This window comes from Dipodomys merriami, unplaced genomic scaffold (genome assembly GCF_024711535.1).
Source record: "Dipodomys merriami isolate MVZ:Mamm:240054 unplaced genomic scaffold, mDipMer1.0.p SCAF_42, whole genome shotgun sequence".
Lineage (NCBI taxonomy): Eukaryota > Metazoa > Chordata > Mammalia > Rodentia > Heteromyidae > Dipodomys > Dipodomys merriami.
The window spans coordinates 4,691,940-4,800,400 of NW_027205826.1; the positions used below are offsets into that span (position 1 = coordinate 4,691,940).

At 52.1% G+C, this 108,461-nt stretch overlaps 1 protein-coding gene across 2 annotated transcripts; it reads right to left on the reverse strand.

The window, feature by feature from the left end:
- Positions 1 to 5,443: 5,443 nt before the first annotated feature.
- On the reverse strand, positions 5,444 to 58,668 carry Cacng4 (calcium voltage-gated channel auxiliary subunit gamma 4). 2 transcript variants are annotated; one of them, XR_011366132.1, is made up of 5 exons: positions 58,222 to 58,668; positions 14,202 to 14,285; positions 8,992 to 9,132; positions 6,188 to 8,168; positions 5,444 to 5,818 (listed from the first exon to the last, which is right to left on the reverse strand). XR_011366132.1 is itself a non-coding variant. In XM_069993119.1 (4 exons), exons 1-4 carry the CDS (start codon positions 58,439 to 58,441, stop codon positions 7,630 to 7,632), a joined length of 984 nt encoding a protein of 327 aa, XP_069849220.1. In that variant the 5' UTR covers positions 58,442 to 58,668; the 3' UTR covers positions 5,444 to 7,629. The 2 variants fall into 2 exon arrangements, 1 of the variants encoding a protein (XP_069849220.1); XM_069993119.1 differs by having other exon boundaries at positions 5,444 to 8,168.
- Between the last annotated feature and the right edge of the window lie 49,793 nt (positions 58,669 to 108,461).

A 108,461-nucleotide genomic window follows, 5' to 3' on the forward strand; every position in this document is an offset into this window, starting at 1 on the left:
CTGGTGATGAAGATGAAGGGGTGGAGGGAGGGATAGTTAGTGATGACAACAAGGCCCAGGTTGGAGATGAAGGTCAATGGAGGGGAGGAGGCTGGCGGGCACTGAGGCCAGTGAGTCAATTAGAGTGGCTGTTCCCATGGCCTTGGTAAGGCTTCCTGTGATGTGACAGGACTTGGGGGTGCAGAGGAAGCCTGCAGCCAGAGGTGACACTTTTGACACACATGAAGCAGTGGCTGAGAAGTAGTTGGAAGAATGCTAGTGATGGAAAAACATTCGGCACCCCGAGAAGTTGTCTCCCAGAAGGCAACTGTGCAGAGGCTGGAGGAAGAAGATGGAGTTGTCAAGATCTGCCACCCCCTGCCCTCTCCGCCATTCTGAGCCCAAGGAAATGAGGTCACAACTGCCCCTCTCACAGACTTCTGTTCCTGAGGTTGAGCTGCCAGGTAAGTTTAAGCTGATGTGTCTCAGGTGCGTCCCTTCACCCTTCTTTGAGATTCTATGTATCTTCAGCTTCTCCTCTTCCCTTGCCAGCTATGCATGTCCTGGGACTGAGCATCGTGCTGGGAGAGCTGGGGTGCTGTATGGGGAAACTGGGCAGGAGCCTCATCAGATGAGCACCTTTCATCAGGGAGGCCTAGGGACCAGGGTCCTGGTGTGGAGGGGGAAGGTCTGGGCTCATTTCTCCCAGGAAGTGGAGAGAGATCTCAGTGAAGAGAGATGAAAATGCAGTGAGCCCTGAGGGCGGGGGTGGGGTAGTGGAGATGGAGGAAGGAATGGAGGACTTATAAATTGAAAAGGAACACAGAGCCAGGGAGGTACTAGAGAGCCAGGGGATGGGTGCAGTGTTCCCTTCCAGAGCCTTGCCATTCCCCTTTTTGAGCTGGAATGCACTTCCTCCCCCTGGAAAGCTTTCTACTTTGTAACCCCTTGGACTACCATGTATGAGGCTTTCTCTCTTGTTCTCTGGACACTTGCCCTTGGGCCCCATCACCAAGCCATGAGGAGGCTCAGGCCATCCAGAGAGACCAAGTATAGGCATTCTGCTTTAGGCATCTACCACCAGTCAGGTGAGAGTTTTCTGGTCCCAGCCATGGAGCCTTCCAGTGGAGGCCCTGGATGGTGGAACTGAGAACTATCCTGGCCCTGCCCATGTCAAATAGAGATGAGACTCTGTGGGTATATTTCATGGTTGTTTAATCCCCCTGGGTTTGGGAGTAATTTATCACACAGCCCTATTAACTGATATGCTAGGTGGGCGGATGGAACTGCATTTGGGTTGCTGAGGATAGATGAATGTGTGATCTGGTGGAATAAAGCATCTCCATCTTTCCACTGGAACCTGGTGGGAAGCTTCTGAATGTCTCCTGAGCAGGGAGGATAGGGGAGGCTGCGCAGCCAGCCACACAGCCCAGACCCTGGCCGTGGGTAGGAACAGCTCCTGACTTGGTTTAGAAGCCTGATCTATTTATTCACTTTAGAAGAAAGCTGGTCCAGAAGTTCTGAGTGAGAATCCACTGGATTTCAACCAAGTGCATACTGAGTATCCTGCCAATTGAGACCCATTTTACTATCATTTAAGATCTGGGAACAGGTGAAATAAAGCTTGTGCAGCAATCGGGCACTGCTTGGGTGAATAGTGATATCTCTACTGTACACAGCCATTAACAACGAAGTGTTTTGGGCTGGGCACGTGGCTCAGTTGTAAGGCTCATGTTTGGCAAGTGCAAAGCTCTGGCTTTGATCTCCAGCGCTGCAAAACAGAGCAAAACAAATATTATGTTTCTGAGGAATGTTTGAAGACATGGGAAAGATTCTCATGATGGAATCACAGTGAACAGAGGCAGAATCTTAAGCCACAGTGCATTTTTCCCACTTGTGCGTACTGACACACTAACTGCTCAGCTCTTAGGTGAGTGGGATTTTGACTGAAAGTATTTTCTCCTTGAACTTTTCTATATTCTTTGAGCTTTTTAGGTAAATGAATGGCTTTTAGAAGAAAGGATATCTATATATCTATATATCTCTCTATATATACGTACATATATTATATAAAGTATATAGTACATATATGAAGTGTATATATATATACACCTTCTTACATTTAAAAGTCATTCATATATATGTATAGACTATACATATACATGCATTATATATTTTTAAAGTTATTTGTAATGGCTATTGTGATTTGGCTTGCGACTTCTGGATGTTCCACACAGGTTACTGGAACCCTAGTAAGGACAAAGGTTAGGCTGGAGCTGTTCTTTCCTTACTATACAACCACAGCTGGTAGCACTGATTTTTGTTTGTATTTGACTCCACGCTCCAGTTCTTCAGTAGCTCCAACAGGCTTGTTGAAAGCTGCAAGTTTAAAAATCTCTGTATCAGGAGTACCCCGCTCTGGATCCACCTCTTCCCTGGATTCTAAGGTCTCTGAGTTCCCCACATCTGGGGTCCATGTGTGGGGTGCTATCTTGGGTACAGTGCAGGGAGCTGCAGTCACGTGGCTGGATCTGAGCTCCCCTCCCTCCTTCCATTGCTGTCAGCTCTTGGTAGTGCCACACAAGGGACTCAGGGACAGACCCTGTCCTGGTGTGAATGGGACCCTGGACCAAGGGCTTGGGGACGAGGCTCTTGCTACCTGGGCCAGTGTTAGGAAGTCAGGAACACCCCCACAGCGGTATGGAGGTGGCCAGGTCTACAAAGAAAGCAACAGCCATGAAGTACTTCAGCTACCACTCTCCAACAGCCTGGGGACATTAAAGGTCCAAAGCAGTGAAGGTCAAAATCCCCAGAAGGAATTGACAGGAGGCCTCTCCAGGGCACAGCCGCATGGCTGGATGATGGGTTTCTTCTGAACTAAGAAATCCGGGCTAGGGCAGCCTATGTGTCTGGCTCTCAGGGCACCACCTCCAAGGGTTATTCTAGAACAGTCTACTGTGGGAAACTCTGTGGGTAGGACCGGTCACGGAGCTGGGTGTTGTAAACGTTGCCTCTAAAGCTTCGTTTACTTTCTCAAAGCCACTTGCTTCCTGTGGCAGCGGGAGCCAGGCTAGTAACTTGCCCACTAGTGTGAAGAGAGGGGAAGAGGGGAAGAGACGTTGATCTTGATCTTCTGGCTTCAGCTCACCTCACTGCAGCCGCTGGGGTGTGGTGGAGTTCCCCACCGAGCAGTGAGGTCCTGGTCACACTGGGCCAGGCTTCCAGCCTTGTTAAATCCCACCAGTCTGCTGGACTCCACTCCAGGGACAAATGCTCCAAGGGGAAGTCCCACCCTTTTCCTGGGTCAGGGTCTCCTCCTTTCTCTCTGACTTCACTTCTATTTCCGAAACTGATGGCTGAAAAGTGAAGAGGAAAAGGGCTGACGCGCAGACACGGGGGTGGGGTGGAGAAGGAATTCTGGGAAATGTTTTCTTACTAGACCCCTGGCTTACACCTCCAAACACGGCTCACGCCCTGTGCCTTCATTTCACTCCCTGTAGAATCCACTGGAGGCACGCACTGTGAGGGAAAGGCAGGGGCTTTTGGGGGCATGGTAGGATGTTTCACAGTAGCCTCATTCCCCCTCATTCTGGTAAATCCATGCCGAGCCCCTGCAGGTTAGACACCATCTCCAGACACTGGTAACTGCCCAACTTGAGAACAACTGAGATTGTGTGTTCACCCTTTTTGTGGTTGTCAGGAATTTTTTTTTTTTTTTTTTGCCAGTCCTAGGACTTGAACTCAGGGCCTAGGTGCTGTCCCTGAGCTTCTTTTGCTCAAGGCTAACACTCTGCCCCTTGAGCCACAGCGCCACTTCCGGCTTTTCTGTGGTGCTGAGGAATGGAACCCAGGGCTTCATGCGTGCTGGGCAAGCACTCTACCACTGAGCCACCTTCCCAGCCCCTGAAAATTCCCTCTTTGACCTTGTCCCTTTTTATGACGAGCAGATGGGAGGTGAGGCGTCTTGGGGACTTGGCAGGAGATCCTGCTCGTCCCGATGACCTGCGACACTGGGCTGTACTCGGTCAGACTGCGGATGACGCCACTTGGGCCCTGTGGTTGCGAGGCAGGTGCTCTGCCACTTGAGATACGCCTCCAGCTCAGCCTCTACTTCTAAAGACATGCATTTGGAGGCTGCTGCTGCTGTCATCAGTGTACTCTGAACAACACAAGTTGAAGGCCAGAGTCAGAGAGGGGGCTCTGAGTGGCGTGTTCATTAGAACACCAGAACATCCATCTGTGCGTTGGTTCTGATGGATCACGCTCTGTCTAGTTCCAGCAGCGGCGGAGTTTTAGCTGCACAAAACACATGGCTAAGTGACCCTAGAAGGTGGCAGCAGGTACGCAGCCTGGCCTGGCCCGAGAGTCTGCCGGGGACGGCTGAGTGGCTTATGCTGAGCCAGTACCACATAAGCAGGGCTAAGAATAAACAGTTCTGCCACCAGATGCCAACTCCAGGCTGCCGGGCCTGCAGGCTGGGGGCATGGCGGGCCTGGAGCTTTGTCAGGAGGCCATTACGGGGCTCCTTTGGTTTCAGCACATCTGGGAACATCTCTCCTTCTCAGACAGCAAGAGATAAAGAGCAGCCAAGCAGGGAGTCCCCGCAGCCCCAGCATGAGGCTCGGCGCCCAGGAACATGGGACCTCAGAACCCCTGACCAGTGCTTTCTTTCTCACTGGGACCACGGTCCACAGGCCTTTGTGGAAATACAGTTCTCAAAGCCTGTGGCTCTCAGGAAGTAGATTCTAGATCGCAGTCCTGAACAGGGAAAGGTACAAGTGGGTGAGGTGGTCGCCTGGCTGCAGTGTGGGCAGGAGGGCACACATCAGCCCTGCTCATCCTTCCGTGAGGGAGGCTGGCGTTGGAGGCATCACTGGGGCTGTGCAGTCTGCCAAGTAGACCCAGCTCAATGGGTCACTCTGGCCCCTCTCTCTGTCTCTCTGTTTTGCTCACTCTTTCCCGTGGCCAGCTGCCCTGTCTCAGGTTAGGTGGGAGGAAGGAAGCCCATTTGGCTCGATAGCTGACTCACTCTCTCTTGCCTGGCTTTAGCACACTCGGGGTCCTCCGCACCTCATTTCTCAGCGTGGAGGGGGAAATGTTAGTTGACTTCTAACTCCTACCAGGTCACGTAGCACTTCAGTGCTGGCGGCGTGGTCTGGCTGGACAGGCCTGGCTCATTTATGTATGCCCATGGCTGCACCATTACCCCCGTGGCCTGTGTGTGCATCTCCTGCCTGGTCCAGGAAAATCCACCTCAAAAGCACCACCCAGAAGCCTAGCAGGGCTGGTGACCCAGAGCCAAGCCAGACAAACTGGCCTTGGCCAGGAGAGTGTCCACCCTCCCCCTTGGGGCATTAAGGGTCGTCCATAAAGACTCAAGGGGAGCCCTCCCCCGACCTCCCCACAGCAAGAAGAGAACATTTTAAAAATGTTTTTATTTAATTAAAAAAGAGAGAGAGAAAGAGAGAGAGGAGAGAGACAGAACTAACAACCGGAAGAAGGGATGGATGGTCGAGAGGATCAAAGGTGTTGAACTCGCAAAACACACAGTGGGAGGGAGGGGTGGGGGAGGACGGGCAGGTGGGTTTGGGACGCGAAGCCCCCAGAGAGGGTGTGCCAGGTGAGCCTGGCTGCAGCAGACTCTGCTCCCTCTGCCCTGCAGGAGCAGAGTTTGGGGGTGGGGGGACAGGGCGGCCGGATGGCAGTAGGGGGTTGGGTGGGAGGCAGGGAGGCTGTGGAGGCCGGAGCAGTGGAAGTGGTTTTGCTCTCTGTCCTCTGTCCCCTTCTTTCTACTCCTTCCTGGTCCCCAGCATGGCCTTGCGTGTTCTCCGCCTGGGGACTGGGTAAGAGGTAGGATTCATTGGAACACAGCTTTCTCTGGGAGTGGGGTGGGGGGGGAGAGGAGGGAGGGTCACAGGAACTTCTGGGGTCCGTGGTCAGGGAGGTGGCTTGGCTGGAAGCCACAGCAAGGCCGTGTGGCTTCTGGAAGAGACCGAAGATGGGTCCTGGGTCTTGCTGGGAGCTGGGCTTCCCGTCACCTTGTCAGATGGTAGCCCGGTGGTGGGGGTGTGATGGTGAGGGGCGGTGGGGGTGGGGAGTCCTGCTGCAGGGCCTGACCACACCCCCCACCGCTCGGGTGCTCACTCTGCATGCTTGGACACACCCAAAAGCCAACCTGGCCAGGGGGGAAGGGTTTCGGCAAGCACACCTCACGTCTCTCTCGGCTCGCCGGCACGCGGTGGGGGGGCCGTGGGGCTGGGCAGTCCTCTCCCGGGGGTGGAGGGTGGGCAGGGAGAGACGAAGGTCATCACTTAGATCCAATGGCCCTGGGTGGCCCAGGGCCTCTGTGAGCAGGTGGCTGAGGTAAGAATTTGCTCGTCACTTGCAAGTGAAACAGCTCCGAGATCACAGATCCGATTAAGAAATGTCAAAAAGTAAGAAACCGTTGGTCCTTAGAAAGCACGTGTTTGATAGAAAAGAGGGCAAGTCCCATGTTTCCAGAATGTTTGTCTTCCAGACCTGCAAAACCCAGAACCTACTTCCTCAAGTTCCAAACAAACCGGTGAGACGTCTGTCTCCTCAGGGAGAAGGAACACCCAGCCCGGCCCCTCCGTGCACGCTTTCTGCATGGCGGCCGAACAAATGACAAGAACAGGAGCTGGGGGTGGGGAGGGGAGGTGCTGCTGCTACTTTTTGAGGTGAGGAAATGAACATAGCTCACTCTCCTGGTGTTGGTTCCCAACCACTGAGAAATGGATGCTTACTGCCTGATGTTTCTTTGTGTTTTTGGTCACTACTTGCACTCAAATCTTCCTTTCTTGGACCGAAGTCCAGGTTTCTGCAGCCAAACACCAATATGGAGGTGAGATTCGGGCTTATCTCCCCACACCAGGCAACCTTGTTCCTCAGGTCAGGGCAGAAGGACCCAGCAAGAGCCCATGTGGCCGCCTTTCCTCTGACTCATAGAATCTTCCAGACCTTCAAGTTCAGGCTGTGTGTCCTGCCTCTTATAAGTAAGGGGGGGGGAACTTGCTGACTCCATCTTTACCTCAGACTCTTCCACAGGCCTCCATCTTCGAAGGTGAAGGAAGGCCAGGCCCAGGGCAGCTCAAGGCTGAAGCACCAGTTAGTTGGCCATTTCTCTTCAGGCTGACTTTGTCCTGCCCACTTGTCTGAGAGAGATGGAGAGAAGAGACCGAAAGGAAGGGAGCGGGCTCTGTTGTCCTTGTTTCTGGCTCAAAGACACAGGGGACCCCAGATTTGAAAGCAGCTGATCAGAGTCTAGAAACTTCTCCGTGCCTGGAGAGGCCTTCCAGTGGCCCAGTGCCCAGGCAGGGGCTGGGGGGTGGGGGGGTTGGGGGGGGAGGTGAAGGCCTGAAATCTCCTTCTCCTTGCAAGACAGGTTTCCAATAGGAGATAATGGCTCAATTTTCTTTTCCTGTGCAGCTCCAGGAAAGCTCTTGGGCCTCCTAGGAGATTCTGGAAAAGCCTGGGGCAGGATTAAAAGCAATCTTTTCTGGGGATAAAGTCCGCCTGCCCTTCAGCTTCTACCAAGGCCTTGATGCCAGTCTCTGGGGCTTCAAGACCTCTAAGCCCCACAGCTGCTGGGGGGACGGGGAGCCGGTGCTGAGGTGGGGGACGGGGCACAGATCACACGGGGGTGGTCCTGCGGTTCAGCATGCTCACGGGAAATCCCTCCTTCAGATCTTGCTGGAAGAAATCGTGCACCTGCAGGAAGCCGGCCTCTTGATCAGGGCTGTAGCTGGCGGCCGTGGTGACCTTGAGGGGCTCTCGGGACAGAGTGTACATGGACAGCTCGCCCATGGGGATGGCCCCGGTGATCTTCAGGCCCACAGGAGATGCGTCCCTGGAGGGTGAGGCTTCAGTGGACCTGGAGCTGGACCGGGAGCGCCGTCGGCGGTACCTGTAGCTCGGCATCCTGGCGTAGGGTGAGGAGGAGGAGGCCTTCAGGAACTCCCGTTTGGTTTTAAACCTCAACTCTTTGTTTTTCTCAATGTAAATGTTTACAGCCAAGACACCCACGGTCTCGGCCACAATAAACGACAGGGCTCCGAAGTAGAAAGACCAGCCGTAGTTGTAATGGTTCTTCTTGTCTTCGTCTCGCTTGTCACTCGGGTCCCCTGTGTTGCTGGAAATGTAGACGATAATGCCTATGATGTTGCTGAGACCTGAGTTGGAGGTGGGGGGGGGTGGGAAGGGAGAGCGAGGCAGAGATTAGACCTGTGTCCCGAGGGACAGGACAAGGAATGCCGGCCAGAGGGGGGCTGCCGAGCAGTCCCTCAGCATGAGCAACTGTTTATCCCCACGCCTGATTTTTCTCCCCTGTATAGTTGTCCCATGGGGATCGGTTCTAGGACCCATTGTAGAAACCAAACTCTACCCAGTCTCATGTACCCTTGTTCATCCACAATGTGAGCACCTACCACCACTATCTAGCTCTAAAACATGGTGGTCATCACCCGAAAAGGAAATCTCATGAAGGATTTGCCCCTCCCCCCCACAAACCCAGACTTTATGTTACGTTATTAATTTTCAGGTTTTTTTATGGGTGCTGTGGCTTGAACTCAGGGCTAGGGCGTTGTCCCTGAGCACTTTTGCTCAAGGCTAGCGCTCTACCACTTTGAGCCACAGCACCACTTCCGGTTCACCATTTTTGGTGGTTCACTGGAGATAAGAGTCTCATGGACTTTCCTGCCTGGGCTGGCTTTGAACTTTGATCCTTGACTCTCAGCCTCCTGAGTAGCTAGGATGACAGGCACGAGCCTGTTTGTAGCCTAACGGCTACAAACCTAGATTTTAAAGAGTTAATAGTGCATGGTGACTCTGCAGTCGGTCCCTCCACAGAGACCACGTGCCCACCTCCTCCACCACGTGCCCACCTCCTCCACCACGTGCCCACCTCCTCCACCACGTGCCCACCTCCTCCACCACGTCCCCAGCTCCCGTCCCAATGCAGGGCACCATTGGTGGCCACGCAAGCCCCATGCTCACCCGCGGCCACAAAGAGGATGCCGGCGCTGAGGACGATGTTGTTCTTGCGGCTGTAGATCCTCCCCGCGCCGATGCACAGGCCTCCGAGCAGCAGAAGGATGGTGCTGAGGATCGGGAAGACGCTGGAGGCACGCACGATGCCTGGCCGGGGCGGGACAGAGCAGAGGGCACTGAGGCCGCCGCCCTGCGGCCACAGCGCGAGTCCTGCAGCTGGGCCCCACACCTTCTTGTCACTCTCTGGACACCACAGGGCCTAGAGTCACATCTACCGGCTCTCAGCCCCTCCCTGCGTGTGGGTGGGCTGGGAGGAGCAGAGGCCCTTGGGGGTGCTGGGGGCGGGAACACCAACAGCCTCTGTGCACTATGGGTGCACAAAGCACTTCACAGCCATCAGCCCTTGCGCGGGGTCACCAGGAGCCCTGATCCTTGCATGGAGGCGCAGAGTTGGCATGTTAGGGGGGATGGTGTAGCCCTGACTGAGTCACTTCACCTCTCCAAAACTCAGTTTCCCCACCTGTGAAGCACATTTGTCTCTTCTGAGCTGCAAGATGCCCCAAATCAATAGTACTGAAATATATGTATGTATACATACATATATAATATATACATTTATAATATAATAATATAATATTTATATAATATTTATAATATAATATTTATAATATATGTACAGGTATATGTATATATATTCTAAACATATAGAATATGTATATACATATACAATATGTAGAATATATATCCTATCTAGTATATTCTATATGGAATATGTAAATTTATATATTCTATATAGAATATATATCATATAGAATACACATTCTATATAGAATTTATGTATTCTATATAGCATATATATTATATATGTCTATATTCTGCTAGCTTATACATATTACCATTGATAAAGCTTCACTTAGAAATTAAATTTAGGGAGGGATTTGTAACAAATACAGCACTATACTATAATCTAGAAAAGGATTCAACATTTATGCGTTGTTTATTTCTGCAGTTTCCCATTTCATATCGTTGGACTGCAGTTGGCTAAATTCTCATGAGTGGGAGGGAGGTGGGGAGGGGGAGGGGGAGGAGCCACTACAGTCTCAATCCCCTGTGGTTGGCTTTGTCCACTCAAGACAACCCGGTGCTTGGCACAGGGTTGGCCGGTGTACACTTCCTGAGCGAGCTGTGCACCATCAGCAGCGTCTTCACCACACTCGGCAGCATGGGACACACACGAGGTCACAGGGTCATTAGAGTTCAGTCAGATGTGTGTGGACCACACTGCACAAGTCCAGTCCAGTTGTATCCTTGTTCACTCACTGACAATAGGGCGATGTGGAGAGGAAGTTGTGGTGACTACATGAACCTACTCTCTGTCTCTGTCTCTGTGTTGGTTATGGGGCTTGAACTCAGGGCCTGAGTTTTTTTGCTCAAGGCTAGTGCTCTACCACTTTGAGTTATAGCTTCTCCTCTGGTGTTTGAGTGGTTAATTGGAGATAAGAGTTCTCCTAGGCACTTTTCTGCCTGGGCTGGCTTTGAACTGTGATCCTCGGGTCTCAGCCTCCTGAGTCACGAGGATGACAGGTGTGAGCCACCGCACAGTCTACTCTCTCATAACTTGGGGACAGTAGTTATGCGGACCCACAGGTATTGAGTTGTACCCCACCACTCTGGAAATACCTACATCCTAACCCCAGGAACTGTGAATGTGATCTTATTTGGGGAGGAAAAAAAGTCAGATGCAACTAAGGCTTTGAAGATGAGATCGTCCTGGCTGATCAGACGGTCCCGAAGCTCAATGACAAGTGTTCTAAGGAGAGGAGAGTTGGGAGGAGGCCACGTGAAGATGGAGGCAGAGAATGAAGTCACACAGACAGTCCAGGAATGCTAACATCCCCAGAAGCTAGAAGTGAGAGCAGAGCCCCTCTTCCCCCTGAGCCTCCAGAGGGCGGCCCCATCAGCATCTTCACGGTAGATTTCTGGCCCCCATATTGGGAGTGAATTCCTGTTACTTCAAGCCACAGCATGGTGATCATTTGTTATGGCTGTTCCAGGATTATTGTGAGAAACCAAAGCACACAATAGGGGCTTTGAGGTCCTCTTCCCTTAGTATCTGGGGTGGGAGGGAGGCCAGAGGAAGGGAAGAGCCACCTGAGGAGGAGCCCAGAGCCCAGTCTTCCCTATGTCCCTGCGGGTCTCCCAGTCCCACACAAATCAGATGGCCTGGGTCTTGGTGGCCCCGGCAGGGACAGTGAGTCAGGAAGTGCTGGCAGATGTCCCTCTTACGCCAGCTGACTGGCGTGGGGCCTTTCGGCATCTCAAGGCGGTGTTTGTCTCCTTTTGTACCCACCACTGTGTCCCCGGAACACAGAGGAGGGATTGTCGGAGGACACTAAATGAAGCTCTTCTCTCCGGCCCCAGACGCCTCCATTCCACTGGGAGGAGGTTTCCTGTGTGCTTTGGAAATGCGCTGCTGAGCTGTGCTGGCAGAGCCAGGACCAGGACCTGCCCTGGACTCTGCAGATAGGCTGGAGGGTGGGAGAGAAGGGAGGAGCCTCGTTCCGTCTGAGCTCACCTGAGGCCTGCAACCTGCTTTATAGCCATCCATTTCTGCCCCAGGTAAATCAGACCAACCCTTGGCCCTTCCCACACTGACTGTGGGTGGCAAGATGATGGCGGAAGTCCAGTGCAGGTACATTCCCAGGAGCTCGGAGGCCTGCAGGAAGTCCTGGGCCAAGGACATCACTCAAGACACAAGACCAGCTTCTGTGGGAGGTTTCGGGGTGTTGCCTGGGGTTGACTTCCTTCCAGAGTTGCTCATGACAGGTTTGGGCAGCGCAAGCTTGGATCAGCCTGGCTGGTGCTCCCGCCTGGATGGCTGTGCTCCACCCCACCAGGCCCCTCTGCTGCAGCAACTTCTGTGCCTTTCTCCAATTCTCCACATCCAGCATGTCAGCACTGACCAAGAGGGTTGAGCTCTGTGCTTGCTGCTATAATTCCACATGCCCGGTATGGGGCACACAATATAGGTCCACAGTAAGTTTTGTTATTGTGAATACATGCATCTGCAGGAAGTGAAACTCCCTGCAAATGTTGGCCCCCAGAGAACCACTCTGCTGGGTGTCAGAGGTTTGGATGGAAACCAGAAGACTGAATGTTGGGACACGGGGGACACAGGCCAAGCCGGCTCTGAGGTTGGGCTTGTCTCTCAAACCCACCCACCTCTCGGCTTCCAGGCTCACCTGCCTGCTGGATGAAGGGCTGTTAGGTTCTCAGAGCCCAATGGCCCTGCCTGCAGCCATGGAGCAGAAATACACCTCCCTGCTGGTAAGTCCACACTGCCTCCCGGCCCCCAAGCCTGCCAACACCTGCGGCTCACGGGCCCCAAGGCCGCCAGCCCCAGACAGGGCATAGCTGGGTTTGTGAGTGACCCTGGCAAGGTCTCCTCACACCGTACACCTGAACATGTCCTTCCCAAATAAGCGCTCATTGTTGTCCAGCTGCTACCATGGCTTTATTTGAGGAAGTCATTCTGCAACCTCCCACCCCTCTAGCCCCCTCTCCCACTCTGTCCCAGGGATCCTGCTGGCGGACTTGGAGGAACCCCAGCAGCAGGACTGAAGTCGGTCAGGCACATACTTTATTTGCCTCTCCAGATCCCCATTCTGTCCTCCTCCATCCTGCCTTGGGCCCCAGGACACCGTGTGGATCACACCACAAAGCTCCTCGACACTGGCTTTTGGAGAGTCGGCAATAGCTATTTCTCTGGCTTTCTCCTGCCAGACTGCAAAATGAAGAAGCTGCAGTTTCTCACAGCTAGTGTGGGGAAACTCTGCCCCTCCAGCTCACCCTCTCAGCCCCTGCGCTACAGAACCCGAAGGCTGTCCTTCATCTGTAACACCTGCAAATGGTGCTCCTGGAGTTGTGCTGTGTTTGGCCCTTGCTATCTGGGGTAGGTTATATGGGAAATCTCATTCACCTGCTCCAGTGTGGGTCCCCAGGAATCACAATCAGAAGCTAGACAGGAGGAGGAGGAGGAGATGAGGGAGGAAGGAAGGGGGGCAGAGCTCTGGCCAACTGATTTCAGGTTCTGGGCCTGCCTGCCGCCGCCTGCCACAGCCTCAGCTCCCTGGGAACTCTGGCTGTTCTACTTCAGCAGATGACTCAGAATTTAAATCCTTTCTCTTCGGAAAAAAAAAAAAAAGAAAATGATCTGTAAGCAGGTGCGGAGTGAATTGTATTTTCTCTCAGGGCCCAGGTATCGATTCTCCATCAATGAAGCCAGGCTGAACTCCAGGGGTGCCATCATAAGCAGCTCTTCGTGTCTTTTGGCTAAGGGGAAAATGACACTGAGAGCTACTGGTTTTTCTATTTCTAGGCTCCATCCGAGGCCAGGGAGGAGATCTGGACTTCCTGAAGTGGAGCTAGATTTGTCCTTTGGGGTTCAGCATATGTTATGATACACTGGCTCCAGGATGGGGGTCCCCCAGCCCCAGACCCCAGATGGGGGTAAAGACTCCAGTAATAGCTGGTAGACACAGGTAGTGACTTCAGCAGTTGGTACAGAAGGGACTTAAGGCCATATCAGGCTGCTCCGCCCCTTCTTCACCTTCCTCAGGCTGCCAGCACACCAAGAAGCTGTCCTGGCCAGGGACTTAACCTGCTCTTTCAAGAACCTCGGAAGTGGCGCTGTGGCTCAAGTGGTAGAGCGCTAGCCTTGAGCTGAAATGCTGATAGACAATGCCCAGGTCCAGAGTTCAGGCCCCACGACCTCAAGTATGTACGTGCAGTGGAGGGCTGGACAGGTCTACTTCTGGCTGAGCAATGTGCTGGATACCTTAACTCTCAAAGAAAAGCAGACAGTGCAGAAAGCAGGCCTTTAAGCCCACCCCCAGTGTGCTCCAGCCAATCAACTGGTCCAAAGCTGGCCGCACCCAGCAGCCCTGCTTGCTGCAGTTTCCCCCCCTCCCTGCCCTGCTCCCCCAGCTCAGGCCTCAGATAGGTAGGAGCCCATCCGCCAAGCAACTCCACCAGGTCCCCCAGGCTGTGAGGTGTTACTGTGCACGACTCCAGCCCCTGAACGCTTCACTTCTGAATGGAAGGGTGGGGCCACAACACCCAGAGAAAAGCACCCTCTCCACGGCCACAGGACCCCCTGGCCCACCCTCTGTTCCCCTCCACACACACAAAACCAACCAGGGGCTCTTGACACTCACGAAGGAGGTACTCCGAGCTGTCGTGATCATAATCATTGTCCTCTGGGAAGTGATTGATCCGGAAGCAGTGCCCTTTGTAGATCCCTGGAGCAAGGAGAGAACGAATGCTCTGTAAATGTCCTGTGGCTTCTCATGGCCATTTATTCCAGACACGGTGACTGCACGTGGAGAGGCTTTGTGCAGGCCCTGGACACACAGGAAAGCGCGGCTCCAAAATTTGTCTGGTGGGGCCCTAGCACGCGCATGTGTGCATGAGCGCACACCCCGTCCCCAACATCTACAACTACACAGTGGGAGAGGGCCCCCATGGAGCCATGTCATCAAAGCTCTGGGTCTGGTACCCTTGAGAAAGAGAGAAGACTCATCTTGAATCTCTGTGGGGTCAGAAGGTGCCAGGCAGCCCGGGGCCCTCCATGGCAAAGAGACTCCCGCTTAGAATGGCAGCTTGGAAAATGACAAAGCCCTTGTTGGAAGAGAACTTTCCAGGCAGAGGAACCAAAGCTGAAGGCGAGGGTGAGGGGGGAGTCTGAGGGTCTGTCTGTCACTCTGTCTCTCAGACACACAGAAAGGGACTCTCTTCCCAGGTACACGTGAACACGCTGAACATGGACACGGTGGGTTCACCTTCAGTCTCCTCAGGGCAACGTAGAGAACACAGAGCAAGAGAAACTTCTAGAAGGAAGTGAGCCTGTGGCTCACACCTGTAATCCTAGCTACTCGGGAGTCTGAGGATTTCAGGGTTCAGAGTCAGCCAGAAAGCCAATAAGACTACTGACACCAATTGACCAGCAAAAAGCCAAAAGTGGAGCTGTGGTTCACATGGTAAAGTGACAGCTTTGAGCAAAGAAATTGAGGATACCACCCACACCCTGAGCTCGAGCCCCAGTAGCAACACAAACACAAACACAACATCAGAAGGGCTGGTCTCACCTCCTGCCTGGCTTTCTCTTTTCCCATTCTGAGAAGAGGCCCTCACAGGATAGAAGGCAGGACTCCTGGGTGGTTTGCCAGAGAACAAGGCCCGTCCTTCCTTCCAGAATCTTCCATCCAGTTCTCTCAGTGCCCTGCAGCCTGGGATTGCCCACCAAAGAACTGTCCACCAGTGGAGAGGGCGGCTTATGAGGTATCTCTGTCATGCCTTGCCTGCACCTACCAACACGTCATGCGCGGGACCAACCTCTCATGTACAGTCGGCCTCTGCACCCCTGCAGGCAGGCGACTTTCTGACACTCTGAAGATGGGCTGTTTCTACCTGGGGGCCGATTCTTCCTCTGCAGCGGATGCCCGGCATCTTGCTGGCCTCCAGCAGCCCAGGCTGACGACGCAGTCAATGGAGACAGTCTTGGAAGTACATCTGTCTCCCAGTGCACCCAACAGAGCAGGAGAACGCTGCTCTCACATCTGGCCACCGGGGGCGCTGCTCTGCGGCTGCCCCTCCCCCAGCTTTCCCTTCACCAGGCACCTTCTGCTGCTGGCCTCCAAAGAGCCAGGGGTCGGGGTGGTGGAGACAGAATGAAGGTCTCACCAATGAGGTCAAGTCTCGCATGGAGTATGCTGCAACAATGCTCCGTGCGTCTGGGTCCATCACGCACACGGTCAAGTCCTTAGTATCCTTATCTGTACCATGGGTATGCCCACGGCCCATGGGGGAATTCCATGAGCTAACCATGCTGGGCACTGGGGATGATTACGGACCTGGGTCTTTGGCTATGGAGAGGGTCACTGTTGCTGGACCCAGGATTCCCCATGCCCTCCCCCATGTGTCCTTGCTCCTTCATGGTCACCCACGGGTGTTGGTGGCACGGTGGACAGGGGTGGGTGGGCGCACAGAGGCCGGGGTGGGCGGGGCACACATCCCTCACTTCTCTTCCCACCCCTCCTCCCCAGATTCAAAATACGCCCGCGCACTGAGAACTAGCATTCTCTACCAAAAATATGGATGCCGTAGCAGAGCTCTCTGCTCTGCTCTATGCGCTAGCCACATTTTATTCTGTTTTCTTTTTCTTTTTTTTTTTTTTTGCCACTTCGTAAGTCTAAACAAAATCACCAGATCACACATGCCTGCTGGAACAAGTCAAATAATAAAAGGTTGGAAAAGCAGCAAGCGATCTTTCTTTTCAGATCCACTTGCTTGCAGAGCGCTTGTCAGGTGTGCTGCGGCTCTTACTATTTTTACTTACTCCTTATTTTGAGATTACCATAGACTTACATACACGTGAGAACCAACATGGCGGCACAGAGAAGCCTCCACTGACTTCCCACTGCATTACAAAACGAGGCAGACATGGACACAGTCAGGGCCCAGCTCTGCCATCACCCCAAGGAGCCCTTCCTAGCCATACCATGCCTCCCCCACCCAAGGCAGCCACCGAGATGCTCTCTGCTTCGGGATCTTGTCCTTTCCAGAATGTTCCACAGATAGAAGAATCATACCACATGTGACCTTCAGGGACCATTTCTACCCAGTATCATTCTCCTGAGGCTCACCCAATGTGCACATTAATAATTTGTCCTTTTAACTGCTGAGTAGTATTCCACAGTACAGATTTCTGTGGTTTGTCTGTTGGTTCCCCACGAAAGGACACATGCTGTTTCTATCGATTCATAACAATTCTTGCCCAAATGCTTCCATTTCTCTGGGATAAATGCCCAGGAATATTATTATGGGGTTCCATGACAGCCATGCGTTTAGTGAGTCTGTTTGGGATTGTGTTGTACTCTTTTAATCTCCAACCTGCAGTTGCATTTAACTATAGTTTATAAACACCTCTCCAGTTAAGAACTCGGGTTATTTTTAAGAACACTTTTTATTTTTGAATTAAAAAAGAGAATAAGCTGATGTGAACCCAGAAGTTGCTGAAAATCCTAAAAGGAATTAAGGGAGGAGAAAACTCCCCCTCTCCTCAAACCCAAGAACACTAAAAACAATGAACACTGGCAGAAAGAGCACCACCATGCATTTACATGTTCAGCCTGAAAATGAAACTCAGTAGTTTGAACATGAGCTTGCACACAGAAACATTTGCTCAAAGCACTGCCTCGTTCTACCCATAGGGCATTGATGGGAATTATTAAGTAGAAATCAAGTGATGTGACCTACTAGCTCTCTTTCTTTTTTTGGCCACACCGGGGACAGAACCTAGGGTCTTATGCATGTTAGGCAAGTGCTCTGCACTCAGCTACATCCCCCGCTTTATGAATTCATTTTAAGCACGTTCATTTTAGTGTCTGCTTCACTAAAAGCAGTCATGGCTCTCCCGATTCGACTATATAATAAACAAATGGTCATTTTAGTTATTTGAGATTCTGTTCCCACACGGTGGGTCCTCCCATGTGGGAAGACCTCCCTGCTTTCTTCCCTCCCTCCCGCCCTCTCTTCTCCCCCATTTTCCTTACCCACCAAGCCTGTGCAGACTAGAGAAATGGGCACTGTTTGTGGTCAAACTGTGTCCCCCCAAAAGATAGGTTGTAATCCTAACCCCCTGGAAGTCACAAACGTACCTGTGTGAGTCAGCTTTCCATCACTATGACATAATACACGGGGTAGACAACTCATAAAGAAGAAAGACTTGTTTTAGCTCACAGTCTCAGAGGCCCATGGTCCTTTGGCCTGTGATGGCCCTAGATGTTATGTCAGATAGGAACACCAACTGGGGAGCTCCATTCACCTCATGGCAGCCAGGAAACACAGGAGAGAGGAAGGAGCTGGGGTCCCGATATCCTCCATATAATATCCAGGGCACATCCCAATGGTCTAACTTCCTCCATCTAGCTCCCACCTCTTCAAGGTTCCAATGGTTCCCACAGGTGCCAACAGAAAGGGGGCCAAACTATGACACACAACTGCAATCCAAACGATACCAGTGCCTTCTTGGACAGAGGGGCTCACAGAGGTCAGGAAGACGAGGTCATGATGCAAACAGTCATGAAGCCTGACCCCATCTCCATCGGCCTCACCCCCCAGGCCCCCCTCCACCCCAAATATCTTCAGTTATTTCTTTCCCCGTGGTTCCAGGAGGCATCTTGACCTTTGCTTTCCTGACAAACCCAGCATCAGGCTGGGTCTGAACAGCCCAGGGCCCAGGGCCGGCTACCCTTCCTGCCTCTTCTCTGAATCTGGCATGACTCTAGACTCAGTTTCCCGGGAGCTGCTTCTGAGACGCCTCACTTCCCCGACCCTGTTTTTGTGGCACGCAGTGTCTATCTTCTCTGTCGCTGTCAAATTTAATTATGTCATCGCTGCCTTAAGGCATTTAATAGGGAGAAGATGAATGGCTGATATGAGAAGGAAGAGACAAAGCCATTTCTAATCCATGTCACCCGTGCCTTCTCGCAGCAAGTGGGCACTTGCTGTGCTATCTATTAAGTGGCATGTAGGGTGGTGGATTTTGAGGCTCGGGACTGATCACGCTGCAGGTAAACTGGGGGCACTTAGGGTGGGGTTGGGACCTTTGGGTGGAACTCCCAGAGACATAGTAGCCTTTGCCTTCTTGAGAGTCAGGAAGGCTTTGACAGCCATGTGGGCCCAGGCAAGATCTGCTTCATCCCTAAACTTAGGAAGCGGGCCAGTGGGAGATGCTGCTGCTCTACCTTGCCAGAACTGTGTGTGGAGAGAGGTACACGTGTGCCGCGTTCATTTCCACCCATCAGCAGCCACTTTCATTAAAGGCCCATCTCTGGGCATAAGAAAATATCTAGAAAGAGATTTCCCCAAATATGTTCAGTGTTTTGTTTCTAAAGGGCAGGATGAGTGAAATAAAATCTCCTGTACATTTGTGTGTGTGTGTGTGTGTGTGTGTGTGTGTGTGTGTGTGTGTGTGTGTGTGTGTGTGTGTGTGTGTTGTTACTGGGCTTGAATTCAGGGCCTTTCAGTCTTGCTTTTGGTGCTTTAGTCTTGGCTGGTGCTCTATCACTACACTTTCAGCTTTTTGTTGGTTAGTTGGAGATAAAGAGTCTCATGGACTTTTTTTTTTAACCTAGGCTGGCTTTGAACCAAGATCTTCAGATCTCAGCTAGGATTATAGGCATGAACCACCACCAGGAATGAGATTTATACAAAGAAAGTGAAAAGCAACCGGATTCTTTAATTCTAAGTAAAAACATGGACTTGACCAGATGCCCCAGCCTTGGAAGTTGGGGGGTGAGGCGGGAACAAAGGTGAGGGAAAGGGTGTGGAGCCTGAAGCCTCTGTGTGTCCCTTCCCACTGTAACTTCTGGGATGATCATACCCTGGAGGGGCTGCCCCCATGTACTGCCAGGGCACCAAGCAGAGCATCCTGGACCATCAGAATCTCAATACAACAGGTGCCAGTGGTTATAACCCTAGCTACTTTGGAGGCTGAAATCTGAGGATCATGGTTTGAAGCTAGCCTGGGCAGAAGAATTCCCCTGAGACTCTGATACACAATTAACTACTCAAACAACAACAACAACAAACCAACAAAAACAACCCGGAAGTGGAGCTCTGCCTCAAACTGGTACAGCACGAAGCCTTGAGCAAAAGCGGTCAGAGCCAGTGCCAGGCTCTGAGCTTAAGCCCCCGGACTGAAAAAGAATTTCAATACTAGATCTTGCTCAGCTTTGCTTAGAGTCATTTCCGTACTGGTATCTGACATCAGCTTCCGTAACAGGCACCTCAAAAGGCCTCTCATCGTTAAGAAAATCCTGGAGGAAAGGATGTCAGCCAGAGACTTACAAGTAACGATGCTGCAAAGTGTTTCCACCAGCATGATGTCACTCCGTCTGCACAAGCATGATGTCACTCCATCTCCACAAGCGCCAGCAGCAGTACTAATAGAGCGCCTGCTGAGAAGAGGGATGCGTTTCTGCCCAGCTTGCATCTCTCAGCCACTCACGCCTGCTGCCACCAGCTCCCTGCACGCATCCCCTGTGGATGCCTCAACTCAGCAGCACCAATTATTTCCTGTCTTTTGCTCAGGGCATTGGCTGACTGCCCTGGGGGAAACTGCTCTGCAGACACTCACCCCCGGAATTCGAGGAATGTCTTTCCAGCCTGTAACCTTTGAACAGTGGGAGAGGGGATGGGGGCTAGTGGGCAGCTGCTCCCAGGCTCTGTCTTTTAGGTGGGCAGCCCTGAGGTCCAGCCTCCATTGCTTTTGAAGGGGCAGGCCCCAGCAGGGGCGGTCCCTCATGCCTGGTCCAGATGATGGGGACCTGGGACATATCATCCACACACAAGCCCAGGACTCAGGCTCAGATGAAAGCCATCACTGGCATCAACCTATAGCATCTCTATAAGAAGACTCCTTCAGCTGGGCACCAGGAGCTCAAGCCTGTCATCCCAGCTACTCAGACCGAGATCTTCAAAGCCAGCCTGGGCAGAAAAGTTCAGGAGACTCATCTCCAATTAACCACCAAAATACCTGAAGTGGAGGTGTGCCTCAAGAGCACCAACTATGATCAGAAAAAGTTAAGCAGAGGTTTGAGGCCCTGAGTTCAAGCCCCAGAGCTGGCATATGTACATAATGAAGAAGGCTTCTCTAAAGGCTTAGAGAGGCCCACAGACTTTTCACAAACCTCCTGCAGTCCCTGCTGTGCTATTGGGAATTCCGCTCCATGCTGTAAAGCCATCTTGCCTGTCCCATGACACTGACAGGCCGTTGAGGCCCAGCGGACACCTGCTGTGTGCATGACAGAGTGGCAGCTGCAGTGCAGCTTTGTGACCCTTGTCCAGTGCTCTTCCCTAGTGTCCTGATGCAGAAAGGGCCATTGAAGAAGCAGGAGGACACGGGCCTTCACTGGACACTCAATCTGCCAGTACTGGGAACTTCCCAGCTTCCAGAACAGTGAGAAATAAGTCTTTGTGGTTTGATAAGTCACCCACAGTTTATGTTTTGGGGTGGCATCACCTCCAGAGGTGATGGGAGGCTGGGAGGCTGCGATGGGGAGGAGGTCACCCTGTGGAGGGGCGGTGATGAGGGGGTGTTGAATACGGAAGACAGCACAGGCAAGGCACTGCTGTGTCTGACTTGTCTCTAGGTGTATGGGCAGGTGAGGGGTATGGCTGGGATGGAAGGATCATGGCTATGACAGCACACAGGTGCATTTGTCAATGATGAATCAGACTTGGGTGGTTCACAAATGTACCACTGGCTCACAGCTACGAAGGCCAAGGTGAGAGTCAGAAGGCTGTGACAGTGCTTCCGTGCTGGGTCTCTGCCTCACTTCTGGTGGTGGCTGGTGATGTCTTGGCACTTTCTGGCTATTGGAATCACCACCTCCATCTCTGCTCTCTCCTTACCCCGTGTGTTTGTGTCTGTGCCTCAATTTCCCCTGTTTATAAGGCCACCAGTCCTAATAGAGGAGGGTTTCCCATAGAGATCCCGTCTCTAAATAGATAATTATATGGACCACTGTCTAAGGTGGGTCTGTGTGTGAGAAGTTCAACACGAGGCTTTTTTGGGGGTGTATTTGTGTATGGGGGGTAGAACTCAACCCATGGATGCAGGCTAAGAGGGGGGTGCACTGGTCAGGCCTGCAGGCCCTGCACCCAACGCTCCATGCTGCTTTTACCCAGGGCTCTCTGTCCCGCCCCGAACCTGCTCCCCATAATTCCTCCCTCAGAGGTCCTTCTTGTAATCCCTCCCTTCCCACGCCCCTCTCCAAAGAGCTCTCCTAATAACTGTGATTTCCCAATTGGCATGCTCTGGTCTCTGTCGGGCTGGCGTCTCTCCAGCCGTAGGGAGACAAGGCTGTTTGGAAACCTCTCCGTGGGTTCCTATGGAGAAACTCCAGGCTCAGAGAGGCAGCGTGGGCTGGGCTGCTCTTTGGTGGTGTGGGGGGCGGGGAGGGGAGAGCGGGGGCCTCAGCTGCTTAGGCTTTTACTGATTCCCTGCAAGAATGTGGTTAAGTCACTCAGGATTTTGGTTCCTTCGTTGAATTTCTATTTACGGAGCACCTGCGATTTCCTAGATGCTGGGACCTCCGAGCTGCTGCAGAGTTTTCTGCTTCCTGCAACCCATCTCTTCTTTTTACTGGGTTGTTCCATATTCTCCAGTTTCCCTCCAGTCAGATGCGGCCATGCGGCAGGGGATCCTAAGGAACGTGCCATTCTGGGACAGGGTGTGGAGCAGCAAGCAAACCCCTCCACCTCCATCATCAGTCCCTTCCCTCCGGGGAAGCCCCACGATGAATGGGACCTGGGTCTCGGAGCTGCACTGTGGAGAGAGGACTGTCATTCACTAAACAAACCACCTGCTCTGGCTTGTTACATGAGCAGGAAATCAGCGGTTGGTTTGAGCACATTCGACATTGTGACGCCTTTCTGTTACAGTACCAGTCAATACAAGGTAGATATAGTCCTTGGTCTGCCAGAGCTTTCTAGTTGCACAGTTAACTCCATGCTGACCCAGGGAAGGCTCTGAAACGGGGTGTCCAGAGTTCCCAGGAGCGCATCCTTGGGGGGGAACTCAGGCAAGGCTGTGGCTCGCTGAGGATCAGAGAGCTGCTCTTCATCTCGAAAATGGGGAAATACCTTTCAGAGCTGAAACGAGATCCATATGGGTCAATGCACACTGAGAAGATCAATTCTAGGATGTCCTTTTTGACCCCTCCCTTCACAGAGATGGCTTCAGAACACACTATTCACTGACGGGAGTCTGAGGAGGGATCCTGCATGTCCCCTCCAATGCTTGAGATTCAGAGCCCAGAAGGCTCCTTTGGGAAAATGGTAATTGCACTGGTTTCTGCAGAAGGATTCCCCCTCACCCCCCAGTCCTGGAACTTGAACTTAGGACCTGCTCAAGGCCAGTCTGCTACCACCTGAGCCACAGCTCCACTTCCAGCATTTCTGGCAGTTAATTGGAGTTAAGAGTTTCACAGACTTTTCCTACCTAATCTGGGATCCTCAGTTCTCAACCTCCTGAGTAGCTATGATTATAGCCATGAGCTGCCAGTGCTCAGCTTCTGCAGAAGTTTTATACAGGCTTCTCCGTGTGTGTGTGTGTGTGTGTGTGTGTGTGTGCTGGAACTGGGCCTTGCACTCACAGGTACACACTGAGTATACCTACTTGGCTTTTTTTTTTTGCTCAGGGCTAGTGCTCTACCACTTGAGCTACAGCTCTACTTCTGGCTTTTTGGTGGTTAATTGGGGGGTAGAGGCTCATGGACTTTTCTTGCTTGGGCTGGCTTTAAACCACAATCCTCAGATCTCAGCCTCCTGAGTAGCTAGGATTGCAGGCACGAGCTACCAGTGCCCTGCTAAACTCCTTCATCTGATAGCCTAGCTTGGCATCCTTGAGGAACTAAGGACATTTAGAGTTTTCCTTTAGACATCCTGCAGCCAGTGGACCCCTTGCCCGTCCTTTTCTTTGGTTCGGTATTCATGTATCCATGCCAGGCTCTGTGGGAGTCCAGAGACTTGTCTGCCTGGGAGGATGTGCTCCCTAGATGAGGAGGTAAGGGAACATTTTGCCTGGGACCAAGAGAGTCAAAAGGGAAGGAGCAGCTATGTGGTGTTTCAAAGAAAGAAATGGGGTACATGCTGAACAGGGTGCTAAGGAAGTTTCCGAAGGAAGCTGAGCGCTTACCGAGCCATAGAGGAAATAGTGCCTGTGGCAGCCCAGACCACTGTGAGGGAGAGATAGCATGACAGGGTGAGGCAGACTGACTGCCCCCCCCCCAGGAACCATGCCAGTCCTTCTGGGGCACACCTCTGTGTCCTTGGGACTCCCAGGAGAGCTGGGCAAGCCTCTGTGTGACTTAGGTAGGGAGCTGTGGTCCCTAGAGGCTCTGAATGCCTCCGACACTATTCCCTGTAAGGCTGGATTTTTTTGGGCCTTGTAGAGTTTGAGGGTCTCACCCTGGGGCTCAGGGGTGTCTGCCTGTAGTCCCCACAGGAGCTCAGCTGCCCGAGAGACTGCAGACTCTGCTCACCAGGATCAGCTAGCTTTCTCCCCTTCGACTGGAGCCCCTGCTGAGGAAGACACATTAAACTCTGGCTCTGTGTTGGCATTTTCCTACAGCTGCCAGAGATTCCTGGGCAGCTGCACGTCTGCTGATGCCAGAGCGAGGGGTGGGAGGGGCCAAGGAGGGCTGTGGAAGGACAGGCACCGTTTCCTTGGGCTCAGCCTGGGGCACCACCTTGAGGAACTACACAGGCTCCTGGACATGGGAAGAAGCCTCTGCTGTGGTCTGAATGAGCCGGACCCATAAGCTGCTCTCCTGGGAATCTGGTTCTGGATGAGCAACAGAGGAGACCCAGGAACCAAGCGATGTTGGAGAATTCACAAACGAGGTGCATTTTTTGAATGGCCCATGATGGAAACCTTTGGCTTTCTTCTTCCCCTGCCTTTTGCCGAGGTCTGGGCTGTTAAACTCTTCCCATCCTTTGGCATCCCTTCACATCTTTCCAGCAAGATCCCTCTTGGGGGATCAAGCCGGAAGTCGTTTCTGTGCTTGTATCCAAGAGAAATCAAGGTCCCTACCAGCTGTAACTTTGGCTTCTGACTCAACCTAGGTTTGGGTTGAGATCTGTTTCTTCTTCCTCGCCTCCCGTGGCTTCTGGATACACCTGCCTGCAGTCAGGATGCCAAGAAAGAGCACTGGACTGCAGAGCCTGCTGCTCACAACCCAGCTCCTGCCCCTTGACTTCAGCCTCTTATCATACCTCCTCTGGCTCCCAGAACTCAAGAACAAAAGGAGCTAGCCTCACGCCTCCTCCACCGCTTTGCTCCCGAGCTGCCGGGATTTTCCAGGCTTCCTGCCGAGATTCATAATTGAACAGAGCCAAGGAGATTTCCCCAACCAATAGCTTGTCTTCTGTCCTAACACTGGGAAATGGGTGTTTGGTTATTGTCTTTGTGATTTTTCTACTTGTATCTGCTCAATAATTGGTGCTTGGATGAAATCTCAGTACCAAGGGTCGGGGGTTGATTTTTTATTCACTTTCTTTTAATGAGGAGCAAATATGGAGTTCTAAGGGGACAAAACGGCTCTCTGCAGATTCCAGACTTTTCCCTCGGATTGTCTCTGCAGATTTCTGGCAAGTTATGCTCCAATAATCCGAGAGTATAACAGAAGGGCCTGGGGTATGGGGGAGGCAGAACTGTAGTCAAGAATGATAGACTTCTAGAAGGGGCCCTGGGACCATCAACACCTTGTTCACTTCTTCTTCTAGGATAATCAGTTGGTGTGGACTGTGGACTCCAAGATCAGTGCTCTTTTGTCTACCTACCACTGCATACTCAGTACAAAATTTCAACCCGGTGGATTTTACTTCTCAGGTATACCCTGGCACTTGTCAGGGTAGGCTGTTGGGAAGAACCAGTACTTGAGCTTCACCTGATATAGGAGAGGGGTGGCAAGAAAAATACAAGGGTGGATATAACTGCTGAGACCCTGAGGCCAGCAGGCCTAGAAGCAGAAGGGAGCCAGGGGAAAGTGTTTTGCCAGCAACACAACAGGATCCTCCAGGGCGGGGATAGAGAGGAGGCAGGGAGGTCAGGCAGGATCTAAGCTCTGGCACTGAGGTCACATTCAAGGTCACCTGCTGATTTGGAGTAGAGAGAAAAGCTGCCAAGATGACATGTGTCATCACTGTTACCTGTCAGACTAACCTTGGACCACACTTGGCTCGGTGTATCAACACCCTCCCAGCATAGCCTTCTTGGGCCACTGCCTCCCAACCTTGCCTTCACTCAGTGCCTAGGTGCCTTGGACACCAGGCCACCCATTTCTCCTTCTCCCTGTCTGTCCTCAAGGTTTATCACCTCCTGTCCCTGATGCCAGATCCTGGAGCTATGTCTGCACTCAGGGCTGCCTTCTGCCTGCTCTGGCCTCCGCTTTCTCCAAGGAAGTTGGGAGCTAAGACCCGGCTGGGGCTTTTGCTTGCTTGCAAAAGAAAAAAAAAAAGTAAATTGAATACAAAAGCCAGCTTCCCTCCCTCTCAAGCCCAGCAGGCCAAAGAGCACACAGGCTTTTTGGAGGACAGAACTGGGCCGCAGCAAGAGCAAGAACAGGCTGGCTCTGAGCCAGGCAGTAGAGAAACCCTCAGGAACAGAGCGGAACCATCACCATTGTGAGTTAAGCAGGCTGTTTATGGGGAGGATAAAAGTTAATGAGAAACTGAACTCCAGTCCCCACCATTAAGCTAGAGGAATGCTGTAGAACAGGAAAGAGAGGCGGGTCCTGAGTGCCTAGAAGAAGCTATGGGTTCTGGGACCCTGGCAGTCAGGTGGAGCAGGAAGTGGAGAGAGACTTCATTACCTGATTAGGGGGGCACCAAAGCTTGGACACAACCAATTTCATCCCAATTCTCCAGGTGGCTTCTTAATCTATGACTCTCTTTCCCCTTCCCAAGGCCAATTGAGGAGGGAGATGTTGGCTTTCCACGAATTCATTGTTAACTCCTTACTCTCAAGTCAGGAGCCTGTGGTTCATGCCTGTAATCCTAAGCTACTCAGGAGGCAGAGATCTGAGGATCAAGGTTCCAAGTCAGCCCTGGGCAGGAAAGTCCATGACTCTTATTTCCAATTAACTACTAAAAAAAGAAAAGCAGGAAGGGGAGCTATGGCTCAAATGATAAGGGCCACCAGTCTTGAGCCAAAAAACTCAGAGACAAGATGGATGCCCATGGGGTTTGATATACTGGCTACTCAGATGACTGAGATTTGAGAATCTTGGTTTGAAGCCAGCCCAGACAGAAAAGTCTGAGACTCTTATCTTCACTTAAACCCAAAATACCAGAAGTAGAGGTATGGCTCAAGTGGTAGAGTGCCAGCCTTAAACAAGAAAGGCCAGGTTCTAGGTTCAAGCCATAGGACTGGTACAACAAACAAAATATACAACTAAGGGACATCCCTGAGTTCAACCCCCAGTATTGGTGTGTGTGCATGTGTGCACATTCATACACACACACACACACACACACACACACACACACACACACACACACACACACACACACACACACACACACCTCCTCACTCTCTGAACAAAATCAATCAGATCTAATTTGGCACCATGCCTCTTCTGACAATTTGCAGTGACTCTGGCTTCCTGTCAGACTGCACAGCTGGGGAAGAGCATATATGCAACTCTGCGGGGGCCAAGCTGCTCCCATGCTAAGTAATTCTCCACCAGCAGCAACAGTTGAAATATGGTAACTGGGTGGAACGGGTGCCATCTTGGCATCTTGGTGGATGATGGAGGCTTTCCCAAAACTTTCGGAGGTAAAAAAATCCACTTCCTCATCCCCACCCCCAGGTGACAGGTACCTAAATTCCTAAAAGCAGGAGCGGACATATGGACAATGGGTTCCCCGACCTGTCAGGCCTGTACCATGACACTTTGAACTCTGGAGTTCCCTGTGACCCTGCCCCCTGACCATGACCCTATTTAGGCCCGCCCCCCCTCATCACCTCAGCCTCCATTGTCCAAGCCTCGTGTCTCCTGACTCCTCAGGCCACCCTGGCGTCCCTCTGCAGCTCTCCATTAGAGCTGACCTGGTTTGTGGAGACTATTTTTCTGCTCTTTCTTTACTATCTCATGGCTCAGTTTCCTAACAGCGTTAAGTGTATTTGAGGGTGCAAGTTTTTTTATGGGGGGGAACATGAGTCTGCTTGCATTTGCCGGCTTTCTAATAAAGAATCCCCATCTGACCTTTCAGATTACGGCTTCTCTGTATCTCATGATTGGATTCCTATATAACACAGTCGTCGGTAATAGTAATAACAATAACAGTGTTGCACCGGTACCCAAAGCATCCATTTTCTAAGCACAGGAATTTGGTGCATCGTTCACTTCACAGACAAAAGAGGAGGCTGGGAGAGCTCAGGAGACTTTTCTGGAAGTGCAGATCTGGGGTGAGAAGCAACCACATCATCATCACCTCTCAGACCAAATAGATACACTTTACGAGTACCCGACAGCCACCGGAAGGCTGGGGGAGGACCCACCCTATGATGGGATGTTCTATGAGATCCCAGACAACCCTAGGAGCATCTTCCTTTTGCCAACCTCTGAACCACACAGTGACCCAAGATCCATGGAAATATCCTAAGTCTCCTAGGGAGACTTAGAGCAGAGCTCAGGTAGCAGAGGACCTGTGGGACCCACTGTGAGGCAGGTGGGGAAACCTCTGTCTCAGATGAGAGGGGAAGGCATAGATGGCTGACTCCCCAAAGTCCTACACACCCTGGGGTGATGTTCTTTTTTTTTTAGCAGTATTGGGGGTTGAACTCAGGGCCTCATGCTTGCTAAGCAGGTGTTCTATCAGTTGAGTCACTCTGCCAGGCCCTTTTTCCACTGGTTATTTTTGAGCTAGGGTCTCGCTTTACGGTCTGGCTATCCTAGGCTACAATCCCATTTGTGCTTTCCTTTGTCACTGGGATGACAGGTGTGCACTACTGCACCTAGCCATTGGGTTTCTCCTGTAAGGTGGGGATAACAGGTGTTCACCACCATACCCAGCCATTGGTTGAAATGCAGTCTCAAAAACTTTTATGCTCTGGCTGACCTCAAACCATGTTCCTCCAAGTAGCTAGAATTTCAGGCTTGAGCCTCCATACCAGCATTATTACATATTATATACATTTATGGAAACATCACATTTTTTTTGGGGGGGGGGTCTGTCGTGGGGCCTGAACTCTGGGCCTGGGCGCTGTCCCTCAGCTCTTCAGCTCAAGGCTAGTGCTCTACCACTTGAGCCACAGCGCCACTTCCGGCTTTTTTTCTTTTTGCTTATGTGGTGCTGAGGAATCAAACCCAGGGCCTCATGCATGCAAGGCAAGCACTCTACCACTGAGCCACCTTCCCAGCCTAAAACATCACATTTTTGCCCACAAACACATACATGTATTATATGTTGACCAACAGCCCTGAAGTGTCTGAACTCTGACATCTGTCTCTCTGTCTCTGTCTCGTCTGTCTGTCTCTCTCCCTCTCTCCCTTTGACACTCCTGGGGTTTGGACTCAGGGCTTGGGTGCTGTCCCTGAGCTTCTTTTTTGCTCAAGGCTAGCATTCTACCACTTAAGCCACAGCTCCACTCCAGGAATTTATTGGAGATAAGAGTTTCACGAACTTTCTTGCTCTGCCTGCTTTTGAACCACGATCCTTAGATCTCAGCCTCCTGAGTAGCTAGGATTACAGGCGTGAGCCACAGGCGCCTGGCTAATCCTATTTCCAGCAAAATCACCCAGTATCTTTGACCCAGTTCTCTCATGAGGTGACTTCCCTGGCTCTCCTGGGTTTGCTCCCTCACATGTTCCTTAATCTCTCCTTGGCTGGTCCTTTCCAGCTTTTCATAGGTGTCCTGGTAGGTCTAGCACTCACTTCTATCTTCTCTTTACCTCCTCGTGCTCCTGCGGGTGACCTGAACACCTTGTGCTTCTCTCTGCTTCCATGTGCTGTGATTCCTTGGTCTATGGCTTCCTCCCTGACCTAACATCCACCTGTCCAGGGGACAGCTCCATCTGCATGCTCACCAGACTCAGCTGCCCTCCTGTTCCAAGATGACTCTCCATCTCCTCTCTGTGTCTTACCCCCCGTTCTCCAGCAGGAGGCGCTCCCCGGAGGGCGCCTTGCCCATCCATCTGCCAATCCTGCAGTTTGAACATCTACCACACCTCATAACTATCCATCTCTCTTCTCCATCCATACTACCCATCCATTCTTTCAAAGCTACCTGCCACGATGATCTGGTGACAGGCACAATACTGAAAAGCACTGCCTACCTCTTGCAGGAGAAAGTTCTGGCATGCTAGCCTTGCCTGGCTGGCTCCTCTTGCTTAGCAGCAGGAACCCCACAGGGTTCCTTATTCATATCAAGTGGTTCTGGTCCATGGCTGTCCACGCTGCCCTCTTCTGTCTGGAGGTCTTTCTCCCTATCCCTATGCCCTGTCCCCTTGTAAATTTTCAAAGGTCATCAGGTCAGGCGGCATTCCTTCCAAGAAGCCTCCTGGACCCGATCTCTTTCCTCTTTTATGACAGCCAGCTCTCTGTATCCACCGATCCTGTCTCCATGCACTCAGCCAACTGCAGATGAAAAAGATTCAGGAGAAAAATGCATCTGTATTGAGTAAGTACAGTTTTTTTTTTTGGATATTAGTTTTTCCCTAAGGAAGAGCATAACAGCTATTTTACACAGAATTTCCATTGTAATGGGTGTTACAGGTCTTCTAGAGAGGATTACAGTGTACCAGAGGATGGATATCCTGTAAGTGCATCCATGTATAGTCAGATGCATGGCGCACACGATGCCCTTTTCTATGAGGGACTTTAGCATCTTGGTCTCTGGTCCAAGTGTTGGGCCTGGAATTCCCAATGAACACCACACGACCTCTGCCCTCTATACTCTGTCCTCACTCCATCACCCCTCTCTCGGGTGTCTCCCTCTCTTGGCCACAGGACTAGGTCTGATAGTTATCTTTGAATCTGTACTTGATTAGTGTTGGCTGAAATCTACCCACGTCCATTCTCCAGCCACCTCTGGGTTGGGGACATAGATATACTGACTTGCCTTGGTCCTGAGCCTATGTCCATGAATGTGCAAAAGGCAGAAATGACGATCCACTCTGCATCCCCCTGCCCCTTTCCCTCCAGAGGGTGAAGCCCCCCAGGAAAGCCACCAGAACGCGGAGCATGAACAGACAAAGCCACAGGCACCACATCTCCTGTCCACATGTGCTCAGCTTTCCTGACTCCACAGGATCACTCCTGGAACCCGAGTTGATTGTAGTGTGATCCATACAAACATTCTAGAAGAGAACCATGGGCTGTACCCCAAGAATCAGAGCGTGGTGTGACCAGGTATGGGATACGGTTCCACTGGAACCAATTCTAACAACGTGAAACCCTCACCCCATGAACAGGCGAACGGATGGCTGCCAAAAATAAAAAAATGAAAAAATATCTGTCATTCCACGTCACCACTCAGGTCTGTCCTCTTCTCTCCCTGGGGATGTTTCTGGAGACATGTCGGCTCACAGCCACAAGAAGCTGCGCACTCCGAGACACCAGTCCCCTGGGCACTGAGAAGCTAGGGACTCCTTAGGGAGAAGCCACCGCGGGACCACGCACTTTCATTATTCAGTAAACCATTCCCTTTTCCTGGCTGAAATCCAGGTCCAGACGCATAAATGGTGCCTCTGCCTCCCATCTGAGGGAGATGCTGGTCCTTCAGGTAGGCCACCAGAAGCTGCGGCTTGAGTGATGATCCGAGTCTGCTGTAGGAGTGTCCTGGTCCTGAGCCAGACCCACGGCCACCGAGGGCTGAATATTTTACATCTAATAACTCTTGAGTTATCTAGGCTTTATACCTTAGACACAAGATTAAACTTGCTTGGAAATTGCTCCTGGGGGGATATTTGTAAAGGGAAAGAAAGATGGTAGCTGTCTTGTGCACAAACAAGGCTGAGGATTTCTTGGCTAATCTAGAGGGCTCTAGATCTCCTCCTAGTAATGCCATGGCTCCCCCATACTGTGCTGTGTTGTTACCCTGGAAATCTCGCTCTCTCTTCTTTCTCCCCCTCTACCTGCCAGCAGCCTCCAGGCAGATCTGGAAGAGAAGCTGCCTGCCAGTTTTGTTCAGCATAACGACATGGGAAGTTAAGCCAATGAGACTTTCTGAAAGTCCAGGGGTGGGGGTGGGGCTGCTGTTCCCATTTCTTAGAGGAGGAAACTGAGGCACGGTAGTTGCTTCCCTGAGAGAATGCATAGAGAAAAGCCTTTTCTTTCTTTTTTTGTTTATGCCAGACCTGAGGCTTACACTCAGGGCCTGGTCATTGTTCCTGAGGGGTTTTTTTTTTCCTCTCAAGCCTGCCACTCTACCACTTGAACCACAGCTCCACTTCTGGCTTTTTGGTGGTTATGTGGTGATAAGAGTCTCATAGACTTTCCTGGCTGGGCTGGCTTTGAACTACCATCCTTAGATCTCAGCCTCTTGCGTAGCTGGGATTACAGGTATAATTAAACTACTGGTGCCCAGCAGAGAGCTGGATTTTCAATTTGATCATATCTAATTCCAGAGTACACACGGGTGACCTTTACAGCACCCAGCCCATGTGGTCCGTGGTGAGCAGAGCAGGGTCACTGCCTGTTTATGTCTGCCCTGAAACTATTAGGTGCGGTGTAGGGCGGTTGCATAAAATCTATGCTAGACGAGGCTGAAGAACCTGGGGGCGTGGCTCACAGGCAGCAGTTGGAGCATCATGAAGCTGCTTCCAGCACCAGGGCTGAGCCTGAAAGCCTCAAGCCCTGGTCTCCAACTGGGCCATAATTTGCAGGGTGGCTGCCAGCGCTCATTCATAAATGATGAAAAACCTCTCAGCAAATGCAGAGCTCTGTGCCGCCTGGCTGGGAGGCCCCGCTGTGAACTTTGGGCCTCAGAATCTGAGCCTGGCAGACGTGGAGTCCTAGGTAGATCGGGTCTGCCAAGTGCCTGCATCTCATTGGCTGCGTGCCAAGGGCCCATCGGGCAGCTGAACTGCCCTCTACAGCCACCGGTCCTCACCTGGGCGGGTGAACTGGCTGGCTGCTGGTGGGAGGGGGGAGGAGGATGGTGGGAATGGGGGAGGACAGGGGGGTGTTCCCTCTGGGATTTCCCTCCAGGAGCTCACCCTGCCACTAGCTTGGGAAGGCTCTGTTTGTTGACAAGGATTAGGACAGCTGGAATCGGAAAGGTCAGTCTGATGAGTGTGTTTTCTGACAACCTAGGGAGCTGGAAAACAGAAAAGGAAGGAAAGACTCAGTCCTGACGGGGGGAACTAGCCCAGCCTGCAGGCTGGCTCTCCTGGGGAGCAGTTCCTGCCTCTTAAGTCCCAGAATCCCCTGGCCTCCACCCTCACTGGTATTAGAAGGCAGCCAACCCTGCCATGTGGGCCTTCCCACCTGCGCCCCCACAGAGGGGAACCCTGTCTTCCTGCTATATCCTGCTCAGGTGAGGCTTTCCTCTACCATCCAGTGGATTGCATTGGGCCCTGAAGTCTGTGGCTGGACAGGAGCCTTCTAGGAAATGAGTGCACAGTGTCCACGTAAACCTAGATTGCTTTTGCAGCTGGCTAGTCTACTTCTGCAGCCCCCCTCGCCCACCCCGTGTCTTAGGACTGATCTTGTCAGAGAAAGCAGCAAATATCTCAGCCCCCCCCACCTGCTCAGGCAGCCCCCACCAAACAGGCGGGCTCCAGGTGAGGTTCTGGGGGGACTAGAGGCCCCCCACCCGACCACCAGCCATGACAGGGCTACCATGTGAGCCCTACCCAACTGAAGTTGGAAGTAAGCAGGGTGGGGTTACTCTGGGCTATCAGGAGAATGTTCTGCGTGTGTGTGGTTTGTGCATGTGTGCATTCATGCGTGCATGTGCACCAGTCTTGGTTCTTACACGTAGGGCTTGGTACTGTTCCTTAGCTTCTTTGCTCAAGGCTAGTGCTCTACTACTCAAGCTACAGCTCCACTTCTAGCTTCTTGTTGGTGGGGGTGATGGTGATTTGAGGATAGGAGTCTCACGGACTTTCCTGCTTGGGCTGGCTTTGAACCGCAATCCTTAGATCTCAGCCTCCTAGAAGCCAGCCTGGATAGGATTACAGATGAGAGCTACTGGTGCCTGGCTAGAAGAATGTTCTTACTGGTACATGTCATGTGTCTGGTACATGTCCAAAGCCAGGTTGAATGAGTAGTGAATAGATGGGGGTGTGTGTGGGGGTGCTTTCCTCAGTGGGTTCTTTATGTCTGAAAGCTTCACAGCTTCCTACTGTGGAATTTCATTAGATTGACCCAATGTGGGATTCTCAAGAATGAAGTAAGACAGACGTCTGTATCAGGGTTCCACATCTGAATAACCAACTCCAAGTGAAATATATGGATGTGGATATTTGCATCTGTGCTAACCATGTACAGCCCTTCCCTTATGATGAGCCCTAAACAATACAGCACAACTCTCATACTGTACTTCCATTACATTCGCTACTGCAAGTCCTCCAGACATGATTCAACGTAAGTGCCGCGGTGGACGCACAGAGGCTAACTGAATAATCTAGGAATGATTTTAACCCAGTACCGGGGAGAATGTGCACAGGTTATATGCAAATGCGGTGCCACCTCTTATTTTACATATAAAAGATGTGAACATCTGTGGATTTCTGCATGCCAGGGGGTCCCCGCTCCAGTCCCCTGTGGACATGGGCGGATGACTGTGCATGGGGAACGGTGGGTCACAGGCTCCCAGACCTACCTCCTTCCTAGATGAGCCGGGATATGTGCTCATCCAGCAAACAACTACTGAGTCTTCTAACTAGGGTTGCTCTGAGGGCCCGAGAAAAGGCGATTATCTCTGGCCTTCCAGTAATGTGTGTATGTGTGTGTGTGTGTGTGTGTGTGTGTGTGTGTGTGTGTGTGTGTGTGGTGGGGGCAGGGGAGGCAGGTATTTCAGGGATCCTGGAGTAGAAAGAAAGGGGGTACCACCCATTGGGAAGGGCCAAAGTCTTTGAGATGAGTCCTGAAGATGGACAGAGCCAGGTGGCCAATGGTTCCCCTGGTTGGTGGGGGGGGATAGGGGGTGGGCAGGAGCAGGGGGGGAGGGAGGGGAGAGCTTGGGGAGAGCTATTCCAGAAGGTGCGGTAGTAGTAGCTAGACCAGATGGTGGAAGCTCAAGTTGGAATTCTCCTTTCAAGTGGGAACGTGAGCTCAGCAGAGGTTCCATTCATGGTTCTGTGTGCTGGGTGCTCTGACGTCAGGGCTGGATTGTGCTCTGAAATGTCCAAGGTTTTTGGCCATTGGCTGTAGTGAGACAGTGGTTGCTTACACTCTCAGAATCTTAGGCATGGGGCTGAGAGTTGTCAGGTCAGGCCTAGGATTGATATTTGTGTGTGTGTGTGGGGGTGTTGAACAGCGAAGTCATCCTCTATCTGATGAGACTTCCATCAGGGTGGTAACCAAACAACTGGACCACCACTGTGGGGGCAGCCACCCTTACCCACAGGGGCAGGGAGTACCGCTCATCTGCCCCAGGGCTTGCCCCAGGGTCCCCACCAAGACAACACACCAGAGCTGCTAAGGGACTAAACTGATGGTCACACAAGAGCAAAGGCATCTGTCACCCATGCGTAAGCCTCCCCATCCCCGTGTGTGGCTAGCTCAGTGACAGGGCATGGTGCCTGCCTCTGGCTTCTGGTTAAGAAGAGTTCTGGGTGTCCCACTGTAAAAGGGGGAAGAGGTCTTTCCAAGTGTTTGATTTGGGGATCTCGATGCAGCTTCATCATTTACCAGGCAAAGATGCTACGGCTCTTACCATTGGCAAACGAGGAAACCGTGAGATTGGTGGGCACTGCCCGAGACCAAACTGGAGTCTGCTGGACCCAGGAGTCCCCCGGTGCCTTCCACAGAGACCTCCCAGCCCCTGTGCTGTGGGATCGTTTGTGGAAGGGAAGGAAGGAGCTGGCATTTATGAAAGCATTTCGTAACTGCCAGTGTTTTAGAGTTGAGCTAATGTGATCCTCACGGTAGTCCTTTAAGTCCAGTCTTATCAGCCTTCCTTTTACAAATAAGAATGCTCAGGTTTGAAGAGTGTGGGAGGAAGGCAATTCCCTGAGATCACAGGCCTTCATTGGGGCCCATGCCAGAACTCAGTCAAGTTCATCTGACTTGAAATCCCCCTTTGCTCCGAAGCCCCTTCGACCTGAGGATGGGCAGAATCCTAAGGTGGCCTCAAGATCCTCGCTGTGCGCTGCTCTAGGCTGCCCTCTTCCCCAGGGGTGAGGGTAGAACTGGGAATAGGCCTCTGAGGTTATGTTGCACGCGATTCCCTGTGGCAGACTGGAGAGGGAGGAGTCAAAGGCATGTTCCCACTAGCCTGGCTTTGAACTGCCGATGGGTCCTGTGAAAGGATTCCCAAGTTCAAGACTCCTGGCTGATGGCCAGCAAGAGAACAGGGCCTCAGCCTCAAAGTCCCAACCACTGAGAGGCTCTCACGTTCCAGAAAGGCCTATCTGTAGCCCAGCCTTGCAGCAGCCTTGGGACACCCGAACCCAACCCCCAGAAGTATGAGATAAGCAAATCTGTACCACGAGACGCTGCTAAGATTTTGAAAACGTGTTGAAAAGTTTCAACCGAACAAGTTCATTTTTCCACTGGGGGAACTGTATTGTCTTGAAAAGCCCAGGAAGTAAGATACGCTTGGCTTTGGGAACATTATTTTGCCTCTCTGAGACTCAGTTTCCTCGGCTGTCTGTGGGGACACCAACAGTAGTTCCATCATGGGGTTGGTGGGAAGATTCAGGGAGAGGCTGCAGGTACGCCGTTAATTAAGTGAATTAAGCACACGAAACTGCACGTGTTTTGTTTGGGTTACTCGTTCTTGGAGGCTGATGGGGGAGGAGATTTCCAGTTGGTTCCTTTCTGACAGGAATCTGTCAGGTGAGTGAATCTTCTTGTTGTAGTTTCTTAGAGACTCCCCATGACAGAAAACCACAGACTGGGGAGCTTTAAACAACAGAACCTTGTTCTCTCTCCGGCCTGGGGAACAAACTCATGGTAGCACCAGGGCCAGGCTTTTTGGAGTCTGTATGAGAAATATGGCGGTGGCTGGCAACCCCGTGTGCCTTGGCCTCTACCTTGACGAGGCTTTTCCCCTCCCCTCTATCTGTCCCTGGACCTAGGGTATTGGATTCCAGCCTACTACCACGATGGAGTATGACCTCATCTTAACCTGATTACATGGGAAAGACTCTTATTTCCATATAAAGTCATACAGACATCTGAGGTTAGGATTTCACTCTCTGTCTCTCTGTCTCTGTCTCTCTGTCTCTCTGTCTCTCTCGTTCTCTCTCTCTCTCTGGAGTGGGGAGGCATAATTCAGTCCATGAACTTCCCAGTGCTCCAGATGAGTCTAAAAAGCCTTTGAACCTTATCTGCCTCTCTGGCTTGTTCATAAAAGCCTCTAGCAAGACATCTCCCTTCTGCCCTGGGAGAGAAGAGCCCCTCCCCCAATATCTCCTCTCTCCCAAGCACCTCTGGGAGATCACAGGCTGTGGGCTGAGGGGCATGGGACAAATAGCTTCCAAGGTAAAGGGACAGGTGACAAGTGACAAGGATGGAGGCACAGGCTGACAGGTGAAGCCAAGAGAGAGATACCCAACCTCTCTAGCACTGGAGCCGGATTTCTAAGGAAAGCTGCCTTCTTGTTTAGAAAAGCTGACACTGCAGATTCTGGGGGCCTCCCCGCTCCCTTCCCCCCCCTTCCCCCCCCCGCCCCGCCCGGGCTCTCCTGTCCTTTCTCCCACTGCCGGCAGTGTGGAGGAGGAAAAGACATCCACACGACGGCTCAGACAACCGGCCTGGCCAGGTCATAGGACATCTGGGGAACCACGAGGCTCAATGAGCATGCTCCAGCCTGGCTCATCCACCACTACCACATCACACATGCACCTGTAACGCCGTGTGATCGCGTCACACACTCCTAGGTGAGCACGCAGAGTCCTGTGTTCACGGCTGCCTGTATGTGCACGTCGGAGGTTTGCACATGTGTGTGAACATACACAACACACAGGAGGGTTGGCTACTTGGAGGAACCAGATGGGGGGAGGAAGGGGGGAATTCTCCCTCTGGCTCAGGGTTTTGGGTCTCTCCTGGGTTCCCTCTGGGGTCTGATTCCTTCTAGACGGCTCTTGCCTTTGTGATACTAATTTTTATCCCCTGGTCCAAGTGCCTCTGGGTTTGTCTCTGGATGCAGGAGCCCCAGGATTGGCTTACATCTGGGCATCTGATGCTTCCCTTCTGGCTTCTCAGCTCTTCTGTCACCTGCGTAATAGCTCCCTCGCATAAGCGCCCTGTTTGATAGCCGTACAGTGTAGGTTCTGGGTTCCTGGATGGGCCCCGACCGGCAGTTTCACTGATGTACCAGTGATGGACATACGCATCACCTCTTGGATCCTCCTGTTCCAAGAGGAGGAAGTTGATTTACTGACTTGTGTGAGAAGCGACCACTGCAACCCAGTTATAAGGGAGAGAACACACCCCATCTCGACCACCCCATCAGCAGCACTGGGACCTCCAGGCAAAGGCACCTCATCTTTCTAAGCTTATTTCCATCACCCCAAATACAAACCCTGTGCCCATTAAGTACCTACACCACTCCCTTCTCTCCCAGCCCCTGACAAGTGCTAATCTACTTCCTGTTTCCAGAACTACGTCGTTGGATACTTTCTGTGAGTATGTTGGATCACTATGTGGTTGTTAAGGGCTGGATCCTATGGCAAGTTCCTCATCAAACTTCCAGACTGGGGTCTGAACTTCAGGACATCGGAATGTGACCTCCAGCATTGCAGGTGTAGTGAGAATGAGATCTTGAGAGCAGGCTATAATCCAGGATGGAGGGGGAAATTTGGGCAGGGACAGGCACACACACGGGAAGTGCCCCACAAAGAGGAGATCAGAGATCAAAGTGATGCGTCAGCTAAGGAATGCTCTCAGAGGCTTAGCCTGAACCAATTCTGTGGACACTTTGACCTTGACCTTTCACCCCAGGATGGAAGCACTAAGTTTCTGGCTACTTAAACCTCTCAGGCTGAGGTTCTTTGTTACAATAACATTAGCCAAAAGACATGGGGCTTTTTGTATCTGCCTTTTTCACCTCGCATCACGTACTGAGGGTCATCGGTGGTGGGTGTACACATCTCATGACTGGGTTTGGGGTCCTCCAAGGCTCAGTGCCTGGGTTCTGAGAGTGGTCTCTAACCCGTAACCAGGGGATGTGGTCTCTCCCAGGCAGCACTATGGGGAAGAGATGTGATGGGGTGGGGAGGTGGGAAGGGTGCTGTGTGCACAGTCCTCCAGGTAGCAGAGCCTAACAGGCTTTAGTGAGGAGCTCCGTGTCTTCCCATGCCACAGCTGGGGGACCCTGGGCTGCGGAGCCCCTACTCCGTGTCCTCCTGCGGAGAGGAGGCCACCAGCCTCAGTGGCTCCCCTTGCTCCTCCCACCCACCCAGGGATACTCCTGGTTCTCAGCCTGTACCCAGAAATATAGGGTCTGCTAGATGCCAGGGGCTGGGCAGAGCAGTAGTCAGGGACATGGCATGTGGACAGCCACAGTGCGTGGGCCCAAAATCTCAGCCACAGTTCTGCTACTTCAATGATCTGTCACTTGGACAAGGTCCTGTCATGGATGGTGCCTCAGTTTCCCTATCTATAAAATGGGGATTATTAAATGGGAAAGAAATCAATTAAATCATGGGAGCCTTAAGCAGCCTGGTTCTCAGGGCTGGGAAGGTGGCTTAGTGGTAGAGTGCTTGCCTTGCATGCATGACACTCTCGGTTCGATTCCTCAGTACCACATACAGAGAAAAGGCCAGAAGTGGTGCTGAGGCTTGCTCACGTGGTAGAGTGCTAGCCTTGAGCAAAAGCAGCTCAGGAACAGTGCCCAGGCCAGGCCCTGAGTTCAAGCCCCAGGACTGGTACAGAAACAAACACAAACAGCCTGGTTCTCCTGGACCAGGTCAGTCAGACCTGCTGTGCCCTGTGAGTCACGCTGCAGGGCCTGGCGCATCCTCCATGGTGGGTTCTACTCCCGCATCTCCACATCCGGTTCATCTCCAGGATCTAAATCACACCCTGTCTCCTCTACCCTACTGTCCTGAGCCGCGGCTCACCGGCTCTGCTCTGGACTCTTCCAGCATCTTCCAAACAATCTTTCTGTTTCCAGCCTTGCTCCTTCCACTCCATCCTGCACCCCAGAGCCACTGAGCTCAAGATCCCTCCCCATGGGCTCACTCGGCACCCTTGGCATGGGACCAGGTACCAGGTCCTGCAGGGCTGCTGGCTCTGCCTTTCCCCTGTGGCCACACCTCCTCTCAGACCGAGCTCTCTACTTGCAATGTGCTCCATTGCTCAGGTGGTCAGGAGGCCCTCCAAGACTGGGACAACGCTAACCATGAATCTCTGAGAGCAGGCCTCATGCTTCACACTCATGCCTGTCATCTGCTCAGAGCCCTCTTCCTCGTCCTGTTTCCCTAGCAGACTCACCAGTGTCTTCCTAGACTGGCTCACATTGCCGCGGAGCAGAACTTTTGTGACACACCACACGCGTTCCCAGTATTTGATGATCTACTGGAAACCCCAAAGACTCCAGCCAGGGACTGGGGGCTGTTGGGGACAGATGTTCCCTGGGTGTATTTGCTTGCTGGTAATTTCGGATAACACACAGAGAGCGAGCCGAAGAACATGGATTGATAAGCATGCATTGATACCCGCCAAACTACCACCTGGGTGGAGACGGGAACCCGTCCACAGCCACCCCCTTCCCCATCTGTACCCACCAAGGGAGCCATTCTGCTCTGCCCAGCGCCCTAGGTGAGACACACCTGCATGTGAACAGGATGTGAGTGGAAGCACACAGTCTGATCAGACTGTCTCCCTCTGCTTTGGCCGAGCCGGAAGTCAGCCAGTGAACTCCCAGGAAGGGCGGAGCCTCTGCTGCCATCCTGTCTTCCTGGCTTTGAAACTCATGGTGAATGTTTCTTCAAGATCTGGCTTGAACTGAGGCAGAGGCTCCCCTCTGGCTGAGCGCACCCCATCCTAAGAGCAGAGCCGCCCTCGGTAGGTCATGCAGTGGCATCATCCTGTCTCTCCGGGCTGTATGAGTCACATCCAGAGCCTACGTCGTGCGCTCTTCTGATCACGAAACTGCCCACCTCTGCTGAGAAGCCTGCGTGCCAGCCTGGCCCATACCCAGGCTCTGGCAACCACGGGGATGCCCTTACGGGCTGGGCCTCACCCTCTCCTACACCTAACCTTCCCCGGAAGCATTGGTGGCTTTTGCTACGGTCCCTGGGCTTCTGGGGTCACCTTGGACCCCTGGGGGTTATTTAGAGGACAATGAGATTTCCCTCTGACGTCAGCCAGTACCTGATCGTTTTGAGCAGGGGGCTGCCATCCACCTGGAGGCTGGACCACAGAGGCTGAGGGGGAAATCCAGGCCTTCCACAGCCTGGGTTAGAATCCTGGCCTCCCCCTGCTGGCTCAGGCATGTGACTTTACTCCTCTGCAGCTCAGTTCCCCCATCTAGACAACAGTTCCAGCCTGAGCAGCAGGCTGAGAATGAACCAAGTTAACATATGGAAAAGCTCAGGGCAGCTACTGACACATGGTAAGAGAGAATATGAGCTCTTTTTACTGTCAGTGATAATAAGTGATTAACTCAGGTAACTCTGCAATTAATTGAACACTATAAAATCCTAGCTGTTGGGAGGACAAGATGAGATAAAATAAGGAAGTTGCTTGAAATCTGAGATTATACACTTGTGCTTAGAGCACAGGAAACACACAATAGCTAATTGCTCCTATTATTATTTGTCAGTACTGGAGTTTGAACTCAGAGTCTTGTGTTCCCTAGGCTGGTACAACTCCGGACCTCTTTTTCCCTGGTTATTTTTAGGCTTGTCTGACTCTTCCTCCATTCTGCACACTGGAGCCAAGGCCCACCTATTCTAGTCTCTAGATGTGTGTCACCGAGCCCAGCTATACTGTGTTGGACTTTCTACTCAGGCTGGCCTCGAACCCTGATCTTCCCATTCTCAGCTTCCCAAGTAGTTAGGATTACAGGCATGAGCCACTAGAGACTCAATTGTTCTTTTTTTTTTTTTAAACCCTTTATAATTATGGACCCTAACTACAGAGAGAGAGGAAAGGAAATGTAGGATGGATATGTGGGAGGGAACTCGGGTGCCCTGAGGCTGGTCAGGCCTAGCCTGGGCAGCTCCCTGGTCACTTGCCTGCCTCTGAGGAAAGACTTCCTGGGGGTGTCTGGATCCTAACACCTTTCCTAGGGCTTGACACCAGCCCATTGCTCCACAACAGCTTAGCTGAACTCAAACTAGACTGACTTGGAGAAAGCAACTCGGTTTATTTAAAACAAAACAACAAAAAACCCTGGGGGGAAAACCAGGTAAATTTCCTTTCCTTCCTCCAGAGATAGGAAGGAGACATAAGAAATGTTTCCAAGACTATGGAGGGCTTACAAGGGCCAGAGACGAGTGCTTTGTTTTCAAGCTCCAGGAAGGACTGGAGAAGGAAGGAATGACGTCACCTGGGCAGGACAGGGACGTCAATCAGAACCAAGGAAAAACTTTGCATCTCAAGGGCTGGAAATCTCAGCTTGAGAACACGGCACTGGGGCCTTGTCCTCCACCCCACTCACGCTCCACGCATATGCTTTCCCTCCCTCCCTCCTTTCCTCCCTCCCTCCTTTCCTCCCTCCCTCCCTCCCTCCCTTCCTTCCTTCCTTCCTTCCTTCCTTCCTTCCTTCCTTCCTTCCTTCCTTCCTTCCCCTCCTTCCCCCTCTTTCTCTCTCTTTCTTTGTGCCATTATTGGGACTTGAGCCAGTGTAGGGCTTCTTGTTCTTAATCAGTTCATTTCTCATGGTTAACACTCTACCACTTGAACCATCCCTCTAACCTAGCTTTTTTGCTGGCTAATTGGATATTGAGCCTTGTGGACTTTTCAGCCCAGGTTGGCTTTAAACCTTGATCCTCTCTGTCTCAGCCTCCTGAGTAGCCAGGATGATGGGCATGAGCCACTGGCACCTGGCTTACACTTTTCATCTCAACTGGCCGCTGGGACCAACAGGAGTTGACCCTTCAGCATCAAGAGGCTTTGAAGAATCAATGGAGGAAGATTCCACAGCCAGGGGTCATGTCAACATTGTTACAAATCAGAGGAGACAGCCTTTATTCCCATATGCACTGTGCCAAGATTTCTCTGAAGAATTTACTCACATGGAACTGGCAATGTTCAGACACAGAAGAACGTGCCCTTGGAAGGAGTGAGGGTTTGAGGTAAAGCAAAACATGCTTACACTTGCCACTTTCCCATGGTGGATGGAGGTGCTGACCAGAAATGTCATCACATTCTTTTTTTTTTTTTGGTAGGTCGTGGGTCTTGAACTCTGGGCCTGGGTGCTGTCCCTCAGCTCTTCAGCTCAAGGCTAACACCTACCACTTGAGCCACAGCATCACTACTAGCTTTTTGCTGCTTATGGGGTGCTGAGGAATCAAACCCAGGGCCTCATGCTTGCAAGGCAAGCACTCTACCACTGAGCCAACTTCCCAGCCCCACATTCATATTTTAAGCAACGTGGTCAGTCAGGTGCAGACAGAGAAATCCATCTGGAGCTGCTCACGACACCATGTTTTCTATGAAGCACTTGGCTTTATACATATGACTGAAGTTTGCAAGAGCTTGCATCTGGGTTTTATTTCCTCCTCATTTACTTTTGTGGCTAGTGTGGGCATTTTTATTGTAGGAGATGGATTTCCAGGGATGGAAACACGGTGTTGCAGTAGGCAAGTTGTAACTTTCAGGAAATACAGGTTAAACTGCTCTGGAAGGCTGTGATCTAGGAATCGGTTTAGTTATAAGTCAGGGGTGACCATTCAGAAAGTAAGAAAGTGGTAAGAAAGTGAGGGCGTGCTGTTTGGGGACATTTAAGAAGAAAGAGATAAAGTCAGGGGTGGTAGCTCACGCCTGTAATCCTTACAACTCCAGAAGCTGAGAACAAGGAAGATAATGGTTTAAGGCCAGTCTGAGGCAGAAGACCCTCCGTGTAGCATGCCTGCCATCCCAAGCTACATGGGAAGCTAAGATTGGGAGGAGAGGATCGGGGCACCAGGACATTCCTCTCACCCCAGTGTCTATGTGAAGCCTAAAGCAGGTGGATCATGGCTGCTCTTGAGTGGGAAGTAAGAATTTATCCTAAACATAACCAGTGAAAAACAGGGCTGGAGGCTGTGAAAACATAACCAGTGAAAAACAGTGGCTCGGCAGTATCACGCCAGACTAGCAGGTGTGAGGCTCTGAGTTCAAACCCCAGTACTGGAAAGAGGAAGAGGAAAAGATAAGGATGGAGATCAGACCTCTTTGGTAAGAGAGGACCCTATGTGCAGTTCTCTGCCAGGCTTATATGTTTTACCCCTTGACAAAACAGAAAAGAAGGTGATCAACTAATTTACTCTGCGTTCCCGTGGCCGCCCCGATAAGGTCGTGGTGCATTTCCTTCCATTTTCTTCCCCCCTCCCCCAACCTTGTAGAACAGCCATCGTCTCCATCGCATCTTCAAAGGTTCCACATCTGTGGGTTTTTGACTCACTCAATTTGCCATTTAATAGAATTCTCTCCGTGTTTAATAACCCTCCTAATCATCATGGAGTTAAAAGAATACTTTTTTTTTTTTTTAAATCTAGGAAATGCTTCAAGAACTTTCTAAAGCCTGCCTGGCACAGGCAGCTGAAGAGGGCTGGCGTGATTTAAATATGGCGGGGCACAAAGGCAAAGGGGGGGGGAATTAGAAACGCAGGCAAGAAGGAAAGAGAGAAGATGGATGGGAAGAAGTGAATGGGGAAAAGGGAGGACCCCCCTCCCCCCCGCAGCTGGGTTGGCCAGGTATGGCCAGCGGGAAGGAACCTTTGAGACATCATAAACAGCCACCCCTCGGGACGGTACTAGGCGGTGGATCTGGGGGACAGGAGCAGGCCAGGAGGCTGGCAGGCGTCTCCCTGAGCTACAACCTCAGGCCACAGGTGGTCCCGCTGGGGTGGGTCAAGGAAGACCCTCCACATGGTTAAACCCACAAGGCCTCTGGGCCCACTGGGCATCTGGCCTTGACTCACACGCAGGAATCCGTGGGCAAAAAAGGCAACAAAAGCCATTTTTCATGCAAGAGTAGTTGGACAACAGGACGAATCAGAGCCCCTTTGTATGACGTGCCAAAGCGCTGAAGCAACAAAATGTCTCCGGCGAGGGCTCAGATGCGTGTGAGGGGAGGGGGAAGGGGGGGACAGCGTGCTCGCCCTGGGGGACCCGCAGCATCAATGTGCACTTGTTATCGGGGCTTCTCAGGGCCGAGGCCGGAAGCGAACAGAGAGAAGTCCCCCCACAAAGTGTATGCTAATGATGAGCCGGTGGTGGAGTTCTGGATGCACAGCGCAGCCCCTGGAAGGGGGCCTGGGTGTCCTGAGGTGTCCCCAGGGACTCTGCACGGGTCTGAGCTCTTTTTCTTATGCATGGCTGCTTGGGTTAGGGGTGAGGTGGGCGGGGTCGAACTCCCCTCTAGGGCCCATCCCTACATTGGACCCCTTTCCTGTCTCCCCAGGCAGTACGGCCTCTGTCCTCGTAAATGAGACTGATCTGCCCTGAACACTGCTCCAAACCAGCCTTTACCCAGCTCATCTCAACTCCTGCCTGCTCAGTTCACCTTCCTAACACTACTCCCCTACTCTTTGTCTCTGTCTCTCTTTGATGCCGGTAACTGGGGCTTGAACTCCAGGCCTGAGAGCTGTCCTTTAACGTTGTGGCTCAAGGCTAGTGTTCTACCACTTGAACCACAGCTCCACTTTGGCTTTTTGATGGTTAAATGGGAGACAAGAGTCTCCCAGACCTTTGTGCACAGGCTGCCTTCCAACCTTGATGCTCGTACGTCAGCCTCTTGAGAGGCTGGGATTGCCCGACGGGAGCCACTCACACCACGCTTACAACCCCATTTTGCACACCAAGCAACCGAGGCTCAAAGAAGGCCCAAACCCTGGCTTTGGGTTCCAGGCTGACTCACTCCATGTCTGGGTCCTGAACCTCGACTATGCAGCAAGAGGTCCCTCACGACAGCTGCTGGTTATTTTGGTCCGCGGGGAAGCCTGCCCTTGCCACACCCCATACTGGTATGGTTTTCCTGATCGTGACAGGCCAGAGGGAAGATACCTGTGTGCCTTCTGTACTTACAACATGTGCCCAAAGCAGGGTACTCAGCAGGGGTCCCCTAAGTGCTTGATAGGAATGGAGCTGAGCTGGTGTTCTGCCCACCCCTGCCCCACACCCAGCTGCTGCCATCTTGGTAGATAGCTCGCGATCTAGGACAGTGGCATCATTTTCCATGTCCAATGAAAACTGAGAATAGTGTGTGTGTGTGTGTGTGTGTGTGTGTGTGTGTGTGTGTGTGTGTGTGTGTGTGTAGTAGGTAGGTGGGTGGGGAGGGGAGTCCTTTTGTTCAAAACAATTAGTAATTTCAACCTGAAGAACATGGAACTCAGGCCCCTCTGGAGGGCAGAGACCTGTGTCGCTGCCCTAGTCTCAGGCCCAGGGCATGGCCTTGGTATCTTCAGTCACTACACATCCTTTGTGCTGACTTATGACTGGATTTTTCTAGAGCAATCTGGATTTGAAATGTCTTGGATCTCTCTCCGCCTACGCCCACCTTCACCCAAACTATGGATGCCAATATTCCAGGATCCTGGTGTTTATACCTAAAAGAGTAGAAAAATCTGTCATCCAGTCCCTTAGTCTGCGTTTTAGTTGGGGACATGCAGTTGCTCCTGTACCATTTGCCCCCAGGGAACCACAAGCCCTGGGGTTCTGTAGGAAGGCTTGGCGGTCCGGTCACAAGAGGGCGCTGTTTCCACTCAGCCTGCAGGAGGCCTGCAGGCTGGGGACCCCCAGACCTAGCTAGAGTCACAGGATGCCCCTCCCTGTGTCTGCATTTCCCGACAGCTGCAGTTTGGGCCAAGACTCTACTTGTCCTCTTTCCCAGGCCAAGTTCCAGCTTCCATCCAGGCTTCCAGTTCCTCTCCTGGAGCCCTGGCTCCGCCCCAGCCCCAGTCCCCACCAGCCAGTCAGTCATCAGGGACTTCCGGGCCTCCTTCAAGTCTCAGTGCTTCTGAGACAGCCAGCAGCTACCCCATGCCCCCGCCCCTCCAGCCCAGCTCAGACCCTGGTCATTTAATCTAGGAGAATGGAGCGGCCTCCTGGAGGGTCTCCTTGCTCCAGCCGTAGCACCCTCCCAACCCTCTCCTCCCTGCGGAGAGGCACCTGCTGAGCTGGCAGGGTGACCTGGGGTCCCGAGGGTGCAGCTGCAGCCCCCTCCCCAGCCTCATCTCCCTCTGCTCCTGGCTCCAGCCTTGCCAAGCTGCTACCCCGTGTGTGGGCACCTCCAAGGGCATTTCAGACACAAACCCAAATAACGGAAACCCTTCTAGGGGGTGGCGGTGACTATTATAATAGTCCCACTTTGCAGATGGGAAAAATCGAGGTCCAGAGATGCCAAGGAACTTGTCCCAAGTCACAGAGCTAACACAGGGTGGAGGGCAGGATTCAAATGCACGACACTTTCTTATTTATATTTATTTATTTTGTAGTCCTAGGGTTTGAACTCAGGGCTTTTTGCTTGCTACACAAACCCTCAACTCTTAATATTTTACGGAGAGATTCTAATGCTTTTTTTTTTTCCCTCTCATGATGGCTTCAGATATGATCCCCCTACCTATTCATGCCTCCCTTGAACTGTGTACCTGGGATTACAGGAATATACCACAACACCCAGCTTGTTCGCTGAGATTGCGTCTTGGTTAAAAAAAATTTTTTTTTGGCCTGGGTTGGCCTTCTTCTAATCTCTACCTCTCAAGTAACTGGGACTACAGGCATGAGCCACTGGGCTCAGACTAAAGGCCGATCCTTCTGAGTGCCTTCCAACCTTCTTTCTGTCTGGTTAATCATCAGGAGACACATTCAGACTTCACCTCTGACTGCCTTCTGTACCGTGAAGCCCTGGCAGAGACATCAGAAAGCTGGGCAGAGGTGGAACCGCAGGGCGCCTGCATTTTTCCACAAAGCAGGGGGGTGGGGGTGGGGTGGAGGGGTGCAGTCTCATTAAAAGGCTTTGAATGGGGGGTGATCTGGTTGACAGCTTGACAAGATCATTTTGTCCATGTGTGGAAGAGAGCAGGAGAACCAGGCAGGTCACTAGGGCGCCCAGCTCAGAGCTTGGGGCAGAGCAGAGAGGTAATGGGAAGCTGTGCTCGTGCCCCAGGGCGGGGGTAGCACGGAAGGGACTTCCTCTGTGTCTGCAGTGGCCAGGGTTGCGCTGGGTTCAGGGCAGAGGCCACACTGTCCCCGATGGAGAGAGGGCAGGCAGTGACGTGTGATGCTCAGAGAGGAAGAAGAAAGGGGACCTGGAGGGAGGGGACCGGGAAGGAAGCCGGGAGGGGAGGGTAGAGGGAAGGAGGAGGGAAGGAAAAGAGAGGGGACATGGGGGGGAGGAGGGAGAGGGGGAGGGAGGAAGAGGGAGGAGACATGGAGAGAGGAGGGAGGGAGGGAGGGAGGGAAGGAAGGAGGGAAGAAGGGAGGGAGGGATGATATCACTGCAATTGGGGGCTGAACAAATCAAGGAGGCTCGGGCTGGTGAGAGCTGAGCATTGTCCATGACGGCTGGCAGACAGGGGACCCCTCTCTCCCGGTCTCCACGCCTTGGCACCCCGTCAGCCTCTGTCCTCCGTCACTGCTGATCCCCCCCCCCCACCTGAGCTGAGCTTGGATCTGGGCAGGCGGCCCCTGCTGGGTAGAAGGTGGCACTGGCACTTCAAGCCATGGGCCTTCGCATCGCCACCCCGTGCTCCTCAGGCTACCACTCAGCTCCCGCCCCAAGGCTCCTGGACGGTCCTGGGGGGCTGGCTAGGACTCTTGGCAAACTGGACAGCAAATACGAGAACACACACCTGGGTGGCCGCCATCTCTGAGCGGGCGCTGCCCGGGGGAGGGACTCCCTCTCATCTCCTAATTGAGGGCCTCTGTGCCAATTTCACGGTTCACAGGAGCCATTCGGAATGGGGGTGAGCCAGGGCCACGCAGGCCCCTGGGGGAGGACCGGGCCACCATACAGTTAGGGTGACTCATTGCTTCTAGGAACACTTCTGAGATTTCAGGAATTGCACATCGTCTGGGGTGCGCACAGGGCCGGCGGAGGGGGTGCATTTCCTGTGAGTTTTCCCCTGCCTCTTGACGCCAGCCCCCGGGGCGGATTCTGCCAGGTTCTATCTTACAGTGAAGGCTCAGGAAGGTGCAGCGATTTGTGTGGTCACAGTGAGTTAACAAGTGACAGAGTAGGGTCTCAAACCCAGGTGGCTTTGGGTCTAGCTGCCTCAGTGGTCTCCGGGTGGATAATGAGGGAGACAAGGGTAAGCGATGAGCATCCCGTCTTTGCTTCTGCCTTGGGAGAGGCCAGGATGTGACAGAGACTCATGACAAGAAAGCAGGGACAACGACCATTTTCAGCCACTTGATTTTCTCTCAGGCTCTATCTGGAGCTGAGTTGAGTAAAAAAAAAACCAAACCAAACCAAACCAAACCAAACCAAACCTCACCCTCAGTCTACCAAGTCTTCAGACAGGACGCAGCGATGGAGTAAACACAGAAGCCAATCAACGGAGCTCCTATTTACAGGGGGTACAGGGGCGCACGCACTTGGGTGTCGAAGGCAGGAGGAACACCGGCTCAAGATGAGCCTAGGCTGCGTAGTGAGACCCCATCTCCACACACGCCAAAAGCAACCAAAGGAACAAAACCAGCATTTGCTGAAGCCCTTCACAGAAGGGCTGGATGCGGAATCGTAGAAAGCAGCTTGAGGTCTGTGGAACTTGGGAGGTGTGTGTGTGTGTGTGTGACAGAGAGAGACAGACAGACAGACGGAAGACAGACAGGCAGATGCAGACACAGACACAGAGACAGAGAGAGACGGGTGAAGGATGCTAGTAGCTCCAATCTAGCTCCTACTAGAAAGGCCCTGTGAGGCTGGTTTATGGGGGGGCGTGGCTTCAGGCTGGAGGGAAGCTGGGGAGGGGGTGTGTGTCTGGGGAGGACTCTGTGGATGCAGGTACATCGCTGTCTCCCAGACCCCAACATGGTGGCTCCTCAGGCCCCCACCTCCCCCTGGCTGTGGGGTAGGCGAGGGCCCACGCTGGGTGCTGGGCAGGGGAAGAGTGTGGAAGCCACCACAGACAGGTAGTACTGTCCATGTGCCTTGTGGGGACCTGGGGCCCCACAGCGATGGTCCCTGCGTGTGTTAGGAGTTGGCAGCCGAGTCCCTTCTTGCTGCATCTCCTTGGACACACCTGTCTGCCATCAAGCGTGCAGGGCCGGGTCACACCAAGTCTGCCCAGAAGCATCCTCACCAGCGCTCTGGGGACCATGGACTCTGTAGTGTGAACCGCCGCCCTCCCATTCATTGCATATGATCCCATTTCCCAGACATGGAGCAGCTCAGGGATGTTAGGTAACCTGCCCAAGGCTGCACGGTGACTTGGCAAAGCCGAGATTTGAACTCAAGGTGAGCAATCCCCAAAACCCACTGCAATGGGACGGAATAACCCCATATAAAGAGATGTGAAGCTGGGTGCTGGCTCATACGCAGAATCCTAGCTACTCAGTACACTGAGATCTGAGGATAATATTCAAAGCAAGTCTGGGTAGGAGAGTAAGACTCTCATCTTGAGTGCAAAGCCAGAAGTGGAGCTGTAGCTCAAGTGGTAGAGTGCTAACCTTGAGCCACAAAAGCTTAAGGGCAGTGCCTAGGCATTGACTTCAAACCTCAGTACCAGCAATAACTGCACACACACACACACACACACACACACACACACACACACACACGCACACACACACACGCACGCACACGCACACACACACACACACACACAGATATGGATTTTTTTTCCCAAGCCTGTGGATGAAAATGAGCTGGAGTAATGCTTATAAAAAACCAAACCCTCTTTGCCCCCCACGCACATGGCCAGCCTCCTCTGTGTTCATGCTCTTCTCCTTCTCCTGGTCTCTACAAGCTCAGAGACAAAGTGTGGCCTAGCTCCAGAAACCCACGGGGCCCTGGAGCAGTCCCTGCCTTTACCTAGCTCAGGCAAAATAAAAAGAAATCTCTTTTCCTTCTCCCTCCATTCCAGGCCCTCGCTTCTTTTATTATCAATGCTTTTCTCTTTCTTCTGCTATTGGTTGGAACAAGACCAAGTACATGGTAAAAGTGTGTGATGTCATTTTCACAGCTTGGAGAAGTTTGTCATCGGAAGAAATTGACGGGCTAGGGAAAAAAGTCCGTGTTCACCAAGTACCTTGTCCTGACTTGCAGCTCTGAAAAGATGCTTTCGTGGGGGTATCGGGGATGAGGAGTGAGAATTGGGGGGGGTGGATTTGGGGGGCTGCTCTAGGTAGAACCTACCTAGCCCGCTTACCCTATGGATACAACTAGTTTCTTCCTTTTGGGAAGCTGTCGCTAGGAGAGCAAGCCCAGCACACACCCCTGGGAAGAAGGTCCTTGCCCAGGGAGGCTGGGACTTTTGTGAATGACCTTCATGGCTGCCACATGACCTTGGATAAGTCCCTCTGTCTGGCTGGTCCTGAGTCTCTCGGGCTCAAGCTGTGTGAGCATCCGGCTCTGTCAGCAGTTCCCAGCCCTCTGTGGCCTCCTGCCAGGGTATCATGGATATTACTTTATTAATAGTAATATCAATAGTATTACTATTAATAAAGGAAGGAATGAGCACCTGAAGCAGATGACAGGTTGCCCCAATAAGCGAGCTGTCCGCCCCCCACCCCAATGTGTTCCAGGTGCTTTTGCTCAAGGTTTAGAGAAGGAGCTGGGGACCCCTGGCAGCTGTCAGGAATCAGGCCTAACCCCTCCGCCCCATCTGCCAACCAGTGGTCTCCACAGGGGGGGTGACTTTTGACCCAAGGGCAGGTGGCAACACCTGAAGCTGTTTGGGGTTTCACGGGGCGTCTAGACAGGATGATGCTAAGATCCCACGGCACGCAGAACAGTCCCGCCAAGAACGATCTGACCCCAAACACCAGAAGAGCAAAAGCTGAGGAACCCAACCTTGTGGTGAGAGGCTGTTACAGTGAACCCCTGGGGCCCCCCGAGCTCCACTCATGGAACTTTCCAGTATTACCTTCTGCAGTATGGGTGGTGTAGAGTGGGGTGGGTTTCTGGCAACCTCCACGGGCATGCCTGGATTTCCTTTCCCACAATTGCCTCTTCTTCTGTCATCCGCCATTGAATGGGGTCCCACCCCCTCGCCACCTCCCCACCCCTCAGTCCTGTCTCCCATCGCTGTCCCGGTCTTTAGTGTCCAATCCATGAGGTCCTGGGTCCCTCCATGGCCTCCCTGCCTCTGGAACCTCTCTTCGCCACATAGAGCCGGAGGCTCCTCTCTCTGCGCTCTTCATCAGAGCTGCCTCCAGCCCACCCTCTGCCCTTCCCGCTCTCTCCTCCACCCTGCACCCGGTTCTGGCCGGCCTGGAGGACTCTGCTTGCCTTTTGCTCTTCCTGGAAGGTCCGCCAGGTCCTTCCTGTGGTTCAGGTTTTGGTGTAAACACAACCTTCTCTCACAAATTCTTCCTTTTCCCTTTACCCTGAATGGAGGCCTTTCCCAGGATGCCCTGCCCTGTTTATCTCAAGACCCAAATCGGCACCCGGAAGTGTCACCAGCCACTTAGAACATCTGCTTGTCCACAGCTGGGCCCCAGAGCCATGCTGACCAGAGCAGGTGCACAGTGAGCACAGAATGAATGGATGGATGGATGGATGAGTGAATGAACAAATAGAAGCATGCAGGCAGGCAATTGATTTGTAACTTAGTAAGAAAAAGGCTGAGAAGCACTTAAAGGATCCTGGGGTCTTCTAGCTATAGAAACTTCTCTTCTTCCACAAGCCCTGGTGAGGCTACAGGGAACCAGACTCAACCTGGAAGGGAGGGGTGGGGCTCTCAGAGGTGGAAGAATGTTCAGGCTGGCCAAGGTTTCTCCCCAGTGCTTTGCTGCTCTAGCTGGCCTGTGCTATTCTTTGTCTCCTTCATCTCTGAGACCCTGCCTCTGATCACCTGAAGGCCTTTCTCATTCTACGCTTGGTGACTAATCCCAGAAGTCCTTAGGAAGGAGACTGACACAGGAGATTTCGGATTTTCTCTTGAGCCTTTGCATTTATTGTTTTGTTTTATGCCAGTCCTGGGGCTTGAACTCAAAGCCTGGGCCCTGTCCCTGAGCTTTTGTGCTCAAGGCTGGTGCTACACCACTTGAACCACAGCTACAGTTTTCTGGTGTTTAACTGGAGATAAGAGCCTCGCAGATTCTCCTGCCTGGGCTGGCTTCAAACCATGATCCTCAGTTCTCAGCCTCCTGAGTAGCTGGGATTACAGGTGTGAGCCCCTGGCACCTGGCTCCTCTCAATCCTTTCTGAACTTCCTAACGTGGGATTTTTCCAGAGTCAGCTCTGGGGTGCTTACCCGTCCCCATCCTGGGGTCTACTAAGACCCACAGCGTCTCCTCATGAAATCAGCTAGCTCCAGTAGAGAAAGTGTTTCTTCCCGAGAAGGGAGAAAGGAGTAAAGTACAGGGGAGAGTGGAGGAGTGACAGAACAGGGTATCAAAGGAAAGCAGACAAGACAAGAAAGTAGACTTCCCTTTTGGTGAGTGAGCGCCAGCGATGAATGAAAGCAGGAAGGGACAAAAGTCCTGTTACGGCTGAGCTGTGTGCCCCCACACCCTGGAAGTCATAACAAAGCCCTGCTACCCAGTGTGGGCTTTGGGGGATGATATGTTTAAATGGGGACCTAAGGTAGGGTCTTCATGACAGGACCAGAGCTCTTAGAAGAAAGCAGAGAGCTGTGTACCTCTTTTCTCCTTCCTGGGGGAGAAGAGGCCTCTTCAGACCAGAAAGACAGCCCCATTTTGGACCAATGGACCCTCCTTGTAGCCTTCTTGACCTCCAGGATTGTAAGAAGTAAACATCCTTTCAAGCTGGGTGCAGTGACTCACTCCTGTAATCCAGGCAACTCAGAAGGCTAAGATCCAGAGGCTCACTTGAAGTCAGCCTGGGCAACCAAAGCCTGCTAGACTCCATCTCCAAAATATCCAGCAATCAGCAAGGGCTGGAGGCTTGGCTCAAGCGGCAGAACACCAGCTGAGTGAGCAAGCTGAGCAACCACAAGGCTGTGAGATCACACTTCAGCCCTGACCCCTTCCCCCACCAAAAAATAAAAGTCCTACTAAGTGATTCCATCCATCCTATTTTGCTCATCACAACAGCCCCTTCCCAAAGCTGGCTTTCTGTCAAGGGTGTGCTGGGGCAGTGGAAGGCTGCGTGTCAATGTCCAGCCTTAGCTGTGAACTGGGAGCACACAGGCACTACCTCATCTCCAAAGCTAGACCTCTGACGGGCAGCGGATGAATATTTACCTGCAAGTGTTGGTGGCAATCACCAGCACTAACAGTGAGGTCCTCAGTAAGTGATGGCTCTTCTTAACACCACCAGAGGTCCCTGGGGAAAGTGACTGGTGGGTGGCAAAAGAAGAGCCTTCTCAGGCTGCTGTCACCACCCTGGGGGCCGTGCTGAGGGCAGGACTGTGGCCGCAGCCGTACCCCTGGGAAAAGCACCCCTGCCTGTCTGCTTTCTCCCCTTCCCAGAATTCAGTGTGAAGACTTTCTTTTCTCTGTGTGCCCTTGTGCGAATAAAGGTTGGGCACACTGGCGTGCGGGAGGTATGATGCCCAGGAACTAGGATTCTGTTCTCAGGTTCCAGAACCTTCTCCCACTGCTACGCATGCAGCACAGAGCAGGCACCAAGTAGGCACTGGGGCTGCCCCAGGCATTGAAACTGTTTTGCTAAGACTCTCACAGAGGTGGGGGTGGGCTGAGTTTTGTCTACAGGGGACCTGGAGGTTCAACCCCATCACCTCCCAGGTCCCTGGAGATCCCTCCGCTGCCCTTGGGTGCTCCTGAGCTCAGGATCTCCTCTCTCTTCATGTTTCCAGAGTCTTCCATCCCTGCCCAGAGTGTCTGATACAGTCTAATCCTCCTCATTCCAAAATGCACTAGAGATTCAACCAAGGTTGCCTGATGATACCTTTGATGGAGAGAAAAACAAAAACATGTTTATTTCCCCTTTCTGACATCTCCAGTCTTAGCTGGTTTTCACCAAAGGTACAAAGAATGAGATGAGGGTCTCTGGGAGGGAGGGAGGGGCAGGTGCAGCTGGGAGGGGACACCCTGCTCCAGATCCCAACTGGAGACTGAAAAAGACAGACAGACATGGGAGATGGACAGAGAGCGAGAGAGCGGGAGAGAGCAAGAGCGAGAATACAGACACAGAAAGAGAGGAGTGTGTTATGCAATTTGTGTATCAGGTGTACATTCTCGCTTCCAAATGCCTTCATGCCGCCGCCAGCCCAACCCCAGAGCTGGGCTCCACTGGGCGGTGAAGTACTTGGTTCTATTTTTAATGGCAGTCCAGAAGCTGTTTGGCAAAGGGCAGGGTGACATGGTGGGAAGAGCTTTGTAGTGAGAGGGAGGCTTCAGTCTGGCGCAGCGGCCTCCTACCTGGCCACCTCTGGGTAAATCCTGGCAAACTCTCTGGCCTCATTCCCTCTCTCGCAGAGAGGTGTGAAGCCGCCGGCCCCTGCCTGGCTTGGACCAGGCACTTGAGTGTTCTGACACTTGTCCCATGGAGAAGCAGGTGTGGGGCCTGGGAGCTGTGTTTTGGGAGGTGGAAGGAGGCGGAGGAGAGATTGGCCCCGGCGAGGCTGGGCACAGAGATGTGTGTGTGCCCGAGACTCGGCTCTCCTAGGCCAGCGTTTGTGGGAAACACCCCCAGTTAGCAGCGAATTCATCGGAGTCCTGAGCTGCGCCGCGTTTGCTATCTGCTGCAGTGCTCAGTGTCAGCCCAGAGGTTTGATCTTCCCCCCACCCCCTTTCCTCTTTTCCTCTCAGTTTGGATGTAATGCTTTGGAGGTGCTTTGCTGGAGAACAGGTGGAAATCATGCATTTTACACACAAAAGCCAACATGGAGGTAGCTCACCTTCTCCTCTTCCCTCCCCGTCCCCTTTCCCTGGGAGGAGTAGCCCAGGGTTCACGGGAGCTCTCCGGGTCTCAGCCCTGGTCCTGCTGTTAGCATCAAAGGAGGTGTCAGCGGGCTCTGGGAGCTGTCAGTTTCCATGGCCTCCATGAGGGAGTGTGTTATGCGATAAGTTCCCACCCAGTTACGGCCATTAGAAGCCCTGAGCTTTGGGGGGGGGGGGGAGGGGGAGATGACAGTGGCAGCCCAGTTCCTTCCGCTAAGCCATCCAACCCTCCCCTCCACTCCCCTCCCCTCCATGGCACTGTCATGCCAGAGGAGCCAGCTGCCCAGATCAGCGAGGGGTTCTCTGGATGAACAGTGCAGTGCGAAACGGCTCGGGGGCAGCTGGCAAGATGCTAAGTGCGCCATCAATCCTAATTAGGATGAGGAATTAATAAAGGAGCATTGGAGTCACCAGACAGGCCAGGCTTCCCAGCGGAGGAAAGGGGTCCGTTCCAATTTCCGCTGGGAAAGTGCAAAGGCTCCAGGTCTAAGGAGTTTCTTGGGGGTGGGGGGGGGCGTGGAGAGAGGGGGTGTGGGGGCCAGTGGCTGTGATTTGCGGTGCCAGGCACCGATGGCGGCCGGTGGGGCTGGGGAGGTGTCACATGGCGGGGGGGGGGGTGCGTGAGCGAGCTCAGGTGTGGTGGCAGGTTTTCCCTGGGGAGGGAGAGGAGTAGGTGTTCGTCATCCGAGCAACTGCACAGCTCACAATGATGTTTTTCCAAAAGAGAAGCGGAGGGCGTGATCGTGGGCCCGCCGGCTCCTTTGTGTGGCTGTGATTTCCCCCACAGCGCTGCTACCTAAGGGATCCGCAGAGACTTGACTTGAAAGCTCCCAACCTGGAAGGGGGGTGAGGTGGGGAGGAGGAGGAGGGCGGCCGGGGGGGGGCAGAGGGTGGGGACCAAGGGGCCAAGTTGGACTTGGCGAGCTTCCGTTCACAGGACTCCATCCAACCTCACCCCGCGGAAGGAAGGGCCGTGTGTCTGGGCGCCGCCTCCACTGTCCCCAGGTCCCGCCAAGCCGGAGTGGGGGGGGATCTCGGATGGCAGCCGCAGTGGGGTGGGGGTGGGGACAGGCGAGGCGCAGGGAAGAACTTCCCGAACAACCGAGGGCGCAGTGAACTCCCCGCGGGGGGAGGGAACGTGATACCAAAAGGCTCAGCAAACGGTCCAGGGTTGTCTGTCTGTCCGTCCGTCTGTTTTTAAATCACAGCAACACTCTCCCAACTCACTCTGCAAGCTGAGGCCTGGGCCGCAGCGGCCGGCCCCGCCCGCCCTGCACAACCAACCACCTGTTAGCTCAAGTTCGGGCGGCCGGGTGTGCGGCGGTGCCCGGCGCGGACGCCCCGCGTTCCCGCGCGTGTGCAGCCCCGCCCCTGCCCGGCCCCCGGAGGCGGGTGTGCCCCGGGGTCCCGGAGACCCAGACCCGACCCGAGCCCGAATCCGACCTCGCCACACTTCATCACGCGCCCGGGGGAGGGGGCGCAGCGCCCCGCCCCCGTGGCCACGCCCCTCCAGGACGGCGGGCGGCTCGCGCAACCCCCAATCCTTCGGGGTCCCACCCCGAGGAGGGGTGGTGACCAGCGGCTCCCGGCTTCAGTTAGGGGCGCACTGGCGGGAGGGGGGGGAAGGAGTCTCCTTTTACCTCCCCACCGCGCAGGGAGGAGCGGGCCGGTCACCCCGCGAGAAAGAGGAGGCAGGTCGCTGGTGAGGGGAGCCACCCGGTTCCCTAGACCCCGTTGGTGGCCGGGTCTGCCTCCACGGGAGCCTGAGCCCGGCGGCCTGGCGTTCCCCGCCCCCGGCCGGCCCCGCCCCAGGATGGCCAGTTCCCATAGCAATCGCACAGACACCGGTTGCCAGGCAACCTCCCCCCTCCTCCCCGCCTCGGTTTCCCCCCCAGCCCCCCACTCCGGGCCTCCTCCCGCCCCCACGCCAGCCTCCCCCTCCCCTGCTCCCACGGGGGGGGGAGGAAACCGGTGCGGCCCCTGGGGAGCGCTCGGGGCGCGGGTTGCGCGCGCGCACGCGCGCGAGTTTCAGCGTGCGTTTCATTGTGTCCGTGTGCGAGGGGGTGTGCGCGCGCGCGGGCGGGCGAGAGTTTGTGGGATCGGCGTGACCGCGAGGTCCCCGGCCGGGAGGGACCCGAGCTGGAGCCCGGCTGTCCACGCGGGGACCCGCCCGCGCGTCGGCTCGGCTCCTTTGTGTGTCACCAGGAGCCAGCGCCGCGCCCACCCCCTCCCCGGGGCCGCTCCCCGGGCAGTGTGCGCGTGTCACGCTGTGCGCGTGTGCCACGGTGTGCGCGTGTCCCTGCGCGCGTGTGCCGCTGCGTGTGCGCGCGTGTGCACCCGCGGAGGGGGGGTCCCTACCTTCGATGCAGCACACCCGCCACAGCCCCGAGTGGGTGAGGTCGCCGCGGGCGCGGCGGGGCGGGGGCCCGTCGTCCATGGTCAGGTTGGTGCCGTTGCAGATGTGCGCGCTGGAGTAGAGCCAGTAGTCGGTGCCGATGGCGATGGCCATGAGCGAGAAGGCGGCGAAGGCTCCGGCCGTGGTCAGCAGCATCTGCAGCCCGCGGTCGCATCGCACCATGGTGGGCGCCTCATACTCCGCCGCCCGCCGGCCCGGCCCGCCGCGCCCGCCCGCCCGCCCGGCGTCCTCCCCTGCACGCGCCGCTCCGGGGGCGCCCGGGCCGGGGTGGGGGAGGCCGAGGGCCGGGGGCGGCGCCGCGCCGCGCGCTGCGACCCCGCGCTCCGGGCGAGCCTGCGCTCCGGCCGCGCGGGGCTCAAACTCCGAGGCGCGGCGGCGAGTGCGGGCTGCGCGGGGCGCCCGGCGGGCTGGCGGCGGCGGCGGCGGCGGCCGGGGGCTCCTCCCTCTCGGCCCGCCCTTCCCCGCTCGGCCCGCGCCCTCCGCGCCTCCGCCCGCCGCCGCGCTCCCGGCCCGCGCCCCGCGCCTCTCGGCGCCGCCCCTCCGCCTCGGCGCCCCTCGGCTCCCCCCCCCCCCAGCCCGCACTTTCCCTCCCTCGCTCCCTCCCTCGCTCCCTCCCCGCGCTCGCGCGCTCTTCCTCTCCCGGGGTTCATTCACATAATTAGAGCCAAGGCAGCCGGAGGGGGGTGGGAGGGAAGGGCTCCCCGCGAGGACGGGGGCGAGGCGCGCGTCCAGCCACTACCTCTCCTACCCATCCCGGGACACCCGGGCTCCCCTCAGCCCGCGGGGATTCAGGGAGACGTGGGGTGGTGCGTGTGGGTGTGTGAGTGCCTGTATGTGGTCCTTCTTTTCACCTTATACCTGTGTGCGCCTAGATCTGGAGATGAGGATACAGGCGGGCATGAAGGGGAGGGTGTGTGTCTGGGGGGAAGAATCCGCTCCAGATGTGGTTTACACCGCTGGGAGATACGCAGGCCCAGCCAGGCGCCAGGCCTCCTCCTTCGGAACCCAGGTGATCTCCAGGGCTGGGAGGCCTTGGACTTTTGGTATTGAAGCCAGGACTCGCTTCCAATATCTCGTTTCTGTTGGTTTATTGCTGCTGCTACTGCTAAAGACACCCAGCCGCATTAGATTCAACCCTCCCAGCCTCCAGCTGTGGCCCTCTTCCTCCAGCTCTTTTCTCAGGTCCTTCATTTCTTCCTGCCTTTGGCTCACCTCCCCTTCATTGTTAGCTGCTTCACCTGATTGCTTTTGGTGTTAAAATGCTTCTCTTCTTCTCCTCAGAGCAAATCCAGGATTCCAGCTCTTCTCTCCCAAAGGCCTTGAGAGACCTGAAGTCCAGCTGGCCTTTGGGTCACATCTGCCCGTGTTCCTGTTTCCATCTTGGAGGCTTGCCCTGTGGCATAATGCTCTGGATCCCAGGGAAAATGTAGCTTAGATTTCACAACATGTGTGGTACCCTCTCAGCCACTCCTCAGAGAGAATGAGACTTTTACTGGGACTATTGTTTGCCCACCTCCTCTCCGCATAGTTGGGTCTATATAGTTAAGTGTTTAACAAATGTTTGCTGAGTGAAAGGCAGAGATTGCTCCTTTCCCTCCAATTAGAGCCTGGTTGGGGGAAAGGAGAATGTAAATAAAAGGGGAAAACATGGAACAGTAATATAGCCCTAGGACCGGGCTGACTGAATTAATTAGCATTTGTTGACCCCTTCTCTGGCTGTTGGGACTTATTCTGCCTTTCCAAAGTTTCAAAGGGCAAAGGTCACTACCTCTATTTTTAGCTTTTATTTTACTGCCTGGCACAACAGGTGTGCAGTGTGTGCCAAAGAGTGCTGAAGAGGAATAGAACATATGAAATGACATGCCACTGTCCCTGATATCTTTTTTTTTTTTTTGGTCGGTTGTGGGGCTTGAACTCTGGGCCTGGGCACTGTACCTCAAGGCTAAAGGCTAGCACTCTACCACTTGAGCCACAGCACCACTTCCAGTTTTCTGAGTGGTTTATTGGAGATAAGAGTCTCACAGACTTCCCTCCCGGGCTGGCTTTGAACTGCGAACTGCGATCCTCAGATCTCAGCCTCCTGAGTAGTTAGGATTATAGGTGTGAGCCACCAGCGCCCAGCTGCCCCTGATATCTTTAGAGAGCTAAGTTAGAGTTCTGGTCTCAAAAGCTCTGAAAGCCCAGTGGTAGTGACTCATACCTGTAATCCTAACTACTCAGAGGCTGAGATCTAAGGATCCTGGTTCAAAGTCAGCTCAGACAGGAAAAGTCCATGAGACTCTTTCATCATTCACTTAGCTAGTCTGAAGTGGTGGAGCTGTAGCTCAATTGATAGGGTACCAGCCTTGAAGGAAAAAGCTAAGAGACAACACCTAGACCCTGAGTTCATCCCTAACATTGGCACCAAAAAAGAAGAAAAAGGAGGAGGTGGAGGGAGAGGAGGAGGAAGAGGGAGGGTGGGAGGGAAGGAAGGAAGGAAGAAGTTAGGGAGGGAGGGAGAAAGAAAGGGAGGAAAGAGAGAAGGAACTCTGAGAAAGAAGATTTTCTTTTTCTGGAGGCAATTCTTGTTTCAAAGCAAGTCTTCAAACAAAGCCAGATGAAGCTGGGCTGCCACCTTTGGCCTTGCAGGGCTGAGGTGGCACTGCGGATGAGGAACTCCAAGTTCTGTGCCCCACCTGCTCACCCACCCCTGCAGCCCCTGGGAATTCCTAAGAGTCCATGAAACACGGCGGGGACCCCATTTCAAGCCAGCTGCTGGGACTCCAGCCCCTGTGGGCTTCCTCTAAGACTTGTTGAGAAACAAAGGAGACTCTCTGATCTCCTTTACCTAGGGAGAGGGTTCTGGGTGATGATCCTCTAGGGAAACAATCCTCAAGTCAGGGGCACAGAAGAACTTTTTTCGTCTGGTATTGGAGTTTGAATTCAACTCCTCATCCTAGCTAAGCAGGTGCTCTACGACTTGAGCCAAAGCTTTTTGCTTTGTTTTTTTAAAATAAGCTTTTGCTTTCGTCTATGACTGGCCTGGACTGGGATTTTTTTTTTTTTGAGATAAGGTCTTGCTAATTTTTTGCCAGGCTGGCCTTAAACTGTGATCCTTCAGATCTCTGCCTCCTAAATAGCTGTGATTTCAGGTGAAGGCCACTGTGTCTGTCTGGTAGAACAAAACTGTTCATGCATCGGAGGCTTACTTTGCCAGCTCTCACTCTTCATTCACAGAGGGGCGAGGAGTCTGTGGGGGAGAGAGCATGCACAGCACAGTGGACCAGGAGCTCAGCGTCCTGACGGATGAGAAGTGTGATCAGGACAAGCCAAAGCCACCTGGCAGAAAGACACCTATCCAATCTCCCAGGGTTGTTTTGGATCACAAATGTAGCCTTGGGCATTTATTGCATTGCTTGGGCTCAGCAGGCATTTGTGGAGCAAGTGGTAAAAAAACCTTCCTGCCTTTCTTGGAGACAGAGAGCCTGACCATGTCTGGGGAGGATGTATAATCCGCTCTGTCAGTTCTGCAATCCTCCTCATAACACCGGGGAAAGCAGAGGTGCAGATACAGCCCGTGGACTGGCTGGAGGTCTCCTGGCCCTGGATCGGGTTGGGGTCAGATCCTACCTCCTGCGTTGGATGACTTTGAAGCCAGAACTTTTTCAAGAGCATGAAGCAGCCCTTTTTGCTTCAAGTTCAGATGGCTGAATTATCATTTCCTGTTAGTCTTCTTATTTGGGGAGGGGAGGTGTGGATCTCTGTGGGGACTTGCAGTTTGCTTTTCTGTCTGTGAACACCCAACCGGCAGCTGCGCTCCATCTCCAAGTTGTGAGCCAGTAGACTGTGGAGTCAAATAAGGACTTGACCGCCGGCACGAAGGGAGCTGGAGCAAACTCAGGACTGTCTGAGACCATTCATCATGCCTGAGTGAGCACAATTTGAATCTGGAAACTTCTGCTCAGCTGGATGAGAGAGCTCGCTCCAGGGCTAGATCTCACTGCTGTCGGGAGATCCTGGCGGCCCCAGCAGCTCGTCCTGGCTAGGGAGACCTTGGAAGTTAGCAAGACCCCATCTCAAGACACAAGCTGGGCATGATGTCATACCTGAAATCCTAGCTATATGGACAGCATAATAGGAGGATCTCAGTTCAGGCCAATCCTAGGCAAAATCAAGACCCCCCCACACATTAAAATAACATTAACAATAACAATAATAATAAAGCAAGAAAGACACATGGCTCCTAACCCTAGGAGCCAGCCTGCCAGCCCTGCGGTGCCACACAGATCCCTTTGGCATCCTGGATAGCCGAGCAGGTGAGTCACTGGACAGGCAGGTGGACCGGTCCTGGCAGACCCTCCTTTTTTCAGCCCCAGGTGTTTTCTGCGTCCCTCACTTGAAGTAATCAGCTCCATTCTCTGATTTGCTTAGGCTGGGGAAACAGAGGCATGGTGAGCTCAGACCCTTCAGCGATTCCAGGTCCAGACTGAAGCTGCCCGATGGGCGGGGTGGGGCCGGGTGGGGATGGCGGTGGTGGAGGGAGAAGAATCCAGTATGAGGCTGCTCATGCTGCATAATCAATGCCAGGAGAGCAGGCCGTGCGTGTGCAGCCAGGAGAGAAGGGAGCAGCCGTCCGCCAGCCAGGGATGCAGCTCGCTCCGTGTGGCAGCTCCAGCCTAAAGCCTTTATTACAAGCTTTTGTTTTCTCTCTGTGTCCTCCAAGAATAATGACCTTTGTCTGACAACTTTTTTTGGGGGGGGGTAATATCTCATTTCTATGCCCAAAGCAGATGGCTCTGGTGGTTTCAGGAAGCTTAGCGGTGTGTGTGTGTGTGTGTGTGTGTGTGTGTGTGTGTGTGTGTGTGTGTGTGTGTGTGTGTGTGTGTGTGTGTGTGTGTGTGTGTGTGTGTGTGTGTGTGTGTGTTCAGGGAGAGTCTGGACGATCTTGGGTGCATAGACAAGCAGTGATTTCCAGTTTCTGTAGCTGGGGATTGGGGCTGAGTCTCGGTAGGTTCCCAGGCTAGCCCCTGAGGGAAGGGGCTGGCTCATCTGCTGCCCTATCCAGTTTGTTCAGAATTCAAGACAGACTGTGCGGTCAGATTATGCAGATCATGGGAGCCGCTTGCTTTCTCTGGATTTGTCGGTTCTCTGAGGGACAGGGCACAGCTGAAAAGGCTACTTGGCTTTATGCGTCTGGCTTTATTCCCTTGCCTTTGCTTATCGTGCTTAGCTCGTTTGAGCTGAGCCCATGGCTTCCCTTCTTAGAATAAAATGGTGGCATTTCCCCTCATCCTGGCTCCCCAGACCCCCCAGACGTGAAGAAGGAAGGAAGGCGGCGTTTAGCGGACGCCTTCTGGCTGGGTGCCTTACCCACACCCCATAAAGAATGAACTTGAAGTTAAACCGAGTACATCTGGAGGTAAGATTTGAACCCAGCGTCACCCGGAGCACAGCCAGGCTCTGTTAACCATGAACACTGCTCCCTTCTTAGAGGATGCCAGGGTGATTCTAACTTCCTCTGCTTCCCCCATATAAATATACTCCTATTATTTATTTATGTGATACCAAGGAATTGAACCCAAGGCCTCATGCATGCAAGGCAAGCGCTCTACCACTGAGCCACCTCTCCAGCCCCTTCCATATGTATTTATTCAGATGAAGTTGAAATGACTTATCCAAGTTGCATGGTGGATGGGGCTGGGAAGGTGGCTCAGTGGTAGAGCGCTTGCCTTGCATGCCTGAGGCCCTGGGTTCGATTCCTCAGCACCACATAAGCAGAAAAAAAAGCTGGAAATGGCACTGTGGTAGAGCTCTAGCCTTGAGCTGAAGAGCTCAGGGACAGTGCCCAGAGTTCAGGCCTGGTGGTTGCATGGTGGTTGGAGAAGTTAGGTTGCTTCTGGCAGGCTGGGATGGGGTGGAGCAGGCGGGTCATTTACTTCCTGGGTCTGGAGAGGTGAACCAGGCTGATGGCACTGGAAGTCACCCTTGCCTTTCTGGGTTGTCCCCCAGTGCCTTGTCAACTGGTGGCCAGAGCAGATCAGCCCCTAACCCAGGAGCCCTGTAGCTTTTTGAGACAGCACAGGCCTGGTCTGCTACCATCTCTTGGGCATTACTGTATGTGGGCGGAAAACCCAGCGCCGGGCTGTCAGTGTTAAATAGTGAACAGGAACAACGGGCTGTGGGGTGAGTTGGTTGTGGGTTTTGTTCAAGATCTGTGGGATTTCAAGCCCCATCCCATTAGGGCTGGCACTGGGCGGGCTCCCCTGCTCCAAGTTGTTCCGGAACCAGGAGGCGGCCTGCTTGATGAGCGTATTGATATTAGCAGCCTGGCTGGACCAAAGCTTCGGGCTCAGCACGCCGGAGAGTCAGCTGGTTATTCTGAGAACATTTCTTTTCAACACACTCTACAGGACAAACAGGCCAGAGGTGGCTTTGTCCTCGGCTAGCCTCGGAAACGGAGCTGACTGGGAAAGGTTGAGAAGAAAACCCAAGGAAGAGACACACGCAGAGGCTGAGAACCTTTGAAAATAGGGGTGCGGGCAGGGGGAGGGGGCGGCCGGGGACGCTGGTCAGCGATGCATATTCTCCAACTGGCCAAGCAGCGCTTTTAAATCCTAAAATATAACAGCCTAGTGCAAAAGCCGGAAGGAAAGGGCAGCTGCTAAGTGCTTGGCTGTGATTGGGCAGGGGAGATCGGGGGACCTTTGCCTCCTGACCCACACCTCCCTTTACAGGCCCTGTCTCCCAGCATTCTCAGCTGCTTTCTGGGAGTTGGAGGGGGGGCGTGGATTGTTTCCTCCGAGCTCTATTTGCTATACGGCACCTGTCTTTCTGAGTCCCTTGTGCCAAATGGATTATTTTTTCCCCTCTGCCTCTTCTGTTGGCCATTCCTGCCCTCTTCATCCTGAAGGAGCTCCGCTCTTTCTGCTGTTTTCCACTCTCAGGTCTTTTGAGGAGGTGGGAAGAACATCAGATTCTGAGTGACTTGGGGTTCCAGTCTTGCTTTGTCTTCTGCTGCTGTGTGACCTTGGATTAATAGTTGAACCACTCTGGACTCTGGTAAAAATGGGGAACCAAACACCTTCCTTGTGGATTGTTGCATATGGAATGGAGGAATCCCAAGGAAAGCAATACACAAAAATGTTCATAGCTGTTTCATAGATAGTGTTTTCAGACCAGTCTGTGTTTCGGGCTCCATTCTCAATGCTGTGGCATATATGAACTCATTTGAACTTTTCCCACAATTTCTTGAGATAGACTGGTCCTGGGAATAATCCTATTTTTACTTCAGAGGTAATAAAGGTGAAAGTAATCACTTGAGGTGCAGTAGTGGTCTTCCTCTAGAACTCAAAAGCTTATTGCTCTGATTGAAGTAGCTAAACAAACACAGTGGCTCTTGCCTGTAATCCTAGCTACTCAGATCTGAAGAGTATGGTTGGAAGCCAGCCGGGGCTTCAGGTAAGTCTGTCAGACTCGTATTTCCAACTGACTAGCAAAAAGCCAGAAGTGGAACTGTGGCTCAAGTAGTAGAGTTCCAGCCTTGAGTGACAGCATCCAGGCCCCGAGTTCAAATCCCAGCAGGTCTTAGAGGCTTTTCTATCCTGCCAGACCCAGGGTAGAGTGAATTCTTGGATCCATAGGCCAGTTTCCAGGTAAACAGCGTAGCAAATCAACTGGCTTCCTAGAGTTGATATCACGGAGGCTCCAAAAGCCTTGCAAATTCCAGGAGAAATGTTCTTTGGTGCGGTGGCTGTGTGGAGTGTTATCATCTGGTGGGCAATGGCGCTGGCCTCCCGAGGGTCTGTGCCATGCACCAGGCCTGCAAGAACACGTCCCCGCAGACCTAGGGTGAGACGTGGTGGCTCCTCGCAACCCCATGGCCGCTCTGTGGGTTCTTCTGCATGTCCTAGTCAACAGTGAATCCTAGACATGGGGATCATGATAGGAGGGGACCGAACGGTGACGCGCGTCGGTGATGTCATAGCCACGGAGGGCTTCTGTACGTGATGCGGTGAGGTCCTCCAGAAGACAAGCCGCCTGTTGGTTCCCGGCACGGCGAGAGAAGATAAGGAGTTGGGCTTCCGGTTTCGGACTTTCCAGAGAGTACATTCTTCTTGTGGTCCAGTCGTTTTTCACCTCGGGTATCTTTGACAATAGCTTGGGGGATCTTGGGAATACATGTTCCACCCTCCCACATAGAGGAGCATCTTTCTTTCTTTTTCTAGTACTGGTACTTGAACTCATTCAGGACCTGGAACTTGCTCGGGGGGGCGGGGGGAGCTCCACCACCCGAATCACTTCGCTAGTCTCTTCTTGTGTTGGTTATTTTCTGGCTAGGATCTCGTTTCCTGCTCAGGCTGACTTGGATTGTGATGCTCCTGTTTGTGCTTCACTTGGTTGCTGGAAGGACAGGTAAGTGCCGTCACATCTGGCCATTATGCTTCGCCCAATCCCCCAAGCTTGGGATGATGGGTATATACTACCGTGCCCAACCATGAATTGAGTTGGGGTCTCACTAGCTTTTATGTCCAGACTAGGCCTCATTCTCAATCTCTGCTTCCCAAGTAGCTAGGATCACAGGCTTGAGCCACCAGTATTTTTGAAAGCTGTTAAAGTGGCTTCTAATAGGCAGCCTGAGTCAGAACCAGGACACAAGTCCAACCATGCCTTGGACTCACGCTCTCCTGGGTGAGTGTGTGGTTTTCAACTGCTTTTATCACCAGTGTCTGGATAACTAACAGGGCTGTGGGGGGAAGGATCTGGAAGGCTGGGGGTTCCAGGCTGGCCTGTACCCCTAAGATGAGCATGAGGGAGAGCTGTTAGGCTGTGTCATCGGGGAGATTCCGAACTTCCGGTCTCTCCTGGCCACCTCTCACCCAGGCGACCCAGATGAGCCTCTCTATCCCTGTGGACCATACTGAGATGCCACAGCTGCCCACCAAATAGGAGGGAGTGGCCATCTGGGAGGAACAGCGAGTTTCTCACTAGGCGTTTACCATGGAGGACCCTCACAATGGCACACGGATCCCCCAGGTGCTTCACCTGGCAAAGCAGGAGAGCCAGGGCTTGAAGGCCGTCTGCAGGTGAGCAGGGCTGCTCACAAGGAGTCCGATGTCCTGGCCAGCCTGGGGCTTTGGGCCGTGGGATGTCAAGTGGCAGACTTAGCTAGTGTTCTCGTCTCTCCAGCCGCACCCATGGGGACATGCCCAGACAGAGAGCCCAGCTCCGGCCTGGACACTGTCATCCGGAAGGCCCACCCGCCCGGCACGGGCCCAAACCCAGCCAGGCGCCCTCCGCACTTGCCAATGGAGCCAGATGCTGCTTTGGGAAAAATACCTTCTGGAGTTTGTTGTCTGAGTCCTCCTAGCTGACACCCACGGTGGAGAAGACATGCCAGGATAAACGGGAAACCTCTTCATAAATATTTGAAAAAAGCCAAAAAGGAAAGGGAAGTAAAAAAATAAAATAAAGAAGGACTAAGTAAGCCTCAACTGGTGGTGTTGGGCGCACGGTTGCTTCTAATGGATGGGAGAAACTGATTGGCCACATTTATCGGTGTGTGGCAGGATCTGGGAGTCCTGGGGCTAGGTTCCTGGAGCTGAGGGCACTGGAGATGCCTTCGCTTGTCCTGAAGACCTGAGGGACGAGGGAGGGGAAGGCTGGACAGCCTGCCAGGGCCCTCCGGTAGGGCCCCTTGCGCATGCGTGGATGCTGAGCTGGCTGGCTGGGAGGGCGACTTGCCCTTTATCCATAATGCATAATGGTGTCTTTATACTCAACTGCCTTGGGACTGTGGCGCAAGTAACACAGAGGAGAGTGGCTGGGAGAGGAGGAAAAAGAGCCCAGGGGACCGAGGAGCCAGCAGGGACAGTGCTGGTGCTCACGCTAGAGGAGAACTCTTAGGCTGGAGAGCCAGGGAGGGTGGGTCTTCTCCTGGAGGGGGCACAGCCAGGCTGGGGAGCTGGGTCAGGAGATCTGGGGTGGGGGTGGGGTCCTTGTCAGGTCTGGCTCTGGAAGAAACTCACCACCCGAAGAAAGAGTCACGGCCTCATTCACGAAGTCACATTTTGGGCCACACCATCTTGTGGGAGGCCCTGCCTCGTGATCACCTGGCCACCTGTCTCCTGCCTTCCTGCCTGTCTCTGGAATACCACTTGTACCACTCAGGGCCTGGTTCGCGTCCATCTTGGGCTGGAGGTTCTCGACGCGTGTGGGTGGGAACGACATCTCCAGGAGACAGAACCCTGGGGAGCACCATCTTCCTAAATGAAGGAACGGCTTGGACAGGCACACATGTTCCACGTGAAAGCCCTCTTCTGCTCGAGTGGCTTCCCGGCTCCACTCCTGGTCTTCAGCCACTCATCCCACTGTTTTCTAGAACTGATGACATCATCAGGGATGGAAGGAGACTCTGCCTGGGCTGGCCGTGTAGCTAAGAGCCTCCAGCACACCCCAGGGGTTGAGTGAAGGTCACAGTGACCTTGCCCAAGATGCAGTCAGCAGCATTACTCACACACCTGCTTCTTGCTTGAAGATGGAGATCATGGTTGCTTCTGGCAGAAGTTGGTTGTTCAGCCAGGAAGAAGTGGGGGAAGGGGGCGTGAGGAGGGCTCCTTCTTCTTCTTCTTCTCTGTCTAGGCAGGAAGAAGCAGTTAAGTGCTTCTCACCATGGCCCTGGATCAATGCTCACCTTTGGAATATAAAGCCTGCTTTTAACCATGACTCACCTTATTGACGGCGAGTTGGTTCTGCCTGAACTACTGGGCTCTGGTCTCATTTCTGAAATAGCCAGCACGGAAGGGGATGTGAATGGTCCGCGGAAGACAGCTTTGAGAGCACTTCAGAGTTACATGGCTTCTTCAGCAGATCAATACAGCCATCTAGATAAGTGGTTCATTCATTCATCTCGTCAATTGGTGGGGTGAACCTGCCAATGTGACCTTACTTGGGGGGGATAAAAAAGATCTCTGCAGATGGAATCGAGTTCAGGATCTTAAGATCCTTCTGGATCAGGGGAGTCCTGAGGTCCACCGATAGGTGTCCTTATAAGAAATGGTGCTGGTGGCTCACGCCTGTAATCTTCTACTCAGGAGGCAGAGAGCTGAGGACCCAAGTTTGAAACCAACCATGGCAGAAGTCCATGAGACTCTTATCTCCAGTTACTCAGCAAAAAGTTGGAAGCGGAGGTTAAATTGATTAAAAAGAAAAGCTCAGTGGCATGAGTTCAAGCCCAGGACTGGCATGCACACACACAGAAAGAAGGGAAGAGAGAAAGAAAAAGGAAGGAAGGAAGGAAAGAAGGAGGAAGGAGGAGACACAGGAAGGATGGCCATGTGATTCAGAGGTAGAGTTGCATCTCCAAGCTACGGGATGTGGCCTGAACCCCACTTCCCCTCCTCTCCCTCCTCTCCCCTCCGCTCCCCTCCCCTCCGCTCCAGCCTCCAGAAGGAGCCAGCTCTGTTTACACTTTGCTCCAGCCTCCAGAAGGAGCCAGCTCTGTTTACACCTTGACCTCAGGCTTTTGGCCTCCAGAACTCAGAGAAAATAAAATTCAGTGGCTATTATTGAAGTGAGTAGTTATTCATTGCAGTGCTAGCCTCATTTGAGGTCCTTCGGTGCCTGGTGCTGGCTTCACCAGCCATTGAGCTGGGCAGCTTGTATGGAACTTCTCGTTAAGAGAGGGACAGACTTCAGTGGGGAGTCACGTGGCATGGCATCTTAGGGGGATGCAGGTGACACAGAACCTCCCCCTCCGCCTCCCCTCCCCCGCCTCCCCCCCACCTCTCTGTCTCAGTGCTGCCTGCCATCATTGGTCCACTGACTGCTCAGACAGCCTGTAAGTCATCTTTCACATGCAGCCCTGCCCACCTCCCAGGCCTCCCCTGAGTCTTCCTATGTCACATCCTTGGCACCTTCGGAACCTGTCTGTGTCCCCTTGCCTGCAGCGCGCTCCTGCAGGGCCGGCATGATCTTTCCTCTGCATGAGGGAACCCCCTTCTAGCTAATTGCCTTCCTGGCTCACACTTGCCACCTACATTCTCTCCAGTGCGTTCCCCCTCAGCAGCTCGGAGATCTGTGCACATGTCAGTCACTTGATCTCTATTGAGAACCTGCCAGCACTTCCCACGGCCTCAGCATCCGTACCAACTCAGCTGCTCAGGCGTTCCCCAAGACGCCACCTTCCTGCCAATATGGCACTTGCCTTCCTTCCCTCCCACAGATCCCTTTTCCAGTTCAGAGAAGTCACACTGTGGCTCAGACACCATCTAGAAAGTTCTCTTGGTCTCTGCCAGTCACCTTCTCAGAGAGCACTTTCCAGACTCCTTAGTCTGGGCGATATGTTTCTTTCTTCTTTCCAATGCACATTTTGATTTCTCTTATCCCCCAAAGGATTAAAGTTTGAGTGCTAACATTCTTGTTATGTTTTTAATGCAGTGCCAAGGATCGAACCTAGGTCCTCATGTTTTTGAGGCAGGTGCAGGTGCTCTACCATTGGGCCACATCTCCAGCCCATTGCTGGCATGCCTGGTGTCTGTTTTTCTCTTCCAAGCTAAACCTCAGGAGGGATGCTGCCATTGTAATTCCCTCCCTCCCCACCTAACCCACAGGACGTGGCATATGGAAATTATCAGTAATTATTTGTTGAGTGAGAAAATAAACAGGTGTAATTCCTGAGCTATGTGGAAAAGGAGAAGAGTAGAGCAGACTAAGAAGAGCAAAACCCAATAGTTGCATGGCAAAACTCTCAGTTCCTGAGATGCTGCAAGTTTCATATCACATAGAAGGAGGCGTGGAAGTGCAATTACTTTGTTTCTCTCCCCTTCTCCCAGAACTCTGTTTCCCAACTTTGTCTTTTTCCCCATTGAGGAAAGATGTGAGGTAAAGTCCTTCCCACAGGAGCTGTGCAGGGGACCACAGGCTTCGTAGGTCAGACAGACCTCCAGAAGGGAAAAGTTCCTGTCAGACAGAAGATCTGAGGGAAGTTAAAAATCACTGGCAGAAAGAAATGGGTTGCTGTAGCAACCAATCCCTTTTTCCCCCAGAAGAAAAAGAATTAGGGGTGTGTGGGGGGTAGGTTGGAGAGATGGGGGCGGGAATACGGTAGGAGGAAGTCTGGTCTAGGCCTGGGAGAAGCAGGTGCTTCAACAGAGTAAGGGGATCGTGTGGTGATGTGTGTCACGTGACCAGCGTGACTTTTTTTTTTCCCTTTGCTCTCTGGCCTGAGTTTGAGCTGTGGACTTACCTGGTGGGCCTACCATTGCTATTGCCTTCCTATCTAGATCTGGCAGGTGGTGGGAGTTTCAGGGCTGCCAGACAATGTCACCTGTCACTCTCCAAACTTGTACACCAGCTCCCATATTAAAAGACTCCCAGAACTTAGTCTTTATTGAGAAAACTCGATGGATGCCTTTGTGTAGAGGAATCGGCTTCTTCGACTCCCGTTGCCGATGCTGATTTTTCATCTATAGATGGGTTTTTCAAGAATGGAAGCCACCCACCTGTGCTGGAAGAGTTCACCAAAGGTATCAGGGTGGGGCGTGAGTTCTCAAAAGCTTGGGGCTTGTGGGGGGTGGGGAATGGCAACCCACTTTATGGGGGAGAAGAGCGTGGGCAGAGTGTCCCGCATGGAGGCAGGTACCACCACATCCCAGCCGTCATCTCTGTGGACGGTGTTCTGGTGGGCGGGACGCATTGCGCAGGGATGGACAGGGGTGGGGGGATGAAGGTAAGCAGAGCAGTGGTTCATTTCAGTTGTCCACTTGGTTGGGTTAAGGAATACCCAGAAGACCAGTAAAGCCCTTTCTAACTCTGCTGGTGATGGGACGACATTTCCAGATGAACCCGTGGGCAGAATGGGAAGATCTCGTCGGTGTGGGCGACACCATCGGACCTGGCTGGGGGCCGGAACAGAGCCCACAAGGCCAAGAGGAAAGGATTTCCTGTCTGTCTCCTGGAGCTGGGATTCCCCCGACTCCTGCCCCAGATGTTGGAACTCCAGGCTCACCAGTCTTTGGATGCCAGCTCCTGCCCAGAGACCCTCGTGTTCTCAGGCCTTCAGGCTCTGACTGTGATGCTGTTTTGGCTTCTCGTTTCTGCCACCTTCAGAATTGAACTGTGCCACCCAACTGACATCTCAGATGACCTGGAGGGGGCCCCCATAATCGTGTGAGCCCATTCCCCTAATATATCCCTTCTTGTGGATCTATCTATCTATCTATCTATCTATCTATCTATCTATCTATCTATCTATCTATCTGTCTATCTATCTATCGATTCTATTGGTCTGGAACCCCTGGAGTCCTGACTCAATGCACACACCAGTGCAAGATCACATTGTAGACTGTGGCTTGCACTGTGTCACAGATCACTTTTCACACTGTGGGCCACGTTAGGGCTGTGTCTTGGACTGTTGTGGACTGTGCTGTGGACCATCTTGTAAGCTCAGTTGCTGGAATCCATTGAGAGCCCCGGCAGAGTCGCTGAAGGATTTGTGGTGAGGGATTGACATGTTGTGATCAACCTGACCAGAGAAATCAGCCAGAAGCCGAACATGTCCCACACAGAGCCAAGTAGATCAAAATAAAGGCTCCCTGGTGCACTGGTGGATAGGTGCCAACTGGCAGGAGGACAGTGAGGGGAGCCACACCCCTCCCTGCCTCCGCCCCAGTCAGGATGTCCGCCCTGCTTCTGAGGAATTGCTAGAGCCCACAGACTGGGCTGCTGCCCTCAGCCCCGTGGCCCGAAGCTCACTGGCGTCAAGGAGAGACGGAGGATGGGAAGCAACCCACAGTCCCAGGCAGACTGCCGGGCAGTCAGTCTCTCATAAATTAAATGTAAGGTGTAAAAATTGATTATTTAAGGCATAATTGCCGTTATTTTCTAATGTGAAAAAGCAGGACGAATGCGATGATGGATTGCTGAGCCAGAGTGAAGAGAGGCATTTAATTAATTTCACCAGCCTGCTGAAAAAGCAATTGCTGTGAAATCGAGGCCCACCTTCGGCCATGCCAGGCTGCAGCTGGCTCTCTCCGTTCCCTGCCCGCCAGCCCGGGCGCCACACGAGGCTGGCAGCCTTCCCTGAGGGCACAGAGCTGAGGCTGGGCTGCTTGCAGGATTGGTGAGGGGGGAGGGGGGACTGCAGGTCAGATGTGCTGATCCTGGGGGCTTCATGTACGGACTTGTGTGCTGCCAGCAAAGAGGACCGGAAGCGGCCGGGTTGGGGGTGGGGGAGGTGGGAGGATTCGAATCAGGTTCTGGAAGTTCGGGGTCTAGTTTGGTTATTCAGCTAAACCTCCTGTTTTCAGCCCAGGCCTAGGGATTCTGTCTCCTAACTCTCCCCTATTCTCAAACATGCACACGTGGCCCCCAACCCTCTACCTTTGTCTTCATTCTCCTGACCAAGCTCCTCTAGGGCTTGAACTCAAGGCTGGCCCTTGATCCTTGAGCCCAAGCTCTACTTCTCCCTTGTTCTGGTTAACTGGATCCAAGAGTCTTTTGGATCTGCCTAGACTAGCTTTGAACTGAGACCCTCAGATCTCAGCCTCCTGGGTAGCTAGGGTTAGCAGGTATGAGCCATGAGTGCTTGGTCTCTTTGGCTCTTGACTTTGTCTTGACTTTCTTTTCCTAGTTCATCCGGGTTTCTGGGTGGTGAGGGTGACAATAAGATCTTATTTCAAACTATTAAGGGCCCAGCTGCTGTGAGACCCAGCTCTGAAACATGCGGTCATGGAAGCCCTACATGACCTCCTTTGTTCCATTTCACAGACGTGAAGCCTGAGGCTCAAACAATTTCCCACTAACTTGTGAGTAGTGTCAGAGTCAGGATTCAAACCTAGGTCTGTCAAGCCAGTCTCTCACCTCTCTGCAGCTGACCACAGTCCCAGCTTTTATCCCTCAGTCTCTAGAGGTCCCCATTGGTTAGGTCCTAATGTGGAGTGATGCTGAGAGGGGGAGATTTCTGGCTTGGTGTGTGGCTTCGTTCAGAAGCAGCTTTTCCCAGCTGTCTTCAGAGCCGTACCATCTCCCAACTGTGCATCCGTGATGATTACCAAATTAGAACCCCCTCCTTCCCCAGACTTTCTCTCCTGTCTCTACCTCTCATCATACACGGCTCAGGGCAGTCCCGTTCTGGCATGCAAATTCATGTATGCAAATGGATGCATGAAAATTTATGCACGCAAATGTTGATTCAACAAGAGCCATTTACTGGGTGCTGAGCTAAACTCACAAAGGTCTGACTCTGCCTTCCCATGGCTCCAAGAAAACAGATGACAATTCTACATGACAGGTGCAGAAGACAAGGGACTCCAGAGAAGGGGCTTTCCCCAGTCTAGAAAGGCAAGGGACTTGCAGAATGCCCAGAAGAGTGAATGAGCTCCTGAGTACTTGAGGGAGGAGGAAGAGAAGTCAAGAACGTCTGGGGCTCAATGGCTGCAGACTGAGCCAGAAGGAAGAGACCGAGCAGAAGCAAGAGGAGGCTGGCAAAGGAGTTTCCATCTTGTCTTGAAAGCTCCTGGTGCATCATGGCAGGATTGAGGGATGGGGAGGGGAAACTATGGGGGGGTGGGGTACAGGGAGGGACAGGTGTCAGGCTGGACCCAGTACAAGGGTGAGATCCGGGCTTCTATGAAAGTGGCTTTGGGAGTTTCCCCAGGAAACCTGAACTAGAATTGGATTGGGGAGCTACCCTTCACCTCCCAGTGCCGGCTTTCTCGGTGGAATCACTTAGAATTGGACAAACCCAACCTTTTCTTGTGGATTGCTCTTGTTGGTGTTTGTGGTCCCTGTCAGGGCCTTCTTTGGGAAATCGAGTACGGCCTGTGCTGCCACCAGTGTCTGACTGATGTGACGCATGCCTGAATGTGCAGGAGACCCGGTTGTAGTTCGGGAGGACCTCCATCTGGCAGTCTGATGGCTGGAAGCAGGTGTTCAGGGATCAGGGCCCGGCAACACCATCTTTCGTATCTGCCCCAAGGGGAGACACAAAAACCAGGACAAAGTAATGAACTGCAGCCTCTTTAAAGAGCAATGATAACTACTTGTAAGAGCCCCGCCCTCCCCCTCCCACCTCCCCCGTCCCCTCCTGGGGCCATGGTAATGGATGTCCCGAGAGCAACTCTCCTCTGAAGGGAGCTAATTCTCATTTTACCGGGCCCCATCATTCTTTATTACACTTTCCTTTACGACTGGAGCGCCGCTGTGTAACAGGCGAGCTTGTGTAATCTACTCGACCATCAATCATCTCCCAGCAGGATGAGTGGCATCTTGGATCACCCGAGGGACACTTTTCTGTCCCCATCTGAGACAGGTGTGTCAGTCTCGGGGTTGGGCCAGCCTAAAGCAAGAAACAGACCCCCTCCAAGGAACCTCAGAGATGGATTCTAAAGCATTACCTCCTTCTTGCAACATTCCGGGACAAATGGGGACGTTTCTGGGGGAAATCGTGCTGCAGGATCGTTCTCTGGTGGCAGGTGGTTTGAAATAAGATTTATTTCAGAAGGAAGGCACCCAGCCGGGGCCCCTCAAAGCTGGCTGGGCAGAGTTCCAGAAAGCCAGGGCATCAGGCAGGTTTTAAAGACCTTTCCTCACCACAGCTTGCTTCTCTTTTCAAAACCTTGCGTCCTCCACCAGCCGACTTCCCAGGTTCCCAAATGCATGGCCTCATTCATTCACTGTCTCATTCACTCTCTTACTCCGCACGGATTATTTATCAAGTCCTCTCAGCGTGGCAGGCACTGGGGACAGAGAGATGAATAACACTCGAAGGCCCCGTTGTCATGGAATTCAGTTTCTGGGAAAGGAAGGAGAGAGACAAAAATGCAAGCAGATAATAGAGCCATCTGAGCCTGGTGCAAGCTAGCAAGGCACAGGTAGAGAGGGGGACCTGGGAAGGCTGTGGGGAGTCAGCTGATGGACGCAGGCAGGGCGTGTGGTGGCTTGTGGGAGTTAATTAGCAGCCTGTATGGCTGGAAAAGGACCAAGTCTGAGGTGTGCTGAGTCTAACCATGGGCTCCGATCCCACCCTCCTAAGCAGTTTATGCTTTGTTCTGGGCACTAGGGACAACAGAATGAGTTTTTTTTTTTTTGTTTTTTGTTTTTTTTTTTGTGATACTGGAATTTGAACTCAGGGCCTTGAACTTGCCACACAACTATTTTTTTTCAAATTTGAGATTTTTATTCTTAAATTTTAATATATGTATACATATATTGTTGTGAAAATACCATACAGAGGAGTTACAATTACATGGACAAGATAATGAGTACATGTCTTATCAAGCATTGTGGCCTCCTCCTTTGTTTCCCTCCCCCCACCCTGTCCCCCATACCCCACCCCCCACCAAAGTTGTAAAGTTCGTTTTTCAACCTAACGACTTGTATATCTCATTGTTGCAATGGGTCCACCTGTATCCCTATTTAAATGATTTGTTTTTTCCCTTCCCCTCCACAAATTATACCAACATTAAATACAGTGAAAGCAAGGGTTATACTGTGAGGGAGGGACATACAAAGCAACAAAGAAATCATCTTATAAATATGTTAGAAACAATCGCATGAAAGAAAAACATTTGAATACTTATCTTGGGGTTTATTTCACCTAACATCAACTTATCTGACCTTTTCTGCTTATCTCAGACATATACTAATTATTGCAAGTAAGGGAAACCATGGGACCTATGTTTCTTTGGGCCTGGCTTACTTCACTTAATATAATTTTTCCAAGTCTTTCCATTTCCTAACAAATGGGGCAATGTCATTCTTTCTGATGGAAGCATAGAATTCCATTGTGTATATAAACCACATTTTCTTGATCCATTCATCTACTGAGGGGCATCTGGGTTGGTTCCCTATCTTACCTATGGTAAATAATGCTGCAATAAACATAGTTGTGCTGGTAGCTTTAATGTGGTCTTGTTTGTGATCATTTGGGTAAAATGCCCAAAAGTGGGATTGCTGGGTCATAGGGGAGCTCTATGTGGAGTCTTTTGAGGAACCTCCATACTACTTTCCAAAGTGGTTGAACAAGTTTACACTCCCACCAACAATGCAGTAAGGTTCCCTTCTGTCCACATCCCCTCCAGCATCTGTTGTTATTAGAGTTCTTGATTATAGCCATTCTAACTGGGGTGAGGTGGTGTCTCAATATTGTTTTGATTTGCATTTCTTTTATGGCTAGGGAGGTTGAGCATTTCTTCATGTGTCTATTGGCCATCCTTCTTTCCTCTTCAGAGAAGTTTCTCTTTAAGTCTTTAGCCCACTTATTTATTGGGCAGTTGTTTCTTTGAGGATTTGTTGTTGGGGGATTTAATTTTTTGAGTTCCAGGTATATTTTAGATATGGGAACCTTGTCATTGTATGGCTAGTGAAGATCTTCTCCCAATCTGTGGGCTTTCTATTGATCTTGCTAGCTATGTCCTTTGCCATGCAGAAGCTCTGCAATTTCATGCAATCCCATTTGTCCAACCTTTCTTTGATTTGTTGTGTTTCTGGGTCTCTATTAAGAAAATTTTGGCCTGTGCCAAGGAGACCTAGGGTTTCTCCTATTCCATCCTGTAATGTTTTCAGAGTGTCTGCTTTGACTCCGAGGTCTTTGAGCCATTTGGAGTTGATTCTGGTGCAGGGTGATATATAAGGATCTAGCTTTAGTTTTCTACAAGTAGTTAACCAATTTTGCCAGCATCATTTACGGAAGAGGCTGTCTTTTTTCCATTCTATTTTTTTTAGCTCCCTTATCGAAGATTAGATGGCTATAGGTCTGTGGGTTCATTTCTAGGTTTTCAATTCTATTCCATTGGTCCTGAGGTCTGTTCTTGTGCCAGTACCAATTGTTTTGATTACTGTGGCTTTGTAGTAGAGTTTGAAATTTGGTATTGATATTCCTCCAGCACTGTTCTTTCTGTTAAGGATCGTTTTTGCTATTCAGGGTCTTTTATTGTTCCATATGAATTTTTGAATTGCCTCTTCTATTTCCTTGAAGAATGAGGTTGGAATATTGATAGGTAGCACATTGAATTTGTAGATAGCCTTGGGAAGTATTGCCATTTTCACGATATTGATCTTTCCAATCCAGGAGCATGGGAGGTTTTTGCCACTTTCTAAGTTCTGTTTTGATTTCCTTTTTCAGGTTTTTAAAGTTTTCATCATAGAGGTCCTTCACTTCTTTGGTTAAGTTAATTCCTAGGTATTTTATTTTTTGTGGGGCTATTATGAATGGAGTTGCTTTCCTAATTTCAGCCACACTTTCCTCATTGTTGGCATACAGAAAAGCCATTGATTTTTGAGGGTTAATTTTTTTTTGGGGGGGGGGTCCGGTTGTGGGGCCTGAACTCTGGGCCTGGGCCCTGTTCCTCAGCTCTTCAGCTCAAGGCTAGCACTCTACCACTTGAGCCACGGCGCCACTTCTGGCTTTTTTCTTTTTGCTTATGTGGTGTTGAAGAATCAAACCCAGGGCCTCATGCATGCAAGGCAAGCGCTCTACCACTGAGCCACCTTCCCAGCCCCTTCAGGGTTAATTTCATACCTTGCTACTTTGCCAAAGTTTTGGATTAGCTCAAGTAATTTGGGAGTGGAGTCCATGGGATTCTTTAAACACAAGATCATGTCATCTGCAAAAGGAGAGTTTACTTCATCTTTCGCTATTTGGATCCCCTTTATGTTTTCATCTTGTCATTGCTGAAGCTAGGCATTCTAATACTAGATTGAAGAGAAGTGGAGAGAGTGGACATCCTTGTCTCATTCCTGAGTTAAGATGAAATGGCTTTAGTTTTTCACCATTAAGTCTAATGCTGGCTGTAGGTTTGTCATATACAGCCTTTATTGTATTGTATTGAGGATTGTTCCATGGATTCCTAATTTTTCCAGAACCTTCATCATAAAGGAGTGTTGGATCTTGTCAAATGCTTTTTCTGCATCTATTGAGATAAGCATGTGGTTCTTATCCTTGCTGTGGTTGATGTGGTGAATTATATTAATGATTTGCGTATATTGAACCAGCTTTGCATCCCTGAAATGAATCCTGTTTGATCGTGTATGATTTTTTTGGATGAATTGTTTAAGTCTATTGGCCAAAATTTTGTTGAGAAGTTTTGCGTAAATGTTCATCAAAGAAATGGGTCTATAGTTCTCTTTCTTTGATGAGTCCCTGCCTGGTTTTGGGATGAGGGTGACCATGGCTTTATAGAAAGAGTTCAGTAGTGAACTTTCTCTTTGAATTTCCTTGAAGAGTTGGAGGAGTATTGGGCCACATAACTATTTTATCACTTAAGCCACACCTTAGCCCTTTTTCTTTTCCTTTTCTTTCTTCCTTCCCTTCCTCTTCCCTATTTTTCCTTATTTCTTTTTACCCTCCTTCCCTCCCTCCCTCCCTCCCTCCCTTCCTTATTTCCTTCCTTCCTTCCTTCCTTCCTTCCTTCCTTCCTTCCTTCCTTCCTTCCTTCCTTCCTTCCTTCCTTTCTTCCTTTCCTGGGACTTGAACTCAAGGTCTCGTGCTCTCCCTCAGGTTGATTGCTTGGCTGGTGCTTTATCACTCGAGTCATCTATCCAGCTTGACTTCTTGCAATTTGTTTTGGAAATGACATCTCATGTTTGCCCACGATGGCTTCAAACCATGATCTCTTGGACTGCAACTTCCTGAAGTAGCGAGGATTATGATGTGAGCCACCAGGGCAGATCATCACGATAATTATTTTTTAATCAAGCAAACAAAAAGAATTGGCCATTTTGATCTAGTAGGAGACTGGAACAGTGAGGATGTTGCTTTGTTTTGTGTGAGGCAGGGTCTCTCACTATATAGCTCAGGCTGGGCTTGAACTCACTGTCCTCAGACCTCAACTCAGTCCAGGGGTGCTGGGATTCCAGGTATGTGTGACTATGTCTGGCTATAGCAGAGTGAACTTTTCAACTTCTTGACCTTTCTAGCACCTATAGTGGAGACAAGTAAGAATAAAAAGAGGTTAGGAACGAGAACTGAATCAGCGGTGTCAAAAGCAAGATGGCAAGTTAAGAGGAAAAGCCAGCACAGCCCTAAGCCCTGGGGCAAGTATGAGGTAGAGAAAATGGCAGCCTCTGCTTGAAGTGTTTGATGGGATGCTGGCGATTTATGGAAGAGTTTGGTGCATGGTGTCTGGGCCTGTTGTTTTCAGATCCTCTCTAGGTTCTTTCTTTCCTCTGTGCAGCTGTTTTCTGATTCCTCAGTCAACTGTCTCAAGCTTTAGTCAAACAACAAAGAAGTCTTTGCAAGAGAAGAGCAGCTGACACCCTCTTTACTCCCTCTTCCCAAGGTCTGTACTACTGTGGGCTGAGGCCCCTTCCTCTGACGGATCTCCCCCTGTCCTTCCAGATTAAGAGGGAGATTGTCTCCTGCAAGGCTTTGCGTTCTCTCTCTCTCTCTCTCTCTCTCTCTCTCTCTCTCTCTCTCTCTCTCTCTCTCTCTCTCTCTCTCTCTCTCTCTCTGGTGCAATCAAGTCCCTAGATTAATTTCTCTCTGTTCTAAACACTCAGAAAGCCTTTCCTTCTGTTTTTCTGGTTGGACCCTCACAGATCCATCTGTGTTTGAAGAGACCAAGAGACTCTAAGAGAGTTTGTTTCCTGGAATCCTTCACAGGAGACCTTGTGAACAGAGCTAAGAAGATGGGGAAGTGCATGGACGCTGGGTTACAGAAGCTGAGCAGAAGAAGGAAGGGGAGGGCAGCTCGCTGGCATCCTGAAGTTGGCAGAATGAGGAGGGCTGGATGACAGGCACAGGTGGGCACTTCAGGGAGCTGGAGGGCAGGGGAGCCCTGGCTTCAGGCCCGGCTACCGCCAGGCAGTGCTGGGACCAGCAGTTATTTGATACCCTGCAGTGGTGGGCGGGGCTTCTGTGGCCACTGTGCACCCAGAGTGAATTCGAGACAATCATCTGTGCACACTTGACAGAGCGGGCAGACAAGGCAGGCTTGCTGCAGTTGCACTGATTGCTGGGTGACCTACATTTTTATTTTTGTTTATTTTATTTTTGCTTTGGGTGGATCTGCTGAAACGTATCATAAGAATTAGACTGTGGAAGGGTGTCCTGAGGTTCACGTTGGAGCAAGAGGTCAGTGTATCAGTCAGGAGATGCGGCAGTAACAAGCAGTCCTGAAAATCTCAGTGGTTTCATGGGGACAAGCGTCCTCTCGTTTGCACTGTGTTCACTGTCTGTCCACAAGGGGGTGCTGCACCTCTCAGCCATCCCAGGAAGCTTTGGGCTCACATGGGCATCCCAGAGAAAGGCTGTGGAGGAAACAAGAGAAATTGAGCTGGCTCCCAATGCTTCCACTGGAGCCAGGTGACAGCTTCTGCTTGCACTGGCCGAAGCAAGGCGTTGGTTTACCTCTCACCTCACTCGCCAAAAAGAGAAGAAATGAAATGTTTGTGATCAGGTCGAATGAATGCATCCCAATAGAAGTGACCGGAAAAGGCCTGCCAGCTAGGTTGCTGCTGCTTGTAGAAGAAAGCCACTCACACTTGAGTGATAATTAGTCTGAGACATTCTTCTGTTGTGTTGTAGCTCTGCCCGTGTTCGAGGTGACATAAGTTCCTGGAGGGCGATGTCTCTCTGTGTATTATAATTGCTGATCTAGCCCTCCTAAAACGAATGATTAACCCACCAGACCTCACAACCACCCCTGTGGAATAAAGGATCTAAATGATTTCTAATTGGCAAATGAAGAAACTGATGTTTAGGAAAGTTAAGGAAGCCGGTAGCTCACACCTGTAATCCTTGCTACTCAGGAGGCTGAGATCTGAGGATCATGGTTCAAAGCCAGTCCAGGCAGAAAAGTCCATGAGACTCTTTAATTAACCACCAGAATACTGAAAGTGGTGCTGTGGTTCAAGTGGTAGAATGCTTGCCTTGAGCTGAAGAGCTCAGGGATGGCACCCAAGCCCAGAGTTCAAGCCACACAACTGACGAAAGAAAGGAAGAAAGGAAGAAAGGAAGAAAGGAAGAAACAAAGAAAGAAAGAAACAAAGAAAGAAAAAGAAAAAAGCAATCAGGCTAAGGAAGTGGCTCAGAGCTTAACACCTTGGCTGGCGGATGAACACAGTGGAAGGCCGAGCATGGATCCTGCCCTTTGCCTGTGTTTCCTCCCTTCGGTGACAAGATGGCAGTGACCCTTTTGTCAGTCTGGGGGGGGGGGGGGAAGAGGCAGAGCAGCGCTCCTGATGCCTGCTGTGCATTTTCCTCCCTGGCAAGGCGATCACACGCTGATGGGAGACGGAATCCTCCTCACTCAAGTCCTGGGCATGCTTGGGCTCGTGTGGCATGCGAGGATGGGGACAAACAAACCTGGCAGAGAAGACCAGCCTCCGCCTTCACAGCTTTCCTTCTAGAAAATTCACCTGCAGGGAATGATGGACCTCACCCATTCGTCCAGCGTGGGCCTGACTACTGGGCGCTGTCCTTGGTGCTGACTCTGATCCGCACTTTTGAGGCGCTTATGGCAAGTGGAGATGAGGGAAAGCTATCCAGCCACCATGGGTATGACGCCACAAGGCAGCCCCACACTTACTCATCCTTGCTGGCTGAATGTGGGTCAGTGTTTCAGGGTGCTGGTCATGTCCCCAGGATGGTGGCTTCTGCTAGCCTTTCCTCTGCAGCTTTTGTTTCCATTGCTGGAGCAACAGAATCCAATCTCCCCGCCTGTAGGATCTTCTCTACCCCCCAAGACCAAGGGACATAAGCCTGGATGGACTGTCCACCCTTCTGTCCTTCTCTCTATTTCAAGAAGTGGACTTCTGGAGGTGGATATGAAAACAGAGGATCCCAAGTTGGGTGCTGGTGGCTCATGCCTGTCACCCTAGCTACTCAGGAGGCTGAGATCTTAGGATCACAGTTCAAAGCCAGCCCGGGCAGGAAAGTCCATGCTAATCTTATCTCCAATGGACCACCAGAAAACCGGAAGTGGCTCTGTGGCTCAAGTGGTAAGAGCACTAGCCTTGAGCTGAAGAGCCGAGGGACAGCACCCAGGCCCAGAGTTCAAGCCCCACCACTGTCCCCTAACCCCCACCAAATAAAATGAAATGGGGATTCCCTTGTGCTGGATTGCTGCCTCCCTGATTGGGCTCCTCTCTGGTCTGTCTGTCTTTCCTGTTCGAAGCACCTCTCCCCTACCTCTTCCCTCTGAATCTCTGTTTACATAGCTCACAGAACCTAACTGATGCACGCAGGCAATTCCAGGGCTGACGGGCAACTTAGAGATCATTTGATCCAACCCTTTTATCCAACGACGGAACAAATTAAAGCCCACAAATACATCAAAGCCTGGAGAGGGGCTGTCAGGGCGACAGCAGCCAGCACTTCCCGTGAGTCAGCTGTTTACTAAGCACGTCTAGCCACCCGACCACCCAAGGTGAGGACGGACTGGAAGCTGGAAGACAGAAGCACCAAGCAACTCCAAGACAGACCGGAAGACAGAAGCACCAAGCAACTCCAAGACTGACAGAGATTCCGGGGCAGACTGAGCCCCTGATCCCAGGCCATCTGGTTCCAGAACTTAGCGGTGCTCCAGGCGTCTTCCTCTTCCCCTCCCCTCCTGGGAGGGGAGCCCAGGGCTCCTGGTGGCTGCACAGAGCCTGCCCACCCCTCACTGGGACGACCAGCGTCATCTGGGGCTCCTTCCTCCTGCTCTCCCTGCCTTCCCTTTCTCTACGGGTTCGGGAGAAGAGCCCCCATTTTCCTGGTTCTTCTTGTGAGCTGGTGTTCTGGGGATGGAGCTTCTGGCCTTGTGCATGGTAGGCCCTCGCTACCCTGCTGAGCCTTACTCTAACCTTTCACAATCCTGTTTGAAGGCTGTTCTTTTTAGGGCAGTTAGGGATGAATCTTAGCCAGACGCAGGGGTCTCTTCTACACGTCAGTTGACATTGTGGCTGTCACTCTGCTGGGCTGGAGGCTAGAGGTCATGCCCCCAGAGCGCAGGCAACGATGAGTAGGGAGCCTTGGCGAAAGCAGTAGTAGGGTGCTCCCCTCTGTGTCCCCTAGAGCCCTCACCTCTGCTCCCCCAGCAACGCAGGTGGGACTCGGGGTCCACGGAGGTGATGAGGGACTAGGAACCCCGATGCCTCATGATGAGAGAGTGGGCACAGGCCTACCTCTCCTCTGCTCGCCTGCTCTTTCAAAGTCTCCCTTCTATCTGATCCTCATGGTTCTCCTCCTCCTCTCTTCCTTTCTCCCTTCTCCCTCCTCCTCCTCTTCCTCCTTGTCCTCCTCCTTCTTGTCCTCTTATTCCTCCTCCTTCTTCTTCTTCCTCTTCCTCCTTCTCTCCTTTCTCCTCTCCCTCCACTCCTCCTCCTTTCTCCTTTCCTCCTCCTCCTCCTCCTCTTCCTCCTCTCTCCTCCTCTTCCTCCACCTCCTCATTTCCTGTCTCTCTTCCTCCCTCTCTCTCCCCACCCAACCCCTTGTGTTGCCCACAAACTCAGCTGGATGGCCTCACTGGATGGCAAGAGAAGTCTCCTCCTCCTCTCCGTCCCTTCTGGAGGCAGAGGGTTGAGCTCAGCCTCCCTCCCGACCTCCCTCCCGGGGACTCCAGAGCCCTCTGTCTCTCCAGCATGAGAACAGAGCTCCCCTCCTCGCTCCTGGCCCTCAGGCCACGTCAGTCTCGTTTTCATCGGGGTCCAGCAGCACAATCCTGCATGGGAAGAGAGTCCTGTTCATGGGTCTCAGCCTGGGAGGAATCAAGCCAGTATTGGCATCCAGGGGCGGATGCACTGTCCTCTGAGTGTGGCTACTCACCTGCACGGGATTGCCAAGATGGAGGAACAGAGCCAGGTGGCTTTTGCACAGAGCTCCTCCTCCCCATGGGGTAGGAGGGCTTTCTGGTAACTTCTCCACACAGCTTGGTAATGCACCAGGCAGGCCTGGCCTGGGCGGGCTCTGAGCAGGGAAGGCAGGCATTAAACACGCAGTGACAGGTGAGAACAAGGAGCCACTGCATGCAGCAGAGCAGGCCGCTGGTGGGAGGGGCCGGAGGGTGGGGGAGGCCGGGGGAGGCCGGGCTGCACAGGGGACTTGCCAGCCGGCATCTGGGGAAACTAGGGGCTTCAGCAGGTCAGTTGGGCTGGATGGAGAGAGAAGAATCCAGGCAGCACCTGGGTCACATGACGAACAGAGCAAAGGTCAGCATGGCTAGAACTGGACTGAAGAGGAAGAGGGGTGGGGATACATAGGGGATTGGTTCCAGGACCCACCACGAATACCAGAATCCATGGATACTCAAGTTACTTAAGTAAAATAACATAGAGGCCAATCATGGTGGCTCCTATCTGTAATCCCAGCTAATCAAGAGGCAGAGAGTTACCAGGCCAAAAACACAAACTAAATCCAGACAGACTAGGGCGTGGCCCAAAATGCACACTTAGCAAGCTCTTGGCTTCAATTCCAATACTACCAAAATACACAGATGTATCTAAAATGTCAGTGCTGGGATCGAACCCAGGCAGACATCTTACCACTTGAGCCACTCAAGTGTGTCAGCTCTTTTCAAGATAAGGTCTCATTTGATGCTTAAGCTGGCCTGCACTGTGATCTCCTTATTTGTGCTTCTCTTTGTCACCAGGAAGAGAGGTGCATGCCCTGTTTCCAGCCATATGCTACCTCCATAGTTCCAGATGGCAGGCACTCATTACCATACACAACCACCAGTTGAGATGGACACTCACTTATTTTTTTTTTAATGCCTCTGCTGGCCTTGAACCATGATCTCCAAATCTCTGCCTTTCAAGAAGCTGAGGTTATAGGTTTGAGCCACTGTGCCTGCTTTACATGCCTGATTTACTTATTTGTTTGTTTTTTAGTGTTTGTGTCAGGACTGGGGCTTGAATTTGGGGCCTTGTACGCTCATATTTTTGCTCACAGATGGTGCTCTACAAGTTGAGCCACACCTCCGGTTCAGTTGTTTATTTTGTGCTAATTAGAGATAAAAGTCTCACAAGTTTGTCTTCCTGGACTCACTCTGAATCTTGATCCTGAGAGTTCAGCCTCTTGAGTAGCTACGATTGTAGACATGAGCCACCAATACCAGGTAGCATCTGCAGAAAGCCAGCCTGGATCTTTCTGACTCCAGATCTTGAGTCCTACCTTACCACAGATCTTTCTACAACCCAGACGGTCAGTCATCATGAAAGCAGTCTACGTGGCCTGCAGGTGTACAGCCAGCCAGTGGGTGGAGAGATGTCCTTACATGACATGCTCAGAATTGCCAGTTACCCCACAGTGAGAGTCCCTCCTGGATCCTCGGCCAGCTGGGAGCGAGCTGGGAAGAGGCACAGTTGGCGAGATATGTCAGCATCTTCCTACCTGCTAATTAGTTTTGTGGAAAAAAAATTATTTATCTATTTATTTTCACCAGAGAGCAACTGGGGGTTGGGAAATGTGATGACATGTTCTACATGTTCTATATGAACAGGAAAAGGGAAGAAAATACCTCTTTTTTTGTTTGTTTGTTTTTTTGTTGGTCTTGGGGCTTGAACTCTGGGCCTGGGTTCTGTCCCTCAACTTCAGCTCAAGGCCAGCGCTCTACCACTTGAGCCACAGTGCCACTTCTGGTTTTCTGGTAGTTCATTGGAGATAAGAGTCTCACGGACTTCCCTGCCTGGACTGGCTTTGAACCATGATCCTCAGATCTCAGCCTCCTGAGTAGCTAGGATTACAGCTGTGAGCCACCAGCACTGGGCTAAGAAAATACCTCTTGTTCCAGGATTTGGATCTTAAAGTCTTGATGTGGGGGACTATGGGAACCAGCAAGAATTCCCAGATTCTGGGAGAACCAGGGACCAGACTATGGGAGAAAGCCTCTGATGTGTACACAAGAAATCAGATTCTCACATTCCTAGGGGCTGGGGAAAAAGTCAGCCACAGCCCTGGACTGCTTCCAGGTCACATGACCAGAATTAAAGGCTGGTCCCATCTCCAGGCCCCTGTGTGTGCTGTGCCGCCCAGCGAGGCTGCTTTTCTTCCTCTCATCTGCCTGGAAACACTCATCCATCTCTCAAGTGCCACTTCCAGCGTCATCTCCCTTGGGAAAAGCATTCAGGCTGTTAAGCGTCCCTCCAACACCGCTACCCATAGTTCTTTAGGGCTGCCATGGAACCTGCAAATGAAGCATGAAGCCTCTCAGCGGTGACTAGGTTTGGCTCATGCTTAAACAAACATGCTTAAACATAAATGCTGACTGAAGAAGAGAGGACTCAGACCAAGCAGGTGCACAGGCTGAGCTGAGCTGGATGGCTCCCTGGAGGAAGGGGCTTTGAGCTGGGTGACAGCAATGATGAGGAGAGCGCCATGTAGCATGCGGCACCGACCAGCTCCTGAGGAATCAAGTCACACTGCACATTGTATCCCAATCTTAGCACCAGTCTGGCCTAGCATGGCTATTCATAAAACTCTTTCTTTTGTGTGTGTTGGTACTGGAGCTTGAACTCAGGGCTTGGAGGCTGCCCCTCCAAGCTCCAAGTGTATCTCCAGGATTCCTGCTGCTGATTGTGTGGAGCGCTGCTCTGCCCTGCAGAGTTTCTCACATATTTCACCTTGAGGTGGAGACCAAAACCCACCTTCCCAGCCTCCCTTGCAGCTATGGTATGGTCAGGTGACCTGGTCTCCACCTATCAGATGCATCACCTGTGTCTTCTGTTGGTTGGACAATGTGAGGCAAGAAAGAGGCCCTGCTTACAGGTTGGAGTAAGAAGAGCTGAGAGGGTCAAGCCTCCTTCAGGAGCAGCAATGGCGGAGTCCTGGTGGCAGCTTCTGTACAAGGCACCATTGTGGTGGGAGTTGAGATGCTTTGTCCCTTGTATAGGTAAAATATCGTATTTCCAAGGTAGTTTTGCTCTTACCATGAGAGAGATTAAACATCTCATTCATTTAGACGCGATCACGATTCCCATTTCCAGTGAGCTTCAGCAGTTATCATCTCCCCTAGCTTTCTACTGGCTTGTAGACAATGTTCTTCTAGATGCAAAGAGAGCTCTGGGTATGGAAGGTGTTCACACTCCTGTCTTTTCTTCTTCTCTGATTCCTGGCAATAGAATCTGAGTCTTTAGTGACTGTCTGTCGGTCCCCCTCTGTGCTCCATGGCTAGTGTGGGCCTCTTGATATTAGGGCATCACATTAACCAGGCAGACAGAATAGTGGAACCAGGCCAGTGAGAGTCCCAAACATATCACAGAGGAAAGGAGACACACGTCAGTTTGTTGGATGCGGTCGTGGGATGCTTCTGTGGAAGATGGCATTGTTTGTGAGGAACTTTTCTCTCCAGAAGCCATGGGCTCTGTCCTTGTGTACCCAACAAAGCTGGGATGTTTACCCTGGAGGTTGGTTGGCTTTGCAGTAGACAAAGATGAAGAAATCAAGCAGTGTGAGAGCCTGAACAAAGCAGCGATGTGCTGGGCAGTGTTGTGTTTTTGCTGTATTATGTCACGAAAGCCTGTTGGTAATTCTATGTTTCCTATGTCTCAGACATAGAAATTGAGGGACAGAAAAATCAAATATTTAGGTTAAGGTCTTCCAGTTGGTATAGGGAGAGACCAGGGCGCAGCCTTAGGAAGGCTGCTTCAGAGCTGGATTTTCCCCTTGACTCTGTGATTCTTTATCCCTGGAGCTGGTTGAATCTTGTTGTCTGCTGTCCTCAGCAGCTGGTGGGGGGAGGGGGGAGAGACTATTCCAGTAGTGGAGACAGGGTTCATCATGAATGCAGACTCAGATTGCTTTGTGGTGCTGCCTGGAGCAGTGGGCTGGAAAAGACCCAGCTTCGGTAGGAATTGGTTGATTAATGGTGTCTGCCACTGAGCATGAAGAAGTAGCAGCAGACAGAGCTCATCTTTTCTGTGTCTGGACTATTCCATTGAAATGCTTCAACCGGGAGTTATTTAAGCCTCACCCCTACCCCACCCCGCACCCTTCCTAGGGGTCAGACCTCTCTGCCCCCCAACACTAACCCCTGGCTCTTCTCTCTAGCACCTGTGTTCATGGCCTCTGCTCTGTGCTCCCCAGATGACAGCCTCTCTCTTACCATCCAAGTACTGCTGCCTCCCCTGGGCAGCTGCCCAGGGCAGCCGGACTGCACTCCGCTTCACTTTCTAGGAATGTCTGTGTGGGAATGTGTGGCTCAGCACTGGGGAGATGGATGTCAAGGCCACCGGCAGATCCCCCGTTTTTGAGCAGCCAGAGGGGATCTAGCCTTCCTTACTCCTGCCAGGCCTGGCAACAGAGTCTACTGCCATCAGGGTTCACAGTACAAATGCTGAAAAAAGAAGTAACTAGGAGAATAAATGGGGGGGGGGTGTTCTTTAGATGCCTCACATTTGACCATCTTGCCAACTCTGTGGGTTTGAGGGTGACTTGGTCTCATTCTCCATGGCACCAACGTGGGCAATCATTTCTCACGATTTATGGGGGAGGAGAGAAACGGAGCTAATAACCTCTCCTTCCCATAGAAGTTATTGAGCAATGCGAGGGAGACAGAGGATAATACCGGCTTGCAGCAAGCACTCAATAAACGCTTGGCTTACAAATGGTAATCATAACAATCATGGTACTTATTGCTTTAGCTATTTGGGGCGGGGCGGGGCAGTTAGGGGGAACTGAGCTCTGGGCAGCTGAGATCTGACCCTTCTTCTGTTGTGTGGAGTGAAAAGCACACTGTTGATGCCTGCAGGAGATTGGCTGGGTGGGTGTGGACAACAGATGTACCAGGTTTGAGTCACTAGACCTGGTGTTGCTAGGGCTGAGCAGAGAGTAGAGAGAACACTTTGGTCTCCCTAGTTTCTCAGCAGAAAAGTTGGTTGTTTTTTCCCCTCAGGCTCTACCTATATACCCACAGGTGCATACAGCAAAGTCAGCAGAATGTTAACCACAATGTCAGGTATTTTCAAAATATTCTACAAAAACATGCCCTACTCGGCCAGGTGTAGTGATGCATGCCTGTAATCCCAGCTCCTTGGGAGGCAGAGGCCGTCTCTTGGCGTGGATGAAGGGGTCACTTGTCTGTCACCATCCAGCAAGCAGCTCTGGACTCCTGCACATATAGAGAAGCAAGGGGACATGGCGGTGAGGTTCCTGACTCCAGCTCTTGGTGGGCAGAGCTGAAAGGGTTGCTGTCTGCCATCTACCCATTTGACACTATACTTGCTGTCTGTTGTGCGTGGCATTGCTAAATCTGTGCTTTGCTCTCTGTGTGTGTGGGAGAGATGTGTGCCCCTGGGGTCCACTTGTACCCACCCAGGGTACAAACACACCGAGTAGGAGGCCAGGGAAAGTTCGTGGAGTGTGGCTCTTCCTCCCCCCTGACCTACGGCTCCACCCACAGCACTGCAAATCACTCCAGCGCAAACGCACATGCTTGCAAAGGGGGCTGGGGCTCTTCCAGGCTGCATAGCCACCTCGCTGGTTGGTTACCGGGTGCAGAGTCTGATCCCGTATGGCAAAACTGCTCGCTGGGCCACTTTGGACCCACGTGAGACCAAAAAGTGACAATCTATTCATTGAAGAGAAAAATCATCATTCTGGACCCAGACACAAGCAGACAACAAGTTTATGAAAAGGATATATTTCTTTGATGTTGCCACTGATAGTGAGGCTAGCAGGAACAGAAGACAGCGAGGCTGGGCTGAGCTTCCCGGACACGCTTCTGACAGGGGAGGACAGTGGAGAGGAGACTAGACGTGTGTGTGTGTGTGTGTGTGTGTGTGTGTGTGTGTGTGTGTGTGCGTGTGTGTGTGCATATGCATAGTGCATGTGCATAGTGCATGCATGTGTGTACATTGTGTATGTGCATGCACATGCAGAGTGTGTGTGTGCATGCGTGTGCATGCGTACTGTGTGCAAATGCAGAGTGTGTGCTGAAAATGCGTTTTGTGTGTGTGTGTGTGTGAGAGAGACAGAGACAGAGACAGAGAGAAAGAGAGAGAGAGCTTTTTATCTCAAGCACAGAGCACAGATGTAGGTTTACTTTAGGTTTTGCCTAGATTAAACTAAGGACTTCATCCCAGGAGCCCCTTTCTCCTCCAGGGAGAAAGCGCTTGGAGCAGCTTGGAGCAGAATCTGCTGTCTGCATCTGTCTCGAGGCCCTGCACCTTCACAGGCGGCTGTTCAGCTCATTGAGGCAGAAAGTGTGGCCATTCTGGGCCACCCAGAAAGCAGACTCCCTCCCCACCCCCCTGAACATCTCATGGCATCTCGTGCACTACGCATGCCCAGGAAGATCCTGTTTTGTCCTGGTCCTCTCGTGGCCAGTGAGCACAGAACACACAGACTTCTTGCAAGGTGCAGAGGGAGGGATGGAGGAGGCAGGCTGAGCCTCCTTGGGCCTGGGAAATGCTGGAGGGAGGATCAGGCTTCTAGTGGTTCCATGACTTCAGCACAAAGCTCAGTAGCAGGAGTGATCTTACTCTAGTGCATCTGTTGTTGTGAGGTAGTGCGTGATGACACAGGTAAACTGCTTATCGTACGACAACTGGTTAATAACCAGCAGAACACTGGCTGGTATTAGGGTAGAGAGGAACTTTAACCTCCAGGCATCCCAAACCCACTGTAGCTTTGGGTTCTCCACTCATGCATGGATAGCTTCTGCTGGAGTCCCATCCCCAGGCCTTGGAAAGTTCTAACTCCATAAAGCTCACACCATTTATCCCAAACACATCAGAACAGCAGGAAGGCTTGTTCTGTCTCTAGTGATATTCAAGCAGAGGTTGTGGTCAAGATGTGGTAGAGGGGATTCAAGATGGTGGATGGATAGCCGCCATCTTGAAATTCTCTAGATTCTGAATGAGGAATGGTTAGTGGGTAGATAACCAGCCCATTATGTATTTGACTTCTCCTCTCCCCAGCTGAGTTTCTTCCCTGCAGGAGTCCCCCTCACCTGTCCTTTGTGTGAGTTAAAGAGGACAGCAGGAGATGCATACCCCAAAGCTGGGCTCAGAGAGGCTACATCTCTTGTTTGCGGTGTCAATCACTACAGCTGGCACTCTGATTTCTTTTACAGAAACAACATATTGTCAATGGTCCTTAGGACCTAGAAACTATAAACCCCATTGTCCAAGTACAATTGTCCAGACTCATTGAAAGTGAACTCCAATTTTCTGGGCTGGTTAGAGAACCAGGATCTTATAGAAAGATGTTTTTATAAGCACTGCACATGCCAGCAGGTCCTCAAATCACAGGGTGCTGAAAAGCAAAGGCTGTCATCTGTACATGGCGATACGAACATCTTACAGGTCAAGAGCATGGGTTCAGTGCTTAAATGACCCTGGTCCCTTTTGTCTCAACAAAGCCATTACTTGGAATTCTGAGTACCATCTTCCCCAACGTGACTCGTTCAAGTGGACGAGTCCAAGTAGCTTAGCCCATCTCCTGCATACCTGCTATGCTGTCCCAGCTGCCTCAGCTCAGCTTACCACCTCCTAGAGAAATAAAGGGTCTCAAGCATCTGCTCTCTTAAGAGGTAGATAGATCCTCATCCCATCCACCATCAGTTAACATCTGGGTCAGTCCTGTGTTTTAAACTCAAGATGGGATCTGCTTGATCTCCCTTTCCACTTCCCCAGGCCTTTCACCAGATTCCAGCGGCTGATTAACTCCTGTTACCCTGCCAGTCCCTCCAGCCCTTCTTGATGCTGACCCTGATCTAGGACAGTCATCTTCCCCCTGCAGCCTTCCACAAAGTACCATGCCTGGAGGCCTGGGATGATGTTCTGAAGGTATGGCAAAAGGAAATTCGACAACCATCTAACAGCTTGAAGTTGACTTCACCATTGTATATGATGCCTTACACCAGGAGATTATTTCTGCTTCCTTGGACTCCATCTTCCTACCATCTTCTCACACAATGCTGCCTGCCCCTCTCCTACATACACACACACACACACACACACACACACACACACACACACACACACACACACACTCCCCACATACACCCTGCTACCACCACCAACAGACTTCTGCTGTTTGGCTCTGCCCGTTCCCTTCTTCCCCCCATCAAATTCATCCCAGACTTCTTCCATCCAAAGCAGATGACTGGAGTGTTTTCCTAATGGAAGGCAAGCCCTCCTGTACCAGAGCAGCTCTGTTACAGGCTGGAGAGATCTGCTCTCCCTGCCTCCCCACCCCCACCATCTTTGCTTGTGGACCTTGTGGACAAGGCATTGACTAGTTCCTCCCTGGCTTCTGGGACAGGAAATAAAATGGGATCTGTCTTCAGAGAGATTGCCAGGTCCTTCTTGGACACACAGTTCACACTCCAGCTAGCAACACCAAGAAACCAAAGGCTGTAGAGGAATCCATGGTAAGGAGTGGAGACCAACACCCTAGTGCAGGATTTGGATAGAAAATTCATTCTCTTGGGATTGTCGGAGCTGACTTCTAGGTATTTATTCCAGATTTATACATGCTTCACTAAAATGGTGCGATGAAAGTACATGAAGACTAAATGGGTTGGGTGATTTCTTCTCTTAGTAATATTAACATGCAATTTTGTCTAAATTAAGGAACCATAATTTCTTTTCTTTTTCTTTTTTATTTGTACTGGTCCTGGGGCTTGAACTCGGGATGTGGGTGTTGTCCTTGAGCTTTTTTGTTCAAGGCTAGTACTCCAACTCTTGAGTCACAGCTCCACTTCTGGTTTTTTTTGGTAGTTTATCGGAGATAAAAGTCTCTCACAGACTTTCCTGGCCAGGCTGACTTCGAACGATGATCCTCAGGTCTCAGACTCCTAAATAGCTAGGATGACAAGCGAGGAACCATTATTTCTGGAACCCAAGTAGGGTGCCTAACTCAGTTCCTCAGGGACGGGCTAGGTTGTTTCTCCATTCTATTCTCTTTTGGGTCGAAAGTTTCAGGGCTACAGGTTTTCCTGCTTTTCTCTGATAATGCCAGGAGACTCTTGAGGGGACCCTTTGGCCCCCAAATTCTGTGTCTGAACTTGACTTTGCTAACATCTCATTTAACTGCCACGGCTGGGTAGTAGGTAAGGAGTAAGTAAAGGAGATATTGGAAGCCAAAGTGATGGATGGTCAGCTAGTTTCTTTCTTCTCTTTTTTTTCCTTTTTCGGTGGTCCTGGGGGTTGAACCCAGAGCCTTACGTTCCTTTTTCAGACAAGGCCTCAAGCTTTGGCTCAGGGTTGCCTGGGGCTGCAATCCTCCTACTTCTGTCTCCCAAGTCAGAGCCTGGCACCACCCTTATCCAGCCCTCATCTTGTTTATTTCTTGACATCACGCCAGGTGAGCACCCAAGCGATACAAATCCAGGTGATTGGCACTGGGGAGCAGAATTTCTCAGCACAGAGTCTGGGCGGGCCGTGTAGGTGTGCCTACACATTCTACACATTCTGCCCAGACTTGCACAGGGCTCGGCGATCAGCCACCTGAGCAAGATGGCTTGCTCCAGTTCCCTGTCACGTGACCTGAGCCAGCTACTTGTCCGGTCCCTGCTGCAGCGTCTGTCACCGACACAGAGGCAATGCCAGCCATCGTGGATCTCTTAGCTATTAGCAGAGGACTAAGGGTTGCAATTCCTGTACAAGCTAGAGAGCATTTAGGATCGTCCCTACCGCATAGCACTGTGTGTCCATCGATGTGTGAGGCCGCCCAGGGGATCGCGTCGCTCAGGTGAGTGGATTTCAGTCGGAATTCTTTCGGTTGTAAGTGACAGATGCGCTCAATCAAGCATAAGCCAAAGGGATTTGTTTGATCTGTTGCAGGAGTTGAAGAACAAACTGGGAAGGGAGGGGAGGAGGAAGCTGGCCTTTCAGAGTCAGTTGATCCTATGGACCGTGGGTTCTGGTCCTGTCCATCTCCCAGATGCCCTTGTGGAGCCAGCCTCTGTTTCCCTGTGCTGTCTGGTGGTTGGCTGGCTGTGGGGGTCTGTGGGTCTGAGGGGGGGCGGAACACTGGCCGTGGGAAACTGTGGTGAGCAGGAAGTAGAGAAAGTCGGGCAGGAAGGAGCTAGATTCCAGGATCGCCTTCAGAGTCTCACTGCCAGCAGGGTAAGGAAGCTCAGGCCTGCGATCCTAGCCGCTGGGGAGGAAAAGAAGGAGGATTTCGGCTGCTTGGGAGGTCTTCACTTCTTTTCCCATCCAGCCAAATGTCTGCTCATATCTTTAGGGCCCAAGTGTGGCTTTTCTGTGAGCCGCTGACCTGGGTTAGGAGCACCCTGAGGGCAGCCAGGGCCCAGGGCTTCCGGTGACACCTGCCTGGTGAGCAGGGTCACGCCTGACAACCCGGAAGTATTCCTGCACGCCACCTGCGCACATGGAAGCCAGAAGTGCTGCCCACGCGACCCCTCCCAGCCGCGCCCCCTTCCCGGTGTGTCCCCGGGAAGCAACTCGGCTGCAGCGTCATGCCTGCACCCTTGGTTTGTGAAGAAGGAAGAGGCTGGTGGGTGAGGAGGGGCCATTCCAGACCTCGCATGTCCCAGGCTGACCCACAAGGGAGCGCTTCAAAATGTCAGAATAAATCGAGGTCCAAAACTCCTGCAAAAGACGCACGGTAAGCTGGGTGTCAGTGACTCACGCCTGTCATCCTAGCTACTCAAGAGGAGGCTGAGATCTGAGGATTGTGGTTCAAAGCCAGCCTGGGCCCAGACAAGAAAGTCCATGAGAATCTTATTTCCAAGTAACCACCAAAGTAGCTGTAAGTGGAGGCGTGGCTCAAGCGGCAGAGCGCTAGCCTTGAGAGGAAAAGCCAAGGGACATGCCCAGGCCCTGAATAGTCCATGACCAGTCTCCCTCACTCCCTGCCATAAGAGACTTGTGGGGGTATGGGATTTGCATGTGTGCATGTGTGTGAATGTGTACATGCATGTGCGCATTTGAACATGTGTAGGAGTACGTGCTCACGTGGGACACACAATGCACATGTGTGTCTGTACATGCACATGCACAGTTGTGTGTACAAATGGGTCTGTGTTTGCACGTGGCTCTGAGTGTGTACATGTGAGTCTCCAACTGTGTGCAGGTAGGTGTACATGCCTGCACGTGTGCATGTGTGCATGTGCACGATGCACATGTGCGTGGAGGATTAGAGGCTCCTGTTGCGGCTGATGGATGGGATGCACCGACTTCATGCTTCTTCCCTGCACGATGGGGAACTCACAGGGGGAGGGGAGGGTGCCTGGGTTCTGAACGCTCTCTTAGGGAGTCTCCTCCTCCCTCAAGCAGAAAGGTTTGCCTTGTCTTAGAGGTCAGGATCTAAAGGCGAGCACCTCAGGAGAAAAGGCAGTTAACAAGATTCACCCTTGCCAATAACCGAACGTGTCTGATAAGTGCGGAATCCCTGTTCTGCATGTGTGAACTCTGCCCGGATGCGCATGTCCATTGCGCTCTGTGAGGCAATTAAACATCATTATGCAAATCAAGACTCTCTGGGCTGGGGGGGAGGGGGGAGGGGGGAAGAGGGGCCACTGGGGGGGGGGGGAGGCGGGATTCAATGTAGGGATGAAGAATTGGAATCTCTCTTGTGTGTTTGGCGATAGCTCCCGCCACTGGCAGGCGGGTCGCGTTCCTCTGCCCCTGAATGTCTCCCAGGCCCGCTTCCATCGCCTGATGGTGGTGAGGTCAGCCGAAGCTCTCTAGGTCCCCTGAGTCCAAAGCAGCTGCTTAATCAAAATCCACAGGTGCAAACCTTGAGTTTAAAAAGGGTTCGTTTGTTGTTGTGTTAAAATTGAAAAGTATTTTTGCTTTTATTAATTTTTTTTTGCTGGTCCTGGGGCTTGAACTCAGGGCCTGGGCACTGTCCCTGAGCTTCTTTGGCTCAAGGCTAGTACTCTACCTCTTGGGCCACAGTGCCACTTCCGGCTTTTTCTGTGTATGTGGTACTGAGGAATCGAACCCAGGGCTTTATGCATTCTGGGCAAGCACCCTACCACTAAGCCACATTCCCAGCCCTTATTAACATTTTTATTAGCCCATATTTGTTGCTTAAGGAGGGTTTGTTGTAGCATCCATCCATCCATCCACCCACCCATCCATCTGTCCATCCACCTACCCACCCACCCATCCATCTATCCATCCACCACCTATCAACACACCCACCCATCTATCCACCCACCCACCCATCCATCCATCTACTCACCCACCCACCCACCCATCCATCCATCTACCCACCTACCCACTCACCCACCCACCCACCCACCCACCCCTCCATTCACCCATCCATCTATCTTTTCACACAATGTGCCCCATCAAACTCACCCCTCTACCACTGTCCCGTTTCCCTTCCCTTCCCATGAGAACAATTTCAGCAGGTTCAGTGTGCTGTTTCTACTCGTGCAGTGTATAAAAGGGCGCCCTTTCCCATTCATTCTTGCTCACCCCTCCCTCTGGTATCCGCCCCTCCCAACGCAGCTGTGTTCCTTTCGGATGGTTTTTTCCGAAACCCCAGGCTTTCACAATGGTATCCCACAGGGGCCTAGGGTATCATTTAGTCTGGGGCCCCACGCAGTTTCATGACTGGCCTGAAGCAGAGTCCAGTGTGGATTCTGTGCCCTTTGTGAAGGGACAGTGACTGAGTGGGAAGATCCCAAAGCCCACGTGGAGGAGCAGCTGTGTCCACAGAGTAAATGCCTTGGTGCCAATGGACGCCCTGAGTCCTCTGTGTCCCTTGAGGCCGCGTTCTCACGTAGATATCCACGGGGCGGGGGCATCGGTACTGAAGACATGCTGATTTTCCTTGTGATTCTTCCTCGGGCATCGCAGTCTGGCGGCTGCTTGCGTGGCACTCACACGGTGAATGTTCTGGGGTTCGGTGTGGTCTGGAGATGGTCTCAGTGCGCAGGATGGTGGGGGTGGTGTGGGCTTCTAAGCCATCTGACGTCAGAGACTAGAGGGCCCTTTGGTGTCTGAGCCAATGTCCAGTGAACACTGAGCAGCCACTGCATAGATTTGTTCTCAGCCAGGGGCCGGTGGCTCACGTCTGTCATCCATCCTAGCTACTCAGGAGCTGAGATCTGAGGATTGAGGTTCAAAGCCAGCCCAGGCAGGAAAGTCCCTGAGACTCTTTAATGAACCACCAGAAAACTGGAAGTGACTCTGTGGCTCAAGTGGTAGAGCACTCGCCTTGAGCTGAAGAGCTGAGGGACAGCGCCCAGGCCCAGAGTTCAAGCCCCGTGACCACCACCACCACCACCACCACCACCAAGAACAACAACAAAAGATTTCTGCTCTCTGCTCTCCAGCACTGTGAAAATGCCACTGGGATAAGAGATCCACAAATGTCCCCTGAGGTGCTACGAGGCTCAGAGAAACTGCACGGGGTTGTATGCTGTCAGTCGGGCTCATGAAATGTACAGCCGTGTGTGTGTGTGTGTGTGTGTGTGTGTGTGTGTGTGTGTGTGTGTGTGTGCACGTGCACGTGCTGGGGTTTGAACTCAGAACCTTATCCTTGATAGGCAGGCGCTCTACCTCTTGAGTCATGCCTTCAGATGTGTATGTGTGTGAGAGAGATCATATTTGAGATAAGCTCTTGCTTTTTGCCTGGGCCCACCAGCATCGTAAGACTTCATCTTAGCTGGAATGACTGGCCCAGCATTTTCTATTGAGATGGGATCTTGCTGATGGTTTTGGTCTAGGCTTTCCCAGAAACATGATCCTCCCAATCCCAGCCTCCTAAGTAGCTAGGATTCCAGGTGTGAGCCACTGCGCCTGGCGAGAAGACAGACTCTTTATCTGGCCTGGCCTGCTCTCTTCCTCCTCAAGAAGCCAGAGCCGCTGTCCCTTCTGATTATGTGTTTTCAGGTGCAAGTTTCAGCAGACAGACAGGAGACCATCTGGCGTCAGGGAGCCATGGAAATCTCGTGTGGAACTCTTGTGTGGAAATCTCGTTATCCCGGCTGCCAAGATGCCGCGTTCCGCTGTCTTGGTGGACCGGCCCTGGGGAAGGCAGGGAAGAGGCACTCCTGGCTCTGATAGCATCTGGGTGTCCAGAGTAAACATGCCAGCTGGCTTTGAGTTTCAGGAACCCCAGCCTGAGCCCCTGGTTTCTTCCGTCATGCCTGCGCTCCCTGCTCTTCATCCCAACCAGGTTTGATAAGCAGACCCAGGCGGATTGTCTGAGCCAAGACTGGAAATCAGGGAATGATGGATTCGCGTCATCTGGCTCTGGCGGTGTGTCGGTAAGTCACAGCTGGTTGCTACAAAATGCCACCCTGCTCCGTCTGCGGGTCTGGGCGGCCGCCCTCAGCAATCCTGGCTCACATGTCTGCATGGATCAGAAATGAGCTTGTGAGAAGCGGGTGTGGTGGCGCACACCTTCACCCCAGTGCTCAGGAGGCCGAAGTGGGGGAGGATCCCGAATTCAAGGCCAGCCTGGGCTACCGCCGGAAGACCCAGCCACGGAGACAAAACTGCAAGAAGTAGGCGACAAGGCGGATTGCAGGGAGCAATGCTGTGGCGACTTTTCTGAGAATTCACCTTTAGAAAATTAAATTTGGGGAGTGATTTCTCCTTTCTCTCCACCTTGGCTGCAAAAGCACGATGCACCGTGGTAGTGAGGAGTATCCAGAGTGTCAGGCGTGGCTTTGGGGGCACCTAGCGGAGCACACTGCCCTTCCTGGGTGTGCAGACGGAGGGTAGGACTGGAGATCAGGAGAGCCGGCTTCTGTTCACGTTCACCATACTTCTGTGTTCTTACAAGTGTCAACGAACCTCTCTGGGCATGGGGATGGAAGTAAAGGAATTGGCTTATGGTCACCCAGGGCCATTTTCAATGTTCCTAATGGCTTCTATGCCTGGCTAAACAGACAGACATTGTCATGTATTTTTGAAACCCCCAGCGCCTTGAGCTCCACACTTTGGTGGATAAGGGTGTGACCTTAAATAATGTCAATCTCAGCTTGGTGCCATGGCACCAGCTCATCCGCCATCATAGCTACTTGGGAGGTGGCGCTCAGGGGTCACAGTTTGAAGCCAGCCTGGCAAAAAATGTTTGCGAGTCCTGCTGACTGATTGCAGCGGGCCCTGAAGATGCAGGGAAACACAATAGGAAGATCACAGTCGAGCCTGGCAAGGACATGAGGTGAGACTGTCTCCAAACATAACCAACACAAAAAGGGCCGGTTGAGTGGTTCAGGTGGTAGAGTGCAGGCCTAGAAGCACAAGATCCTGAGTTCAAACTCTAGTACTCACACACACACACACACAATATATATATATATATATAAAATAGTATATATATGACATATATATTATACATAATATATAATATGTAGCAGTACACACACACACACACACACACACACACACACACACACACACACATCCAGTCTCCCAACAACAGTATTAGCTTTTCAGTGCCTGTCATTCTTTGGAACCAAGGCCAGGCTCAGCTCTGCTGCTGCTCTGTCTGTAACATCAGGCTGTTGCTTGTTAATCTTCCTCTTTGTAGCAAAGACAGCACAAGGCCCCGGGTCCACAGCCCAGGTCTGAGTAGTGTCTGATGGCCAACTTGCGTTTGGTCTGTGTGTGACACTGGGTTTCCATTTACTGTAGGAGAGGGCAAAGGAGTTTTCTTTTTAAATGAGCCTTATTTAAATAAGCAAGTCGGGGTATGGAAAGTTGTTAATGTCAGCAATGGACCTTAGAGGCTGGAAGGGAACGGAGCATGCGCACATGCCTCCAGGCTGTGCAGCCATCCCTGTCTCCTAAGGGTCTTTGTTCACGATTAAAAAAAAAAAAACTAGAAGAACTTACCCTGTATACTTCCTACCTTGTTTGTATTCTCCAAGTGCAGCCCAACTATTTACAGAATGTCTGTGTCGAAATGGATATCAGAAGTCATCCAGAGATGACTTCAAGTCATCTCAGGTTGCATGCAAACGCGGTGGCATTTTATAGATGAGTTGAATGTCTATGGATGTTGGTTTCTTTGAGGGCCCTGGTACCCCTGCTCCTTCAGATATTGAGGGATGACTATAGATGAAACTTAGGGATTCTGAGCAATTAATAAGAATTATTTATTTATTTTTGGCCTAATAATGCTCATCAGACTGTCTCTGAATCACATAGTGGTTTGAGAAGGAATGGTGTGTGTCTCTTCTGTATTCTGTGCATCATGTATACACCCAAGTTGAGTCTGTGGGTGCATTCCCTGCAATTGCTGAATGTGGCCACTAGATGGGGCTTCTCCCTTTGCATCTGCTCACGTTTCTCCTTAAGTCGCCATTTTCAGGACCTTGTGGTGTGGTGGTCCTCTTCCTTCCCTCCCCTCCCCTCCCTTTCTCTCCCTCCTCCTCTCCCCCTCCTCCTCCTCATCCCTCTCCCCTCCCTCTCTTTCTCTGCCTCCTCCCCTTTCCCTTTCTCCCTCCCTCCTCTTCCTCCTCTTCCTCCCCTTCCTTTCCCCCTCTCCTGGTTCTCTGCCACCTGATGCTGCTTTATCTTTCTCATAGCACAAACCCCCTCTTCCTCACTGTACCAAAACCTCCCTTAGGTTTGGATGGGGAGTGTGTGGTGGCCCTTGTGACTCGGGAAGCCTGGAGGGAGAGGGGAGCCCTGGCCTCACTGAGTCCAGCCCCAGCGGGACCGGGGCTGTGTGGAGAACCCCTCTGGGGAGCAGCAGGCACTCAAACGCCATCGTTCAATGGCCGAGTGAGGGATGCAAACTCAGGCAGCTGTGGAGCGAGGGCCGATGTGAGGTGGGACCGGCCTGCTTCGACGTCAGGGTCTCTCTGGCGGGACAGGCAGTGTGGGGGGGGGGGAAGGGGGGCAAGTGATCTGGGTTCTCCCCGCTGCTGTTCTGTCCACAACCAGTGGGGGGGCAGTCACTATTCCACTTAGTCACTGGACGACTGGAGAGAACTTACCTCCACCAAAGGCCGAGCCGGCTCCTGGCACGTGGTTAGACTTGAGCCATTATGAGTGGTTTCCTAACTTTTCTGGGGGTCGATTTGGAACAAACACAGCACACAGGGAAACCTTGACCTGACACTCTTCCCCAAGGGGGGCTGCCTTGCGTTGGAAGCTGAGAATTAACTGAGAACATCTGGCCCAGGGCACCACAGGCCCTTGTCTACTGCTTTGTCTGGTTTGGGAAGAAGTTTCAACTCAACAAAAGTGCTTCTTCAACTCTCCTCTCCTACCCCAGAGCCTTTGCACATGCCCGGGCCCTCTCCCCTTCACCTTTCCCGGAGGGAATCTCATTTCAGAGCTAGGCTTAAATTAAACTTCTTCAGGGAAGCCTTGTCCGATTACAGTCCCTGTGGGTCATCTGGCCTTATTAAGCTTCCTTGCCCAGGCTGGAATTTACTTAAGGTCTAGCTTTCCCATTATCTGTTGACTGAGAACTTGTCTGTGGACAGTAGTTGAAAGTTGGAGCCGGTTGGCTTTGAGCCACAGCCAGGAAAATTTCAGAGCACAAAAATGACTGCTTCAAAACAGTGGGGGAGATTTGCTCTGCCCGGAAGATGCCAGAACCTTCCAGAAGAGCATCTGTACTCTGAGCTCTACCAAGGGGGCGCTTCCTTCCTTTAATGGCCCCCTTGGTCAATGACAGCAGGGCTTCAATGATGTTAGGAAACTTACTTGGACGCTACGGCTCATGAAGTCATAGAGTTAGATCTTGGCTAATTCAAAATACATTCTCAAAGATGGGGGAGGGGAAGCTCTGGAAAGTGCGAGTTGAAAGCCAAAAAAGAAACTCCAGCTCAGCCTGGAGGCCTATCACCTGCCCTCCCGTGCCCGCCCGCCCTACTCCCCCCACCCCACCCCCTTCCCTGGCTCCCGCATTCTTACAGTCCATTGGCAATAGAAGCTTTTGGAGGTAGTGACCAGATTCTTCCTGTCTGTCTTCTCCTTGGCTCTGGATGATGGGAGCTCGGAATCTGCAATGTTCTCTGGCCAGAGACCTGCTCTGTGCATGTCTGCAGCTTAATTATCCACCAGCCTCCGGTGACTGTGTCTTCCCGGTTGGGGGCACCTGCTCTATAGTTAAAAGCTTGGGGTGTGTGTGTGCGTGTGCGTGTGTGTGTGTGTGTGTGTGTGTGTGTGTGTTGCAATTATCCCTTTTATTTTGGCTGACACTTTTTTTTCCTGTTATAAATGCATTTGCACTGCAGTGGGTTTTTGGGTGTGTTTCTTTCCGAGAAGGCTGTTGAATCTGATCACGGTTGGTCTTGCCTCAGTTGATGTAGGATGCTATAAGGACATATACATGCACGCACGCATACATCCATACATGTATCCATATATCTATTCATTTTATTTAGACAGAGCCTTGTTTCCCAGGGTGTGTTTAAAGGCATGTTTTTCCTGTCTCCGTCTTCTGGGCGCTGAAATTACAGGCATATGCCACCACTCCTGGCCAGCCAAAGGTATTATGTTTAGTGGAAACATCTATGGCTACTTAAGTCTTTCTAGGAGCCTCCTCCTGGCCTTGCTCGGGCCTATACAAAACCAATTAGCTGGGCTCTGGTGACTCACACCTATAACCCTAGCTATTCAGGATTGTAGTTTAAGGCCAGCCTGGGCAAAACGTTCTTGAGATTCCACCTCAACTAATAAAAAAACGAAATCAGGTATGGTAGAGTATGTCTGTCATCTGAGTCAAGGAGGAAGTAGAAATAGGTGGACTGCTGTCCAAGCCAGTCCAGGCTTAAAGCAAAAGCCTAGTTTTAAAAAATGAATAAAAGGGCTGGGATGTAGCTCAGTGGCAAAGCGCTTGCCTAGCAAGTGCAACATCCTGGGTTCGATCCCCAGTACCAAAAAAGAAAAGACAAAAAACACAGTTAAAAAATGAATAAAAGCAAAAAGTGGGGCTGGAGGCATGGCTGGAGTGGTGGAGTACTTACCTAATGAGCAAGGCCTTGAGTTCAAACGCCAGTACTGAAGGAAAACATACAGAAGTGATAAAGAAGTGGCCGTTCTAAAGCCGTTTTCATCAGGGTACACTTCTGAAGAACTCACGCCGTGACTGTTTCATGCTTTGGGGGGCAGAAGGAATGCAGGTAGGCCTAGAAAGAATAATAAAAATATTCCAGACCTGGAGATTTGTGTCACCCATGAAGATACGACCTGACACTGGCTTCCCAGAAAGGCCTGGTGCCGAGGGCTGGCTAGGGGCCGTTGCAGCCGCCCAGCGGCTGGGGGCTGGGAACACCCACGCAGCAGACACAAGCACACAGCATAGCGCTGGATGGGAACACAGACACCGAACCACATTTGGCCTAGGACCGAGGGCCTTGGGAGATCTACAGCTCCATTTTGCCAGCAACGTGTGGGAGCCTGTGGTTCAGAGGGAATCTTTGTTCAAGATGTGCAACTTCTCCGTAAGTTTCAGACGTGGCAAGGCAAGCCTCCGGTTTGGTTCAGAGTCCTTTTGGAGGTTCTTCGTGGACCAAATTTTCATCATCTCTCTCTGCAGCCACCCTTGCCAGTGCCGATGGTGGATGGCCTTGGGGAGGCCGCCTGCGGCTGCCTCTCCAGCCATCTTGCCACCCGTCCCTCTGCATTTCCCTGTCTGAGCCTCGAAGCCCATTCTGTTCCAAGGAGGAGACTACAACAAATTGGCCATCAGAGGGCAGAGTTGGCACTTTTTTCCTTGTAAAAAATTAGGAAGCATTTGAAGTTGCGGGGGGGGGGGGCGGGGGGAGAACATTTCTTGGGGAGAGCTGTTCTGTGTTAAATGCATGATTTGAAAGAGAGGTCACCTCATAATGCCAGCTTTAGACTGCAAATGCCCATGCTTAAAGCACTTGTGCATGTTAGATTACAAGTTTATATCTCCCTCCTTCCCTCCCTCCCTACTTCCCTTCCTCTCTCCTTTCTTCCCTCCCTTCCTCTTTCTTCCCTCCCTCCTTCCCTCTCCTTCCTTCCTCCCTCCCTTCATCCTCCTTCTCTCCCTCCCTCCCTTCCTCTTTCTCTCCCTCCTTCTCTCTCTCCCTCCCTTCTTCCCTCCCTCCTTCCTTCCTCCCTTGTTGATGAAGAGACCAGCTGGCCAGCCTGGTTGTTGCAAGAACCAGATCTGTGCCGGGACCCCCCTTTTCTTTGCCTGGACCCTGCTGTCCCTGGAGAGATTCAGGTGTAGGCATGGCTCAGGCTCGGGCTGTGATGAGCAGGGGGTGTGGAGTTCATTGGAACAGGGCCATCCAAAAGCTGGGGTCCTGTGGGCAGGTCCAGGCCGGGAAGCTCTAATCTATGAATCTTCAATTCCAAATGCTCAGAAGTCTGAACCACATGACACCCCCAAATGGAAAATTCCACACCTGACACCTCATGACCACAAACAAACCCCAGGTGCACAACACTAATTCAGTGTCCTGCAGGAAAGAAAAGACCCAGTGTCCATCAGCTACAATGTACTTTTTCTTGTGAATACCCAGAATCCTTTGTGACCACCCAGGGTAGAAGAACGCGGCCAGTGCCCCCATGGTGGCTTCCCCACACGCCCAGAGGACAGACTGCATTTCTGCCTACCCACAGTGTGCGGAGGGGCTGCCGGCTCTCACAGAGGCGGGGGGGGGGGGAACCCCAGGCTAAGACCTGAAGAGGCTGGACGTGCTGCTGAAGCTCTCAGCTGAACATGATGGGTGGAAGTTAGGGAACACAAAGACAACATGGAATAAAGTTCCAATCACCTTCAGGCTATGTGTATAAGGGGCCTATAAAACTCAGACGAGAGCCAGGTGGCTCACGCCTGTCATCCTAGCTACTCAGGAGGCTGAGATCTGAGGATCATGGTTCAAAGCCAGCCTGGGCAGGAGAGTTCATGAAACTCTTATCTCCAATAAACCACCAGAAGGGGCGCTGTGGCTCCAGTGGTAGAGCACTAGCCTTGAGCTGAAGAGCTGAGAGACAGCGCCCAGGCCCAGAGTTCAAGCCCCATGACCAGAAAAAAACAAAAACACAAACAAAAAGCTCAAATGAATTTCATGGTTAGACTCAGATCTCTTCCTTAAAGGGCATCTCGTTATATACAGGTAAATATGTCAAAATCTGAAAATATCTGCGATCCAACTAATACTCCACCGGGCCTTGGTTTCAAGAGCTCCCTAGCAGGAAGGAGGTGGAGGTGGAGAGGTGTCGGTCAGAGGAGCGTGTGGGCAGCAAGGGAAAAGAGCAAAGGGAAAAGGGTAAGGTTGGGGCCTTCATACTAATGACCCAGTGACTGTCAAACGAATTAAACAACCTCCCTGGACTCAGTTTCCTCATCTGTCCAACAGGAACAATGGCGCTTTCTTCATTCAATTGTTCTGCAGATTCAACCAAGCTCCAGATGCCAGGCGCTGGCACTCGGTAGGCACTGAAGAACTCATGGTCCCCTTGCTATACCCCTCTCTGAGGAAGCAGGAAGGTTCTGGTTGCTAGCTGGTACCTCCGTGTCAGCAACATCTTGGGAAGAAAGAAGAAGGAAAAGAAGGAAGGACCAGAGGAGCAGGACCGAGGACAGCAGCCCTGCGTTTAGGTGGGGGGAATAAACACACACACACACACACACACACACACACACACACACACACACACACTCCAGATTGATCTACTGTATGGGAATAATTATGGTTGCTATTTTTGCCCATTTGTTTAATAACGTTAATTTGGCGACAACCTGATATTATAACATCCTCTCCCACACAGAGGAGGCTTTAGTTCCCCACTCACCAAACTCCATTTGCATTTTTTCCTGTGGGGTTTGGGACTGGAGGAGCTGGTGACTCACAGTGGAGGGGTGGAGGCTGGGAAAGGCCCCCTCCAGTGGGGGGGGGCAGCAGAAGGGGCGTGTGGGCTCCTTGGTAACACTGCCTTGTGACAAGGAGAATGTGGGACATGCCCAGCCTCCCTGGCAAGGCCTGCCAGCCTCGCTCTGTGCCTCTTCAGCCCCGGCGAAGGACGTGGCCATTCTTGAGGAAGTTAATCAGAGTGGATTTCTTGAGGGCGGGTGGGTGGGATTTGTGATGCTGTTATTTAAGGTCCTCAAAACAGAGAGAAAGCAGGGGACCAGCCCGGTGCAGGTGCCCAGGCTCTGTAATCCTCGCTTCTCCAGAGACTGAAATCTGACGATCAGGGTTCAAAACCAGCCCCAGTAGAAAAATTCCTCAAGAGTCTGATTTGCCAATTAACCAGCACAAAGCTGGCAGTGGAGGTAGAGCTCAGGTGGTAGGGCACCAGCCTTGAGTGAGAAAAACAACACTAAGTGAGAGTGTAAGGCCCCGAGGTCAGGCCTCAGCACCTCCTTAAAGCCTTTCCCTTTCTGTAGGCTTTCTTCTTAGCTTATTAGCTATGTCTTTGCCATGCAGAAACTTTTGTTTGATGCAATCCCATTGATCAAGGCTTTCTTTGATTAGTTACGCTCCTGGATCTTTATTCAGAAAATCTCTACCTGAGCCTGGGAGCCCTACCGCATGTTCTACTGCTTCCCATCACAGTTTTATGGTTTCAGGCACCATCTGTTTAAAAAAAAAAAAAAAGGAAAGACTTGGAGAAAACCGTGTTAAGTGAAGTCGGGCCCAGAGAGAGTCATGGTTGCGTGTGGAACTTGGAATGTGGAAGCAAGAATGAGCTTCTAAACCTACAAGTAAATATGACGGTGGGACGCCAATGGCCACAGAGTCAAGACCGAAGTCAGACAGTGTAAGTCCTTAGAAAGGCAAAGGCAAAAAAAATGCCTGGTTTTACTGTATTTGATTCCGGTGCCCTGCATCTTGTATATACATTTTTCTAATTTGGGGAGGTGAAGGAAAATAACAAAATGCTGAAATAAGGATACAGGTTGACCCATTGCAACAATGAGATGTACAAGACACTATGTTAAGAACAAACTTTACAATTTGGGGAGGGGGGAAATCGGGGAGGGGGAGGGAAGGGATGGTAGGGGAAAAACAAAGGAGGAGGTAACAATGCTCCATAGGAAATGAACTCATTACCTTACTCATGTAACTGTAACCCCTCTGTACAGTATTTTTACAATTATAGATAGATAGATAGATAGATAGATGGGTAGATAGACAGATAGATATAGAAAGACAGAGGCAAAGCCTAACAAGGTAAGTACCAGGAAAAGGCTACTTGTAAGAAAAGGGTGGGACCACAAGGAGAAGAGTGGACAAATAAAGAGAAGAAGGGGAAGAGAATGCAGTCAAGAATGCACTGTATATATACAAAAGGAAGAAAAATAAGGGAAGGCGTGGGTAGGGAGGGATGGGTGAGGATATGGAAAGCCAGTGACGCTGATCAAGATGTATTGTATTCATAAATGGCTTTGTTAAATGGCACCTTT

Excerpts from the sequence above, each read along its gene's own strand:
- Cacng4 (XM_069993119.1), bottom strand. The coding sequence starts at position 58,441 with ATGGTGCGATGCGACCGCGGGCTGCAGATGCTGCTGACCACGGCCGGA. Across the intron at positions 14,286-58,221 it reads GCGGGTGTGCTGCATCGAAG|GGATCTACAAAGGGCACTGC; the intron begins GTAGGGACCCCC and ends TCCTTGCTCCAG. Across the intron at positions 9,133-14,201 it reads CAGCTCGGAGTACCTCCTTC|GCATCGTGCGTGCCTCCAGC; the intron begins GTGAGTGTCAAG and ends CGCCCCGGCCAG.